The sequence below is a fragment of the Musa acuminata genome, chromosome BXJ1-11, assembly GCF_036884655.1.
Source record: "Musa acuminata AAA Group cultivar baxijiao chromosome BXJ1-11, Cavendish_Baxijiao_AAA, whole genome shotgun sequence".
Classification (NCBI taxonomy): domain Eukaryota; kingdom Viridiplantae; phylum Streptophyta; class Magnoliopsida; order Zingiberales; family Musaceae; genus Musa; species Musa acuminata.
Genome location: NC_088337.1, coordinates 31,490,118 through 31,625,369, shown reverse-complemented (window position 1 = coordinate 31,625,369; position 135,252 = coordinate 31,490,118). Strand labels below are relative to the sequence as shown.

Genomic DNA, 135,252 nt, shown 5'->3' with positions numbered 1-135,252 from the left:
ATCAGACAATGATGATGACGAGACTGCAACTGATCCTGTGACAGTAGTTCCCTGCAAAATATATAAGCTACCAGACCTACAAGCTTTCGTAACAACAATGACATTTCTAGAAACTTTCATAACTCCACATTCAGTTGTGTATTTACACCCAAGGGCCTCTAGGGTGCCTAAAGAGATGAGATTCTTTTTTAAATCATGAACATATATAACATTAGTGAGCGTCCTTACAATACTATCATGCATTTTAATTCGGATTGTTCCTCTACCAACAACATCACATGCTGCATTATTGTCCATCAAAATAATTCCACCATTACAAGATTCATATGTGGAAAACAAATCTTTATTAGGACACATGTGATAATAACAACCAGAATCTAAAATTCATTCATTTTTAGACATCGTCTTGTTATCAATAGCAGAGAAAATATTTCCAACATTCTCATCAGCCGCTACACTAGCTTCAGCAGATTCAATAGTTTTCTCAACAAAATTTTCCTTTTGCTTTAATTTATTTTTCAATTTAAAGCAATCAGATTTAATGTGCCTTATTTTATGACAATATCTGCACTCCAAATTTCTATGTCTGGATTTAGATCTAAATTTAGATCTACTACTATCAAATTTCCTTTTATCTGTTCTCCCCCTAACAATCAGACCTTCAGCCTGATTCTCTCTACTTTCCCAGTGATATCTCTATCTATCTGCTCCTTAGATTTTAGTGCAGATTTAATTTCCTGATACGAAATTGTTTCTTTTCCATAAATCATAGTATCACGGAAATGCTTAAAAGATTGGGGAAGAGAACACAAAAGTAACAGGGCCTTATCCTCATCATCAATTTTTGTATCTATATTCTCCAAATCCATAACCAAAGAATCAAACTTATCAAGATGTAAGAGTATAGATGTACATTCAGTCATTCGAAGCATATACAAACTCTACTTTAAGTAGAGACGATTCTCTAGTGTCCTCTTCATATACAAGGCTTTTAAGCTTGTCCCACATGCTCTTAGCCGTAGTCTCCGTAGCTACCTCCCGTAAAACCTCATCAGAGAGATTTAAAATAATGCTAGATCGGGTCTTCTTATCCATACCCGCAAGATCTTCCTTTGACGTACCATCTGGAATGTTTTCAGCCCCTTGTAGTGTCAAATCAACTCCGTCTTGAATCAGAATGGCCTCTATCTTAAGTTGCCACATGCCGAAGTTGACATTTCTGTCGAATTTCTCGATAACGATGTTTGATATTGTCATTGTTGCCAAAAGATCCCAAAACCAGGCTCTGATACTAGTTTGTTAGAGCTAGCCCTAGGAAATTTACCAAAGGGTAATTTTGGCAACCCGACAAAGACAATAAAGTGGAAAAAATAAAAGCGACAAGAACACCAGATTTACGTGGTTCGGTCAATTAACTTTGACCTATATCCACGGACGAAAGAGGAGCAAATCACTACTATAAAAGAGATTATTACAAATGCCTTAGGAAGATTTTTCTAGGCCATAAAACATCCGAAAATACTAAACAAGAAAAACTTCAACTATAAGCCCAAATTATTGTGGATAACAAGCCCAAAGTATGTACTTAAACCCAAAATAAACACTTAGATTTTTCTTGTGGATAACAAGCCTGATTTTTCGACGTGGGATTATGGGACTTACCAAACTAATAGAAATGAATGAATGATGAGTGACCTTCACATGGAAATCCTTTGGGGTCGTACCTCACGAGGACCACCGGATGTGGACTAGCAAAGTCAGCATGCAACACCGATCGATCACCAAATAATGAAGCAAAAAATTAATAGGAATTTTCTGCTTCCATTTTCTCCACTTCGATGTCGCTGGATCATATACTGTCTTTGGCATCAGGCATTTTGTTTGGGATCGAAGGCTGCATTGGTCCCGTCAAAGAAGACAATAAGTTCCTTCCTGCTCCGAAGGACACCCATTGATGAAGACAAACAAGATATCATTGGCCACCGTAGACGTAGACAGATCGTCCATCCACATCCATGTCTTTGCGGATGTACGATCGATGAACGACAAGTTCTCTATGTATTTGTTGGCATCCTCATCTGAAGTTTCTCTTGTGATAATTTTGCATGAAATTAACCTAAAAAACTACAGCCATTGTGAATTCTCAATCTCTCTTTTGTCTCTTCCATCAGCTGGACACTTTGAATCACAATAAATTTTGTTAGTAGATTTCATAGTGTCAATAAGAAATCATGCATTTCCTGTCAATATCTTTTTCCGACTAAACTAGCTAATATCTTCATGTAGTTTGTTATCTTGTATTTTATATTGAGTGGCATATCTTTGTCATTTGTATGACCTTAATCTAATATGAAATGCAAAGAATTGCTATGTGAAGAAACGGTTCGTTCATCCGTATTTACCCACCCCGTAGATAATTCTTAGATAGTACACAAGGAGAGCAACATGCAAATTAAGGCGCGTGTCAATGGAGTCGAGAAACATGCGTTGGAGACGACGACGGCCCTGTGGTTGAACCGTCACCGTCTTCTGCCACCCTATGCATTTGGCAGCTAACTCTCTACAACCACTCGATCGCCGCCGTCAATTTCCTCCATCTAAACCCCTGGCAAGCCTATACATCCAACGCGGACAAAGGAGTAGGGGGAGCATTAGGTGGCACGTCAATCGTGTCTCTTTCCTTGCCAACCGTGTCAACGATAAGTGTAACTACGTTCCATGAATTCTTGCTGGGGTATACGATTCTAATGTCCATTACAGGGATGCCATTAAGCTCTATCCCTCGTCTCGTCGAAGAACGCCGGAGTTCTTCGACCTCGACTTAATTATTCTTCTTTGGTAGGTTCCGTGGTTCATTGCGAGTGCGTAATTCATATGTAAAGCTGGGTTCCCATGACGCCAGAATCTTACGTATACATGAAGCATACATGTACAGAAAAGACTTCCAATCATCGAGGTCTGCACGAAGATCCTCGTGGGCTCTACGACAGCATCAAAGCTCGCATGCGTAGCTTCATGATGATCCTATATTCTTATCTCTCCTTCCGGGAAAATAAGGCCGGGAGGCACACTCATCGAGGATGATGATGAGGATGAGGTTGATTCGAGGCACAAGAGACACAGGTAGGGCGGGGCCTGCTGCTACCAAGGTCATGTAGCTTTAGCTGCAGGAAACTAGATGTCGTCGGAGCTGGGGTTCCATCCTTGTGATTTGTTTACTGTTCCCTCAAGTTTCGCAGGTCACGCTTTTAATGATTTGCTGTGCAGCGTAGCCATGCAAGCGTTCCACACCCGCTGGCGCCTGGAAAGCTACAAGTCCAAGGCGGCCGGCCCGTTGCGCGGAGGAAGAAACCAGCCAACGGTTCACTGTGTTGCTGCTGCTCTCTTGTCCCTGTCACTCAAAAACCACTACTGTTTGGTCTCTCGTTGATCTCCGGGGATCCAACGGATGCAGGGAAACATGGTCGCTGCGCATTCAATTCCGCTGGCCCGCCATATGTTGACATGTCGATCACAATCATATCAGCTTTCACCGTTTCCACCCCCCGGCCTTTTTAGCAGTTCCTCTCTTGCGCTCGTAAAGATCGAGCTACTGGCACAAGCTTTCATGAGAAGACGAGTGTTGAGATGAATTGAGGGCCCGAAAGTGTTGAGATAGTCGGCCTCAATCTGCCAAAATAGGCCAATCATTCTGTAGGAGACAAACTGCACCTAATATACATTACATTATCTTCCCACTGTCATTTCTTTTTCGTGGCATTAATTTCGTCCTTTGCGTGTCCCGACTCAGACGATTAACAAAAGGAATCGGATCTCGTATGATTTGCTTGCCCCACTTGGGTGGAATCAGCTGTGGGGTGATGAGATCGATAGAAAATCTCAATGGTCACTTCGTTAGCTTAGTTAGATCGGCTGATTCATCAAGTAAAGCGTTTTTTTTACTACTTTGCAGCATTTCCGATATTTCTTTATCCTTTTCTTAGAATTCAAGATCGACAATTTGGCGTCGAGATTTTATAGAGTTGTGTGAATGCTTGAGCCCCAACCCAATGCAGGGCCCGAGTTCAGGCCCAATTAGGCTCCCAGTCCAATCGAATTTGATTGAGGCTGAGGTTTGGGTCGACCCAAAACAATGTTTTTGGGGCATAAAGGAATGGTTTAACTAGTCAGATTTTAATGATGAGGAAAAGGGAAGACATAATATCTGTGATGAAGTATTAAGAAAGTAGATTTGGAGGATGATTCAAATTCGAGATTATTTTAATGATGAGGAATGGGGAAGACATTGACTGTTAATTTAGATTATTATTTTTAGTTAGACTAGGAAGATTGCCACCAGCAAATGTTGGTTTAGTAGTGTTTTTGAGATATATAACTGTGGATATATAATTGTAGGCTTCGGAAGTAGCATGTCAGGTCACGTCAGCTGACAAGAGGCACCATCGGCCCATGCGCGACTACCCACATCTAACCGCGTGGCCTGTCACGATTAAAGAATCGAGATGTGGGTGAGATCAATTGATGGGCTTATCAGTTGAATTTGAAATGGGATTAAGATTTAGATTAGAAATCTAAATAAAAAATTAAAATTTATGAGTATAAATATACTATAAGTTTGGCATGTAGAAAAAGATACTTGAGGTGCTCTCTTATTCTTTAGTGGATTCAAAGAGGATCGAGAGAAGCTTCCACGGGTCATCTCTAGTGGATTCAAAGAGAAATTGAGTCTAATTAACTCAAGAGAAATTAATTCTTTATAATTGTATTTTTTACATAATAACAAAATATTTTTTTCGTAGATATAAGAAGTGTCAAATCAATTTAATCTTGTATCGATTTTCTGCTATGTTCTTTCATTGTTGATGATTGAGATTTCCTTCGATTTTTAAGTTCTTTCTCTTCCTATCCAGTAAATACAGAAATATCATAAGCACTTGGAGAGACTGATCGGTATGCAATGGATTACTCGTTCAGTATATTTAAATTATTAGAGGAGATGATTAGACTACACAATTTTGGAAGATTTTGAAAGCTTGGAGTGGGGATCTCTTTGTGATCCTCCTTGGCAGTATTTTGCCCGCATGTAATTAATTGTTGGCACGAGCTTGATTCAGCTTTTCCTCAAGGTTCTTGATAAGCTCATGCTTTTAGAAGCTGCTTGTTTGTTTTCAAGATGCATTAGAAATTGCAATGCTTGGTCACGGTAATTACTGACTTGTAAAGCGTAAATGAAATTTCCTTGTTTACATTGAGATAGAGTTTGCATGTGGATGCAGTGTCATTTCTAATATCCAAGTACATTAGACATTGCTGCATAATCTAGTATTATGATTAGCTTGTTTACCATTGGCATTGCCAGGTTTTGTTGTTCTTCTCTGTATGCAAAATCTCTGGTTCTACTCTTTTTGGTTTTGTCCCCGACTTGATGACAAGATGAAGAAATATGATAATTTCTTGGATGGGTTATAAAGAGGAATAACTTTTGTATATGAATAAATACTAGAAGACCATAATACGCAGCGGAATAAAATGGAGGCAAACTAGAGATAATCCACTATGAGAATAATGAATATATAAATCTCAATCTTTTGCCCAAAATCCTAGCAACAAACACAAGAGAATAACTGAGATATAAGGATTACGTCACTGCCCATAATATCTAAAACCTCCCCAAGTAATCACAGCAAGAGTCTACTGTAGATGAGAACACTGCTAGATGATTGAAAACAGTCTCTCTGCGTTGTCCTTGTCTTCTTCCCTTTCTTTCTCTTGTTTTTCTGCCTTGTTCTTCTCTCTTTGTTGCTACGAGGATGTCAACGTTGCTGCCTTTTCTGCTTCTTTTCTACTTCTAAAACGCAGCCCCCACACCCCCCTTATATTGATCTAGGGTTAGGTCAAAGGGGTGTGGGTTGTGGGCTGATAAAGCCCATCATGGGTTGAACCCACTTTGGGCTGCCAACCCAACAACCTCCCCCTTCAGTCCATAAGGGAGGCTGTCCCATGACTCCTCAATGTGAAGCCATGCCGACCAACTGTCGGCATATCTCCTGTCTTTCTTTTGGTAAGGTCTTCGTCAACATGTCTACTCCATTGTCATCTGTATGAATTTTCTGAAGCTGCAACTGCTTCTCTTCAAATACATTTCGAATCCAGTGGTATCTGACATCTATATGCTTTGACTTGGAATGAAACATTGAGTTCATACACAAATGGATGATACTCTGGCTGTCACAATGCACCACATAATTTTCCTGTTTCAACCCCAATTCTTGTAAGAATTCTTTCATCCATAATATTTCTTTGCATACCTCTGTAGCAGCAATATATTCGGCTTTTGTGGTGGAGAGAGCAATACACCTTTGTAACTTGAATTGCCATGACACAGCTTCCCCTGCAAAAGTAAGTACATAACCTGAAGTGGACTTCCTTGTATCTATATCTCTTGCCATATCTGCATTTGTGTAACCTGTCAACATAGGTGGTCCACCTCCAAAGCTTAAACAAACCTTAGAGCTCCCTCTGAGATATCTAAAAATCCACTTCACTGTTGCCCAATGTGTTGGGAAATCAGCGGGGGCGACATCATATGCGCAGCGGAAGAACAAGAAAACAAAAATCCCCGATTCCCAAAAAGATGTTCGTCGTCGTGCGAAGATTGGTACGCAAAAATCCGCAAAACACAAAACTGCGTATAGAGATTGTGTTACCTAGGGAGATCGTATATCCCTGTTTCCTTGCAGATCCTTAGGAGAGGGTGAAGGAGGTCAAGCGTCCTCCTCTCTAGCGGTGATCCACACAGCAGGGTTGCGACGACCCTCCTCAAAACTCTAGGCCTCTGAGGTGGAGAGGGAGAGGAGAATAGGAAGGGCAAGCAAAGACTCTAGCCTATGAGGCTGTGAATCCCTCCTATTTATAGAGATCCCGTGTCAAACCCTAATGGGTCCTTCCCTAGTGGGTATTGGATCTGCATCCAATAAGACAAGGGCTCCGTCGGATATCTTATATCCGAACCTCTACTCATCGCAATGCCTACCATATGTGTGTGACCCTCTAGGCCCAATATCGAGCTGGCCGTGAGTCATACCTGTCAGAACTCCTTCTAACTCAGTGAATTATTTTCTCTGTAATAATTCACTCGACTCATCGACTACGGACGTACTAGGCCACTACGCCGTAGTCCCCAGACGATACAGGGGAATCCAATCCATTGGACCTGTCTGTCCTCAGTTACCATGTACCTATAGTCCCTCATCCATCTAATATCCCAGAGACCGTATATTGAGCATGGTGTTGTCAGACCCATACGGTTTCTACTCGAGTCTCGCTCTAATCGGATTCTCCCGGAGAACTCATTCTCTCTCAACCCGAATGACCCTGGCTAGGGATTTGTCTGAGCAAGAACACATGAGATATTCCTCTCATGACGCCGAGAGTGGATGATCCTCTATCGACACTCAATAGCCCTCGTAAGGTCGACTACCACTCCCAATGACCAGCTGTACTAGATCTGGGACAGCCAAACCTATAAGTCTGGTATCAAAGAGTGGAGCACTCATACAGGACATCCTTGGTGTCTCAAGTCTAAGGACCAGATACACCACTAGGACTACGAAATCGCTGTCTGACAATAAGGCATCATCAACCATCCAGCATTCCGTAAGCGGATCAATCAGTGAACTCATTCTCCAATGAGCACCTGTACTGTATCCCTAGTGTCCCTACACGAGCAGCTATGAGACCAGCTGCATCCATCATATGGACGGGTATACAACACACCAGTCTATCCGGTTATCACGATGTCCCTCTCGAGTAACCTATGACCGGGATTATTTAGGATATGTGTTTAAAGGTGAATCGATCTCATTATCGTGATCTCATCACGATCCGATTCCCATTGCACAAATCCAAGGATATCACAATATATATATGCATTTATGCAATAGTTATAAAGTGATATACGCCAAAATATAATAAGCAAAAAGATTCTGTATCAAGTCACACGTGCCATCACTCACGTGATTGGCTTGCTGGGCACCTATGACTAGCACAATGCTCTGGCCTCGTACATACCATTGCATACATTAAACTTTCAACTGCTGAAGCATAAGGAACCTTTTACAGTTTCTCCTTCTCCTCATCACTTGACGGACTCTGTTCTGAGCACAACTTGAAGTGACCTGCAAGAGGAGAACTAACTGGTTTTGCATTGCTCATACTGAATCTTTCCAATACCTTCTCGATGTATTTCTTCTGTGACAACCAAATCTTCTTGTTTTTCCTGTCACGAGAAATCTACATGCCTAGTATTTGCTTTGCTGGCCCCATGTCTTTCATTGTAAAAGACTCACTCAGTTCCTTCTTCAACCTGTCAATTTTAGACATATCTTTCCCAAGAATAAGCATGTCATCAACATAAAGCAAGAGAATAATAAAATCCTCACCAAACTATTTGATGTACACACAATGATCTGAAGCCGTTCTTTTATATTCATTTTCTGTCATAAATGAATCAAACTTTCTGTACCACTGTCTTGGAGCTTGTTTTAGCCCATACAAGCTCTTCTTCAACTTGCAGACAAAATTATCTTTACCTTTGACTTTGAAGCCTTCTGGTTGCTTCATATAAATTTCCTCCTCCAAATCACCATGAAGGAAAGTTGTCTTCACATCTAACTGCTCAACCTCCAAGTCCTGGCTAGCAGCAATACCAAGAGCAACACGAATAGAAGACATTTTAACAACAGGAGAAAATATCTCTTCAAAGTCAATACCTTTCTTTTGACCTAAGCCTTTCACAATCAATCTAGCTTTGTACTTTGGTTGAGAACAATATTCTTGAGTCTTCAACCTAAAAACCCACTTGTTCTTCAAGGCCTTTATTCCATTTGGTAGCAGCACCAAATCATAAGTGTGGTTCTTCTGAAGAGCATCCATCTTTTCCTGCATAGCAACTAACCACTTCTCTTTCTGCTCACTCTCAACTGCTTCCTGGTAACTCTCTGGTTCACCTGCATCAGTAAGCATCACATACTCATCTGTAGAGTATCTTCTGGAAGGTTGACGTTGTCTAGAAGATCTTCTCAACTGAGGTTCTGCTGGAACTTGCTCTCCTACTTCTTCTTACTCAATATGTCCTGCAGGTAAATCAACATCAGGCTCTACACTATTTTCCTGCATATCTCCCCCATCACCCTAATATACTGGAGGAATAACTGGGTCACAATCTGCTAATCCTTCTGCAAAAGTCTTGGCTGGTGCCTTCTTCTTCAAATCCTCAAAGAAGATCACATCTCTACTCCTGAACACCTTCTGCTTTTCTAGATCCCAAAGCCTGTAACCAAACTGATCATGTGAGTAACCAAGAAAAATACATTCTTTAGACTTACCATCCAGCTTGGACCTCTCATTATCTGGAACATATGCAAATGCACGACAACCAAACACTCTCAAATGCCTATAGGAAATATCTTTCCCTGACCATACATGCTCTGCAACATCACCATCTAGGGTTGTACATGGTGATAAGTTGATCACATCAACTGCAGTCCTCAAAGCCTCATCCCAAAACCTTTTGGGTAGCTTGGCCTGTGAAAGCATACATCTGATCTTTTCCATGATAGTACGGTTCATCCTCTCTGCAATTGCATTATGCTGAGGTGTACCAAGAACTGTCATCTCATGTTGGATCCCATGTGACCTGCAATAGTCATTAAACAATCCCGTATACTCACCACCATTATCTGATCTTATGCATTTCAATTTCCTTTCTATCTCCCTTTCAACCTTGGCATGAAACTCTTTGAAGACATTAATAACATGATCTTTGGTCTTCAAAGCATAAGCCCAAACTTTCCTGGAAAAATCATCTATAAAAGTGACAAAATAAAGTGCACCACTTATACCAAGATCATCAACAGATCCACCAGGAGTTTTTGTCCTCAAAGGACCACATACATCTGTATAAATACGGTCTAAGACATGCATTTTTCTAGACAAAGTAGCACTAGCAAACGAAACTCTATGTTGTTTATCAGCCAAACAATCAATACAAGGGTTCAGATGTATACCTCTGAGATCTGGCAATACCTCTCTCTTGGAAAGAGCTTGCAGCCCCTTCTCGCTCATGTGTCTCAATCGCCTATGCCACAACTCCATACTTAAGTCTTTCTCTGTAGCATTTAACTGCTCATCATAAGCTTTAGCTTGCAACCTGTACAAAGTATGACATTTCTTTCCACTAGCTATAACAAGAGAACCCTTACTAAGCTTCCATTGCCCTTTGTGAAATCTGCTTTCATACTCTTCATCATCTAGTCTTCCAACTGAAATTAAATTCAGCCTCAAGTCAACCACATGCCTCACATCCTTAAGTACCAACTTGCAGCCAAGGTTGGTCTTTAAATGAATATCACCCATGCCAATGATGTCTGCTGTGCCATAGTTGTCATCTTGACAATACCAAAGTTTCCAGACCTGTATGTAGCAAAAAACTCCCTTTGTGGTGTAGCATGATAAGAAGCACCTGTGTCAATCACCCACTCAAGATCCTGACACACACAAGAAAAAATATCATCAGAAGGAGACAAAATCAAATAATCACCACCCTGCACTATAGCTGTAGTATTATCCTTTGACTCTGTAGACTCCACTTCTTTTCTCTTTTTCTTGTTCTTCTTAGGTTGCTTACATTGGTTCTTGTAATGTCCTTTCTCACCACAATTATAGCAAATAATACCTTTTCTTGATATTGACTTGCTCCTACCCATACGTGAACTGCTTCTAGACTTTGACCTTCCTTTGTTCTCTGAGATAAGTGCCTGTGAATCATTCTGAGATGTTGTCGAACTCTTTCTTCTCAACTCCTCATTCAACATACTTGACTCATAGTGACAATACCATCTGGCGCAGAATTACTAAGGGAAACCATCAGTGTCTCCCAACTTTCTGGTAATGAACTGAGAAGTAACAATGCCTGCAACTCATCATCAAGAGACATTTTCATAGAGGATAACTGGTTAGTAATACTCTGCATTTCATTCAAATGCTCAGCAATAGAAGCACCCTCTCTATATTTTAGGTTCACAAGTTTTCTGATCAAAAAAGCTTTGTTGTCAATTGTTTTTCTTTCATAGAGACTTTCCAATTTTTTCCAAAGAGAATATGCAGAAATTTCAATAGAAACATGGTGAAAGACACTATCATCAAGCCACTGTCTAATAAACCCAATTGTTTTTCGATCTAACCTCTTCCACTCATCATCTGTCATAGTTGTAGGTTTTGCACTATCCCCCTGCAAAGGTCCATATAAATCTTTGCAATACAAGAGATCTTCCATTCTTGGTTTCCATATCATCCAATTGTTCCCATTCAAACTAATCATGCGAAAAACATTACTGGCCTCCATGTTCAAATACAAAAATTAAATCACCAAAACCCTGCTCTGATACTAGTTGATGGGGATATAAAGAGAAGTAACCTTTGTATATGAACAAATACTAGAAGACTATAATACGCAACGGAATAAAATGGAAACACAATCAAACAAAACATCAAGATATACGTGGAAAACCCCTTCAATGTGAAGGGTAAAAACCACGGGGCAAACTAGAGATAATCCACTATGAGAATAATGAATATACAAATCTCAGTCTCTTGCCCAAAATCCTAACAACAACCACAAGAGAATAACTGGAATATAAGGATTACGTCACTGCCCACAATATCTAAAATCTCCCCAAGTAATCACAGCAAGAGTCTACTGTAGATTTGATCTAACCTGAGATGAGAACACTGCTAGATGATTGAGAACAGTCTCTCTGCGTTGTCCTTGTTTTTTTTCCTTTCTTTATCTTATTTTTCTGTCTTGTTCTTCTCTCTTTGTTGCTACGAGGATATCAACGTTACTGCCCACGTTGCTGTCTTTTTCTGCTATTAAAACGTAGCCCCCACACCCCCCCTTATATTGATCTAGGGTTAGGTCAAAGAGGTGTGGATTGTGGACTGATAAAGTCCACCATGGGCTGAACCCACTTTGGGCTGCCGCCCAACATTGCCAACAGCCAGACTGTCCAGCAAAACCTACTCTTTCACATTCATTAATGTTAACTTTCTTCTTTGGAGCTCCATTGGATCGACTCTGTTCAGCATAGTAGACAACCGTAGAATTCGACATCAATATCATCTAAGATAGAAGATCAAAAGAAACTTTGGCTTCACAGACAGCGGAGGAGATGGTAAATCTCCCGATCGAAGGAAAATATGTGAGAGGGCCAAGATGTTACCACAGTGACAAGAGATTTACTAGGTGAAAAGCTCCATCATGAGCTTTTCGGTGATCGGCAATGCAAAAGGACAGAGATGCATATGGTTCCACATGGGTTGGCATGGTGCACTTGGAACTGAACTAAGACCACGGGCGGCGGGCGGCGGGCGGCAGGCAGCAAGTCAATGGAGGCAGGGAAGAACACATGGTGGAATCCCATGCCATACTGTGTGCTACCAGGCCGCATGTGCCTTGGCATTGTCTGAAATGCTTCCCGATTCCCCTTAACTTGTGTTCTTCCCAACGTAGAACACAAAAGAGAAGCATAGCAAGAAAAATGGGGCCCTGTATTGATTGCCTAATCTGTGGTGGAATTATGTTTAGTGGGGGAGAGAATGGAAAGATAAATGGATAGACAAATTATTTTTTGATATATCATTTATTTATAGATCTTTTTTAAGTTTTTCTCTTGGTGTGTTTTTGAGTTTTCTGCTCTTCCTTCTGACATACACAATTAAGGTAAGGTGATGATGGGCAGATAGAAAACATTCATGCACATAGAATGCAAACGAAGTTACAAATTAATACATGTGGCTTGATAAGGCCTTCCCACAAGCCAATATCCATAAGGCAAATTATGTTTAGGAGGAGTAGCACCAAAGAGGGCTATCTATTCGTCTGCGGTAGAGCCTTAGCGGGTGCTATCGAAGCAACCTCGGCAATGGCGGTATAGGAGACAATGGAGAAGAGAGAGAGAGAGAGAGAGAGAGAGAGAGAGAGAGAGAGAGAGTGGATGGAAGAGCTAAAATTGTCCTCCTTCGAAGGTCTGGCCGAACTGCCAATCGGTGGGCACGACATCGTAGCTGGTGATGGTCCGGCCGTCGCTGGTGGTGACTTGGAAGGAGAGGCTTTGGCCATCGAGATACGCGTTGCTCTGCCAGTTCTGGCCCCAGTTCCGGGACATGACCTGCCACCCGGTCTGGGAGCCCTTGATGGAGACCGCACACACGTCGCCGGCGCCAGCCACGTTGGTGATCAAGACCAGGTTGAAGTAGGAGTGGCCATTGATGGTGAACCTGACGCCTCCTTTCTTCGCGCATGGCACCCTGCCAAGGAGGCAACCATAGACATCATCAGTTACCGCTGTTCGTACATGTGAGTCTGGCGAATGATTTCACTTGCCTTCTGAAGGCTACCGGCACGATCCCAGCCCGGTACTGAGCGATTTGCAGAAACGCCGGCTCGGCCATGTCGAAGTGCGGGCGAGGAGGATTGCACCACCCTCCATCATCGCTGGGAAGAGCGTAGTTTGGAGGGCAAAAGTTGGTGGCAGTGATCACGATCGAGCCCGGCAGGCACCACCGCGGGTCATCGTCGCACTTCAGCTCGTAACACGACCCGCAGCTCAGCCCGTCATTGAAAAGGGCCGTGCTCAGGGCGGCGGTGTTCGTGCCGTAACCTTGACTGTAGAGATCGCCATACCCACAAGCACCTCCTACATGACAAAAAGCAATCCATGTCTCATCAGATAAAAAGGATCCATGCGTCCGCGAGCAGCAGCAAGAAGCACTCACCCATTGTCCCAGAGGCGTCGCCGCCACCATAGAACGTCGCATGCGCGCTCTGCCAATCGTAAGAGTCACCCAGCGTTCCTCGGGCGAGGAAGCACGAGGAAGAGAAGAGAAGAAAGAGCGCGTCGGAGAGAGAGAACCTGGGTATGGCCATCGAATGCGGAGATGGCGCGTTGGATTCCTTGTGGAAGGGAAAGGGAGGGGGGGAGGGTATTTATAGAGGAGATAAAGGCGAGCGGCTTCGTAACTTTCCTTGCATGGGAGACTCAATTTGGCGGGAACCCTGAAACATGTGGCAGCAGCAGCAGCAGATATCCAAATCAAGAGCACATGCAGATGTTCCAAAGAGAGTACCGAACTATGGATGACGGGGACCGCCTTACCACCTGCACTGTTTGCTGTGAATACAAGGAGTAAGCCATCTCTCGATGCTCTCATCGATGGTGTGATTCCTAAGGGCGAGGATCGATCACAAGATACGTGATAAACAAGGCCAGGAATCTTGACGTGGCAGATTGTCCGTCATGTGATCTGTTTGATACGACAGCCATCAATGCATGCATGCATGCATGAATACTAACTAATATACTAACTGGGACGAGCAATGCAGATTGGGCTTCCAAATCAGAGGAAGAACACAGCAGCAGCCCTACCATGTTAGAAGCACATGGGTTTGCGGACATCGCGGTCAATCGGCTTGGCGTGGAGTGGTCTAATGTCTTTTTGGAGCCATTCTAATTGCAGACTGTGGCACATGACGATTAATCTCTCTCTCTCTCTCTCTCTCTCTCTCTCTCTCTCTCTCTCTCTCTGTTTTCGATCCAGAATAATTATAGAGATAAATAATGGAAAATATTAAATGAAGCATATCTTGTGTGGGCGAGTCCCTGTTGATTGATATGACATAAATGGACCGGATAACGGGACGAGGTACTTCATTCGTTCCTTCTCATCGTGTACACAAAGATGCCCTATGAGAAACTACGCTGTGGATTACCGCGTCTGTCCTTATCTTTTCCGCATCTGAAGGTTAAGGATGATGCTTTTGGTGGCCAAAGCACGGACAGAGCAAGTGAGGTGGGCGACAACTTGTCGTCGCCATGCTCAGGTCAGTCTGCGTCTCTATTGCCGCTTATGCCTAATCAGTGGATAGTGTTCTCGAATGGCACTTGTCTTTCTTACTACAAACACAAGAAGAATCTCTACATGAATGAACTGTTGAGTTTGCTTCAGACAAAAGCAACTCGTTCGAAACAGCTTGGCGGATGCGAACGCTTCGTATTCCTCCAGAAACAAGACGATAGATTTATCCTTTGACATTTACTTGCGTGGATTTTGATACCTTTTCAGATGTGTATAAGATTTCATGACTTGATGGATGATGAAGAGCATCTGCGGCGACGACACGTGGACTCTATAAGCCATCCGAACTGTCGGCAGAGACGACTCAACGAGATGGGAAGCTGAAAAGACCCTTCCACTGCCACTGTATGCATGATTATAGTCGATTATAATAGAAGGGATCGGGCAGGAGAGGTTTTCACTTTAAACCTCGGTTCTTTGGTCGTTCTTACCAGTGAGCGCCAAACCCTGAGGCCTTACGGGCTCATCTTCAAAATGTTGATCCAAATATGCACCTGATAATGGCTTTGATCGATGACATGCCACTAACGTTCTTGGAAATGCATGGCTATCATCATCAGCATCATGCAGTGGTTGTTTCAATATACAATCATAGATTGTATAGCCGATCGGATAAATCGCTTGACATTACGTCTTACCACGATTTGGATGCTTTCAATATCCTTCTCCTGTTGCCTTCTTTCTTTCTTTCTTTCTTTCGTTGCTCTGTGCACCTACCTATCTGCACAGTGACAACGACCTTGGATTCTCCGGTGGTTCAGACATGGCACTAGCAAATGCCAAGGATTTTAAGATGGAAATATAGTAAGTTGGGACAGCAAGAGAATCTTACGCTTGCTCGGAGTTGATGATTCTGTGATTTACCTGATTATGATTCACATAAGTAGGTTGGTTCTATACACCCGTCAGCTATTCTTGCGAGGCTGGAATTGGGTAAATTCCATCTTCTTTCATAGTTGGATTCTCTTTAATATGTACACTTGCTTTATTAAGCTCTTTGGTCTAATATTAGGTTGAGCCGATCACGATTTTATGATTCTAAATTGAATCGGAATCGATGAGATGGTTCGATTCAGGATATGTGATCACTGAATCAAATCTTAAGATGAGTATGATGAATCTTTAATCATAGTGTTTAATTAAGAATTTAGACCTCACCATGAAACCTTATGAGATCAACACCGTCGAAGCCTACCAAACAAGTCCATGGGATTTTGGCCCCCTACATCCATGGGCGGCGTCCATGAGTGTGACCTCCAGTCGATTTGGACGGTGGGAATCAAGAGGGGGATGCCGACTCCACAAGAGGGGTCTACGTCGAAGTAGCACCGACGCTCTCAAACATTGCTTCGCCGTCATCCGACCGGAGAGGATGACGAGCCTCACCCACTGCAGCATATGCGCTGCCGCGTTCGTTGCCTTCGACTCTCGCGGGAGGCGTTAAAGTCACCTGGACAGGACAGGGCACGTTTGGTGTCTGCAGTTGGTAAGCAGATGAGGTGAGGCCGTCACAGGGACGCGTTAGCTACCGGTCTCCACTTTAAAACGCCGACTGTTTCGAGCCTCTGTTCGCTCGTTCGATGTATGCCGCATGAATGGCCTAATGATTTTGATTCCTCTGCTCATCAATCGATGTGAAACCGAATACATTTACCATGAAACGCATACCAAATGTACTACCCATAAAAGTTTTCCACCGCGCGGATGGACGAGAAAAGTGTTCACCGTCTTTCTAGCTTCGTCGTTCAAGTTCTTCGAATCATCGCCATGGGAGGTTTGGACAGTGAGCATCAACATCATGGCTTTAGAAATTCTCGTAATAGTTGGATGAAGCATCCATAAAGGACTTCGACTACGAGGAAGAACTCATCTTCTTTTGACTTTCGATGTAAGTTTGAACTAGAATCGACTTTGGGACTTGTTGCTACTACTTAACTACTTTAGGATGCTTTGAATTTGTTGTATCTTTTGATTTTATAAGTATAAAAGTGTGGAAGAGTCATATTATTTTTAGGATCGAAAGAGTCATAATAATGTCTTTAAGACTAAAAAAATCATAATACTTTTAGGATTATGAGAATCTTGATTGCCTTGGCATCTTTGAATTTGAGCTTTAACTTGATTCGAGTCGAATTTAAGTGAAGCTTAAACCGACTTTAATCCGGTATTTGAGCTCAAACTCCAACTTGATCTCGAATTGGAATCCCAAGTTTCATTAAGCTAAAATTTTAATTTAGCTCCAACTATACTAGATGGCCCCTAATCGACCTCATTAGGTCATGACACTAAGGAGCCATTAAACCATACCACACCGGCCCACCCATTTCTTCCTTTTGGTTGGTTGACCTTAAAAGAAGATTAACCATGGTTTACTGTAACACTAAACTCACAACAATCCCAATTAATCTTCCAGCTCAAAAGAAAGCATATCGCTTCAAAATTTTAATTTGTTAGGAAAAAAACACAGCATGTTTGTCATCAAAATTAAAAGTTTCAAGAACATCAACATAAAACAGAGTAAAGTACAGCTTTGTCAGATAGTCATCAACCCCAAAACAAATAATGAGAAGATGGCAATATCTACAAACAAGGAAGACACGGCATTCAGAAATTTGAATCACATATCTTAAATGAAAAATAATAATATCTCACAAAAAGAAGATGGAATCAAACACCATCGTCCTTGAGAGAAGCTTGATGAAGTCGGGCTTTGGACAGATGAATCAAACTAAACATGTTGCTCGCAGTCTTGCTAGGAATTGCAGCTGCCCTCACTTGCGGTGATAGAGTTATCTGGATTGAGAATCTCTGAGCCCTTTCTGATGTCGACTCCTGGCAGTACCATAAGGTGACCCTGCTGCATCATATTCGATGGCACACTGTTGTTATCAAGTTGAGACTGCTGAATCTGAGCTTGAAATTCAAAGCCTCGTTGATGATTTCGTGGTTGCTCCTGTGAAGGCATCACAAACGGTAAGAAAGGAAGGTTCATGAGTCCTAGATTATATGCCTCGCTTCTCTCCACTTTTTCCCCGGTTGCAATCTTAAGCCTTTCAACTTCCTGCTTCAACCCATCACTAACGCCTGAAGACAAATCATTAAAGAATGTTTCAGTTATAAAGAAGTTCCGATTTTATACAATTGTTCTACAAGTATATCCTGCAAAGGAAGAGCACCATGACAACAAATTTTAACACAAAATATTTGATTCTAGGGAGCAAAAGCAAACAAAATTTACTGGATTCTTCTACCAATAATTTTGTTCACTGGATTCACCTTCAAAAAAATAAAGATGGTATAGAAGAGAGGCTCCACCAGGAGAATTAACAAATGATGATATTTCTACAGAACAAAATCTAAGCTCCACCAGGGTTAAAAGGGTCTGCATGGAAATTTAAATACTTGTAAATTTAACAAAAGTCGTCCCAAGAATTGAGAAACCCCTTTTAAGCAACCTACTATGCTGCAGTTCATAAATTCTTAAAGCTCCAACAGGATTCAAAGGGTCTGCATGGAAATTTAAATACTTGTAAATTTGACAAAAGTCAACCCAAGAATTGAAAAACCCCTTTTAAGCAAGCTAATATGCTGCTGTTCATAAATTCTTAAGCAGACCAGAAATGACTTAGCAAAAGGATATACCAGGAAACCTACATATTGCTGAACTGTTCTAGTAAAAATAATTCAATGTTCTGTGATGGTGATCTGACACCTTGCCATGCTTCAACATATAAAAAAGAAATCTAGAGTCAATCAATAATATCACTAAACAGTCATAAGATCAATGTATTATAACCAGGCTTGACTAAAAACCAAAAATGGTGCTTGATGTCAGGTTCCTTGTTACGGCTGTACATTTGGCCCAGAGAGGTGTTGTGCTGAGGGACAAAACTCCGAAAGGGAGGCTAAATTGGACATGGAAGTGGTAAGCATCAGTCAGTCACATGGGAGATCAGATTCATGAAAAACACATGACGGTGATGGCTAGGCAGATGGGTCCTGGGAAAGTATTCAAAGCCGCTTGCTGACCTAGTCTATTTGGACTTCAGTGGGACGGCAATGATGCACCAAAATTATGTTGTACCTGCATCCCATGCCATCTTCCCCTTGATAGTGAACAAGTATGGATGGCTATCGATTACAGCACTTATAAATGATCTCAGGAACTTATAGGCATCCTTATATGTAAACGAGATATTGGAACATAAGAAAGAAGAAATAAAAGGGAGAGATGGAGAGGTAGGAAGAAGAATGAATAGAGAGAACGAGCATTTAGAATGTAATTTATCGATTGGTCAAAGTAAAAGAAATAATAGCTTGATAAATCTAAATATTCAAGTTCTCCTTTCTCACTAATCTTTTCCAATCTCCATGATGCTCCTCAATGTTACACTCCCACCGCTGACACTTTATTTCACAACTCATCCATATATGGCCCTAAAATATGTTCAATTTAACACCCACAATCACAAAAGACCCTGCACTAGAATTACCTACTCATCTGTGTGTGCCACCGTTGCATGTCACCCAGTATGGAGTTGATTTTCCAACACGAAGCACATCCTAAAAAGGACTCTAAAAGAAAGATAAGAAGATCTTGTAAAGTCAACTAGGCTCATATTTACAACATATAAAATGTGAAAAGGACATCGGTTAAGGAGAGTATATTGAGGCCATGAACCAGTTCTTGAATCAGGACTCTAGCAATAGAAGGGATCTCTCCTGTGTCTGCGCTTGTGATTGTTTCCATAATTGTCTGTCTACATGCTTGCATGTTTGTGTGAATATACTGAATTTTGTAATGGCACACAACACATGCAAGACACCAACAGCAGAAAGCAGAAACTAACAGGTCAAGGAAAGGCTGGACACAGATAAAACATTCATGTATATGTTCTCTTCTTCTTAAAATTTTGTAATTTGAGAAAGATAAAAAACCTGACCATCATTCAACTGAGCTTGTTGCTCCATAGATTGTAGCCATAACTTCAGTCCTGCATTTTCAGTGGCCAACTCGGATATATCTTTCTGGAAAGAGGCAACAAAATTATAGAGATATTAGTCATATTTCTGAAGTTATCTGACAATAGAGAAGCATGAAGAAAAAGGCCTCAAACTTGTTAAATGCAGACCATAAAGCAGACAAATTCTTCCAAACGTGCAGTGTGAATATTTTAGTTTAAGGCAAGTGAACATGTTAATGGAACACATACTGACAGTATTAATTCAAATCATCCTGATTTTTTATGCACAATCCAATACCCATTTGTTGCTAAAAAGAAAAAAATTGCTATCCATAAAAATTCAGTGGCTCAAACTAAACAAAACATAGGCTGCACAAATAATATCATATCGTAGACAGAAGAGAAGACATGCATAGAGGAGAAATGGATTATTCTAAATGCAGAACATATACAAATTAAGAAAAGAGCATGCAACCAGACATTAGAATATATTTTATATGATTAATACCATATACAAGTTATTACAACAGCTGCTAGTCCCTCACTTCCATAATTAAACTAACTATTCCTTTCCCTGTCAGAGTAACTAATGATGATAGAAAAGGAAATAAAACACTTGATCCCTAGCCAACTATAGATTCCTTCAAGTAATTCCAGCAGTACCATTTGCCTTATGAGACACAATTCTCTTTAGGACTTGACATAAGATCTAACATTAGCCACAAATAGTTCCAACTTGTTGACTCTTTCTAATTCCTAGATAAACAGACTCTAACCAACTCCAGAAACGTGGACATTTACTAATCAAATCCAGTTGTTTTTTCATTCTCATTTGGATTCTTTTGTAAGACAAAATCAGTGATCTGTGGATAATCAGAAATACAGAGCCAACATATGTAAAACAAATTTATCCATAATCTGACTCAAACAAAGACCCATTACCTGAGACTAAAACCAAATCATCAACTGAGACGCAGCATAAACTTGACTAATCCTACGCGTAAGCTGACAATGGTTGCAACTTAAGAACAAATCAAAACAGGCCAGCATGATGGAATTCACAAATCTAGTCCAACTAGAACCAAATTGCTTCATGGTTTTGATGGATGAACCGCCACTCCCGGATGCATCAGCAACAAGACTGTAGTGAGTCCGTAATGTAGCACATTAAACATACTAACATACTAATTGCCTTAACAAGCAAGAAGAAATAAATCACAAAAGAAAGTGAAAAAAAAAAAACTTATAACAACCTGGAACAGTGTAAGCTGTGCTGAAAGAGTGGTAGCTTCGGTTTGAAGAGTCTGTACTTTTCGCTCAAGTTCTACAATATAATTTGCTTTCCGTTGTTTCGAGCGAGCTGCAGACTGACGATTTGCTAGAATTCTGCATATAGTCATGGCAAATAACTCAAAATATGCTTTTATACTAGCATACAAGCTTGGAGAAACATATGATAATAAATTCACAAATAAATGAATTTATTTGTGAGTCCATTTCACTCATCGCAAGAAATAACTCCGTGAAGAAAATGAGACTACAAGAAACTAAGTGGAATTGTGGAGGCAAGAAGATACAATTAGTAGCTAATTGGCAATCTCGAGTCCATAATTTAACCAAATTTTAAATATTTTGTAATTAAGGATATGGCTTCACATCATATAATGTTTGTTTATATTGACTAACATGTTTCACTAAGGGAAATGTTTGACATGATTGGAGGTAGCCTCTCGAATAAAACCATCAACATAAAAGCTATCACTGTCAGCTATGCTCTCATGTTTCGAGATAAGGCAGCTCTGAATTATAAAATTTCTCAATTTGACAACTTGCCAAGTTTTAGCTTATTTTCATTTAATTCATCTTGCTTGATGATCTAGTCATTGGAAACAGGAAATTGACAATACATTGAAGATATAGAAATAGAATCTGGGAAAGAGATGAAGCAACATCCTGATGGGGCAAGAGATGCACTTACAACTATCAAAGGATTACTCGAAAATAAGAGAAAGAGTAAGGAAACAACACAAGGATAACTTAAATCGTGGACTACTTCGTTGTACTCGATCAATTTCTAGTCGATTGTCTCACTGGCAATCACAAAACCGTTATGCGGTCCACAAAAGCAAGTGGATGCGAGAAGCAATATAGGGAAGCATCCAACCCCCTCCGAAGAGAAAAATGAAACCCAATTCAAGCAATGCTGTCACGAACCCAACAAGAAGAAGAGTTCAGGCATCGGCGGAACCCTAATGAGACTGAAATGTTGGTGGAATGTGCAAACCTCTTGGCTCTCTTTGGGTCGATCACCGCCAATTCCGCAAGCTTCTCGGGCGGCATGGCTTTCTTGGCCTCCATCACGTCCCCGAACACTCCCTCGCCTCTAGAGCTGGACGCATCGACCGAGTTGCTGTGCCGATGCTTCGGCCGGGCGGCGGCATTGCCCTCGTTCCCCGACAAACAATCCACCGCCGACCGATCCCGAGGGCCCGAGTGCTCGGCTGCTTCCGAAGCGGGCGCTTCACCGTCCTCCATCCCCGATCCGATCTTCTCCACGTCCATGTAAGTCCGGAAGACGTCGTCCTCGGAGGCGGGGCCCAGATGGAGGTCCTCGGAGATCCGGAAGGCCAGCTCGGAGTGGGCCCGCCGGTGGTGGGGTCCTCCGAAATGCGGCGCGGGATCAAGGTCGCCGCCGCCGCCGCACATAGACGGCGGCACGACGGGGGCGTTGGGGCGGGGGAGGTTGGGATTGGGAGTCGTCGGGGGAGGGATCAAGGATTTCGACGGCATTCGGCTGCCGCTTCGTCCGACGTTGATGCTTCTCCCTCTTCCTTAATTCGGACACAAGGCGAGGAAGCAAAAATTGGGAAGGAGGGAGAGAGATCTCCGGCAGCACACGAACTGTGGATGTCAGGAGAGACAGGGAGAGGGGGATAAACTCGGCTAACCCCCTCGGTAATAATAAGTATGTTCCTACTTTTTCATAATTAGGATCCTTTTTTTTTTCTTTTTTTTTTCCCATATTGCCTTGTGTTGGTAATCTGTCTCCTTTATTTTCTTTGGTCCAGAATTCCACATGGACTTTTGTGAGCTTTAGGCACAGATGGTTTGCTTTGTTGGGATCTTCATGCTCTCTTTTTTCAGCACCAAAAAATATATATAAATATATATATATGATAATTTTTAAAAAAAAATATTTATTTTTATTTTTAAAAATATTTTGTATTTATTCTCATGATAATATTTTTTATTTTGTAAAAGAAGAAATTACTCTTGATCTCTATCATATCATCCTATCACCGTTTGTGTTTCTTTTTTAACTACTTCGAGATGATGACGGTGAGGGACTTAGTTTTCAAAAAAAAAATTTATATGATTGGATGTTATATATAATCGTGTCTTATGTCATTAATCATGATTTCGATCAACATAAGTTATTGAGAGATGGTGAATGAATGATCATGATTTATATCATCAAAATAAGAATCGTTAACCTTCAAATCGACCTTTCAGCATTATGCGCTATAGAATATTCATCATTTATTTGAATATTAAAATAATCTTATTTTATTTTAGTATTAAAAATAATAGTGAAATATATTATGTTTGGTTCATAAATAATAGTGAAATGAAGATTAAAATATAACTAAAAAATAATCTTATTTTATTTGAGTATTAAAAATAATAGTGAAATATATTATGTTTGGTTCATAAATTCATCATTTAGATTTTTCACACATAATTTCATATATATTAGTCAAACTAGTTCAGCTCAAATCTATATAATTTTAAATCTTATTGTAGTCACGGTTGACTTCGTTAGCCATTTATCGATAATCTTAATGTTCTTTTCATTTACATTGAATTAAGTCGATTGAACTTATGCAAGAGCAAAAATTGAGAGATAAAATCTACTATTTGAGTAGGATATTCGATATATCCGATCATTTGAAATCTTTGATACCCTAATTTATTTTAGTGGGTGATTCAAGAAATTATAATTCTTTTAGTAAAATGAGTCCAAAAGGATATTTTTATATATGGTTAATAAATCAATCATGTATTAATTTACTAAATGATTCAGATTAACTTTATATATGATTCGAGGTTCACGATGACCATCGTCCTGAAGATAGATTAAGCTTTAATACGGATGCTATCCTCAATAGATATCGACTCATGTCAATATAGATGTCGAGATACGAATAAAATTATGTAATCTCGAATCAATAATAATAATAATAATAATAATAATAATAATAATAATAATAATAATAATAATAATAATAATAATAATAATAATAATAATAATAATAATAATGTTGAGTACTATGATCCATTATTTGATCGCTAGGGGACAAGCGTCACCTCAAAAAATCTCAATCCGACGAAGATATTTGCAAATGGCGTACACAAAAAAAATCAAAAGACACTCAGCTGTAAAGTCTAGCCATCATCCAATCATACAGTCTCGGAAAGGGACTGCCCATTGTGACACACAACAGATGGCATCATCCCATCAGGTGGGTGTAGATATTTGATATGAACACCAGAAACAAAGCTCCTCCGAAACCTCATCAGACATACATACCACGAAGCTATCCAACAATTGATTCCTCTTCTGATGCAGCGACGATCGACGCCCGACTCTGGTCAGATATGATTGGGTGGGACAGTGATGCCTATACCAACTTCTCAACCCCCTCAACTATGTTGTTTATGTTCAACTAATTCCCTTGTCATATGCTTCTATGATCGCTTCATCAGGAAGACTAACATCAATATCTGGTCATGTCCGTGCAGGCTTTGTTGCACCTGCTCCTCCTTCACCAAATCCTCAATCCAAGCTTCCTAGACATATATATGATCTAACAGGCTGCTCTGTTACTGTCAGGGAAGAAGCAACCTTCTTAGGTATTTCGCAAGAAAGAGGGGGGAAGAAGAAAGAAGAGATGCTTCGCATCGTCCTTTGCTCCTCCCTATCACTGCACTAACGGACCATACGCCGATGCGGATGCCAGCCATGCGCCGGCTCCTCGACACAGTCCCCGACACACCACCACTTTTGTCCGATGGAGCCAAGCCAGGGGACGCTGGAGGCCCCGCCGACGCTTATTTCACTACCAGCGTGCCTGTCGTTCTAGCAGCACTGCTTTGTACTCTGGTATGTGCGCTGGGGCTGGGTTCCATCTTGCGGTGCGCGATCCGGTGCGCCCGCCCCCGTCTTGCTCTCGAGATCCCCGAGGCGACGGCGGCTACCGGACTCGAGAAGAAGGCACTCCGCCAGATCCCGACGAAGGTGTACGGGCCGGGGGCCGGCGTCACGGCGACGGAGTGCCCGATATGTCTCGGAGAGTTCGGCGATGGGGAGAAGGTCCGGGTGCTGCCCAAGTGTCATCACGGGTTCCACGTCAAGTGCATCGACGCGTGGCTTGCGTTGCAGCCCTCGTGCCCGACTTGCCGACGCTCGCTGCTCGACCAATGTGGGGCGGAGGCCGGAGATGGGACAATGGCGTCGCGGTAGTGTGAAGGGACCGACCATGGCGACCCTCTGTTTCCTCCAGACTGCATTGAGGAGCTCAATGCTAACTATTTGTCATTTCGGAAGACATAATGTTAATCTCTTTAGCACACAAACTCTTCGTACTTTAGTACTTACTGCAGTTTATTTCAGACAAGTGATCCAAATCAAACCCTACAAATATCCGCTAAAAGTGTTCATCCTTTTGGTACGGGAAACATGATGTCGCATGCAACATGGATGAAACCTCACGCGGTACATCGCCTGGTACGAAATTTCACGATTATTGTTCTTGCCCATACGCGAAACTAGTCACCCCAAGAGCTACTGAGCGAGCATCGTCCCAAGGTTGTCAGCCAAGCTCTTCACAGTGGTTGGAGACACCGACCTAGTCCCACCCAAGTACCATTTCTGGATCATCTCAGCCACGTTTGGATTCTCCACCTTCGCCTTGGCTTCCTCCTTTCCCTCCGTCGCAAAGGATATCTGCAGAGGTAAAACCCAAACATATCAGTTTCGGCTTGATTCCTCTTTCTTCTTCTTTCCTCAGTCTTGAGAAGGGTTATTATATATGTGTATCCCGATCTGATATTTACCTCAGCAGTGCGAGAAGCTGCAGGGAAATGAAACGTTATCAGAGAATCCTTCTTGAAGTACTTCTTCTGGAAAAACTCGGTGACCTTTTCGAGTGCTTCCTCTTCTTCCTCTTCGTACTTGTCGATGGCTGCCAATCTGTCTCTCACAGCACTCTCGAGTTGCACACCGTACTGGGAACCTTTGATCTCCTTAATCACCACGATTCTGAAGTATTTTTCGACTGGAGCTGCACATGACGACGTAGAGTCATCAAGATAAATAGTCTGCCGCAAGCATACAAGGAACTGCAAACCTTCAACAAAGACCCGACTGTGGGAGCCATATCTTGCTCTGACCTAATGGTCATATGTAATTGTCACCTGAAACGACAGCATCAAAGAAGACATCATCTTCGGCTAGCTCGGATCCCTTTTTGCCCTTCCAATCCGCTAAATGCTGAATGATCTCCTTCTCCATGTAGATCCCAATCGCGTTATACTTGATCTGTAGAAAATGAATCTCGATGTCGGTGACGCCTGCGTCACAAGAACAACAAGAGTACAGGAGGCTTAATGGGTCGAAAGTTAGGGATGGTGTCCATTCATCGAAGTTAGGGATGATGGGTCGAAATGAGTGCCGACTTACCATAGCCCAGGAGGCTTAATGGTTTGGTGACCGTGATCTCAGGAGCGAATGGGACTTGGTCCACCATCACCGTCTCCGATCCCACTGCCATATACAGAGTGCCAATGTCAAAGCGATCAAGTACTAATAATCGTTCTGGAAACCAAAAACACAGGAAGAATAATTACTCACTGATGAACACAATAAGACGAGAACCCGAAGGAGGGGAGTAGGAGAAACCACGAGAGGTGGAGACCAGGATCTGAGGAGGAGAGAAGGGTGAAGAACGGGTCTTAAGAAGAGAGGTGGTCGTTGGGTGAAAGGCTTGTGCTAACTACTCTGCTCGCAGCGGACGATAAATGCGACTGCTACAGACATGAATGCTGCTGCTGCTGCCCTGCGTGGTGGTAGGTACCAGAGCGTCAACTTGTGACCACCCGATAGGTTAGTTGGGTTTCGAGATGTACATGCACATAATGAACTTTTATTTCTTGGCTTTTTAGCGATGCATGTGTTTCTTTCAGCATCTAAATCCTCTCACAAATAGCGAAGAAATAAACCGATATCATATATGAATTAATATCTCGAAAGGATTTCGGTTGGGTTGCGATTGACGAATTCTTTAGTTGTATGTATGAAAAAAAAATTAGTGGATATATATTAGATTGATAACTATTAAGGGAAAATATCATTTACGTCTTCGTCAGTCTAATGTGGTCCTGATCCGTATGCGAGAAGTCATTCGGAATATAATGTGATTTTTCTAGGCTTATTATCTAAGAATATTATTATAAATATTTTATAAAAAAATAGTTTATAATCGATTTGAGCTGCCATTGAACTTTCAAAAATATTTATGTAAATATTATATAGAGGAGGCACTTCATAATCGACCCTACAAATAGAAATGTTCCTACAAATATTCCATAAGAGAGATGGCTCGAGCTATCTTTTGAACTTCTATTCATATCGGTAAGAGGGTGTTAGATTACCTATGTTTTTATCTTTTTATGAGCCTTATATGACATTTACATGATGAGTGGTAGTTAGTTGATTATATATTCGTTATCAATAAATATTTTAAAAATTCTAGAATTAGTATTATAAAAGAATAAGAAATCATAATATAAAAAATCTTAGAAATTAACATTTGATTATTTTATAAACATCCTATGTATCTCTAGATCTTGAAAATAAAAATAAAAATAAGATATGATGAATACTTTCGGTAGTCATTGATATATCTCTAGGGAATCTAAAAATGATGAGAGAATATATAAGGATATTGTGCTTAAACTGAGATAATTCAATGATCATATAAGTAATCTTTGAAGAATTTAATTTTTAGAAACTTCTCCCTCACCAATAAAATGATATTAGAGCTACTGACTAGAGATTTATTAAAGATTGAGTCGCAAAAATTGGAAGTTATATAAATGAAAATATCTTTTTTCAGGAGACATAAAAAGAATCAAAATCTTATATTGACTTTCTAAGATATTTTTATTTATTTATCTCTGATTGCCTTCTAATTTTTAAGTTCTTTCTCTTCTACCTTTTCCATACCATGATTAAAATATTAAGGAAGAATTGTGTTACTTACTCCTTTTGAATATTGATGAAGATATTCTATTTTTCCTTCAAAAATTTTGTAAAAATCAAATCTTCACATATTTTATAATCATCGATAATTTCTCCCTTAATATAAATTAATTACTATAAATAATATATTAATTTATTATTAACTTTCATATTTGTGTACTATAATTAAGGAAATGATTAAATTTGATTACCATGTAGACAAGTTAGGAATTCTACCAATCAATTAAATTATTAATTAATTTATTTCCTAATAAGTGATTTGAGTTTTAGAAAGTAAATAGTTTACTTATGTAAACTATAAGAAATAAATATTATATTTATCTCTTTATGTATGAAAATAAAATAAAATAAATCAAAAATAAAAATTAAATTATTACTTATCTTAGGTTTAATTTATTTAATTAGATATATCTATGTTTGTGAATTTGTATGATGTAATTAATTTTAAATTTAAGATCATGAATTTAATTTTTTTAATTCATGAATTTGAGTTATTCTTTAATAATTTAAAATATTAAAATATAATTTGATAAGAGAAGTTTAATTGGTGTCTGACTTGAGTCAGATTGATCTGTCAGATCGGATCAACTCATCCCATGTGGGCATGTACAACCCAGCCCATGTGATAAGGATAACTCAACCCATATGGCTAGGTATGACCCAACCCATGTAGCCAAGTACGATCAAATCCACGTGGTCATGTATGACTTAACCCATATGGCAAGGTGTGATTCAATCATATGGTCAAGCCTGGTCCAACTCATACGGTTATGTATGATCCAATATATATGGTCAAACACAATCCCAACTTATATATCTATGCACAACCCAACCCGCAAGCTAAGCATGGCCCAGTTCAGTGGTAAGGCTCAGCCCAACTTGTGAGTGAGGCTTAGCTTAGTCCGTGAAATTAAGTCTGTTCAAATATGCAATTGACACTAGACACACCATCGCTCCTCTATCTAGCCTGTTGTATCTCAACCCAACCTATTACTTATGATATACATGTACGACACACGTGACCCTGTCCAATACTCAGGTGGGTCAGTTCAGTTTAGACTACCACTATACGATATAGACTACCACTCAGGTGGGTCCACTACACGACACACTAGACACACCTTAATTGAATTAGTTTAGGATGATTTCAGATCAACTTAATTAGTTCAAACCTAATTGACTTGAGATCAATTAAATTTAAATTAGACTAGTCTAGGGTGATTCTAAACTATTTTCATAAAAAATTAAGGTTGATTCTATTAAGTAATTGAGTTTGGTTTAAGTTAATTGAGCTATTTCAATTAGGGTTTTGATTGATCGAGGACTATTGAGATATTGATGTTTTTTGTCTTTATGATTTGATAAACTTAAAAGTTTTATCTGAAGATGTGATGATTATTAGTTTTTTATTTTTTTTAGTTTATAATATTGATATGATTGTTATCATGTGGTAGATGTAACTAGGCTAGTGGTTCACATTGGAAGTATAACTTGTGAAAGGAGCTATAAACTCATCGTAGTGTGAAGCCACCAATGAACATAGTCTAGTAGATCATACATCAAGCATGATCTTTTATAATACACAAAAACATCTAAAATATTTAGTCCTAAATTAATTAGAGAAAGAACTAAATATGATTGTTTATCTCCACGCATGTGCCCACAAGCACATGGGCACATACACGATGTTTATCTTAAAGAAAAAAAGAATCTATGTAAGATGTATCCCCTAATACATTAAAACATCTAGAATATTTTATCTTAAATTAATTAGAGAATGAACTAAATATGATTGTCTATCTTCATGCATGTGCCCACAAGCACGTACACATATACACGATGTTTGTCTTAAAGAAAAAAAGCATCTATATATGATGTGTCCTTTAATACATAAAAAAATATCTAGAATAATTTATCCTAAATTAATTAAAGAAAGAACTAAATATGATTGTCTATCTGCACGCATGTGCCCATAAGCACATGCGCACATATACGATGTTTATCTTAAAGAAATTAAGCAGCACATGCGCCCATATACGACGTTTATTTTAAAGAAAATAAGCATCTATGTATGATGTGTCTCCCACTACACATAAAATATCTAAAATATTTTATCCTAAATTAATTAGAGAAAGAACTAAATATGATTATTTATCTCCATGTGCCCACAAGTACATGCACACATACACGATGTTTATCTTAAAGAAAAAAAAGCATCATATCACATACACCACGTTTATCTTAAAGAAAAAAAAAAAGCATCAATGATGTATCCTCCAATACAAAAAGCATTTAGAGTATTTAATGCAAGATATATATATATATATATATATATATATATATATATATAATATTTGAAAAAATATTTATATTAAATCATTTTTTATATATTACTCTAGAAAAAAAAAAAATTCATGATGCATTCTCAACGCATAAAAGCATCCAGAATATTTAATGCACATTAAAATATATTTTTTGCATTCACACGAAATAAATAAAAAATTTGAGACAATTGAGGAGGCCCAGTGCGCCCATGAAAGATATAAAACTATTTTAAATATTCGATATATCTCAAAGCATCTTATTTACACGTAATTTAATTATCCAATGTATCCGACTGGATTGACCAAACCAAAAGCATCTGCCTTGACGAAAATGCAACCGAAGAATCAACTAATTATTTTTTCACACACAAAACAATGGTTGAAATGTCAGATATTATGCCTTGAGATAGAAAAGCTCATATCCCGAAGCACATAGAGAGAGACAGAGAGAGAGAGAGCAAATAATAATCGATAAGGATTCGACACGGTGAATCCAATCATTGCATACGAACGCTGCTGCTGCCTAACCCAAGAATTCGACACTGCCCAGCGTGGTAGGTAGCAGAACTTCTACTCGTTACCACCCAATATGTTATTTGGGTTTCCTTATGTACATGCACATAAATAAGCGTTTGTTTCAGCTTCTAAACTCTCTTCTAATGCCACCCTCTCACAGGTAGCCAAGTAATAAACCGATATCACATATGAATTAATATCGTGAAAAGAATGAGAAATCTAGAAAATTAAGATTCCATTGTTTTATAAGTATCATATGTATATCTCTATTTTAAAGAGAACGTAATATATGGGGAATACTTTGGGTGTACGTAAAATCATAATATATTATATGATACATGAAAAAAAGATTGAAATCAAATAACAACGAATCAAATTTTTGATGTCATATGAAAAAAAAACTTTATTTGATATGTAAGGTAATCGTTTTTTGATCACTAGACTCTACTTCTTCCCTCTTTCTATTCTTTCATAAGATTACTTAAATCGAAGAATTAGAGAGAAGAGAGGATGAGAGAGGAATCGTAATGTCTCGATGACTATCACGTATCCACGTCTCATGTATATATCACATCACACGTCGTGTCGTAATCCCTAAGAGGACATGTCTATATATATGTGAGAGCAGAGGATATAAGATATGTAATCATGGGGGTTCTCGCAAACAATGTGATCTCTTAAGCAATTATACTATAATTAATTTTTTTTCTTAATATATTTTATCAAAATCTAATCAAATCTATAATATATCTTATCAATTAGATAAGACTAGATGATCTAACATTGGGTGCTTCTTAATGTCTCCGTAGGGTTTCTAAAAATGATGAGAGAAATATATAAAATCTTTATAATTTATATGATAGAATAAACAAAAAGATTATACTATAATTTAATGATCTTGTAAGTACTCTTTGAATAATTTAGTTTTCAAGGAGGTCTCTCACTTACCGATAAAATGGTATAAGAGCTAATGATTGAAGATTCACGAGTCCAAAAAACTTGGAAGTTATATAAACAAAAAATATATTCTCTTCAGAGGCATACAAAAAAAAAAGGTCGACTTTTTGATATATTTTAATTTATTTATCTCTGAATTCTCTTTTCATTTTCAAGTTCTTCTCTTCTCCCTTTTAGAATATCATGGTTAAAATATTAATGAACAACCGTGTTACTCGACATCTTTTGAATATTGATGAAGATACTCTGTTCTCGCGATAGGAAGACAGTGGAAGACAACCCCACGAAAGATGGGAGACCAAATCTTCTTCTTTCCCGAAGGAACGAGGACATATACTAAACAACGTCAGTGGGATGCCGGAGAGCCATCGAATGGGAGGCCGCAAGAATGTTATTCACCATCCATTCCATAATATAACATCTTTGATGTATTGTTCCCCACACAACAGAGCTCCATGTTAACAGGATGTGCTCCACAGGGGAGAAACAAATACAAAGAGCGGTTTTATTCTTCAGATTCAAGGGTAGAACGATTACGAGTAGTAAGACATCGTACGCTACAGATTACGAGTAGCCCTGTCGTCTTCATGCCACTAAACCTTACGATCAGAAGCTATATCTGATGCAGTGGCTCACCCTGTCCAAAGCAGAACACACCACCAAACTCTAATGCCTCAGGATTGAACTCCAAGTTTAAGCTATCAGCAGAAGCGTGGCAACCGGACGTGGCCGCCGTGGAAACAGAATCGAAGTAAATCGGGAAGTCTGGAAATATTAGTTCCGTGGGAGAAGTCCATGGAGTCGAGTCATTTGGCACCTCCTCGTCGCGTGAAGGGATGGGGGAGGGGAAGGACTTCTCTTGTACAGCATTCGATCCAAAGCTGATGACGCAGGGTGAGGGCGGACTGGGTGATGTGCTTCCGCCCACACACGCGTGCTGTCCCATGTAAGTGATCACGAACATAGACGGGTCCTCCTCCGATCTCTGTACTTGTCTTGTGGCCTGGCAACCTCGGTCATATTTGTGGCCACATCTGTAGTAGCTCCTGAGAAGACCAGCTTCAACATAATCCAATGCGACAGATGCAAGCCATTTCAAGGAATATATTCAATATATTCCAAGCATTACGAATATAAATTATGAGATAATCAACCAAAAGAAAAAGACAGAGACCTTGGAAATTTTGAAGTGCAGATGTTCTTTTGCCCGTATTTTCGCCAAACATGACCATCATCCATCGTCTCTGATACAACTCTCGTGTTCGTACATGGATGAGCTCTGCATGGCAGAAGGAAACATCATCAGAGTCAACAGAAAAGACAGACACCGTATGATCAAAACTCCACTCTTATTTTTTTCTCTCGAAGAAAAAAAAGCAGTTTGATGAATTAGCTTCTACAAAACTACAAGCAGGGAGAGAATTAGATTACCCGCGTCTGTAGCCATTTCTTCAGCATGATGCTAGGATTATTATGATGGAAAAACTACAAGCAGGGAGAGAATTTGATTACCTGCGTCTGTAACCACCTTTTCCGGGCTGGTGGAGCTTTCTCTTATCGCTGGATGCATCCAGTCTCCGTTCATCAGAAACACGAGTATTTGGCAGACCTTCTAGCATCCCGTGAACTTCTAGTAAAGAAATTGGTCGAGAAAATGAGCTCAAAATCCTAGTCATAAGAGTTGCAGCAGTGGAAGCAGAGCCGCTCTTCAGCAGCGGCAGTATGTCCTGCAAAATGGTGTGGAGTTGGGTGGCCGACTCTTGACCCTCGATGAGATCTTTGAGCGACAGAGTCTTGAGATCCATCTCTTGCTCCTTATCCTCCTTTCGACAAGCGAGCCTTGTATCTTCGTCTTGCTTGCGTTCCAACAAAGGGTGCACGTACTGGGTTACGAGGAAGGGACTTAAAGGCGGTGGCGATGCATGAGATGAGCAGAGTTAAGGAACGTGGACAATAAAGCCCGACAGAGCGACCGTCACCGAGCTCACTCACGTACGCCGATGCCGTCAAGAGGAGTCCTCCAGGAGGTGGGAATTCTGCATTCATTTCTAGCACAAGTGGATGAGATTCTCTCACTAAAGAAACTTTGATTCCCCTTCCTCTGTTTCGTAGATGCCATCGAGGATGCCGATGGGCAACGGATTCAGAGTTAAGCCTTCCAAGGAAGCTAAAACATGCCCGCCATTAGGGTTGGTCGAGGTATATATATATATATATATATATATATATATATTATTGTTGGATGCCCTCATGTGCATACATATTCTGTGCTCTATTATGAAATCATGGTAATTAATTCTAGATGGATTAAGGACTATCAATTCAATAAAAAATTATGTTACAACTTATCCAAAGCTTTGATATTTTATCTTTTTGATATATTTTAATTTTTATTTTTTTTCTAGAGATTAAGTCTTTTTTAAGAAGAAAATAAACATGCTTATATGACTAGCTACTGTTGACACTTACAAGTCTAGTTTTATATAACCAAGGCAGGATATTAAAAATAAATAAATTTATCTTAATCCCATTGTTAGAATATTAAATTAAAATTTTTAATTAGATATGATTTTTTTGGTTTAGGAGTCTTAGCGAAGATAGAAGTCACTATCGAAATTAAAGTCAATGTTTTGAGTTTATCCCCCTATAAATAAAGGGCTCGTGGAGGATCGAGAGAGAGTGCGTAAGAGCAAAGAGGTTGTCGAAAGAAAAATAGATGCCGTAAATACTTATCTCATTCGAGAGTCTTAGTTATTATTTAACGTGAAAAATAACACTACATAACGAGAAAAATAACACTATAAATACTTATCTTAGGTATTATTTAATGAGAGAAATAACACTATATATAGAGAATTAGAGCTATTTAGAAAGATAACTAGTGATGTTAGAGAGAGAAATTATAGAGAAAGAAAATATGAGGAGGAAGAAGATACTATATATATATATATAGAGAGAGAGAGAGAGAGAAGAATTAATTACAAAATTGATGAGGAGCAAGAGGAGTAGGAGACAAATGATGAACATAAGAAGTTATCACAACATCGATTAGTAAATAAAGAAAGCTTGCAAAGTAAAAGTTTGATCATCTTTAAAAGAAAAGATTGAAGACATAAATGATGATTTTTATATTTTATTTTAGATCTCGTTATTACCCATATTTGATGGAAAAGATTATTGGAGATGAAAAATAATGATGAAAACTTTTCTCATATCAAAGGTCTTAAAAATATTTATTTTGGATGATTTTAAAGATAAATAGAGATTTAATATAAAAAAATATTTTTTAAGAAAGAGGAAGATAAAAAAAAAGCAGTGAAGCTTATCTTTCAATAAACTAGATAAAAATATTATTTTATGAATCTTTGAAGCTTAGACAGAAGAAGAGAAGCATTGTTGATTTTATAAAATATTTAAGAAAGATGTATATATATATATATATCCTTCTGCAAAATAAATTAAAAAATATATATGATACAAAAACCTTATGTGGATACTATTTTATTGGGTCAAATGATTATATTTTCGTTGGAGGTATGAAAGTGATTTTATCTTCGCATATAAAAGAAACATTTATAAAAACCAACAATTAAAGATTCAAAAGAAAAGATGTCACTAATGTTAGAATAATCATCGTTATTTGAAGTTATAAAGTTTGAGAATATTCTATACTAATTAAATTGATTTTGTCTTTAGAGATTGATTCAAGAAATCTAACAAATTGATTCCAAACAAATCAATATTTTATAATTGAATCGGACCAATAAGATCGATCGAAAATAAGAATAACTATTCTCAGAATTATGATATTTTAGAAAATAATTTACATAACAATAACATCGAGGAAGATTACATTAAACTTAGAAGTTTTTTATAATAGATTTTTAAAGTTTAATTTATAAAAAATTAAAAAATTTAATTTAATTTTATAATTAATTTTTTTTAATTTAAGAGTAAGTCAAAAGAGACCTATAGATAGAGATTGTGAGAGATGGTAAATAAGAATTTTAAAGTTTTGAAGCATCTTCTCTACTATCTCTCTCATATATATATATCATAATATTTTCTAAAAACATTTATGATAGATGTACATGTTGTAAATTATTCAAATTAAAAAAAATAATTTCAAAATATTTATTTGAAAAGTTGGTTTCTTTTGAAGTTATTTTAATAGTTATTTTTTAAAGGTTGTCTTTTGAGAAAAAATATCTATAAATAGATATTTGGGAGTAAACGATGAAGATATCTTTTTCATATTCTGTGATTGAATTAGACATTCTCTAATTCCTCTTTGAAGATTCTTTATTGTTTGTTCAAAATAGATATTCTAAAGACTTATCACATCTACTAAAACTATTTATATCAAACTCAGAGCAATCTTATTGAGAAGAGGATGTAAATATCGTTTTTAGGAAAGTGTTTATACACGTTTCAAATCTAAATATATTTCCTATAGTATTTTTGATCTTGTGTTTGTTATTTGTTTCCATAGTATTTTCATCTTTTTCTTTATCGTATTTTTTCAACCGTACATATCACTTAACTTTAATCGACTGCATTTAGCACATGTCGATCATAGGTTTATTCCTTATTTCTTGATATCCAAAATTCTTCAAACAAAATAAAATATATATATTTTGTTCATAGTGCTTCTCGAATTTTATCTAGAAAATAATATTTCAGCATTTATGTGAGAATCCTGAGACTGAATTTGGATTAAATTAGTGAAAGGAGTGAGTGGTTCCCATGCAAACATGATAGCATTTTATATTGACTGTTCATGTTTTGATATAAACTTGGTAGTATACAAAGTTAGGTGCTGTCATGCCTCCCATGTCATGCCTCCCAAGACGATGATGGTCAATAAAAGTCAAGCCTACATGCGTAAAGGCTTAGCAAGCTTTAGCCTCGTCGGCCGCATGGACCGAGGAACAGCTTTGACGAAGACGAAGACGACGATAAATCTATATATCTCGTAGTGAGTTTATCCAACAAGGGAACGAAGTTACACCGACGGTGACTTGGACGGAAAGGCACCCAAAAGAAACGAAAAAGAGACCTCCAAAACGTAATCTTCTGCTTCACAAGCGGTCTGCAACTCTCTTTTTCCCCAAGACTTCTTCGTATTCACATTTGCTCTATTCTCTTACACATGAAGAACAAAATAGGAGAGAGAAAACAAATCAATATAAAACCCACTATTTAGAATTTTGGGTCTCTCTTCCCCTTTCCAATATCACGTCATATTTTACTTATCATTTGGGTATTCCGATATAGTTTTGACCATATATCGATTTAAACTATAATCTAATTAAAACTGAACCAATTTGATGGTTCATTGGTTCCAAATTGAATCGAAACTAAACTTGGATGGTTGAATTATACTTCTTAATTTTTAAGAACTGAAATCGATAATTTAGGTTTTGTAAAAATATAAATTTTTATTTTAAATTATTTTTAATTAAAAAAACTATCCATTCGAATCAAAATCATGATTTTGGTTTTATCGAAATCGTCGAATTGAAACTATCGATTCTAGAACTAAGGTTTAAGTCATAGAAAAGATCTTATAGCAATACTATGTAGGTAATAATAATAAATTCTTTAATTAGCTAGACATAGGACTTGCTCCAAGCATGTTGAAGAAGGAAGAAGACTCTAATCCCACGCGGATTCTGATAATAAATGATTAACAAAGAATGAGACCGTCCAACCGACGTCATCACATACCACCTTTTCTTCTTTGGGTTCAAACCCTGCGTTCTGACTACATGATTTCCGACTTCTCACACACACCCACACTATATATATATATATATATATATATACACACACATAAAGCAGCTCTTCTTTTGGTTCCTATAAAAGCATTTCAGAATATCTATTATACTGTTCTCTAAAGCATCGTAGAGTAGAAACATTAATCGTTCAACTACTAATCATTCGTATCATCAAAGAAAAACCCCAGCATGATTCGATTGTTCGCTGGTTACAATGAGCAGACTTGAAGATATTACTCGTTCGGTGGAGGACTTTCACTCACTTTTATCAGCTGCTGTCTATCTATCTATTCAATCAATACATGCTATCCATCATTGTCTTCAAATATGCATCCAGTTCGAGGGATTCCCATGACCATGGTAAGCTCAGTATCTCACCCTTCATGTCGAGTCCTGTGCCGGGAACTTCCTCGGGGGAAAAGAGATGCATCAGCTCTTGATCGCCATTGGACAGGCAGCTACTCTGGCTAGGGTTGGGAGTGGCAGCTGATGGAGGGCAAAAATGCTGGTGTTGGATGACGACCGAGGTTGTGTCATTGGAAGATGATTCCATCGCGTAAGGGAAGTTGGCGTCCATGTTATTCTTGCAGGTGTGTGCCATGCGGTAAACCACGCGATACTTGGGTGGATCAGCATCGCTCTCATCCCGTTGCACCGTCTTTGTGGCTGGGCATCCTTGATCTTTCCTGTAAGTGCACCGGAAGTAGCTTCTGCAGAGGAGAATATTTAGGACGATGGCATCGGTGATGCATCTCAAAACGCATTCCTCCTTTTCGTGAACCGACGTGAGATTTCAATTCTCATTCCCCAAATTTCAGGTTTATATATGTATATGATTCAGATTCCACTTGATCTGGTGAACAATACGCATGGATTTAGGGGAGGGATTACGTACTTTGGATGTGTGGCGCCATGGATACCCTTCTGCCCGTACTTCCTCCACTGGTACCCGTCGTACAGGACCGATGTGACTATCGGACGACAGTTCTCATTCCTCCTGCAAGCAAAAGCGGAAGCTAAGACTCGATCTATGCCAAGTTAAACACATCAGATCATAATACTGGAGTCTTCACAGAAGATCTCAGCTGCGGCATGAACAGATTTACCTTTTCTTGGGAACAACAGGCCAGTCGCTACCCTCAAAGCTCTTCCTTTTCTGATCATCTGCGCAGTGACCGGAGGCATCCAACGGCGTTGACCGGCATCCACCAGCAGCCCGGAGCTTGGAAAGAGCCGAGTTATAGCACTTGATCATCTCCGTCAAGTGATCTATGGCCAGCTCCGACCAGCTACTGCTCGGAAGCAACGGCAGCAGAAAAGCTTGCAGTTGGCTCGTCAGCTCGTGTGCACGATTGATCTCCTCTATCACCGTCGCATGGTTGCATCCCGGCGACGTGTAGCGTGGAGCAACCATCTCCATCTGCATCTCCATCTCCATCAGTGATTTGATGAGCTTCTCCTCCCCCTTTCAGTAGTAGCTCAGCATATATAAGCTCCTTCCAGTGATGTCCACTAACCACCCAGACATCAACTAACGTATGTGAACGTATACGGTCTGTACGTACGTTCAAGCACCGTTACGTGTCCGGCAGCGACGTTCTATCATTTCGACGTGGGTGCCAATGTCTATTTCTAGCCGCCGCGGGACCCACGCCACATAATATATGTAGATTATACGATGCCAGGTTAGCACATACGTTATACGCATGGCATATGTGCCCATTACACATATTATGTGGATTGGTCGTACGAGTTATTACGCGGCTAACGAAGACGCGGTCAGACTCACGCGTGTCACGCCGGAATGAATTACACGAAAGCAAAGGTCGGGTGAGGTCTTTGTCAATGCGCAGCGTTTGGTCAACGCAAAGACAAATCGAGAACTGAAGTCGGCCACATCCACCGGCCTCTATTTATCTCCTTTACTAAAAGGAACTTCGCGACGTCTTTGTGGACAAAGGAAAATAACCATACTATTAATCTCACAAAAAAAAGGGGAAACAGACAGATATATATTTAGTGTTGTGAATATACTACGTATGGTCCTCATCGATTGGGTGGACCAAAATACCCTATTCTCGTAGTCGATGATACCGAGTAAATTTGATGTTTTGACTATCTCTACCTATAAAAGATTTATTTAATAGATTATTGCAATAATTTAAGAATTAAAAATTAGTAATATTATTTTTTTCATCGAGATGTGATAATTGTTATTAATATTTGAAATCCTTTAATACTCAAATTAGTTTTAATTCGATATAAAATAATATTATAAGTAGAGAAAACATGCTTATATTTATGTTGTATTTGAAGAGACTCTTTTTATAATGTTATAAAGAGAGCGTTGGATGCCTCAATCCATTAGTTACTGTGCACTTCTTCCGAAGTAGATACTTCTAGACAGAGGAAAAAAGAGAGTCAAATATTAATAAAATAATCAAAATATTTCTAAACATAAAAACATCATTAAAATAAAATAAAATCACATACTTTTTATAGTATAGATTCCTAACTCTTAGTACTCATCAAAATCCTATCTAAAATTTAAAATCCGACTATTAACCTATTCATCTAACTTAGGTAAACGACCTCGTATAGTTAATTGCTCTTAGTATTATAGTCTTTACACTTTAAAAAATTATATTGATATTCTTATAATGATAAAAGTAAAACATCTAGGTCCGTTTATCCTATCAACTTCAATTTTACTAACAAAAATATGAAAACAAAGGGTAAAAAGATAATTTTAACGTTTCAATTAGTGGTGACAAAGATAGTGACGGACGACTATACCACTAGGGGCCACAGGATAGTTATTGTAGATAACGAGAACAGTGGTGAGAGATAAGAGTCGCTTACATTTGTATCAATCTTGACACAATTATTGACTGACCCTTTCATCACTTTATATCTATATCATCATTAACCAATTGTCAATCGACGAAAGGGTTACGAGATAACTACATTAGAGTCCACGCAGATGTAGAGATTCCCTTACCTCTTATCATTGTTCTCTTCATCCATAATAACCACATATACTCTTTAGCGGTTTCACCATCTCCTACTATCAATTGTAATTTTAAAATTATTATTATTTATTTATTATTTTTATATTTTTGTTTATAAAATCGATGACGTTAAGATAAATGGATATAGATATTTTACTTTTGTAATTATAAGAATGTTAATATAATTTTTCGAAATATAATGATGGAAATATTAATGATAGCTAACTACGTGATTTAGAGAACGACAAAAGTTTAAGCTTTGATACCCCCACATCGTGTTCGTGATTGCATGCAAGCAGTATTCTTCCGAGATCATGAATTCCTCCGCAAATGAGTTCTGTCAAACTCGTAAGCTATAGTTAATGTTCAAAGATGACGAGCGACCGAAGAAAACAGTATTGCCAAGCCAAATAATACTAATCAAAGTTATCACTAATTGTCTTCATCAACGAGTACAGTGCTCCTTCCTATGTCACACGATTCAGAATCGGCATGCTAAAAAGGAGTTCAACGTCAGAGAAAGAGAAATGCGAAAGATCTGTCGTTTTGGATGGTTGCGCACAAGAACACCAACCGAAGGACAAGGATATATAACAACATGACGAGATGCAGCATTGATTATTACTTGGCGGGTAAGTTTCTCCTGTGGTTCTCTCTCGCTCGGAAAGGGAGAGGAAGGGGGCTTGTGGACATGTCCTCTCTTCGTTCAGACACGGTTGACTATACATTTGCAGTGACGACTGCTGACCGTCCCTTTCGGTCCTCGTCAACGGATATGCACAAAAGGCTCAAGTGTATAAAGTCATCTTCGTAGAATGTTCGATTACATCGTGTATAGGTAGGTAATAATGGAAGTCCAATCTGACGGATGTGTTAGTGTTGCCAAGTATCGTGGAGTCTTTATTAATGTATATGCCATATTACTTGGCGAACAAAGGTTGTTTGTAGTTTTAGGAATTCAAATACGAAAATAATCATGAAGGCAAGATTGGGAATTTTGATTCTACAAGTATCCTTCCTATATTCTATAATTTTTAGGAAGAACATTTTAATGCTTCTAGTTTTTTCTTAGATAGATTATGAGAAATTTTCTTTTAGAATATATCGAAGGTTGTATAAGAGATTTGAAGCCTAGATTTAGATTAATCCCAAAACATAAGTAATGGGTGCATAAATATATATATATATATATACATATACTCTATGACAGTCAATCCTGACACGTTCCATGGGTCAAACCATAGAATCCATGTGTTGAATGGTCAGACTAAAACGACCATCCAACAAATGAATGGATCCAAATGAGCAATTGATTTTATATTCCTAAGAGATTTGGACATTGCATCTCAAATTAACTATGACAAATCATGATTAACTATATTAAACTTAATATAATGATTATCATAAGTCTAACCTGACAACAGATATCACATAGTTTGTCTGGTTCGATAAAACTTTCATCGTAAAATCGTTACGAGTCGAACGACTTACAAAACCTAAGTCGCGATGTACTCGATACGACTCTTCTATTGCTCAAGTTTATCTAAAGTATAGAGTTTTGGTCTCGATATAATGAAAGATCAAGTTTTTAAATATTTCTGAAAAGAAATATTTACTTGTTCTGTGTGCCTACGGTTGCTGCTCTGAGAGCTAATGAATGAATGAATGACGTGGAAGGAGATGACGTCATTCATTTCGGTGTCTAAAGAATGGATGACACAGTCAATGGAGATGACGTTGACGTCAGCCGGCATGGTATGCATACAGTGTTGCAACCATCGTCCGTGATGACACAGTGGCCATCATTGACCGTCCTAGTCACACAAAATGTTTTCTCAAAAGCTTTATCGGTGAGATGCCGACGTAAAGTAAGGTCAGACGAAACGAAATTATCATGAAAGAGGGTGTCTAGCTAGCCGTGATGTTATGGTTATCGATAGAATTTCGTGGTAATCCGATCGACAATCGAGCCATATAAATGTCATGTCAAAATAATACTTCAAAAAATATTTTCTTTATATCCTCAAGTGATAATTGGAGGAGCATTATACAAATATTTTCCTTGATTAACTTGTTTTAAAAATCAAGATCAATTATCTATCCTTATCGATATTAATTTTTAAGCCGTAGGGACTACTCTTGTCTATGAAAATTTTTATTTTTATATAAATCGATCGATCGTTCGTGAAACGAGTGACTAAGCATAAAATCGATCATTCGTTCGTGAAATGAGCGACTAAGCATAAAATCGATCATTCATTCGTGAAACGAGCGACTAAGTTCACATAAACTCTCAAGTGAGCATTCGATCCTTCGTTCGAACATTTTTCTTTCGATTACACAAATTTTTTCGAGGTATATTGATTTATAATATCAATTTTAGAATCATATGGAACTAAAACTAAATCAATTACAAGTGATTCTATTTCTGAATGCGAATCGAAATAGTCTATTTTAATGTTCCAAGATATCACTAAATTATCGGAAGGAACATATTCATTATTTATAAGATTTTTTTTTATCGACTCGAAACTAAATTAGAACAATCAATTCTGATTTTGATTTTCAAAAAAAAAAAAATCAAACCATCAAAACCCGACTCTAACTTGATTTAAAACCATTAAACCGAACAATCGATTCTGATTTTGATTTTCAAAATAAAATAAAAAAAATCAAACCATCAAAACCCAACTCTAACTTGATTTAAAACGATTGGAACCGTGATCGGACTAGCAGCTCATGCAACCAAGACATGATATGCCACACCGATCCAAGTAACCACGAATTCATCGATGGCCTTCGTTCACCTTATCTCCCGTTGTGCTCGTATGATGCACTGCATATATATCATTACAAAAAACAATGAGAGAAATTTGATCCATAAGGCAAAAGATGAAGTAAAGATCCCCGTATATGTTACCTTTGGTAGGTCCAATTTGAAAGGTAATCCCATCACGGACACACAAGTGTGACGAGTGATTTCAGTATCCAACACAAGTGTAAGAGACAACACAGGACTCCTGATTCAGTCCAATTCGGGCAGAATAAGCAGTCCATCACCATCTTTCAAAGACAAGCAGTGTTACGGACATCAAAATACATCAAAGAAATTGTCCCTTCAACTGATCGATAGTGTGCTAGTAAGCAGGACAAGAATCTGAATCGCTATCGGAATACAGCTCAATAGGCCTATTTCTGTTCAGATTTGCTTCGAGTGGTGGGAGGCCATCCTCACTATCAGAACCCGTTTCTTCTTTGCATTGTGATTTCGACTCTTGGTGGCTATCGTCAGGTGTTGCGGTTCTGAATATAGCAGGCCTGCATCGATGAAAGAAACACACCAGTAGTAATATGGCTAGATGATGCACAGATCAGACAATGCAACATGGCAACCAAACAATGCATATAAACCAGAAATTTGTATTGGTCGATGGATTTTATACTGCATATAAACAAGCATAGAGTTGCTTGTTTTAGTTCTTTAAAAATCAAGTACAAAGGTTAAAGATACTAGATAAACACCCTACGGTTTTCTGTCTTTATTATATAAATGTTTACAGAACCAATGCATGAAAGCAAATTATGCAAACTCATGAATCATCAAGCAACTCACCAGTCCAAAGATTTTTCAAGTGCTCGAACTTGGTCATGGAAGAGAACTTGTGAAACCATACATGCTATCTTGCTACCTGACTCGAGGGCTTTCTCCCTTCCACTTTCATCTACCACAACGAAACTTCCTGGATGGTGGAAGCAATCCAATGTCACATATGGAGGCAATTCCACGTCCTTGACTAATGTTGACTAATATATGATATATAAGATAACAATAACACACTGCACATACAGCAGATTTTCCTTGTACTTTTGTATGTCCATGTCAGAAATTAAAAAAAAGACCCTTGATACATTCTCTTAAGCTACATACCTGTTTTAATCCAAAAGCTCTTCTGAAATTTGGCTGGAAATAAAGCGAGAGATTTAACACCTTTGGCATCCATGACCTAACAAAAGAGAAGACAGCGAAACGATTATAAGTTACTGGAGGTGAAGAAGCATCAGGTTAGTTAATATAAAAGAAACTCAAACTTGAATTTCCAACTTCAAAGAACAACCTACGTCTCAAACTGTAATCTACTTCAGCATATGGTTGTTGACAGGCTTGATACACACAGAGACTTTGCGAAGTATCACATTCAATTTTCATGTATTTTTTCAGGCATTTACAGAATACCAAGCAGGGCAAGAAGTGGATGTTAGTCTAAATTTTCAAATGTTAGAACTTAATGGACTATACTATAATCAAAGTTCTCTTTAATCCATCCTACATCATTTACTAACCAAAATACAACATCAATCAAGATTCTATGGGCTGGACTGATTGTTGCCTATATAAAGATGAGATAGATAAAATAACAATGACGCAAGAGTTACGCTACAATACAGCCAATGTCACAACCATATGCATCATAGCTTGAAGCAAATATATCATGCGATGGCAACAAGAATCGACAAACAACACAAAAACAATGCAAAGAGGTGGTTTCAAACCGGTAATCTTCAAACATCAGAAAAACTGGCCGCACTTGAAGAAGCCATTTATCAAGTAAACCCCTTTGGTGACACTAAAGAATCAGAACAACGACTGAAGAGTAAGGCACATGTAAAAGTCACCAATAATAATCTTGTGCTTCCTGGCAATCAAAGGATGCATTCAAAGATACTGCATTTATTGTAGTAATCCATCCATGTCAAGCATACCGCAAAATTCAATAAGAGATGCAACAAAAAGGAATCATTATCACATCAAGCAAAGGGGATTTTCTAATTTACTGTAACCTGTAGAAAACATGGGTGAAACTGTTAAGTATCAAGATTCATGCATCGATGTGCGCCATCACCCGACCTCGATAACGTTGGAGCCGCGAAGAGACACAACTTTCATGATGCCCTGGCCTTCTCGGAGCGAAATTCCGTCCTCCTTCGACGCCCTCCTAATATTCTTTCTACCTGCCGCTTTCATGGTGCCGGCCCTTCCCCTCCGATACACGCAGCTCCGCCTTCCCTCCCTATAAAATCAGCAGCGGACTCTGGGAAACCGCACAGCTTCTCGTGCGAGATGAAGATGGCAATCGATGGATGTCGCAAACACAGAGATTACTGCAGTAACGAAAGCAAAATCTGACAAAGATCACGAATAAATAGGTAACCAAAAAAACATTCTCATCAATCGCGAGCACAAGAAGCAGGAGAGCAACCGCTTCCCGATCTGACAGCAGTTGAGCGGAGCGGTGGTCGGGCCGTCGCCGGACCTGCGTAACCCTAGAATGAGTAGAATTCCCGGGCCCGAGTACGATGGACGCCGCTATTTAACGTCCCCAAGTTTCTGGTTGGTCAAACAGTTGGGTCCCACGACACCTGTATTTTCTGGGGATCTACTTGGGTATGATTCAATTATTCCCATAATAATTTTCTTATATATTGTGAATTATATCCGTCGAACGAAAAAATTATGCATATAAAATTATAGTTGATTTTGAGCTGTCATATATTTATATTAGATGATAAAATAAGCAATAAGTACCCAAAATTAGTAATAAATTAATAATATTTTGCATTGTTAAAAATAAGCAATAAGTACATGTTTAATATATATTTACATTTCAAATAATATTATACTTGATTCAATTGAATTCAAATAAATCTAAATATTCTATTGATTAATACAATTTAAAAATTAAATCAACTCCAATTTGGTTGAAGAACGATGAAATCAATCACTTTGTGGAGAAATATTAATATTTTGTAATATAAAATTTTATTAATAAATTAAAAAATAAATAAATATATTATATAATAAAATCATAAATTGATTGGAGAATTGGAGAGTTAAAAGATATGCTAGGTTCCTTCATAAGAAAATAAATATTTCAGATATCTTATTTACGTGTGATATATCTATCCAAAATAAAACATCGAAAGCATATTTTTTTTATATGCGATATGTTAACTCACACAAAAACATTCAAAAATATCTGACTCATGTCAAAATATCCTATTTATATATGATTTGTATATCCAATATTTTGGACACAAACTAACGAATTCCCCATCACTTATGATCATATTGTGTCAAGAAGAATTCTTTTACACAAACAACAAGCAGATACACACACACAAAATATATATATATATATATATATATATATATATAAAGGAAGTATCACAATGGATATCTCTGGTCTTTAAGATATCGAGAACCTCCTCCTCCTGGGCTTGGTCACATCCACCACAACACCGTCGTCCATGTTGGAAGTATCCTTTGATCCCTGCTTGAAAGGATTAAGCTTCCCCAGCGTCCGGGAAACCGAGGAGAAGAACATGGCCTTCTTGCTTCTGGCCTTGACTCCGCTCCCCTCTCCTCCCCCTCCTCCTCGATGCAACTCCGACACATACATCTTCATCCGCTTCAGCTCCGATCGCAGGGCCTCGTTCTCCCTGATCAACGAGACGTCGTTATTCAGCCCGTGGTCTGGTCCCAGCGTTGCACCCGGTGCCCCAGCCGCTGCCTCATCCTCCATTCCGCTCCTTTGCTTTAGTTGGTCGTAGTACAGAGCATGGAGGACAATTTGCAAGGGAAGCCGCTTGTTCTGCGAAGCATGGAGCCGGGCCTCGTACGACAGCTTCAACGGGTCTATCACACTGGACGCCTTCTCCCTCTCGAGCTCGTCCAGCCCCGGGTGCGCCTGCGGTATATACCCAATTCAAGACCGATGGTAGTTAGCTTGTGTTCCATGACTGAAAAGACTTCCTTGAGAGGAAGAAACATTCCTACACATGTAGGGTAATTTGGACCTTGAGATAGATGTCGACGGCGCGGTAGAGGTCGTCATCGAAGCGGCGAGCTGACTTGGGGAGAGCTCCCGCGATCCCCGTGAACTTGGACACTGAGAGTTCCTCATCTGACGCGATCTTCCCAACAAAGCTGTCGACGGTACGCGCCACCTTCTGAACCGCCGCGGAGCAGCCGGCGGCGCCACTATCTCCTTTGTAGACCGCTCCGCCCCCGCCGCCAGCCTCCCTCTCCGCGAAGCCGGCCACAATACGCCGCGCGGTTTCTAGATCCACGACACGCTCGCCGGAATAGTCTAGAGTGATGGTGAGGAGGTCGGCGACTGTCGCCTGGTCGAGGCAGGCGGAGGCCCGCCGCTCTAGCTCCCGCCGGCATCCCTCGGAGGCTTCGAGGAAGATGGCGGCCCGGAGAAGGTAGAAGATGAAGCCGACAGGAAGTGGGGCGTCGCAGTCGGGAAGGAGGATGGAAACAACGGACTCCAGAAGGCTGCGCTCCCGAGTCCTGTCGTTTCCGCCGGCTGGGGCGCTGGCGCCGGAGGAAGGGTGGAGGAGGTGGGGTAGGAAATTCTCAGCGTAGACGACAACGGCAGCAGCGAGGGATTTGGGGTCGGCGCCGCGGGATTTCATGGCGATGAGGATCATCTGGAGGGAGGTCGGGGAAAGAACGGCGAGCTCGCCGGCCCACCAGTTCAGTGGGGAACGCGTTGGGCGGTTCGACTCGTTGCACGCCTACAATTAAATTAATGCAAAAGGGTGGAGGTAAAAGTAATTATATTGCTAGATTTCGAGGGTGATATAACACCATGCTAAATCAACGAGCATAAGTTAGACGACGAACTCGTTATTAATATTATTGTGGGATTTGCTTGTATTTTATTGAATTATTAGTTGTAATCTCTTGAGAAAAACAGCATATATATATATATATATATATATATATATATATATATATATATATATATATATATATATATATATATATATATATATATATATTGCTGCCGGTAATTAATTAAACAGCATGAATAATTATCGTTAGGAACCTTCAAGCTGATGGCATCAACGGAGCGCTGCACGACGCGGAGCGACTCGGCCATCGGGAGGAGGGGGCCCTCGCACGACCGGAGCAACGCCACCGCCCCTGGGAGTGTCTTCACCGCCGCTTGGTTGATGAACTCCTCCGTCCTCGCCGCCAGGTTGCCACGGCAGTACTCTTCGGTCATCTGCAAGTACTCCGCCGCGCACCGCAGCGCCGCCACGTTGCGCACGGAGATCTCGAAGTTGACACCGTAGCAGAACTTGGCCACCCTCTCGAACACCTCTGCTCCGATCGACAGATCCGAGAGATCTATGCAGCTAAGGTTGGCGCTCTCCGACTCCATCACTTTCCTCGTGATGTACCCGCTCTTGGACGCCAGCACGAACTGCATAACAAGGTCTACGAATTATTAGATAGAAGAAGATCATTCATATGTGTGGGGGAAGACTCGCGTACCTTATGGAGCTGAAAAGTAGCGTCTCCGACCTGGACGACGATGTCGCTTGGGATATCTTGTGAAAAATCCCTGGAATATAGGAGAAATTAGGAATAGTTTACAGACAGAGAGCCATGGAGTGCTGCGCGTGAGTCAGAGAGAAGAGAGAGTACCATTGGCTGGTTGTTTCCATGGCAGCAGAGAGACGAGAACTGAGAGCGGAAGAGGCCATGCCAAGCATAGAGCTCATCTACTCCCCGGCGAATAAGTACGAGCAGTACTGTTTTGCTTGGATATATAGCTGACTTGGAGACTTCTTAGCCACGTCTTGGTGTGATGACGGATAGATGCCTACGATCCAAACCTTTGCCTTTTGCTTAGCCAGTAGAACTGCGTATTTCACTCTAATCTCTTGCTTATAGTTATGTAATTAACTATTCTCAATACAAATTGGGGGAAGATTAGGTGCGGTATCAAATCATGATATAATAAAATATTGTTTGAAATCAAGGAAAAATCCCTCGGAATATGGACAACCATAGCTTCACGTATAAATGGGACAGCCAATGTTCCACGTGATGCCGACGGGTCGAGCAGCGTGTAACCATGGCCACCAACAAAACACATGCATATCCTGGTCAGCATCGTGCCACGTTGCCTATCCTGGTCGATCCAATTCGCTCCGGATTCAACGCCGTCCCATGGTATCCGGAGGCATATAATTATTTTCCATTCGAAATCGTGACGTTACGTTTTATGTTGAGATAGACATAATTTAATAGGATTCAACGTTGCTCATAAAGAATCGATTTTGATAGATTTGATTATATTTTTAGTATATCATGGTCCTCGATTAATCATGATTTAAAATTTAATTAATATATGTATTGATAGGGGTAAAAACAGACCTGACGTAACACGACGGATTTGACATAACGTACCACGACATCTGTCAACCATGGGTGACACGACGCCCCAGGAAACGAGCATTAACACCTGCGCCCTGTGCACCCTCGCTCGCCGTGCCTGGATAACCCCGCGACCGGTCCAACCAGAAGAAGGCACCAACCGAGGAAGCAAGCAATAATGCCGACTTGATGTGCGCCAACGTCACCGACCCTCGGCCAACGAACCTCAGCATTTGACTCCATGTGCCCGACCGAGGCAAAGGGGCGCATCGACCAAGGCGTGCCCATACCTTGCGGTAGCCGTGTTCACCACGCAACCCCAGTGCCCTGTAAACTGCCACATCATGTAACATCTGACTCATCTACAAATACCCCGGAGTCCTAGACGAAGAGGTAAGAAAAACTACTCAACCAAAGGCCCTCTCTGTTTCACGGACTGGGTCCAAAAAAACCCCTCTCCGAGGAAATAACTTGATCGTCGGAGGGGTCGGGCCGAACCACTGCCCTGGCCTGTGTGCAGGTATTCGATCGAAGCAGACCCGGCGTCGAGGACCTCGCCGGCCCAATTCCCCGCGATCGGCCACCACCAGATCTCGAGGGGAAGCGCGCCTAATCCCAGCCATTCGGACCCCAGAACCAGCCGAGCAGACCCTCAGGTCTCGGCTAAAAAAGTTACTTACCGTAACAAATTGGCGCTAGAAGGAGGGTCGTCCGAATGTCAAGCGGTCAGCAAACCCACCTCGGCGAACCCTCAACCGTCGAGCTTCCCACTCTGCGGGAATACCCCCCGCATAATGAACCCCATGACGAACGCCCCTCGACGGTGGCTGAACGTTACTGGCAATTATTCAATGACCCAGGCTTGTCACCTCCCGACGGCGCCCCCGTCGCCCCGTCACCAGTGCCGCCCGAGGCCTTTCACGACCTCGCCCAACAAGTCCGAGCTCTCACCAGCATGGTGCAGACCATCATCCCAAGTGTCTCCCAGCGGGCCCCATCGCACGCGGCCCGTCCTTCGCAGCAACAGGGAACCCACAACCGGATTCACTCACCGCTTCCCGAGCCCCTCACATCGCCTCAAAACCCGGTGCCCCATCCTAGAAGTCGAGAGACGGAAAGCACCGCGGGCCTTCCCGAGCCCGAAGCCCCATCCGCCGACTCGACCAATGCCTTGCGAGCCCAGTTGCGCCTCGTCAGTCAGCGACTCGACGAAGTACAACAAGAGGTGCGTATGTCAAAGGGAGAATTCAGGGCGGACACACGGCAAGGATCCCCGTTCATCCCCGAGATCTAAGATCAGACCATTACCCCGCACTTCCGCCTTCCCTCGCTAGATACGTATGACGGCGCCGCTGACCCGGCTGACCATGTGGCCGCCTTCCGTGCCCAGATGGCGCTATATGGGACTTCAGACGCCTTGATGTGCAGGGCGTTCCCGACAACACTGCGAGGGCCGGCTCGCGCGTGGTACGGCAGCCTGAAAGCCGGGACTATCGCCTCCTTCGACCAACTCGCCCGAGACTTCGAGCTCAGCTTCCTGGCCTACGCTCGGCCAAAGCCGTCCGTGGCATTGCTCTTAGGGCTCCGCCAAAAGGAGGACGAGCCTCTATCCCATTTTGTAAACCGTTATACGACCCAAATTCGGGGACCAGCAGACGCTCACCCTTCTCTGTTGATGCAGGCATTCATGACAGGCCTGCGTCCTTCCAGGTTCTTATGGTCTCTCCTAGAGCGACCCCCCGCCGCGGTCCCCGAGATGCTCCAGCGCGCCAGCCAGTTCATCGCCGCGGAGGCATGGATGTCCGGGAAGCAAGAGGAGCGCAAAAAATTCAAGTCGGAGCCGCCCCGGCAGCAGCAGCCCGCCGCATTCCGACGTAAGCTGGACAGGTCCGACCTGGGGCCTCCCCTCCCCGCCTTAAGTTCATCCCGGACGGAAATATTTCTCCATGAGAAGAGTAAGGGGCTACTTAAGAATCCTCACCCGATGAAGAACCCGAGAGAGCTCGCGGACCGCTCAAAATATTATCGTTTCCACCGGCAGCACGGACACGACACCGAACAGTGCCGTGAACTAAAGAGACAAATTGAAGAGCTCATTCAAAGAGGGCATCTCGGCCAGTACCTCCGGCTAGACGAACAGCTCTCACCACGCCCCGAAGGCCCCGTCGAGCGTCACATCGATGTGATAGCCGGCGGTCAGGGGGGAGCTCCGCGTCGGGAAGAAAGGCGTACGCCCGGGCCGCCTCGGACGAAGCCCTCGGACACAGGACCGAGCCCAAGATCACCTTCCCGACCGGAATATCCGAGCAAACTAAGCACGACGACGCTCTCGTAATATCGGCCAGGATAGCCAACGCACAGGTACGAAGGATCATGGTCGACATTGGGAGCTCAGCCGACATACTTTATTTCGACGCCTTCCAGAAGCTCGGCCTGGCTAGAGAGAGCATGAAGCCGATGTGCTCAACGCTCACCGGGTTCACTGGAGATTCGATATCACCACGGGGAGCTATCACCCTGCCCCTAACCTTAGGGGTCCCGCCAAAGTGGAAGATGATAATGACCACGTTTCTGGTGGTCGACCTTCCCACCGCCTACAACGCCATACTCGGTCAGCCGACCCTTAACAAGGTTAGGGTCGTTGTCTCGACCTACTACCAAACCATCAAGTTCCCGACTCACGCTGGAGTCGGGGAAGTTATGGGAAGCCCCCGAGAGTCCAGACGGTGCTACCTGACCTCCGTTTCATTGCACAAGAAGGCCAGGATCGAGCCACCACTGGAAGACCTCCGGGAGACGAAAAAGCCAACCCCTCACCCCGAGCCAAGGGGGTCCACGATCGACGTACCGCTGCAAGGAGCTCGCCCGGACCAGATGGTCAGGATCGGTTCGGAACTACCCGAGCGAGAGCAGAAGCAACTCATCGCTCTCCTACGGGAGAACGCTGACATCTTCGTCTGGTCTCCATCTGACATGGCGGGTGTCGATCCAAGGATCGCACAGCACCACCTCAGCATCCCACCTGACGCCCGCCCGGTGAAATAGAAGCCCAGGCGGCAGGCCCCCGAACGGCAATGCGCCATACGAGAAGAGGTGGGTCGACTTTTAGCGGCAGGCTTCATAGAAGAAGCCAAATACCCTCAATGGCTATCCAATGTAGTGCTCGTGAAAAAACATAATGGAAGCTGGAGGATGTGCGTCGACTACACCAGTCTCAACAATGCATGCCCGAAAGATTGCTACCCCCTCCCCAGGATTGACCAGCTGGTTGACGCAACAGCCGAACACGCACACCTCTCTTTTATGGACGCCTATTCGGGATACAACCAGATCAGGATGGCACCCGAAGACGAAAAGCACACGACCTTCCTCATCGACCAAGGCATGTACTTCTATAAGGTCATGTCGTTCGGGCTGAAGAACGCCGGGGCCACATATCAGAGAACTGTGAACAAGATGTTCGCCCATCAGATCGGGAGGAACATGGAAGTTTACGTGGACGACATGATTGTGAAAAGCTGAGAGGCGGGAGCCCACCTTGCCGACTTGACTGAGGCGTTTGCCACAATGCGCAAGTTCGGTATGCGACTTAACCCCACAAAATGCGTCTTCAGCGTGACCTCCAGGAAATTCCTCGGGTTCATCATTCACGAAAGAGGAATTGACGCCAACCCGGAGAAGGTTCAGACCATCGTCGATATGCAATCACCCCGGACGATCAAAGACCTGCAACGACTTAATGGAAGGCTTGTCGCCCTCTCTCGCTTCCTAGCCCGGTTGGGCGATCGCTGCCTCCCCCTCTTCAGAGCGCTCAAGGACCCAAAAAGCTTCCAATGGACGACGGAGTGCAAGGAGGCCTTCAAACAAATAAAGCAGTGCCTAGCCAGCCTCCCTCGACTCGCCTTTGTTTCTCCCGGGGAGAAGCTGGGTCTCTACCTGGCGGCTTCCCCACACGCAGTCAGTTCTGTCCTGATCAAAGAAAGCTCCGGCGAACAACTTCTGATCTACTACGTCAATCATGTCCTGAGCGGACCCGAGGGGCGTTACCCGGCAATAGAAAAGCTTGTGCTCGCCCTGGTGCTGTCGGCTAGGAAGTTGCGCCCCTACTTCCAGGCCCACCCCGTGGAGGTCATCACCGACCAGCCTCTTCGACAGGTTTTGTCTAAATTTGATGTTGCAGGGCAGCTCCTCAAGTGGGCGGTGGAGCTCGACGAACATGATATAAGATACGTACCCAGGACCGCCATCAAGGCCCAGGCGATGGCCGATTTCATCGCAGAGTTAACCCAGACGGAAGACAGGGACCTCGAGCAACCTCCCAAGGCCTGACTCCTACACATGGACGGCTCGGCCGGCTCGAAGGGTGCTGGCATGGGACTGGTGCTGCTCGCCCCCGACGGACGCTCATTCGAACGCTCCCTCCGCTTCATGTTCAAAGCCACTAACAACGAGGCGGAGTACGAGGCGCTCCTGGCAGGGCTCAGATTGGCCCTCGAAATGCAAGTAGCCACGATACACGTCCTCACTGACTCGCAGCTTGTGGCCGAGCAGCTCAGCAGTGGATACAAAGCTCGGGATCCGACCATGGCGAAATACCTAGCACAGGTAAGGGACTTGACTGCCAAGTTTCCATATTTCAAGCTATCTAATGTCCCGAGGGGGGAGAACGCGCGAGCCGACGCGCTAGCTAAGTTGGTGTCACAGCCGACCCCCGGAGTATGGCCGGAGGTTGAGGAGCTTCCTGCCCGTGCCATCGAAATAGCCGTTACGGCCTCTAGCAGCACGCCGATCACATGGGTACAAGAGCTATTGCGCTTCAAGCGAGATGGGACTCTCCCCAACGACGAAATTGCGGCCCGGCGCATGCATCGTACACACGCATGGTACACCGAGGAGAGTGGGCGGCTTTATAGGCGGTTCACCTGTCCCCTCCTACGATGCTTGGAGCCCGACGAAGCCCAGACGGTCTTGGCCGAGATCCATGAAGGGATCTGCGGAGAGCACATCGGCGGGCGAACCTTGGCACACAAAATACTACGCCGGGGTTACTACTGACCGACAATGTGCCGGGATGCAAAGGCTTACGCACGGCGATGCGGGTCATGCCAAGAACATGCCCGCACACCCCGATAGCCTGCAGTCCCGCTCAACCCCATCGACGCCGCATGGCCCTTCGCCCAGTGGGGTTTGGACCTACTCGGACCTTTCACACCGGCTTCGGGGCAACGGAAGTACATCATCGTGGGAGTGGACTATTTCACAAAGTGGGTCGAGGCCGAGCCGCTGGCGACGATCACAGAACATCAAATGGAGAAATTCGTGTGGAAAAACATAATAACTCGGTTCGGGTTGCCCAAAGTCATCATTACGGATAACGGGCCTCAGTTCGCTGGTAGAAGGTTTCGGGAGTTCTGTGCCGCCCATGGCATCCAGCTGAGGTTCAGCGCGGTAGCCCACCCTCAGACGAACGGGCTGGCGGAGGTCACCAATCGGTCAATCTTGGACGGGCTCAGGAGGAGAGTCTCTGCAGCCCGATCGGCCTGGACGGACGAACTCCCCAGCGTCCTATGGTCCCTACGCACCACTCCCAAGGCTGCGACGGGAGAGTCCCCGTACAGCCTGACGTTTGGAACCGAAGCTGTCTTGCCCCCCGAGGTGGTAATTGCCACCCTCCGGACAAGGAGCTACAATGAGGAAATCTCCAACGAGGGACTTCGCGCCAGCCTCGACGTACTCGAGGAGCGACGCGCCAACGGACACCTAAAAGCCCTCTCGTACCAAAGGGTCGTCGCAAGGACCTACAACAGAAAGGTAGGACCCCGACCGATTGAATTAGGAGACCTGGTCCTGAGGAGGACTGAGGTCAGCAACCCGACCAGGGCGAGGGGGAAGCTGGCCCCCAAATGGGAGGGGCCTTATCGGGTTGTCGGGATAGTCCAACCAGGTACGTACCAGCTCGCAACGGTAAACGACTCAACTTTGCCGAGAGCATGGAATGCACAGAACCTTAAGAAATTTTTCGTTTGAAAGAAGAGTCCCTTCGTCTAGTAGGAGGGGTTCCCTCAGGATTCGGAGGAAGCGCTCGGGCGGGGAAAGCTCTCCCTTGTTCGTCGTCGGAATAGGATGAAAAAGACAAGCAAACAAGAGAAATGACAGTTTTCCTTTATTTAAAAACATACTTACAGGACTCAGCCCCGACTTACAAAAACTTACTAACACCCTAGAAAAAAGAAAATACAAGACCCGACCATCACGATGAAGCGTCCAGACTGTCGTCAAAAGGGACGTCCTCGAGCATGTCAACCTCCAGGTCCTCTGGGTAGGAAGTAAAGGGATTTTCTTCCACCTCGAGGCCGGGATGCCGAACACGGAAGCGGGACGTGGCGACCCGGTATCCGTATTCGAAGGACACCCGCCCCGTCCGCGTAAGGCCGAGCTCGAACCCCTCGGACTTTTTGTACGCCTCGAGGAGCTCCTTCTCCTTGTCGGGTCGGAGACAGACCTCCTCTGCCAGCGCTTCCGAGGCTGCTTTCACCTCGGCCTTAGCTTCCTCCAGCTTCTTGTTGAGGGTACCCGCCTCCGTCCTCAGTAAGCGGAGCTCAGTCCGCTCCACCGTTATTGTCTTCTGGAGCTCCTCGTTGGACTTCTGCGAAGCCTCGAGCTCCGATCTCAAGCGGGCCGCCTCCTCCTCGGACCCCGCCGCATGCCTCTCGGCAGCCGCCACAGCCTCTGGACCAGCCCCGGATCGGACCTCCTCGACGACCCGGCGGAGCTCGGCGTTACGACTGATGAGCTCCCCGACGACCCGGCCCGCGTCGCGCACCCTGTCCATCAAGGCTGTTGCGTAGTGAAAGCCCTGTAGAAATAGAACGAATCAGCATAGGACAAACGACCCCAAACGAAAAGAGAGGTGGAGCACTTACCCAGGTCAAGGATTTGGCCGACCTGCTGAGCAAGGCCCCCGAAGGCAAGGTATACAAATCCCGAGCCATGTCGCGATGTAGTGCGCCTCGTAGGAATGCCGCGGAAGCGTCCCCTCCGGCCCACACCTTGTCGCCTCGGGACAGATCCCCCCAGCGGGCTACCAAAGGGTCACTGGGCTCCCCGGGTGAGATCTCGCCCACCAAATGCGTCAGGAATGGCTCCTCGTTCCCGGTCGGTAGGCGGCACAGGTCACGAACGGAGGGAGGGCGCGGGACTTTCCCAGCTGCCCGTCGACTAGGGCCGGCGTCCCCCCGACGAGGGCCCGCCTCAGCCCCCTTCGGAGGCCCCCGCTTTGCCTTCTTCTGAGGGCGTTCGGGCTCGATCTCTAGTGGAGCTTCCTTCGTCCCCAGCCGTAAATCGGCGGGCGACATAGGAAGGGAAGCTGGCGACGCGAGAAGGGAAGCTTGCGACGCATTCCCCCCAAGGAGTGACCTGAGCTTCACCATTTCTGCAAAAGACAAGAGAAATGTTAATATCAAAGTATAAACCGTGCGGACACCCGAGCCAAGCGTTACTAACGTACCCAGTGGCAGCGGGCTGAGACCCGCTTCTACCAACCACTGCTCGGTCATACTCCGAAGAGCCTGGGAGCCGGGAAGAATCTCCCGCAGCCTCCCCAGATCATAGCGCTCTGATTCGCTCAAACTCGGGACGGTGTTGTCGATCATCCTCGCGGACCAACGGACCCCGAAACCCCAGTCCTTCGCGCAACTAACGAAGAAGAACCTCCCCTTCCACCCTTTATTACTGGAAGGAGCCCCTTCGACTCGAAAGCCCGTTCGGGCAGATAGAAAGTAGCCCCCCGAGCCCTTAGAAAGGCGATAGCAAGAGAGGAATAGGTTGAGGGTGGGGGCGATGTTGGCATGGAAGCATTCCCCCAGGAATACCACTAGGTAGCGCCAGGAATTTGGCGCCACCTGAGACGGCGAAATTCGCCAGAAAGAGATATAGGCTACAATAAGGCGGTGAAGGGGAAAGCGCAAACCCGCCTCCAGGGCATCTAGGGTCAGCGCAAAACCCTTCGGGACCGGGTCGTAAGCCCGCTGTCCCGGTTCCGGAGCACTAAGGATATAGTCCTCCGGGATACCGTAACGCTCTCGGAGCCCCGCCAGTAACGACCCACTCATGGTGGAGTCATTGTCATGCGGCCACATCTGGGCCTCCAAAGCCCGCGCTGCTTCCCCGTCGGAGGATTCCGTGGGAGGCGATGGAGGACGCTCCTTTCCAGCTGCGCAGGAAGGGGGAGGAGAGGGAGAAGAAGGGGGCGATATCTTGACTGACCTTGGCGGAAGACGCTACGAGGAAGAAGATGACGCAAGAGGCGAAGGAATAGAATGAGGGGGGGGGGGGGGGGGGGGGGGGGGGGGGGGGGAGATAGCAAGGCCCGGAACAGGAAACTCAATGACAAAGAATGGGAGTGAAGCGGGGTATTCGCTATTTAAAGAAGACATCCCGCCCGAACCAGCACCTCTTCACCTTCCAAAGATGAGCGCTAGCCCACCAGCACACGCGCGTAGCCATCACGCTGCATCGGAAATGAAAAAAGGCGTCCAGCCTTCATAAAAACCTGACGCAAGGATTCCTCCGAAGCGGCAGCGGGCTGACGCCTCGATCTCCATGTCCGGAAACGTGCGACATAAGCAACCAACTCCACCACAGAAAAGAAGCGTCCGGTCCCTGCGATCGTCGAACGGACAACGGGGAAAAATGGCACAAGGAGCTCTTCGGCTTTACGCCACTCGAGGCACGCCTGCGCGGCCAAACCGCCTGCGTCGTGCTCCTCGGCTCTTCGGCTTTACGCCACCCGAGGCACGCCTGCGCGGCCAGTCCGCCTGCGTCGTGCTCCTCGGCTCTTCGGCTTTACGCCACCCGAGGCACGCCTGCACGACCAGACCGCCTGCGTCGTGCTCCTCAGCTCTTCAGCTTTACGCCACCCGAGGCACGCCTGCGCGGCCAGTTCGCCTGCATCGTGCTCCTCGGCTCTTCGGCTTTACGCCACCCGAGGCACGCCTGCGCGGCCAGTTCGCTTGCGTCGTGCACCTCGGCCTTTCGGCTTTACGCCACCCGAGGCACGCCTACGCGGCCAGCCCGCCTGCGTCGTGCTACTCGGCTCTTTGGCTTTACGCCACCCGAGGCATGCCTGCGCGGCCAGTCCGCCTGCGTCGTGCTCCTCGGCTCTTCGGCTTTACGCCACCTGAGGCACGCCTGCGCGGCCAGTCCGCCTGCGTCGTGCACTTCGGCCCTTCGGCTTTACACCACTCGAGGCACGCCTGCGCGGCCAGCCCGCCTGCGTCGTGCTCCTCGGCTCTTCGGCTTTACGCCACCCGAGGCACGCCTACGCGGCCAGACCGCCTGTGTCGTGCTCCTCGGCTCTTCGGCTTTACGCCACCCGAGGCACGCCTGCGCGGCCAGTCCGTCGGCGTCGTGCTTCTCGACTCTTCGGCTTTACGCCACCCGAGGCACGCCTGCGCGGCCAGACTGTCTGTGTCGTGCTCCTCGGCTCTTCGGCTTTACGCCACCCGAGGCACGCCTGCGCGACCAGTCCGCTTGCGTCGTGCTCCTCGGCTCTTCGGCTTTACGCCACCCGAGGCACGCCTGCGCGGCCAGTCCGCCTGCGTCGTGCACCTCAGCCCTTTGGCTTTACGCCACCCGAGGCACGCCTGTGCGGCCAGCCCGCCTGCGTCATGCTCCTCGGCTCTTCGGCTTTACGCCACCCGAGGCACGCCTGCGTGGCCAGTCCGCCTGTGTCGTGCTCCTCGGCTCTTCGGCTTTACGCCACCCTAGGCATGCCTGCGCGGTCGGTCCGCATGCGTCGTGCACCTCGGCCCTTCGGCTTTACGCCACCCGAGGCACGCCTGCGCGGCCAGCCCGCCTGCGTCGTGCTCCTCAGTTCTCGGCTTTACGCCACCCGAGGCACGCCTGCGCGGCCAGTCCGCCTGCGTCGTGCTCCTTGGCTCTTTGGCTTTACGCCACCCGAGGCACGCCTGCGCGGCCAGACCACCTGCGTCGTGCTCCTCGGCTCTTCGGCTTTACGCCACCCGAGGCACGCCTGCGCGGCCAGACCGCCTGCGTCGTGCTCCTCGGCTCTTCGGCTTTACGCCACCCAAGGTACACCTGCGCGGCCAGTCCGCCTGCGTCGTGCTTCTCGGCTCTTCGGCTTTACGCCACCCGAGGCATGCCTGCGCGGCCAGACCGCCTGCGTCGTGCTCCTCGACTCTTCGGCTTTACGCCACCCGAGGCATTCCTGCGCGGCCAGACCGCCTGCGTCGTGCTCCTCGACTCTTCGGCTTTACGCCACCCGAGGCACGCCTGCGTCGTGCTCCTCGGCTCTTCGGCTTTACGCCACACGAGGCACGCCTGCGCGGCCAGTCCGCCTGCGTCGTGCTCCTCGGCTCTTCGGCTTTACGCCACCCGAGGCACGCCTGCGCGGCCAGCCCACCTGCGTCGTGCTCCTCGGCCTTCGGCTTTACGCCACCCGAGGCACGCCTGCGCGGCCAGGCCGCCTGCGTCGTGCTCCTTGGCTCTTCGGCTTTACGCCACCCGAGGCATGCCTGCGTGGCCAGTCTGCCTGCGTCGTGCTCCTCGTCTCTTCGGATATACGCCACCCGAGGCACGCCTACGCGGCCAGCCCGCTTGCGTCGTGCCCCTCGGCTCTTCGGCTGTACGCCACCCGAGGCACGCCTGCGCGGCTAGCCCGCCTGCATCGTGCTCCTCGGCCCTTCGGCTTTACGCCACCCGAGGCACGCCTGCGCGGCCAGTTCGCCTGCGTCGTGCTCCTCGTCTCTTCGGCTTTACGCCACCCGAGGCACGCCTGCGTGGCCAGTCCGCCTGCATCGTGCTCCTCGTCTCTTCGGATATACGCCACCCGAGGCACGCCTGCGCGGCCAGCCCACCTGCGTCGTGTCCCTCGGCTCTTCGGCTATACGTCACCCGAGGCATGCCTGCGTGGCCAGCCCGCCTGCGTCATGCCCCTCGGCCTCTTGCTCCCGAGGCATGCCTGCACAGTTCATCCGCCTGCGCCGTGCTGCTCGGCCCCCGGCTCCCGAGACACGCCCGCGCGGTTCACCCACCTGCGTTGTGCTCCTCGGCCCTCGCCGGCCCCCTAACCCCCAAGTCCAACTCTGCGCGGCCGACCTGCCTGCGTCGCATCCCTCGGGTCTGCATGACCAGCCCACCGGAAGTCAGAAGTCATGCATCGGACCCCCTACACTCAAAAAGCCAACGCATAGCTCTTTTCGGGGGGTGAATATGATAGGGGTAAAAACAGACCTGACGTAACACGACGGATTTGACATAACGTACCACGACATCTGCCAACCATGAGCGACACGACGCCCCAGGGAACGAGCATTAACACCCGCGCCCTGTGCACCCTCGCTCACTGTGCCTGGATGACCCCCGCGACCGGTCCAGCCAAAAGAAGGCATTGACCGAGGAAGCAAGCAATAATGCCGACTTGATGTGCGCCAACGTCACCGATCCTCGGCCAACGAACCTCAGCATTTGACTCCATGCGCCCGACCGAGGCAAAGGGGCGCATCGACCAAGGCGTGCCCATACCTTGCGGTAGCCGTGTTCACCACACAACCCCAGTGCCCTGCAAACTGCCACATCAGGTAACATCTGACTCATCTACAAATACCCCGGAGTCCTAGACGAAGAGGTAAGAAAAACTACTCAACCAAAGGCCCTCTCTGTTTCACGGACTGGGTCCAAAAAAACCCCTCTCCGAGGAACTAACTTGATCGTCGGAGGGGTCGGGCTAAACCACCGTCCCGGCCTGTGTGCAGGTATTCGATCGAAGCAGACCTGGCGTCGAGGACCTCGCCGGCCCAATTCCCCGCGATCGGCCACCACCAGATCTCGAGGGGAAGCGCGCCTGATCCCAGCCATTCGGACCCCAGAACCAACCGAGCAGACCCCCATGTCTCGGCTAAAAAAAATACTTACCGTAACAATGGGAGGATAATCGATTCTTTATGAGATGAACATAAGCTAAAACAAACAGTTTCCTGCCAACGAGTCTCACTATTGCTCAAAAGAACATTTCGATTTCCATCAATTCGAGTTTAGGGTCGAGTCGATTTCGAACCGAACTTGAACCGGGTTTGAACTCAATAGAAACTACAACCAACCGAGCCCGAGCAGCTCGAAGCTCGGCTTCGGCTGGGCTCGGCTACAACCCTAGGCTTTGTTCCGCCGAAAACAATCGCTGTGGTGGAGTTCGTCGGCAGGCAACAAAGATCGTATACAACTGCCGGAAACCCCGAGGCGGAGGCAGAGGCACGACGTCTTCGGAGAGGTCGATCTGCCAGAGACGGCGGGAAGGGAGTAATGAACTGGCTTCGTCGTGTATGTCGGCCGCTGCCGCGGACTCTATTCTCCAGATCGAGCCATCGTCATCCGTGTTCCGGAGGCCGCCGTGGTAACTGCGCTCTGATTGTAGGAGCCTTCTTGATCGGAAGTCGTGGGAGAAGGAGCGGTTTTGCGCCTCACCTCTGTGGATTCCCGTCGGTCTCGTATTCTACAGGATTGGCAAGTCACCCTTCTCTTCGTCTTCTTACCCTTTCCGCGTGGTTCCCTCTAGGTTCTTTTGTGGTTGATTTTGAGTCTTGGCATATTGATCGGTCCCGGTTAAAGGGGCGAGGCATGCGATGATTGGCACATTCTTTGGTGACATACTATTGGATTCAACTTCTGATTCGAAGTTGCCATCTTGATGATGAATGTTGTCTCTGAAACATAATCACGTTATTGAGTATTTTATTGAAGATTAATTTTTGTTATTACTTCGGAATGAGGGAATGAAATCATGTCGAGTTGGTTTATATATACTGAGATTGGAGCCGATGCTTAGCTTAGAATTCTTGGAATACATGGTTGCACACTCGCATAAAAAATATGAAGTTGGTTTTGACATAAGCAGAGCTTCAAAATAACAGCAGTAATGCTGCATTTAGCTGTTATGAGAAAATTCATATAGCAGAGTAAAATTAAAATGAACCAAGGCCTGAAAAATGAAGTGCACATAGTGAATAATGTGAAAGAAAAAAAAAATACACGTTTATAGAGACATAATATCTAGTCATGAAATGTCTAGCATGTACTAGACTAGATACTGGCGTATTCTTCATAGATGTTAAAGTGGCTTACTAAGTTACTAGAATGCTGAAAGTATGTTCTATGATGTGATCATTGCATTAGAGTTCATGGATTCTTGAATCTGCTCCAAAAATCACATCATATATGCATGCCCACATCTCATGAATCAGATGAAGCTTTCTAGTGTTTAATTAAAATATCATCAGAAATGGACCCTCTTGTTTTCACTCCATACTTATATCATATTGTAACACATCATCATAATGTATTTGTTGTATATAACGTTGTAAAATTATTTTCCAATGCTCCGGATATGTACTTCTTGTATCTTTGTTTTGTCATGCGATCAGTTCCATTGTATCCATTCACATGCTAATATCCATGCTTATTCAAGGATACAATACTCCCGTGTTGTGTGTTCTATATATGGAGCAACAAATACAGGAGTAGGAAAGGCTTGCCATTACAAAATTGACTTGACCCTAGTTGCGTTAGACCTGGATTCACAGAACAACTTGTCAGAAATGTTACGGTAAGTAACTTTTTAAGCCGTGGCCTTGGGGCCGACGCGGCTGGTTCTGGGGTCCAGATGTCGTGGATCTCAGGCGACGTCCCTCGGGGTCTCTCTGCGGTCGGCGCCGTGGTTCGGGATCGGTCGTTCGGGTCGGTAGGTCGGCGGCTCGGGTCGGGGAGAAGCTCCGGGAAGAGGCGACGCCGTCTTCCCACCTGCACACAGATCGGGTCGGGGTGTTCGACCCGATCCCTCCGACGATCAAGTTAGAAAGATGTGGAGGGGATTTTGGAGGAATAGAAGAGGAAGTCCTTTCTAGTGTCTGTCCCCCTTTTGTTTGGGACTTGGGGGTATTTATAGACGAGTTCGGGTGTTACCTGATGTGCCCGTTTGCAGGGCAGGACTGTACCTTCTGTGGCGTCTGACATTGCCACTGGGGCTGCATGGGAGGCCGAGCGGCTGCAGGGTATGGCGAGCCTCGGTCGGTGTGCTCCTGTGCCTCGACCGAGCGCACGAGGTCAAAGCTGAAGTGGTTGGCTGAGGGCTGGTGACGTCGGCAAATGTCGAGTCTGCATCAGTGCTTGCCTCCTCGGGCAGTGTGTCTACCTGGCGTGCTGACGTGGCGCGTTTGCCATTTTTACCCCTATCATATGCCCCCCCCCCCCCGAAAGGAGCTATGCGTCGGTTTTTGCATGCGGGGAGACGATGCATGGCTTCTTACTTCAGGTGGGCTGATCGCGCGAACGTGTCTCGAGCAGTGCGAAGCCGAGGTGCGCAACTTAGTCAGGAGGCCGAGCAGGGTTGGACTCGGAGGCAATGGGACCGATGAGGGCAGAGGAGCGCAGCGCAGGCGGGCTGGCCGTGCGGGTGCGTCTCAAGTGAAGTCAAGGGTCGAGGAACACGACGGGCGGGGTGACCGCGCAGGTGTCTCGGGAGGGCGTAGAGCCGAGGGCCGAGGAACACAACTGGCGGGGTGACCGCGCAGGTGTCTCGGGAGGGCGTAGAGCCGAGGGCCGAGGAACACAACTGGCGGGGTGACCGCGCAGGTGTCTCGGGAGGGCGTAGAGCCGAGGGCCGAGGAACACGACTGGCGGGGTGACCGCGCAGGTGTCTCGGGAGGGCGTAGAGCCGAGGGCCGAGGAACACAACTGGCGGGGTGACCGCGCAGGTGTCTCGGGAGGGCGTAGAGCCGAGGGCCGAGGAACACAACTGGCGGGGTGACCGCGCAGGTGTCTCGGGAGGGCGTAGAGCCGAGGGCCGAGGAACACAACTGACGGGGTGACCGCGCAGGCGTCTCGGGAGGGCGTAGAGCCGGGGGCCGAGGAACACAACCGACGGGGTGACCGCGCAGGCGTCTCGGGATGGCGTAGTGCTTGGTGATTGGTTGCGGTCGGGGATCGGCTGTTCGTACGTGGGCGTGGGAGGCCGGGTCGCCTTTCTTCTGGGGGAAGTAAAGGGTTTCCCCCTTTTGGTGCTGCCGGTTTTCGAGGCTGACATGATTGGGCGCCTTCGCACCGCGCTGCTGCCGGTTTTCGAGGCTGACATGATTGGGCGCCTTCGCACCGCGCTGCTGCCGGCAGCCACGTTATACTTCATTTAAGGCGAGGTGATGCTTTTCTGTTTTCGAAGCGTGTTTCGGGAGACGAGGGGTTGCGTTTCGGCGGGATGCGGCCTTGCTTATAAGCAGCCTGAGGTTTAGCCGTTGGGGGCTCTTTCATCTGTCTTCATCACGCTGCTTCGTGCACCTACTCTCGTCTTGCATCGGTCGTTCCCTCTTTCCCTACCAAAGGTCAGTGAGAAATGGCGTCTTCCTCCTCCCTTTCGTCCCCTTCGAAAACCGTGGAGACGGCGATTTCACCGAATCCCGCCTCGTCGTCCGATGAGAGGGCGGCCCGGGCTCTTGAGGCCCTGATGTGGTCGCACGACCATGACTCCACCGTGGGTGAGTCGTCGCTGAGCTTCCTCCGGGATCGTTATGGTATCCCGGCGGAGTTCGTCCTTCGTGCTCCTGAGCCCGGTCAACGGGCATATGACCCAATCCCTAGGGGCTTCGCCCTTACTATAGACGCTTTTGAGGCCGGGCTGCGCCTTCCCTTCCACCCCGTCATAACCTCGTGTGTTTCCTGGTGGCGTATCTCTCCGTCTCAGATGGCGCCGAACTCGTGGCGCTACCTGGCGGCGTTTCTGGGAGAGTGTCACTATGCCCGCATAACCCCGACCCGTGACCTCTTCCTTTCTTGCTTTCGTCTTACTAAGGGGTCGGGGGGTTACTACCTGTCCGCCCGAGCGGGCTTTCGGGTGAGCGGGGCCCCTTCCAGCAACAAGGGGTGGAAGGAGCGTTTCTTCTTCGTCAGTCACCCGGGAGATTGGGGTTTTGGGGTTCGCTGGGGGGCGCGTGTAATAGATAACACCGTCCCAGTTTTGGACGACGAGGGGCGCCGAGGACTCCAGAGGCTTAGAGAGATCCTCCCGGCCTCCCGAGCCATTCGAAACATGTCCGAGCGATGGTTGGCGGAGGCAGGTCTCAGCCCGGTGTCTCTAGGTATACCCCTTGGGGCGATTTTAGGAGTTCTTTTTCGCTCATGGGTCGCCCGCTTAGCTGATTGTCGTTTTTGGCTTTTCTTGCAGAGATGGTGCGTCTTGAGGCCCTTCGAGGGGTAGAGGCTCCTGCGGTTGCTTCGAACCGCTCGCCTTCTGTCACCCGGGCGGGAGCAAGCGAGGCCCCCGTGGACGTCGAGGCCGGTCGGCCTAGGAAGAGGGCGCGGGTGCTTTCGAGCGGCGGTCCTGAGGCGGTGACGGCCTCAGCAGGAGGTGTCATGGTGCCGGCGGGGGCTGAGGGCGTGGTGGCGTCGACGGATCATGCCGCGAGGAGTCAGACAGAGGGCGAGGCTGCTCCGAGCGGACATGCTGTGACGGGGGCGCCTCGCCAGCCCTCCATTCGCGAGCTCCTTTGTCTTCCGCTCGGGGAGGCGGGCGAGCCTTACTTGGCGCGGGAGGTGGGCGCTCTTCCGCGCGGCGCTGCTACTGACCCGCTAGTCGGGCGGTGGGACGGTCTCACCCGGGGTAGCCGGGTGTGGGCCGATGGTGATCATGCGGCCAAGTTCGTCCGCGGAGGGCTGCATCCCGACATAGCTCGGGATTTATATACTCTATCCTCCGAGACTCTGCTTAGCAAGTCCGCCAAGTCGCTGTTGTGGGTAAGTGTTGTCTTGCCCTTCTGCTTGTGCGTTTTAGGGCGCCTGATTTTGACCCTTTTGCTTCTCCAGGGTAACCATTACGTCGCTGCACTGATGGATCGCGTCCGTGATGCGGGACGGGTCATCGCTGCCCTGAGCAGTCGCAATGCCGAGCTTCGGAAGCAGGCGGACGAGGCTCGGGCTGGAGCGGGCCCCGAGGCTGTTGCGGCGGCCGAGCGACGCGCTTCGGATTTGGAGGCGGAGGCGGTGCGCCTTCGGTCGGAGCTCCAAGCATCTACGGAGCGGTCCGCGGAGCTCCAGATGCGGCTAGAGACGTCCGAGGGGCGAAATACGGAGCTCCAGATGAACCTGAGAGCGTCGGTGGCCGAGGCTCGCTCGGCAAGGGCGGACTCCCTCGAGGTGCTCAGGCGCCTTGAGGAGTCGCGTGCCGAGGCACGGAGAGTTTCGGAGGCTCTCGATGCTGAGACCCGCCAGAGGCCGGGGAGGGACAAGAAGCTGATCGAGGATTATAAAGGCTCCCCGGGATTCCAGCTCGGCCTTGTTCGGACCGGGCGGGTTTCCTACGAGTATGGGTATCGGGTCGCCCTTGCTCGTTTCAGGGTGCGTAATCCCGGCTCGGAGGTTGTGGAGGATCCCTTCGATTCCTTCCCTGAGGACCTGGATGTCGGCATGCCATCCGATGTTCCTTTTGATGACAGCCCGGATGCCCCTGAGGGGTGATGATCTTTTGTACTCTTTGTAACCCGCCTTTTGAATGAACATGTTTTTCCCTTCGAGTAGGTTGTCTGTGTTTTGGCCTGGCTTCATCTTTAGCCGGATTTTTCTTCACGGGAAGTATTTTTTGAGATTTTGGGCGTTCCAAGTCCTTGGCAGGGGATGACCTGCCATTGTGGTGAGTCGGAATGTTCCGATTCTAATGACTTCTGTCACCCGGTATGGGCCTTCCCAGTTTGGGGCTAACTTGCCTCGTGCCTTGTTCGGGTTGCTGACCTCGGTCCTTCGCAGGACCAGGTCGCCTAGTTTGATGGGTCGGGGTCGCACCCTTCGGTTGTAAATCTTTGCGACCGCCCTTTTGTACGAAAGGGCTCTCACATGTGCGTTGGCGCGCCGTTCTTCCAGCAGATCGAGGGCTACCCGAAGTCCTTCGTCCGAAGCCTTCTCGTCATAGCTTTGTGTTCGGAGGGTGGTGATGGCTACTTCGGGCGGCAGGACAGCCTCTGTTCCGAACGCGAGGTTGTAAGGGGATTCTCCGGTTGCGGTTTTGGGGGTGGTGCGCAGCGACCACAACACGCTGGGGAGTTCGTCTGTCCAGGTCGATCGGGCCGCAGTCACTCTTCTTTTGAGTCCGTCCAGGATGGTCCGGTTGGTCACCTCCGCTAGTCCGTTGGTCTGAGGGTGGGCCACCGAACTGAATCTCAGCTGGATGCCATGATCGACACAGAATTCTTGGAATCTTCTGCTGGAGAACTGAGGTCCATTGTCTGTGATGATGGCCCTGGGCAACCCGAACCGAGTCACAAGGTTCTTCCACACGAATTTCTCTATTTGATACTCCGTGGTTGTAGCTAGCGGTTCGGCCTCGATCCACTTCGTGAAATAGTCCACCCCCACAATTATGTACTTCCGCTGTCCGGAGGCTGGTGGGAAGGGTCCGAGCAAGTCCAACCCCCACTGTGCGAATGGCCATGCGCAGTCGATGGGGCTGAGCGGGGCCGCGGGCTGTCGGGGTGTGCGGGCGTGCTGCTGGCACGAACTGCACCGCCGGACGTAGGCTTTGGCGTCTTGGGACATGGTCGGCCAGTAGTAGCCTTGACGGAGTACCTTGTGTGCCAGGGTTCGCCCGCCGATATGCTCTCCGCATATCCCCTCGTGGGTTTCTGTTAGGACCATCTGGGCTTCGTCTGGCTCTAAGCATCGCAGGAGGGGGTAGGTGAAGGATCGTTTATAGAGGCGCCCACACTCCACGGTGTACCACGCGTGCGTGCGACGCAGGCGCCGAGCCGCGGCTTCGTCGAGGGGGAGGGTTCCATCTTGCTTGAAGCGCAGCAACTCTTGTACCCATGTGGCCGGAGCGCCGCCTGGGGCTGTAGTTGTCATTTCGACGGCGCGGGTTGGGAGCTCCTCGATCTCTGGTCGTGTTTCGGCGACTGGTTTCGACGCCAGCTTAGCTAGTGCGTCGGCCCGCTCGTTCTCTTCCCTCGGAACGCTGGACAATGTGAAATAGCGAAACTTGGCAGTTAGGTCCCTTACCCGTGCCAGGTATTTCGCCATGGTCGTGTCCCGAGCTTCGTATCCGCCGTTGAGCTGCTCAGCCACGAGTTGTGAGTCGGTGAGGACGCGTATCGCGGCCACCTGCATCTCGAGGGCCAGTTCCAGCCCTGCCAGGAGCGCCTCGTACTCCGCCTCGTTGTTGGTGGCTTTGAATCCGAACCGAAGGGATCGCTCGAACGAGCGTCCATCGGGGGCGAGGAGGACCAGCCCTGCGCCGGCGCCCTTTGGGTTGGCCGAGCCGTCAACGTGCAGGGTCCAAGCTTCGGGAGCTTGCTCGGGGCCTGCGTTCTCTAGCTGTGTCAGCTCCGCAATGAAGTCGGCTGCCACCTGGGCCTTGATGGCGGTCCTGGGCAGGTAGCTTATGTCATGTTCGCCGAGCTCCACCGCCCATTTGAGGAGCCGTCCTGCGACATCAAATTTTGTTAAGACCTGCCGAAGGGGTTGGTCGGTGATGACTTCCACTGGGTGTGCCTGGAAGTAGGGGCGCAGCTTCCGAGCTGAGAGCACCAGGGTGAGCGCGAGTTTCTCTATTGGAGGGTAGCGCTCTTCAGGCCCGCTTAGGATGTGGCTGACGTAGTAAATCGGGAGTTGTTGGCCGGAGCTTTCCTTGACCAAGACGGAGCTGACCGCATGCTGGGAGGCTGCCAGGTAGAGGCGCAGCTTCTCACCCGGGGAGACGGAGGTGAGCCGGGGGAGGCTGGCCATGTGCTGTTTTATTTGTTCGAAAGCCTCCTCGCATTCTGGTGTCCACTGGAAGCTTCGCGGGCTCTTGAGCGCCTTGAAGAATGGGAGGCAGCGATCGCCTGATCGGGCGAGGAAGCGAGACAGAGCGACGAGTCTTCCGTTAAGCCGCTGCAGATCTTTGACCGTCCGAGGAGACTGCATATTGATTATAGCTTGAACCTTCTCCGGGTTAGCGTCGATTCCTCTCTCGTGCACGATGAACCCGAGGAACTTCCCGGAGGTGACGCCGAAGGCGCACTTTGAGGGGTTGAGTCGCATGCCGTACCTGCGTAGCGTGGCGAAGGCCTCGGCTAGGTCGGCAAGGTGTGTTATGGCCTCCCGGCTTTTCACGATCATGTCGTCGACGTAGACCTCCATGTTTCTCCCTATTTGATGGGAGAACATCTTGTTTACTGTCCTCTGATATGTGGCCCCGGCATTTTTCAGCCCGAACGGCATGACTTTGTAGAAGTATACGCCTTGATCGGTAAGGAAAGCCGTGTGCTCTCTGTCCCCGGGCGCCATCCTAATCTGGTTGTACCCTGAGTAGGCGTCCATAAAAGAGAGTCGTGCGTGACCGGTTGTCGCGTCGATCAGCTGGTCGATCCTCGGGAGGGGATAGCAGTCTTTAGGGCATGCGTCGTTGAGACTGGTGTAGTCAACACACATCCTCCAGCTTCCATTGTGTTTCTTCACGAGGACTACATTGGACAGCCACTGGGGATACTTGGTTTCTTCTATGAAGCCCGCGCCCAGGAGCCGGTCCACCTCCTCTTGTATTGCGCGCTGTCGGTCGGGAGCCTGGGATCGAGCCTTTTGCTTTACCGGGCGGGCGTCAGGCGGGATGTTGAGGTGGTGCTCCGCGACCTCTGGGTCGACGCCTGTCATGTCCGACGGGGACCAGGCGAAGACGTCGGCATTTTCCCGTAGGAGACCGACGAGTTGTTCCCGTTCTTGCTCAGGTAGTTCGGATCCGACCTTCACGGTCCGGTCTGGTCGGGCTTCTACCAAGGGAATGTCGACGGTGGATCCCGTCGGCTGAGGATGAGGAGTCAGTCTTTTTGTTTCCCGCGGATCCGCCAGGGGTGACTTGGTCCTGGTTTTCTTGCCCAATGATACGGCGGTAAGGTAGCACCGTCGGGATTCTTGGGGGCTTCCTGTGGCTTCTCCGACTCCATTGTGAGTTGGGAATTTGATGGTCTGGTAGTAGGTCGAGACGACCGCTCTGACTTTGTTGAGGGTTGGCCGGCCGAGTATGGCATTGTAAGCGGTAGGGAGGTCGACTACCAGGAAAGTGGTCATCACCGTCTTCGACCTCGGCGGGGTCCCCAGGGTCAAGGGCAAGGAAATGGACCCTAAGGGCGATATTGAATCTCCCGTAAAACCGGTGAGCGCTGAGCACATCGGGCTTAGGTTTCTCCTGGCCAAGCCTAGCTTCTGAAAGGCGTCGAGGTAGAGTATGTCGGCCGAGCTCCCTGTGTCGACCATGATCCTCCTCATATGTGCGTTGGCTACCCTGGCGGATATTACCAGGGCGTCATCGTGGTCGGGTTGCTCGGTAGCTCCAGTTGGAAAGGTAATCTCGGGCTCCAGCTCGTGCCCTGAGGCTTCGGGGGCGGCTCGAGCATACGCCTTCCTGCCTGACATAGAGCCTCCTCCTGATGCAGGACCCCCGGCTATCACGTCGATGTGCCGCTCGACGGGGCCCTCCGGGCGGGGAGACCGTTCTTTATTCGGCCGCAGGTACTGGCCGAGGTGTCCCCTGAGGATGAGCTCCTCGATTTGTCTCTTCAATTCGTAGCACTGCTCGGTGTCGTGCCCGTGCTGCCGATGGAATCGGCAATATCTTGATCGGTCCGCGAGCTCCCGCGGGTTCCTCATCGGGCGAGGGTCTTTGAGCAGTCCTTTCTCCTTCTCGTGTAGGAATATTTCAGTCCGAGAGGAATTCAAGGCGGGAAGAGGGGGCCTTGGGTCAGGTCTGTCCAACTTTCGTCGAGAGGCGGCGGGCGGTTGCTGTTGGGGTGGCTCCGACTTAACCTTTTTGTGTTCCTCTCGCCTTCCGGCCATCCAAGTCTCCGCTGCGATGAACTGACTAGCACGCTGGAGCATCTCGGGAACTGCGGTGGGGGGTCGCTCCACGAGCGACCAGAAGAATCTGGAGGGTCGGAGGCCTGTCATAAATGCCTGCATCAAGAAAGAGGGGTGAGCGTCCGACAGTCCATGGATTTGAGTCGTAAATCGGTTCACGAAATGGGAGAGGGGCTCGTCCTCCTTCTGATTGAGCCCGAGGAGCAACGCCATGGATGGCTTGGGTCGGGCATATGCCAGGAAGTTAAGCTGAAAATCTTTGGCGAGCTGGTCGAAGGAGGCGACGGTCCCTGGCTTCAAGCCGCTGTACCATGTGCGGGCCGGCCCCCGGAGAGTCGTGGGGAATGTCCTACACATCAGGGCATCGGAGGTTCCGAATAATGCCATCTGGGCGCGAAAGGCGGCCACGTGGTCTGTCGGGTCGGTGGCGCCGTCGTACGCGTCTAGGGAGGGAAGGCGGAAGTGCGACGGGATCGCCTGCTCTTGTATCTCGGGGGTGAACGGGGATGCTTGACGTCCGTCCACCCCGGGCTCTCCTTTTGACTTGCGGAATTCCTGTTGTACCTCGTCGAGCCTTTGACTGACGAGACGCAGCTGAGCCCGCAGGGCATTAGTCGAGTCAGCGGTCGGAGCGTCGGGCTCGGGTCGACTCGGCATGTTTTCCGCTTCTCGGCTCCTCGGCCGAGTTGCGGGGTTCAGAGGTGAGACGGGGAGCTCAGGGAGTGGTACGTGAGTCTGGACAGGGGTCTCCTGTTGTGGCGAGGGCCGAGTCGTGTGCGAGGGGGTCCATTGGGAGACGATCGGGATGATGGTCTGGATCATGCCGGTTAGGGTCCGGACCTGACGGGCGAGGTCATGGAAAGCCTCGGGTGATACTGATGGCAGGCCAGCAGGGGCGCCGTCGGGAGGCGTCAAGCCTGGGTCGTTGAACAGTTGCCAGTAGCGCTCTGCTACCGCTGCGGGGCGTTCGTCGCGGGCTCCGTCGTGCGGGGGGTGTTCCCCCGAGGCGGGGAACCTAGCGGGTGAGGACTCGCCGGGGTGGATTTGCTGGTCACCTGACATCTGGCCCTCCTTCTAGCGCCAATCTGTTACGGTAAGTAACTTTTTAAGCCGTGGCCTTGGGGCCGACGCGGCTGGTTCTGGGGTCCAGATGTCGTGGATCTCAGGCGACGTCCCTCGGGGTCTCTCTGCGGTCGGCGCCGTGGTTCGGGATCGGTCGTTCGGGTCGGTAGGTCGGCGGCTCGGGTCGGGGAGAAGCTCCGGGAAGAGGCGACGCCGTCTTCCCACCTGCACACAGATCGGGTCGGGGTGTTCGACCCGATCCCTCCGACGATCAAGTTAGAAAGATGTGGAGGGGATTTTGGAGGAATAGAAGAGGAAGTCCTTTCTAGTGTCTGTCCCCCTTTTGTTTGGGACTTGGGGGTATTTATAGACGAGTTCGGGTGTTACCTGATGTGCCCGTTTGCAGGGCAGGACTGTACCTTCTGTGGCGTCTGACATTGCCACTGGGGCTGCATGGGAGGCCGAGCGACTGCAGGGTATGGCGAGCCTCGGTCGGTGTGCTCCTGTGCCTCGACCGAGCGCACGAGGTCAAAGCTGAAGTGGTTGGCTGAGGGCTGGTGACGTCGGCAAATGTCGAGTCTGCATCAGTGCTTGCCTCCTCGGGCAGTGTGTCTACCTGGCGTGCTGACGTGGCGCGTTTGCCATTTTTACCCCTATCAAGAAATATAACTGGGATATACAGTACACTGATGAAAATTGGCTTCGGCTAATACATATGATTCATGAGCAAACTGAGTGTGGAGGATGTAGAATGATTTCAAGATAACTATCCATTTCCAATTCTTTCTTCCCATGTCTTATCTGTATTTTCTAATTCTGCTATAAAATCTCTAAAGCCCCACAAAACCAATCCAACAACTGGCTGTTCAAACCTTCTCCATCTCTTAATCTTCCTTCTCATTTACTTCTATCAACCTACAAGTGGTATACCCAACAACCCACAAAAAATCCTTGTCATCTAACAACTTATCATTGCCTTGAACTGCTGGATATTTGGTCTCATCATTGCAATGACATTTTCTACATTAAACGAAGCAACCTAAATAACCAATTAAAATTACTTAGAAGAAGTCGCCTTCAACGCCCTATCTCATTCCACAAGTTCAGGATCTATTTGAATCTTATGTTTTGTGTTTTCATTGCTGGTATTCTTTCCACTTAGATGAAGTGTGCTTTCAGCGGAATCTTCATTATTCCTCTATTCCCTTCCTATGCCCTATTTTTTTGTACTCTATCCCCGTACAGGTTGTCCTACTTTTAGATGGAAATTATTTAAGTAGATTGCCATGTACTAATAATTGTTACAAGGTAGAATTAAGCAACCATATACAATACTTCCATAACTGCTTAAAATTATGTAAAACAGTTCATTCCATCATGGTTCTGCTGATTTTTAGATTTTGTTCCCTGCATGAGGTCTGTTTACAGTCGTGTACTTTTTGTGTAACTAAAAAATTTTACCTGCAGAGATACATCTTGGGTGTCCCACTTGTTCACAATGTTTTATGCAATAACATGGCCATTGGCTCTATATTTTCAACTCTGTTTACACATTCCATTACAACACAGGTTTCTGTTGAACAAGAAAATGCGATTAAGGCTTTGGAACTCTTTATTTCTACCGAGAAGGATGAGTCAATTTCAGTTAAGGAAATCTGTACTATTTATATTGAGAAACTCTGTAGATCAGGCAATCTGTCAGATGGTGCTTATTTGTTAAGACATTTGCACAGTAGAGACATCAATGTGTGTCTGAATACCTATAACATTCTTCTTACGGCAATAATTGAATCAAATAATTTCAGTCTTTTCTCCGAGGTCTTCAAGAGTTTGCTAATATCTAATCTGCCTCCTGATATTACCTCGTATAACAAAGTTGCAGAGGCTTTTCAGAAAGTGGCTGATTCAGATCTGGTAGTCAACTTCGTCAAAGATGTGTGTGACATTACATTTGGTAAAGATCCTACTGTCATAAACAGGATCATTTTCGTGATCGCCAAATTTGGGCAGATTGACAAATGCTTGATGATATTTCAAATGTTGAAGAATCTGGATTCAAAAGTGGACACGGTTACATTTAATACAGTTTTAGCGATATTGGGCAAAGCAGGTCGAATAAATGAGATGATGGCTGAATTTATGGTTATGAAAGATCTTGGGCATATTCCTGATATGATTACTTATAGCACCTTAATCAACTGTCTGCGGAGGCTTGGTAGGCTTGATCTTTGCAAGACCATTGCAAATGAAATGCTTGAGCAAGGATTTGAGATGGACTTGCTTACTTACACTGCCCTAGTTGATGTATATGGACGGGCAGGGCATGTTGAAGATGCAGTTGGGACATTTGAAGAGATGAAGAAATCTCAACATCCTTCTGTTTATGCCTATCGTTCAGTTATCAGTGACTTGAAAAGGGCAGGAAAATTTGAATTAGCACTACGTTTATCTGCAGAAATGAACTCGAGCACTACAAAGCTTGTTGGTCCTGAAGATTTTAAACAGAAAAGAAAGAGCAGATGGAAGATTAAGCAAGTTGGTTAAGGTCTCGCTTATGGTTTTCTCTTTGAAGTTCTATTTTTGCTGTTGCAAAAGTTGGACACCTAACAGTTCAAGCTTGATTCAGAACAAAAGCTGCTGGGGAAGATTTTCACTTAGATCTGCGGAGATTTTAAGACGAGATCAAAGTTGTTGATGATTGAAAAAGTCATTAGTCCTTGGGTGGTATCTTTTAGCAACTGAGTTTTCTTCTTCAATGCAAAATACACAAAATAAAGCAATTCTCTTATTGGAAAATTTACTGAGAGGAAAGACGCAGATACCATACCGGAAAACTGATCTCACTAGCAAGCACAAACTTCTGCTACTCTTTCAAGAATCTTCTTGTGGGATCTGAACACTCATGAAGAAAATGTTTTGGCCTATGGATGCCCTCTAGAAAATATTATGGGTTGACTTATGGACAAATATGAGCTCACCAGGTGCATTGTGGACTGTATTAGTGAATTGGAGTTTGTTTGGCATGTAACACGATGGTGTATCTTAGCCAATCTCTTGTTGATAAAATTGAAAGCAAGATTTCATCCTAATCTTCTACACTTTTGCGTCTGAGGTGTGTTATTGTTTTTGGCTGTATCTAAATGGAACATCAAACTGTACCATGAAAGTAGCATCTAGAAAACTGTCGACAGGTTCATCTTATGACACATCGAAAACCAAATATTAACCTTTCAATTTGCTAGTGAAGATGTTATATTGAATCAAGTGGTATTAACTTTGTTTAATAATCATCATTCCGATCTTTAGAAATCACACGACTAAGAAATGCAAAAAATCTTGCGCAGAAACCTATATACAGTGCAAAAGCCAAATAATTTCAGAAAAATAACATATCAACCATAAACACAACTTTCGATCGAGTAATCCTTCGTTAAGTCACCATAAATACCACATCCAACCAGCGCATTGACAGTGAATGCACATTATGTGTTGGGCATGACAGGCTTCTATACATTCATTACGATACATTGAAAGGATAATGACTCTTCTAAATGCGACATAAGTTGATAATAATCTTTAGTACGATTTTGTCCTTTTTCAAATAATAATCTTTAGTACGATTTTGTTCTTTCAAATAAGGGTAAGTACGGACTTATAAATCTTTGTTTTTCATACTCCTCAATCAACGTGAGACTAAATGACCTTATTGATGCGACCCTTCATAATATCTCATTTATCAAATTATGAAATCATATAGAGATTGTGAGTAATATTACTTTTTTTATATCATTTTATAATAGAAATCAATCATTTTATATCTTCTAGTGAAATCGAACTCTATATCTACTAAACAAATTTGATGTAATCCCTATAATTATGATATTGCTTTTTTTTTTTCTTCTCCTCCTCCTTTTTTTTTTCTCAAAGAACAATATCAAGAGGGTGACAAGCCGGATCGAGGGACGTCCGTAAGGATGAAATAAGGGATTATGAGAAAATAAAATAAAATTGATAATATGAGAACCATAAATAGTAAAATAATAATTTTTTTATTCTTTAATATTAATAATAAAAAGATTATCAATAGTAAACAAATTATAAATAGTAAGCTTCTTATAACTATCTCTCAACATTAAATAAAAAATATATTTCCCCGTGCGGGCGGGCCGGTCGGTGTGCTTAATGCTTCAAACAATAATGCACATTATGTGTCTTTCTCAACTTATTTCACTTTCACATGATGATTTTGATTTTTTTTTTTTATCAGACAAACCTCTCACTATAATTTTTTTTATGAAACAGCAGAAAAGAAAATTGAAGAAAACGAGAGGACCAATTTAGTTTATAATATATTAAAAAAATGATTATTTTAGGGATTACTTTACATGTGTAATTTATTACGTGGCAACATCTAGAATATTTTAATTTAATTTTCTAGATTAAGAAACGAATGTAAAAAATTAAAAGAAATCAAATTATGATTATGATTAAATAATATAAATTCTGATTGAAGATGTTGTAGAGCTTTTAGGTCCATCAATAAAATAAAATGAACAAAAGAGAAGAAGATTATTTTTCAAATGAAATCAAGAATATTATTTCTTCAAATTTTATTAATATAATATTTGTATTTCTATGTTTCTTTTTTCTTATCGTACTTATCTTTAGTATCTTAATAATTAGTTATCTTTAGTATTTAACGTAATTAGTTATCCTTAATATTTCTGTCCCAGATTCATATATTTATGAAAGTAAAATATTTAATTATATTTTTTCTCATAATTCTATTGACAGAAATACTGCATGGATAAACTGAAGTGAGGTAGAATCAGTATCTGTTTATTTGAGATGATATGTAATTAGCCGAAATAATCCTTACAGTATACATAATTATGGTGATATCCTCTGTATCAGTTGTTGTGATTCTTCTCGCGCTTCGTCCTCCTCCTCAGCTCCTCCAGAACCGAGTGCGCGGTGCAGTAGGCGATCGCCTGCACTGTGACCATGGGGTTCACCCCGAGCGCCGTGGGGAGCACGCTGGCGTCGGCCACGAACAGCCCCTCCACCTCCCACGTCTCCCCTCGGGAGTTCACGGCCGACGTCCTCGGATGTATACCCATCCGGCAGCTCCCCATCTGGTGAGCCGAGTAGACCGGCGTCGACAGATCCATCAGATCTTTCCCGCTTGTCGCTTTCACGAACCTCTCGAACTGGTGCGAGCTCGCCGACCTGACGTTTAGCCGGTCGCCATGGCAGTGCTGCGTCCCGATCTCCTCTGCCCCTGCGGCTGCCATGATACGCAGGATCTTCTCCAGTCCCCTCTGCAGGTTCTTCTCGTCCGCCGCCCCCATGCGATAGCGGATGCATCCCGATGCGTCCACCGTGCCGGACCCTCTGTCCCTGGCAAGGGCAAATATGTGGGCGGTGCGCGAGAACCGCGCCATCCTGTCCTTGTAGTCAGCACCGGACAACCACGGGGTGGCCACTGAGAACAACCCCGGGTGCAGTGCCGGCGTCTGGATCACCGCGCCGTACCCGGACGTCGCGAAGTTGGAAACGACCGTCGACATCGTCGTGAGGATCGCGCCTTCGTAACTGGTGATCTTCTCCTGGTTCTCTTTGCTCGGCTGCCACCTCGAATCGGACTCGGGGAAGTAGCCCCACGACATCACCACCGGATGGAGGTGGAGGTGCCTCCCGATGTTTGCATTCCGAAGGCCACTCTTCTTCAGTAGCACCGGCGTGTTGAGTGCCCCGCATGCGACGACGGTCACCTTGGACCTGATGATGCACCTTTCCTTCTTCCCCCTCCAGCCATCCCTGAACTCGAAGACGACCCCGGCGGCGACGTTCTTGTTCCTTCCCGCGTCCGCGTGCAGAACCCTGAGGGCTCTGCTACCCGGAATGATCACGCCGTTTCCTGACTCAGCCATGTCAACGAGCCACGTCTCAGACGTCCCTTTCTTGCTCCCGTCCCTGCACCCGAAGCAGCACCAGCCGCAGTCGTGGTCGGGCGGCGCGTTCTGCCCAACCGTTTGCACCGGGTATCCGAGCTCGGCGCACCCCCTCCGAAGGACGCCGTTGGCGAGGCTCTCGTGGCGGACTTCGCACTGGACGCCCATGCGACCGCTTACGGCGTCCAAGGCCTCAGCGTAGACGTCGCTGTCGAAGAGCTCCAGCCCGTGCTCATGCCGCCACTCGGATATCACGTGGTCCGGGGTGCGAATGGACGCCGACCAATTGACCGCCGAACCGCCACCGACGGTGGAGCCAGAGAGGACGAACACTCCCAAGTCCTCTGTGGTGAGGACGCCGCAGCCCTCGTACATGTGATCCAGAGTGTGGCGCTCGAGTAGGGTGAGATTGGTCCGGGCGTGGTAGCCACCTTTCTCCAGGACGACGACCTTAAAGCCAGCCTTGGCCAGCACTCCTGCGACCACCCCGCCGCCGGACCCTGATCCAACGACCACAGCGTCGCAGTAGATGGTAGGAAGGGGTTTGCTCTTCAAGCCGTCAGGTTGGCTTTGGGAGGTGACGAGGGAGAGGCCAGCTCTGGACAGGGACGTGCAGAGGACATCCATTGGTCCCGCCATGTGTACCAGTGCCTTGTAGAGCGGCCCGTATCGTGCTCCCTCCTCCTCCTCCTCCTCCGAGCTGCTCTTAATTGCCCGCTTAGGATCGGGCCCGACGTAGCCAATCGCCTCCCAAGCGGGGTTCTCATTCTTCTCGTTCAGCTGCCCATGATCATCTGGAGTTAGATCTTGTAATGGTAAATAACAGTGGAACTTATGTCATTATGAGATTTGTTTCATATACGGTATAAATCATAGAGAGATATTTTAAGCCAAATGTCAACTCAAGGAACTTATGTCCGACTCGATGCAGAATAATGAGCAGTACTGTTCCGATGTCGAACACAAAAAAAAAAAAAGGGTTTTTATTTTTTATATTAAAGAAAGAAGAAAGGATATATTATTTTGGAATTTTCTGAGCAAATTAAGAAGAAAATGATGTTGGAGAAATAATAAATGAGAATGGGATGATCGGAATGCTTACGTTACGTTCCATACATAATTCGATTCAATACATTTTTGACGAAATAACCTTTTATCCACACGTATATTTGATCGACTACTAAAAGAAGCAAGTTAGTGCAAGAGGCATTTAGTGCACTGTTGGAAGGTCAACGTCGAGCTGAATCTGAAAGGATGACCATTTTACTTTGGATCCTTAAAAGTCAACTTTGTTTTTGGTCCTTATAGAAAGATCTCTTAAAACCTAATAATGTTTGTAAATCAATATCAACCTGATGTGCGTCCTGCAGCCAAGCACTGTGCTTAGTTACCGTGCCCAACCATCTCAATGTGTTTTGTGGAGCTAATTCCGACCGCCAGAGCGGCAATGTGACAGAGTGATGATAAGAAGCGCTCACCTGGGTGAAGTAGAAGAGGCCGACGAGCGCCTTGAAGCCCTTGTACAACACCCGAAGCAAGAAGATGCAGCTCATGGACCACGACCGGATGATCTCCTCCCGCCGCGCCGCCTCCACTTCCGGGAAGCTCCGGAAGAAAGGGAAACGGCAGGAGAGGCTGTTCGTGCCGCAGAGGATGAACGTGCCGAACCACGTCGATAGCAGCCACAGCGCGAGCCTCAGCTGCCACAGCCGAGGATGTTGGAGCCTCTCGGATAAGTACCCTCCCACCTGCACACGGTGAACGTTCGTTATTGGTCGGTGGCTAACCAGCAACTTCCAAAAGCTGAATCGTTGAACCAGTGGTGGCCGTACAACTTCCGGTGTTCCGATCATGGACGCGGAGTTAGCGTAGTAGGTTCGGAGGGACTGGTGGGGAGCGTGGGGGACATGGATGGAGGGGAGGAAGGCGTCGCATAGGGCCGCGAGGGAGTCCTTTTCTCGGCTGCTGAGGCGGTTTACTGGCGCCGCATCCGGTCCGCCCCGCGACGGCCAGGACTCGCCGGCCTCCAAGTCCTTCACGGCTCCCGTAAGGGAGGCTTCGTCGGCGACCGTGGTTCGATTCACTCGAACTTCGTGCTCTCGACCCATTGCTTCTTCGCCTCTTCTTCTTTTTGGTTCCCAAGGTTGCACACACAGGCCCTATGAAGAAGAAGAAGAAGAAGAAGAAGTTGACGATAGATGCATGAGAAGTGCAGCAAGATGGATGTATAAAAGCCTCGTCGATCGCCTCACCGGTGAACATTAATTTGGATCGCCCACTCCCTCTACCAAAGTCAGACTCTTCAGAAACGACACAATGGAAATGCTTTAGTGGTGCAGATGGTGAGGTGGGCATGAGCTCGCTGGTCCTGCCGAGAAGTTGTATACACATGTGAGAGATTAAACATACACAAAAAAGCTTCGAGCATTAAAATTCATTTAATATTTAATCGACTATTTATTTTGCCAAGTGCTAATGGACAACATTGACTTTTTCAACTCTCTAACCAATGTAGATTTTTCTTATTTATTTATTATATTAATTGCTCTAGGTAGATTTGAATATGATGAGATCTATCAAAAACTATGCAATATGCTCTTATATACAGTTGAATATGAGATCCATCAACTTTGCAATAGTATCCTAATTACCAGAATATTTCAATATAAGATTCACTTGAATAAAATCTTTTTTTTTTCTTTGGTGGAGGGAAAAAAAGTGGACAAAAAAGCCAGAATTGGAGACTTGATCGAATAATTTGAATCTTAAAAATGATCTAAATACCTTCTACCATATATTATCAAATATATTTATTCTTAAAAAAATAAAATTTTATTATAAATATGTTATTCTTTGTTCGTATTGGTTTTATAATTAAATTATCGGATTTATTATTATACTCTAAAAAAAACCTACTAATTGACTCCTCGATTCAATTAGGCAATCTAAATAACATTAAAGGGGGAGCGTTAACCGTTTACATCGAGGCTCGGAGGTCGAGATGGGATGTGATCGTCGAAGGGCCTACCACCGACGAAGCTTTGCGAACGTTGCTCTCGAGAGTGAATTGCTTGTTTCTCCGAGCCAATCAGTCATCTAAACCCTTTCTTGTCAATCCTTTTGCCCCTTCTTTCCCTCCAGAAAACTCGCACCACCGTCCTTCACGAACTCGAAGAGGCCGGGAAGAGAGCAGCAGCTGCCGAGCGCAGATTAATGGAGAGACAGAGACAGCGAGAAAAAGTAGGATTTGCGAACCAATTACAGACGATGATTGACCAAACTTGTGTTGGATCTGCAAACGTAGATTAACAAGTGTTTCATCGATGAAACTAAAAACACCACCTTATTCTTTTTGAGATTGGAAGTTGAGCCACGTAAAACATCACCTTCCATAAATTGGTTGCTTCAAACGACGGCAGCCCGCCCGGTCCGGACGATGGCGGAGGTCCCATAGTCAACGGTGGAGACAAAAACTGATGCGGGGGGCATCTGTTCAAGCCGTGGCCCCGGGGCCGACGTGACTCGCTCGGCCCGACCCCTCCGACGATCTAGTTAGAAGATATGGAGGGGGTTTTGGGAGGAAGAAAATATACTCCAGTGTATTCAAAGTGTCTCTCCCGTTCGTTTAGAACTCTGGGGTATTTATAGATGAGTTTTGATGTTACCTGATGTGCCCGCTTACAGGGGCAAGACAATACCTCACGTGGCGTCTGACATTGCCATTGGAGTTGCGTGGAGAACCGGGCTGCCGCAGGGTATGGGCGAGCCTCGGTCGATGTGCTCCTGTGCCTCGACCGAGTGCACGGGGTCAAAGCTGAGGTGGTTGGCTGAGGGCTGGTGACGTCGGCGCACGTCGAGTCGGCATCAATGCTTGCTTCCTCAGGCAGTGTGTCCACCTGGCGTGCTAACGTGGCGCGTTGCCATTTTTGCCCTTATCATATTCCCCCCCGAAAGGAGCTATGCGTCGGTTGTCACGCAGGGGGAGTCCGATGCATGGCTTCTGTCTCCAGGTAGGCTGGTCGTGCGGACGCAGTTTCGGGGAGATCGGAGCCGCGGGGGCGAGGAGCACGACGCAGGCGGGCGAACCGCGCAGGCGTGCCTCGGGAGCAAGGGGCCGAGGAGCACGACGCAGGCAGGCGAACTGCGCAGGCGTGCCTCGGGAGCAGGGGGCCGAGGAGCACGATGCAGACGGGTGAACCGCGCAGGTGTGTCCCGGGAGCCGGAGGGTCGAGCAGCACGATGCAGGCGGGTGAACTGCGTAGGCGTGCCTCGGGAGCAGGGGGTCGAGGAGCATGACGCAGGCGGGTGAACCGCGCAGGTGTGTCCCGGGAGCCGGAGAGCCGAGCAACACGACGCAGGCGGGTGAACCGCGGAGGCGTGCCTCGGGAGTAGGGGGCCGAGGAGCACGACGCAGGCGGGTAAACCGCGCAGGTGTGTCTCGGGAGCCGGAGGGCCGAGCAGCACGACGCAGGCAGGTGAACCGCGCAGGCGTGCCTCGGGAGCAGGGGGCCGAGGAGTACGACGCAGGCGGGTGAACCGCGCAAGTGTGTCCCGAGAGCCGGAGGGCCGAGCAGCACGACGCAGGCGAGTGAACCGCGCAGGTGTGCCTCGGGAGTAAAGTGCCGAGAAGCACGACGCAAGCGGGTGAACCGCGCAGGTGTGTCCTGGGAGCCGGGGGGCCGAGCAGCACGACGTAGGCGGGTGAACCGCGCATGTGTGCCTCGGGAGTAAAGGGCCAAGGAGCACGACGCAGGAGGGTGAACCGCGCAGGTGTGTCCTGGGAGCCGGGGGCCGAGCAGCACGACGCAGGCGGGTGAACCGCGCAGGTGTGCCTCGGGAGCATGGGGCCAAGGAACACGACGCAAACGGGTGAACCGCGCAGGTGTGTCCCAGGAGCCGGAGAGCCGAGGAGCACGACGCAGGCGAGTGAACCACGCAGGCATGCCTCGGGAGCAGGGGGCCGAGGAGCACGACACAGGCGGGTGAACCGCGCAGGTGTGTCCCGGGAGCCGGAGGGCCGAGCAGCACGAGCAGGCGGGTGAACCGCGCAGGCGTGCCTCGGGAGCAGGGGGCCGAGGAGCACGACGCAGGCGGGTGAACCGCGCAGGTGTATCTTGGGAGCCGGAGGGCCGAGGAGCATGACGCAGGCGGGCAGGCCACGCAAGTCTATCTCGGGAACATAGGGCCAAGGAACACGGCGTAGGCGGGTTGGGGCCGCACAGGTGTGGTCTCGGGTGGCGTAAAGCCGAAGAGCCGAGGAGCACAACGCAGGCGAGCAGACCGCGCAGGCGTGTTCGCGAGGGCCATGGGCTGACCGCTAGAAGGAGGGCCCGAATGTCGAAGGATCCTCATGGTGCAGGAATTACCACGCAGGGCCATGGTGCAGGCTTTACCACGCAAATCCGGAGCTTACCAGACACTCACCCCTCTTTGTTGGTGCAGGCGTTCATGGTAGGCTTGCGACCTTCCAGAATCGGGCCACGTCGGCCCCGAGGCCACGGCTTAAACAGATGCCCTCCGCATCATTTTGGCGCTAGAAAGAGGGCCGAATGTCGAGGGATCCTCAGGCTGATCCCGACGAACTCCCTGCCGAGGGATCATTCTTAGTAGGGGTGCAGGCCGTGCGTCCCTTGCGTGACCGGCCGTGGGCTGACGACCTCCCCGCGACCTCTGAACGCGACTGGCGTTCATTCGACAATCCGAATCTGTTTCCGCCCGAGGGCGCTCCGAGCGTCCCCTCGCCGGTGTCATCCGAGGCCTTTCACGACCTCGCTCGTCAAGTCCAAGCTCTGACGGATATGGTGCAAACCATCATCCCGCTCGTCTCCCAACCGACACCCCCACCTATGACTCAACCGCTACGGCAACAAAAGCCGCCCGCTCGGGCCCACATGACGCTTCTGGAGCCTTCCACTTCTCCTCGGGTCAGACCGACCCCACTCGGGGATCCAGTAAGGACAAACCCAAGCGGCCGCCCGAAGCCCGAGATATTATCACCGGAATCAACGGACTCCCTGCGAGCCTAGCTATGCCTTCTTAGTCAGCGGCTCGACGAACTAGATAAGGAGTTTCGCAACTCAGAGGGAGAGCTCGGGGTGGACAAACACCGAGGATCTCCGTTCGCACCAGAGATACGAGATCACGCCGTTCCCCCGAACTTCTAGCCCCCTTCTCTGGACGCATACGACGGCGTCACTGACCCAACGGACCATGTCGCCGCTTTCCGTGCCCAACTAGCGCTGCATGGAACGTCTGACGCTTTAATGTGCAGGGCGTTTCCCACGACCCTGAGGGGTCCAGCCCGCACATGGTACGACGGCCCGAAGACCGGAACGATCAGTTCCTTCGACCAACTCGCCAAGGACTTGGAGCTCCACTTCGCAGCCCATGCCCGGCTGAGGCCCTCCGCGGCACTACTCCTCGGACTCAAACAAAGAGAGGACGAGCCCCTCTCACGTTTTGTGGATCGCTTTACCACACAAATCCGGAGCTTACCGGACACTCACCCCTCTCTATTAGTGCAGGCGTTCATAGTAGGCTTGCGACCTTCCAGATTCTGCTGGTCCCTCATAGAGCGACCCCCCACCACAGTACCAGATATGCTCCAGCGAGCCAACCGGCACATCGCGACGGAAGCTTGGGTGACCGCAAGGAAGAGGAGTGACTCTGGGCGACGGACCCCGTAGCAGCGGTCAAGCACCCGCGGTTGCTATCCGGTGTAATCCTCGTGCAAGGAATCTAGCCCCTTTATCAGTCTTTTCCAAGCAGACGGCTCCATGTTTGCCTGACCGCCTCTTGGCTCACGGTTAGCTTTGGTCTAACCCCCCTCTTTTTTGCATTCGCACGACTCGGTCCGAGACGGCCGAGCTCACCTCAAAGCGGCCTGCCCATCTGACCGGTGTCACTCGGGCGCAGACTGCCTGCGCCAAGCTTCTCGGCCCTTCACTGTTGAGTTCATCTCAGCGCGGCCCCCCCGCCTGAGTTGTCTCTCGACCCGAGCCTACCTCCTCGGCTTGCGTCGTGCTACTCGGCCGCATAGCCCTCGTGACCACTCCTGCGCGGTCAGCCCGACGCACGTCGTGCTACTCGGCCGCATGGCCCTCGCGACCACGCCTGCGCGGTCTGCCCATCTGCGTTGTGCTCCTCGACTCTTCGATTTTACGCCACCCGAGACCACACCTGCACGGCCCCAGCCCGCTTGCGCCGTGTTCCTTGGCCCCATGTTCCCGAGACAGACCTGCGCAGCCTGCCTGCCTGCGTCGTGCTCCTTGGTCCAATGTTCCCGAGACACGCTTGCGCGGTCGGCCCTCCTGCACCGAGCTCCTTGGCCACACGCTGTCGGGATCCCCTCAGAGCGGCCTGCCCGCCTGAGCGATGTCCCTTGGCCGCAGCCTGCCTGCGTCGAGCTTCTCGGCCCTTCACTATCGAGTTCACCTCAGCGCGGCCTCCCCGCCTGAGTTGTCTCTCGGCCCGAGCCTACCTCCTCGGCCTGCGTCGTGCTACTCGGCCGCATAGCCCTCGTGACCACGCCTGCGCGGTTAGCCCGACGCACGTCGTGCTACTCGGCCGCATGACCCTCGCGACCACGCCTATGCGGTCTGCCCGTCTGCGTCGTGCTCCTCGGCTCTTCGGCTTTACGCCACCTGAGACCACACCTGCACGGCCCCAGCCCGCCTGCGCCGTGTTCCTTGGCCCCATGTTCCTGAGACAGACCTGCGCGGCCTGCCCGCTTGCGTCGTGCTCCTTGGCCCCATGTTCCCGAGACACGCTTGCGCGGTCGGCCCTCCTGCGCCGAGCCCCTCGGCCACACGCTGCCGGGATCCCCTCAGAGCGGCCTGCCCGCCTAAGCGATGTCCCTCGGCCGTAGCCTGCATGCGCCGAGCTTCTCGACCCTTCACTGTCAGCGCGGCATCCCCACCTGAGTTCACCTTAGCGCGGCCTCCCCGCCTGAGTTGTCTCTCGGCCCGAGCCTACCTCCTCGGCCTGCGTCGTGCTACTCGGTCGCATGACCCTCGCGACCATGCCTGCCCGCCTGAGCGATGTCCCTCGCCCGCAGCCTGCCTGCGCCGAGCTTCTCGGCCCTTCACTGTCGAGTTCACCTCAGCGCGGCCTCCCCGCCTGAGTTGTCTCTCGGCCTGAGCCTACATCCTTGACCTGCGTCGTGCTACTCGGTCGCATGGCCCTCGCGACCACGCCTGCGCGGGCAGCCCGACGCACGTCGTGCTACTCGACCGCATGGCCCTCGCAAACACGCCTGCGCGGTCTGCCCGCCTGCATTGTGCTCCTCAGCTCTTCAATTTTACGCCACTCGAGACCACACCTGTGCGGCCCCAGCCTGCCTGCGCCGTGTTCTTTGGCCCCATGTTCCCGAGACAGACTTGCGCGGCCTGCCCCCCTGCGTTGTGCTCCTTGGCACCATGTTCCCGAGACTACCGGCGCGGTCGGCCCTCCTATGCCGAACCCCTCGGCCACACACTGCCGAGCTCCCCTCAGAGCGTCCTGCCCGCCTGAGCGGTGTCACTCGGTCGCAGCCTGCCTGCACCGAGCTTCTCGGCCATACACTGTCGAGTTCACCTCAGCGCGGCCTGCCCGCCTGAGTTGTCCCCCGGCCCGAGCCTACCTACTCGGCCGCATGACCCTCCTTCTAGCGCCAAAATGATGTGGGGGGCATCTGTTCAAGCCGTGGCCCCGGGGCTGACGCGGCTCGGTTCTGGGGCCCGGATGTCGGGAATCTCGGGAAGGCGTCCCTCGGGGTCTCCCTACGGTCGGGATCGGTCGTTCGGGTCGGGAGGAAGCTCCGCGGGAAGAGGTGACACCGTCTCGCACCTGCAGACAAGTCGGGCCGGGAGCTCGGCCCGACCCCTCCGACGATCTAGTTAGAAGATATGGAGGGGTTTTGGGAGGAAGAAAATGTACTACAGTGTATTCAAAGTGTCTCTCCCGTTCGTTTAGAACTCTGGGGTATTTATAGATGAGTTTTGATGTTACCTGATGTGCCCGCTTACATGGGCAGGACAATACCTCACGTGGCGTCTGACATTGCCACTGGGGTTGCGTGGAGAACCGGGCTGCCGCAGGGTATGGGCGAGCCTCGATCGATGTGCTCCTATGTCTCGGCCGAGCGCACGGGGTCAAAGCTGAGGTAGTTGGCTGAGGGCTGATGATGTCGGCGCACATCGAGTCGACATCAATGTTTGTCTCCTCGGACAGTGCATCCACCTGACGTGCTGACATTGTACGTTATCATTTTTGCCCTTATCAAAAACCTGACCTAGAGGTCCAGGTGAGGGAGACAGCATTTAGCCCGCAGTCTCCGGCGGACGTCTCGTCAACACGCAATAAAAGAACATCGACTTTTGTGCCAAGGTGTGAGAGATTGCCACCCACGGCTGCCGCACCATAAGAGAAAGCTGACAGCGAACAGTTTGACTCATAAAGTTGCTAGCTCGGGTGGCCAGGACAGATGGACCCACCTCGAGAGTGATTGGTTCATCGGTCGATGGTGGCGAGCTTCGGAGATTCAACGGAACAGTTAGTCGGTAGGCCGTGATAACATTCTGTGGAGATGTAGCAATTCCACGGCGTTGCAGATAGTCTTCGATTCCATTCGATCGTACGAAGACTTAAAGTCAGTCATTTCTGATTTCAAGATAACAAGTCTACCGAAACATCTCATGATTTGATTGGATTGTATTGTAGTCTTATATTAGTCTTATAGTTAACTTGGATCAATAATTTATAAAATTATATTAAAAAATTAATCCTAAATAATATTAAAAAAATATTCATAATGATACATTTGATTAACAGATTTAGATAATTTTAAAGAAAAAATTATTTTCAATAATTATGTGATGGGATAGGATGATATTGATTTGCATATCCTTGTAGTTCAGAATCGTGTATCCAAAAGTAGTAAATTATTTTACGATGATAGTATCAATCTTACATGAATATTTTTTGTGTGAACATGGATATGCCAATATTTCACCTAAAAATAAAATAAAAATTAATATTAATAATTTAATATTATTTGAAAAACTCAAAGTATTAATATTATATTATTGCAATAGTACTTCCTTCATTATATTTTGGAAAATATCCTTATATTTTTTAGATTAAATTATTATAAATGACTTGAAAATAAATAATTTACATTGGGTGAATTAGATCTTGATTAAATTAGTTGAAAGGATCACCAACTTAAAGACTAATTACATTCTACCTTTCTCTGATTAATTACCTTTAATATCTCGATCCCTACACTTAAAAAAGTTTTACTAGCATCTATCTATATAATTATAAAAGTAAAACATATATATCTATTTAACCTAACGTTGTTGCTTTTATCAACAAAAATATTAAAAAAAAAAGTAAGAAGATAATTTTAATATTTTAGCTAGTGGTGGCGGACGATGGCACCACTAAGAGTTGTGGATGACTATTGTGGATTAGAAGAGCAATAATAAGAAGTGAGAGTTGCTTTGCAACTACGTTAACACTGACACAATTATCAAGTGATCCTTTTGCCACACTACATCTGTATTAGTATCAATGTGGTTGTCGAGCAATGAAAGGATTATCAATGCGACCGTCAAGTAGCACCACTTTGTAATTGCATTGATAGTTGTCTAGTTGTACCACTTAGTATTTACATCGATGACTCTTTCGATATCTGTTATAGAAAAATATGTATAGCGGAAGAACAGAAAAAATAAAAACTCAAATATCTCAAAAAGATGTTCATTGTCGTGAAGATTGATGTCCAAAATCCGTAAAAATCGAAAACTACATATAAAAAAAATAATTATATTTTACCTAGGGATGGCCGGTTGGGGATGAGAATTCTTTTGTACATTTATTTTGGATCGTCGAACCATTTGAAATCTGAGTGCTGTTCATAGGGTTTGATCGATCATTCTACATTGTAATCTTGTTTTCTCATTTTATTAGTCTATTTTATTTCTCATACTCTATGAACAATCTATCATGCTACCTAAGTTGATATCTTAGATTTATGTCGTCTTTCTTATGACCTTTAAAGTGCTTTGTCTGGATAGGGGCATCACATAGCCAATTTGATTTGTCTCATTCCTTAAGACCTTGTTGATATCTTAGATTTATTTTATCGTTTTGTTTTCAAACTCTTTTGCAACTTAGAAACCTTTAAACATTCCTACTAACTAAAGTATGATAGAGAAGTTGTCGGAGATACCTTACTGTCTTATTCTATCTTACAAGAAACCTCTCGGTCGACGAAACCAATCCCGTGATTTTGCCTCCAAAGAGAACGATTGAAAATATTCATGTATGAAATTATAAAAAAAAAAAAAAGAAGATTTAGAGAATAATTTCATATCGCTAAGAATTGAAAGAATCCGATTATGTATACTTGGTTAAATTGGTATTTGACCTGCTAACGTTGACCAATTTGACTGAAACTAATCATCTTAAATTTCTAACACAAACTAAAACTTCCTTCAACCAAATGGCAAATAGAACCACAACCAGAGCCGCCAATATCATATGGATACATGTATGCTTTCTTCAATTACATAGTCTGTGCACTTCTGAGACTAGCTCATTAATATACTTGCTAAACCAGCTAGAAGTTCAATCCCAACAAAAAATGGTACGTGCAACACCACACTCAAGGTAAATTTCCTACAGTTTCACATCACATTATCTGCAAAATTATGTTTTCATTCAGCCTCCGAATCATCGGTATCACTATCCAGGTACATCTCCACCGCTTCACTGTGGGTAACCGCTGCATCGTCTTCTTGTCTTCTTGTTTCATCTTCTCGGGCTCTCTCAGCTGCTCGCTCTATTGCAACATCAAGCCTATCGCTGACCACCTCCCATGAAACGAGTTTTTCCAAAAAGATGGAAACATAATCAGCTCTTCGATTCTGCAGAACAAATGCTCTCAAATGTGATGCTGTTACTCGTTTATTCCAAGTGCGCATGCATAAACCAGAGTTTATGGGAACTGACCTCGTAATCAAGATAGTAAGCGTGCTGTGTGGCCAAACAAAATTTGCAACAGGGTCAAGTTACAAAGTAATCTGGAAAGGTGAAAGTAAAATAATTCATAGAAGAATTTACCTCCCAGACATCGATGGCAAGGAGTGGCTGCAACAAGACAACAATTTCTGGTTAGATCTGAACTAATCAGTAGAGATTACATAATATGAATTACAATAAGGTAAACAGAGAACCAAAGTTGTCACAAATATAATTTGAATATGGATAGAAATATCATCTTACTGACACAGTGACTTGATGATGCAGATCTAGCCAAATGCCTAAAAATTTAAAAACGATCAAGATGTGGTGTCAATAATCACAAGGGCTGTGATACCAATCATAAAGATGTATGGTTAACCTACCGGTTCAATAGTTTGTATTCAATTAGAGTGATCTAATTAACCTACCAGATCAACAATTTGTAAAACATGAATCTTGTCTGTAATGCTTAAAGACCAAGTTATTAATCGAAGGCAAGTTCACCCATACCGAAGAACCCATTCTTTCTTCTTAATGCTAGATTCGATGAACAAGTTTGGTTTGCAACTAAAGGAATCATTTCTGCAGCACAAGAAAGTTGGATCAGGATATCAAGAGTCTAAATTCCTCCTAGTTATTATTATTGTATCCACTAACAGTCCAATATTTCAAGCAAATCTTGTACTTCCTAAAAAGATTCAAAAAGATTATATTTAATTCTAACACAGAGTTCTTTAAAGAGATACATACAATTAATAGGGCATAGCAATATAGATATGAATATACATGCAATCATTTATAGTTTTCCTTTCAAATTTGTTTTTTTTTTTGTCAATTTGATTTTGTACGAGATATATCATGCTATCTTTGCCTTGTTGATGAGTCCAAATATCAAAATCCTAGTTGCCAATCTATAAGAAAAGAGAAAAAAGAAAACAGATTTGGTGTACTTTTATTTATACTTCCGTACAGCAAGCCAAACTCTAGAAAAACACAAACTTAAGTTAACAGAGGAGAAATGACAATGTGCGTTGGATATCCAATGTGTATTATCATTCTCGAAATAACAATGTGCGTTGGATATCCAATGTGTATTATCATTCTCGAAATAAACACAGTCAAACAAGAAACTGGTGGCAGATCTAAATGGGGAAAAAATGATGTTTTGTTAAACCCTAGATTCATGGTTCCAGTGATCCCAACCCTGCTACATATGTAAACTTATATCATGATCAAGGATTCAAATTTTGAATCGTGCCACCCGTACCGAGCGGTACATACTGGTCTGCCCACTACCAGGCAATACGCTTGATAAAGCCCCGTATCAGACGATACGAGGTTGTATCGGACGGTAACGGTCGAAATTTCGATCATTACCACCCGGTACAAATTTCGACCGTTACCGCGCGGTACACGTCGACAAGGTATAAGTCAAATTTATGCATGGAAGGGGAAGAGCAAGGCAGTGGATAAATTCGAGTAGATGCGATAGAGCCTACACAATGTAGATCAATTTTAGGATTGAGTCTAACAAACATATCGTATTGATATGCAGATACATAGGATCGAGGACCCTGATCCACCATCCGTGGAGGCCTATCGTTCATTTTGGTGGTAGAATTAGCAATCAGATATATCTACATATATGATTATTTAATTCATTTGAATTTTCAAGTGTATATTATAACAAAATAATCTAATAATTCAAATAATTTTCTATAGATAATTGAATATTAATAGAAGGACAATTCGTAATTGATCGAAATTGTAAACCTTGCACAAGGCTATTCCTTAAAGCCCGAAAAAGATATGTGACACTATTCTTACCTAATTTATATTGATTTTGCTAAATATATACTAAATGTATATTTATTTCTAACTCAAAAACCCTATCCTAACTTCTTTTTTTTTTTTTTTTTTTTTTCTATTTTTAGGTACTTTCAGAAGATTTTACGTCTAAATTAGACGTACCGCTCGATACGCCGTACCATAATTTCAAAATGGTACGAAATTCTAAACCTTGATCATGATTATCTCAACAAATAACATTTTATAGAAATAATATTGTATACAGTGGGTAATTCACAAGAACAATTGTAAAATTGTTAGTCACATAAAACCAAAATGAAAATTTTAATTGGAGATAACACTTACAGAGTAATCCCAAACGATAGGATTCACTGCATTTGGAGATTTTAGCACAACAAGCTTGTTGTCCTTTTCTGAAGGACATGGATTAACAGCATTCCCAACATCTAATCTGTTTGCCTTGTCTGATAGAGAAAAAAGCAGGAAGATAAAATCCAATTAAAACCACATTTTTCTTAAATTAATTTTTAGCAGCAGTGCCCTCAGAGATAGAGCAGGTCATGACTTACAGACTAGCCAAGCCCACCCAGAACCAAATTGTGTCAGTGCAGCTCTTTTAAATTCTTCCAACATTCTATCAAATGAACCAAAGTCCCTCTCGATGAGTTCCATAAGCCTTCCAGATGGTCGTCCTCCACCGCCTGGCTTGATGGATTGCCAGAAAAAATCATGATTCCAAACCTAGCAGTAGCACATCCAGAAAGCAAATGAATCACAAACAGCAAGAATGTAAAAGAAAGATAGTGCCAAACATCACTCAATTTAAGTCCTTACAGTTATTTGACACAAGACCTGGTCGTACTACCTAAGCCATTCTAAATTATTCAACAGTGCAAGCTAGAAGAGGCAAACTCACAAGCACATTGCGCGCACCAAAGAATGTTCTACTAGAAATGCACAACAGCAGGGTACCACAGCCAGTAATTGAATCAGATTGACTAATTCACACGCAACACGGACACAAGTGTAAGCGTGATGCATTTAATTTTGTTTTCTTGGAATGGCAAGCAAAAAGACGCCGAGACGGCTGGAAAGAAGATAAAGACAAGAAGTAGGAGTCTCCAGGGTGTCAGGATGATTGATTACTGTTACCTGGGCGGCATGGACGAAGAGAGGGAGGGGGTTGCCCTTGTTGTAGGAGACGACGACGATCTCGTCCAGTCCCATTCCGTCCAGGTCCGTCCCCGCGATAAGATTGTTGAGGGAGGCAACATGGGCACGGTGATGCCTTCCCCAGTGGTATTCCAACGTCTCGCGGCTCATGTGTGGCTCCAAAGAGCTCTGTGCCCACCACCACCAGATGAGAAAAGAATGAGCCATCATGCCGGACAGACAGAGGAGGAGGTAGAATTCAAAGGCGCTACGGCAAAATCATATTTTGCTATTGCGTGGTAAGGAGTCAGATTTACCAAGGAGTAGGGAGGAGGCTTCAGTTCCAACTGGGCGGCGATTCGTGCACACCGCGGAAGGCGTCGGCCGCCTTCCCTCTGCCACGAGAACTGGTAAGGTCAGAACAAGAAGAAGAAGACGGGGGGGTCTTTGAGGCATAGTGTCGTGGGTGAGAAGGAAGGAGTTGCAAACCTTAATCTTCGACCACCGGAATGACAGTGGCGGCGGCGGCAAGCTGGCCCTCACTCCTACACAACAGGAAAGAGTATGATGCTGCATGCTTCTTTCAGCTTTCCCCCTCCGCCGGAGGTGCTTTGGGTTATCTCCTCTGGCTTATTTCTTCCTTTCGGTGGGGGGGGACGGCCGCTGCAGCGGAGATGGACGATCCAACGGTGCCCACCAAATGTGTGATGACGGACACTTGATTTATTATATCAAATAATATAAATGACGAATTCGAATATGAGATCAATAATACCAATCAATTCAAAATTAATATGTCTTAAACTAATATTTTTTTTTTATTTACCTTTTATAAATTACATTTCATATTATATTTATCTTGTAGAATTTTAAAAGTTAGAAATTTGTGCAACGAAAGTATATGACCATAAAAACAATTAAATTAAATTTCAGCATAAAAAATAAAACTTCAATCGAAATTAATTATTTATATAATTAATTAATTAAAGTTTACGTCTCTCTCTCTCTCTCTCTCTCTCTGTCTCTCGTTTTGTTCCCTTATTCAAGGCTGTGCTATCGAACACTCCTTTATGCCTGAACGAAAGATTAGATCTTTGAAGGAAACAAAATAAAGGGGGGGTTCAAAACCTGCAAAAACATCATCAACCTGAAAGAGACGGAGATCAAATGCGCATCGGAGAAAGGAGAAGGAGCGACGAAAGTGAGGAATCCATGTTGGAGAAGAGGATCACGTGCAGAGGTAATGAGGGTCGAAGCCGGTCCTCTGCACGTGACCTGCTTCTCCAACAAGGGTCTCCTCACCTAAACAAGACCGTCCATGGACGCCTTCGAAGCATCAGTCGCAAGGGCGGCACCTCCTCTTATACAGCAGCACTACACAGGGGGAGAGGAGGAGGGAATGGAGTATAGGAATGGATCTGGCAATGGGAGAAACGTATGGAGCATGGAATGGGGAGGCCCCTCCGCCAGTCTCAATGTTGGGCCTGCAATGCCAAAGCACAGAATCCTCCTCCTCCTCCTCCTCCTCCTCTCGCTCCTTCCCTGACGTTGTTCGTTTCTCTACAAACGTACAACCATGGCAAGGCAACCCACCTAATTATTGGAAGATTAATGATGGTGTTGCATCAATGATAGATATTGAGTGCAAGGAGCCACCTGATAGGGGTAAAAATGGCGATGTGATACGCCATGACAGTATCCCCTGAACGACACGATCCCCGAGGCTCGTCATACCCTGCAGCAGCTCGGCCTCCCACGTAGCCCCAGTGGCAATGTCAGACGCCACCAAAGATACAGTCTTACCCTGCAAACGGGCACGTCAGGTAACACCCAAGCTCATCTATAAATACCCCCAAGTCCCAAACAAAAAGGGACAAGGCGGAACACACTAGAAAGCACTTCTGCTTCTCTTCCTCCGAAACCCCCTTCACATCTTTCTCTAACTTGATCCTTGGAGGGGTCGGGCCGAGCTCCCAGCCCGACCTGTGTGCAGGCGCGAAGATGGTGTCGCCCCTTCCCGGTGTTGCGGCGGAGCTTCCTCCCGACCCGAACCGCCGACCTGCCGACCCGAACGACCGATCCCGAATCACGGTGCCCGACCGCAGGGAGATCCCGAGGGACGTCGCCCGAGATCCCCGACATCCGGACCCCAGAACCAAGCCGTATCGGCCCCGAGGCCACGGCTTAAAAAATTACTTACCGTAACGCCACCCATTTAATGTTTTCTTGTTTCTCTTCACGCCTGGTTGACGCGAGGTGAGGAGTGGGGCTCCATTTGTTAGAGATTCGAGGATAATGTGATCGAAATGTGGACAATTCTAAGCCTTCATATTTGCTTTGCTCCTATTTATCCATGTATCATCATGCTATCCATATCAATACAATCCATCGTAGGATAACGAGGACAAAGATTACTTGGTAAACATCACCGGCAACAAGCACACGCAATATGGTAGCAGCTTCCAACCACATGAGATTGTGCAAACAACAACGAATGGGACACGATGAGAAGGAAAAGTCCAAAGTAAGAGCAACCTTAGTCAGCTAAGCAACATCCTATGTTGTTGTCCGTTTAAACGTACGTCAAAGCATGTCATCGCTTTCGTAAATTCTATTTTAACCACTTTTAATTGGCCGTGTTATTTGGTTGCAACATCAACTTCATCGACAAGTTCGTAATCCCCGTTTCCCTTCACACCTATTTCTTTTGATCCATGGATAACCCTTCGAGTCATTACGTACATCAACATGATTATGGTAGATCACCAGCTATTCCATGGATCCAGATTGATGGAATCTTCATTGACTTGATGGGCCGGGCTGGCCCAATGTTGGGTTGGGCATCCTTTTGACTCAAACCTAATGATTTGTTCGTAGAGCGCCGCATAATTTATATGATGTTGATCTAATGCGCAGTAAATAACGTCACATCCCCCAGCTTTAATTCATTTTTTGTTCTTCATGCCCTTGGGCCCCACTCTGCGGACTTCTCGTATCCTAAGAAAATAACGCAAACTACGACACTCGTACAAGTAATGTCGCGTGGGGTCAACAGAGCGGCCAAATTTGACACGCCACCAATGGAAAGTTCGCTCCGTGTCCTCCCAGACATGGAGCCCACACGTCACGTCAGTAGTGCCCTATGTGGCCCACTTCGCATGAGGCAGAACTCTGGGCAGAGAAGAAGCGTTGACGTGTCCACCGGAGTGTCGCCGGAAGCGTGTGGGGCAGGCGGTTCTGTTAAGCTTTTCTTGCAGTACGTAGAATGCATTAGCGCGTTGCAGCTTTTCCTACGCACGCCATCCCCTCCACAAACATGCCCGATCGAGCTCCATATCCTCGCCAGTCGCTGTTGCTGCCAAGTCGGTGGAGGTAGAGACCACAAAACTTGAACATGAAGGAGTTGACTTCGAAGTCGTCTTCGCGAGGGAAGAAGAATGGCATCTGAGAATGGAATCTCGGTGGTCCAAATGCCCGAAGCATCACCGCCGGCTTGTAAGACGAAACGCTTCTGCGAGCGCAATCCAATTCAGCTCCTTCCTCCTCCTGTAAAGATCGTAGCAGCACTTCGCTTGCCATTCGATCTCTCTCTATATATACGTATCTCAAATCCTCTGCTTCAGATTCAATCGTCGACCCTGACCAGCTACATATAGCTAAAGTAAGACGGTCATCCATGGACGAGATCTTGGTGGTGCCGTTCCCGCACGCGGGGCACATCTTCCCGGCCACCCAACTCAGCGCTCACCTGGCCCGCCGCAATTACAAGGTCGCCCTCCTCCTCCCCTCCTCCTCCTCCGCCTCCTCTCCTCCCCACCCTCTCATCCGAATCGTTGACTTCTCCCTTCCCCCCACTAACCGCATCCAGCCCCAGCTCCTGGAGGACACCCTCCACGACCTCCTCGCCGGAATCTTCCAGCATTTCGGCTTAGAACACCACCACGACGCCTCCTTTCCTTCCTCTCTTCCTCGTAAACCTCCCCTCTGCGTCATCGTCGACGACATGATCAGCGGCCTCATCGACACCTGCGTCCAGCACCGGGTCCCGGTCGTCAGCTTCTTCACTTCCGGCGCCTGCGCGGCCGCTCTCGACCACGCAACCTGGGAACTCTCACCGGAGGACTTCGCCTCCGCTCCCCTCTCCACCGCCGTCACCATCCCGGATCTGCCCGCCGAGATGGCCCTTACTACCTCCGACATCAGCAGCCGGCACCAGCCCTTCGGCGGGCCCGGCAGCGTCGGTGGGCCCCGACGACGGAGGGGGATAGCTGGGGCGGACGGTGCGGTCGCGCTGCTTGTCAACACGTGCGACGAGCTGGAGCGTCCGTTCCTGGATTACGTCGCCAAGAAGGCGGGGAAGCCAACGTGGGGCGTGGGCCCGCTGCTGCCGGACCAGTTCTGGGCGGCGGCCGGACCGGTGCGAGATGGCGAGGTCCGATCGGGACACGAGTTCGGCGTCGACGAGAAGGAGCTGGTGGAGTGGTTGGACGCGAAGCCGCCGAGGTCGGTGATCTACGTCTCGTTCGGGTCACTGGTGAGCCCCGCGGACGACGAGCTTTCCCAGCTCGCGGCCGCTCTGGACGAGTCGAACCGACCCTTCCTCTGGGTCATGCAGACCAAGTCGAGGAAGTTTGACCCGGCGGGGCAACCGATAGAGGCCACCGGCGACGGTGGTAACGGCTTCTTTTCCGCAGAGGCGGTGGCGAGGCGAACCGAGGGGAGGGGGCGGGGGATGGTGATCCGGGGGTGGGCGCCGCAGCTGCTGATCCTGGGCCACCCGTCGGTAGGGGGTTTCGTGAGCCATTGCGGGTGGAACTCTACGGTGGAGGCGCTGGTGTGTGGGGTGCCGATGTTAACGTGGCCGGTGCGAGGGGATCAGCACCACAACGCTAAGCTGGTGGTGCGCCGCCTGGGGACCGGATGCGCGATCCGCGACTCCGAGAACTGCAGCTCAGCGGCGGCTTTGACGAAGGAAGACGTGGTGGCGGGGATCGAGAGGGTGATGGTCGACGATGGCATCAGAAAGTGCGCGGCTTCGGTGCGGGCCGTCTTCGCCGGCGGGTTTCCTGAGAGCTCCACCTCTTCCTTGGATGACTTTTTGGCGTCACTCTCGTTAGAGTAGCTGTACTAATTCAGCTTCCTTAGAGCAAATCCCTCACTATCCTTTCCCCATCTCATCATACCTTCAGAGGGCGAGAGGAGGGGAAGTGTGTCGCGTAGAGATGTCAAAATATCGTTGTGCCTATCGATTGAATGCAAGTCACTTTCTTCTCACAGTTCAGTGCAAAACGGATGGTTCATCTGGATTTTGTAGTGTAGAAATTGGTGAGGCCGAACAACATTAGGCTATATTTTGGTACATGTATTGACGTTGTCAGGGAGGGACGCAACCAATACATAAGAGTGCCATCCATATTACGGAGAAAACAACAGACGATAATGATAGGGGCGAAAATGGTAACGTGACGCGTCACGATGTCAGTCACGCCAGGTGGACGCACCGCCCGAGGAAGCAAGCACTAATGCCGACTTGATGTGCGCCAACATCACCAGCTCTCAGCCAACAACTTCAGCATTTGACTCCGTGTGCTCGATCGAGGCAAAGGAGCACGTCGATCGAGGCGTGCCCATACCCTGCGGTAGTACGGTTCTCCACGCAACCCCAGTGGCAATGTCAGACGCCACGAGAGGTACTGTCCTGCCCCTGCAAACAGCCACATCAGGTAACATCAAATTCATCTACAAATACCCCAGAGTTCTAAACGAAAGGAGAGAGCAACTTCTACTTCTCCACTCAAAACCCCCTCCACCTCCACTGACTGGATCGTCGGAGGGGTCGGGCCGAGCTTCCGACCCGACTTTTGTGCAGGTACGAAGACGACGACGAGCTCCCGCTAGGCCACCGAACGAGGGAACACCTCCCGGAGGAGCCGACGACCCCGCACGCTCCCGACCTAGACGTTCGTCGAAGCCCGACTCAGAAAGATCCCCTCGTCGACCGGGTCCGAACCAAGCCGCGTTGGCCCCGAGACCATGGCTTAAAGTTGTTTCCCGCAACAGATAATATGGCGGATGGGTTAATCGATTCAGAGCAATTACAATAGCAACACACTGAAGTAATCGGACGAGGACGAAGAGCCAGATCAGGAGGTCCATGACCAACCAGGTATTGGCTTGCGACGAGATGAAGGCGAGCACAAGGCTGGAGTAGGCCACGGCGAAGGGCCAGCGAACGAGGCGGGAGGAGACGGCCACCCCGGTGAGCAGGGCGAGCGTCATGAGCATGGAGTTGCCGAACCCCATCCAGCTTGCCGTCATGAAAACCCAGTACCTGTTGCGGTGCTTGTCGCGCAGGATGGAGTCGCCGGCCACGTGCCCGTTGCTGTCATCTTGGTAGTACCCGCCTGGGAGATTGGTTCCCAACTGATAGGTGAGCTCGGTTATGAGCGTCGCCACCACCAACAGTGTTGCTGTCGTTGTGATCCCAGCCATGGTCCTGCTGCGGCTGCGGCTGCGGCTGCGGCCGCGGCTGTGGCGCTCTCTTCTTGGTTCTTTTGCTGGTGTGGCGCGGCGTTGCCCATCTGACCTATCTCAACGTTGATGGGAATCTGCGTCTGCCCAGACATCGGAGATGAAGATGAAGATGATGATGATGATTCTGATTCTTCCATGATTAATATAGTTGGATGCTCATCTAATATGGATTGGTAGGCGACGGCCGTAGCGCAACATCGACCTGATGACTTGACTTGGAACCTTCGAAGTACCGTCGACCTGATGTCAAAGAAGATGTAAAAGAAAACGATGACAAGTTACGGGGAAACCCCTCATAGAAAGCGCATACGGATGCTTTGAACTCGTCAAGCTTAGTGGTCCCGATGCTCTCTCTAGGCAACATCATTAGTAAATAGGAGGGACTATGAATATACTTGGAGTTGATAGTACACGAACCTGATCGCTGGGGTGATATGAACTCTTAATAGGTAGTCAATCTACACTTCCATATGCAAACCATCAATGGTTTATTATCCGTAGCCCTCCAACGCAGTAAGTCGGTGACAAAATAACGGAGTCCCTTTCGTCATCCGATAATACAAAAGGGCAAAGACTTGCAAGATCGGAGAGTTGGAAGTAAAACCAGAATGATTCACTTGTATAAGGTGGTGAAGAAACACCGCTACGCGTGGGAACAATGAATCCAATACTGTCAGCCAACAGCTTATACATTGGGATCACTCGCTTCGAGAACTGGTACTAGAGCAGATGACAGCTCCACATGGGATACACGGACAGCACCGATAAGCCGTTCCGGAAGCTCCTCATAAGTGTTTGCCTGTGAACAAAGCATCACTAATCAAAGAAGACATATGTAGAAAATCATAAAAATTTTACAGCATCAATTTGTTTTCTTTCAAGAGGAAAGGAATTAGTTCACGCTTCATTTTGTTCTGATATCAGACCTATGAATTCGGTGCTGAATTCCTTGCCAAGGTTGTCATTGCTAAAACAAGTTCAAGATGTGGTCTCAAGCTCAGAAGGACCAGCTCCAACTAGTTGGTGGATACTGACAATTAGTCATTTATGATAAGGCAACCAAGCGAGCAATCTTGCTAGGCCAGGATAATTATAAGCTTATAACTGCCTTATTGTGCTTATTTAATCAACAAGCAGGAATTTGCATTATTTCTAAGCCTAAATTTTCATAGTGAATGACAACTCAATGCAAGATGGAGAAATGAAATCATTTGTTTCATGTCCTTCCGTCAAAAAAAGGTTTTCAACAGAAAAACTTGCGATGTGAATGTGACAAATAGAAAAATAAAATTTTCACTAGAGGACAATATTAAATTTTGATTTAGATATAAGAAAAGTACACTGCAGTATACCGCTCGGTACGAGGGTATATACCGGTCCAATAAGAGATCGGTACGAGCGATACATTAATACACTCCCATGTACCAATGTGTTAATATGCTTGATACGGTTTGGTACAACTTAGTACATAACATACAAATAGTTGATCGATATATTGGTACAAATCAGCACTTTTTTTGCATGATTGTGCAACCATCGACTTTGATGGCATGCAAACAGATACATGAAAATTGAATGGAGATTACACCAAATAACCCCCGTAAGAGAGACCAAATACTTTGGCTCTGCTCACCGATGTCTGTTAATAGGACCAAATCATCCGAATATATTTGTGCAATAACATCTCTCAACTCAAGCAAACTAATAGGCAGTGATTTCAGTAAGTGCTCGAGTGCTCGCCCGAGCCCAGGCGTCGAGTGCTTCGGGCGAGTGCTCGGGTTAAACCAAGCAACCGAACCAACGTTTTAGGTCTGGTTCGATCTCCAGAGCTTTAATTGGTTCAATCGAACCAACTAAAGCACCGATATCAGCCTTCCTCTCGCAACTTCCCAATCCGCTCGCCGCTTCCGCTGCCACTGTCGCTGCTCGTCGTTCCTGCTTCTGCTGTCATTGCTTGCTGCTACCGTTACCACTGTAGCTGCTCACTACTCCCGCTGCTGCAACCACTGTCGTCGCCCGCCACTCCCGCTCCCACTGTCGTTGTCGCTACTCTTAGTCAGCAACCTCAATCTTCCTCTTACTCACTCTTCTCACTTCAATAATATACTGTTAATAGTATATTAATAGTATACTGTTAACTATATACTAGTAATAGTATTTTTATTTATTAGATTAATATAGTATTTTAATTTTAATATTATTAATTTTATTTATTTGAAATTATTGTTATTGTTTTGAATTTTGAGACTTTTGTTAATGTGATATTGTGATTTAACAAGATTTTCTTAATTTAATATCATATTTTTTATTTAAATAATTATATTTATTAATTATATTATATATTTTTATATTTTAGCGCTTCACTTTACTCGGGCGAGTGCCTAGCGCCTCGAACATTTTTGGACCTTGGCGTCTTTTGACGCATAACACTTTTTAAATCACTGTTAATAGGAGAATTCAACTTCATCTTTTCTAATAATGTCAATAACATAAAAGTATGTATGCCATTATATGATGTGGTGTATCTATTTAGGATATAGGAGTACCTGCACAAGAAAAGCCATGTCAACTACTAATGTTGTAATCACACCAAAAACAAGCCCCAAAACGCCATTAGCCACCGTAGAAGAACCAATATCGACATCAATCTGCACCAGATAATGACTGTTAGTCATCATGTACGTATTAGCTCTGATTTAGAATTCAATTTTTTCCAACACTGCAATGGACATTAGAGACAATAGTTTCCTGTGGTAACTTACTTCCAGGTAATCTGGTCCACGAATGTACGTACAGTCAACTGCTTTACCTAATAAACAGGGAGTGCTTCCAACACTCTGGCGCACAATCCAGGAGCCCTGCACAGAAATGTACTAGAACTAAAATGCATCGCCTACATGTTGCAGGGAAGCCTTACAGGCTATCTCATGTCATTTGATGAAATCCCACTTAGCGTGAGGAAACATATCCTAAAAAAACTAATAATAGAGACATTGTTGTGTACTTGTGTAATTTGACTTCATGATTCAGATTTGATCGGCTTAAGTAGGACAGAGATTAAAAGCTTCTTGAAGAAGATGACAACCTTGGGAACGGCTGGAATAAGCTTGAACCTACTATTTCGGTACTCATCATCACCATCAACAAAAAGCTGCAGTAGTGATCCAGGAACCAGTGGTTTTGACACAAAGTAGAAGACCATACTATAATGAGTCGAAGCTGGAACCTGCAAATAACATGAAATTCATTTCTCACACTACTTCAGAGTCTTCAGACACCCAGAAAAAAGAATTTGCATTAACAAAATAACCATCTGTTGCCTAAAATCTTGAATTTGCTTGGAGATGCTACACAATCTCTGATAAACTATAACCTTAGCATATATATAAATATATATATATATATATATATATATATTTATATATATATATAATGTTCAAGGATGCAGATAACAAGCAGACAAGTCTAGGACTGTCCTATTCTCCTGTCAAGCTGATTTACAACTAAAGGAACAATTTTTAGAAATGCATACGTCACATATTTAAGAATTAACTCAGGAATATATGTGTAACTGTGTATCGACTTTCATACCACATTATAGAGACCCAGAAACCAAACAATTCTAAGATGCAGATCTTTCACAGCACGTAGATCTTTTAAAAGTTCTTAAGATCATACTTTATCCTACACGAGAATGACCAATGCATTCACATCTGAATTATTGAACTATAATTTTGTAATTGATATATTTGAGATCTTAACAATTACACAAATACCATACAAGATTATATCTGAGATCACATTTGCTTTATACCACTACTCAAGTAGCAAACAAGAGTCAATTAGTATCAACAGAGGAAATATGTTAAACAATAATATATTTTGAAATGAATGGAAGCTTACTTGCACATTTATCACCAATGAGAATAGTCCCTTCTCGGAGGCAACCTACATTTCCAAAGTAAAACTAAGAACCTAACAGTGAAACCTCAATTTTATTTTTTGTGGTGCCTGATATGAGAACATATGTAAATTGTATTTCAAAGCAAATATATACAAAATGTTTAAACTATTAAACTGCATTTCAATAATAACCAGTCAGTTATTAAAGATATTCTAACAAAAAAACCTTAATTTTACAAGTATAATATTTCATGTAAAAATCATGAAGAAAGAACTTAATGCATGCGTTCAAGTTTAATATATATTGGGTCATTTCCTAATAACTTAAGCTTTTGGGAGTATCGATAACACATTCAAAATATTTATCAGGTATAAAAACAGATTGAGTTTGACTCTTGTATTTGCACCTTTATATTTCACGATGTTTAACTATAATTTGTACAATACACTTCTCTTTAATTGGCTTGTACCATGCTCTTGGGTTCAGTTTTATGTCACGCCTAATCCCATTTGTAGATAAGATGAGATGTTAGAGTTTAATATAAATCGGGTCCCTTCCTAAACTTAAAGCTTTTGGGATTACCGGTAACCCAGCTATTAAACTGCATTTCCCTAAATGCCAAACCACAGTTAGAGATAGTTAACTGATGATCCAGCAAATAAAGCCAACTGGCATTTTGCTATTGCTTTCAGCTAACTCAGGCATAACAGATTAGATGTATTGACCATTTGTAAAAATTGGCCCTCATATACATTGACACAATACGAATCATGACAAGTTTATCCTCATTACTGTGGGCAACATTAGCCTCTACATCAGGCAGTAACCTTGGCCTCAACTATATAGTGCAGTGTCAGTCATTATACGATACCAAGCAAGAAAAATGGAAGGATTTGTAGTTGGGATCAGAACTTACTGAAATATTAAAAGTGAATCAGTGAATGCTGAATTGCAGTTCATATGTACAAAAACTTTTTTCAAACTGAGTTGGACAAGTAAAATCTAAAAGAATGAAAAAGATAAAAACAGTTAGATGAGGATTGATCTTGTTTTTAGCTTATAGAAGCAGCCAACAGACAAATTCCTAGAAATTCGTATAGAATAAACTAGTTAATATTCAGACTTCCCTTACAGCATATTAGAAATATGCTTAAAAGGGTTTCAATGCGAAATTGTTAGTTTTCAGAGAAATAATAGCTTGGAAGACTGGTAAGTCTTGCTTCCCCGCTAAATAAGAAACAATAAATTTTGATCACAAAATGTTTACCACAAATCACTCCTTTGGGCTCTGATCTTACACCATGAAAAAAGAAGAATAAATTCATATTTTATGCTTTTAGGATCAAATAAGAAATGTTACACCCATCATGAAATAAGAAAATTGGAGATTCAACCTTATATATTATCCACATTGATGTGTCATATAAAAAAAAACTAAATGTCACAATCCAGGGGATTCAATCTCATTGGAACCAGTCTGTACTGACCAGTATTTACCAGTCCTATTGGGCACCGAGACACTGACCATCCCATTTCAGATAGTCTGGTCCCTTTTTCTTCAAACAGCATGTTTTTTATCCGAATATTTTTTTTAGGCCCTCATGACTATAATGGCTCATAACTTGCAGGTCTGTCTCCCTCTCTATGTTGTCACCCATCTGCCATCACCTGTTGCTTGCCACACACCTCATATTTGGTTCTTCTCATCCTCTCCTCCTCTTCTCCCTTTTTCCTTTCCTCCCTCTCCCCCTCCCCACCTCCGCGCACCACCACCGCCCCCTGGCGCCCACTCTCCTACCCTAGCAGAAGGATGCCATAGTATGCCAGCATACCATGCTGGTAGACTGGATCCATATCAAAATATTTATTGCTATAATCAATGTAACTAGAAACAGTAAGCACTGCATAAAATTATAAGAAGTTAAGAAGTAGACAACAACAATCAACTGCTATCACATGGCTCAGCATCAGGCCTGCTCCCATCTGCCTGAGCATGGCCAAGGCTTATTTGGCCCTAGATTAAACTTTTTTGTCACTAAAAAAACCCAAATATGGATCAATTATGACAGTAGCTCGGGACAACTTGGAACAACCATTAAACAAATGGATTGAATAGAATTCAATAAAAAAGAGAAGCATACAGTATGTCAAGAGTTCTGTCTCCTAAGCTGGTTCAGGGAAGTCAAGAAGGTCTCTTTGATTTTGGGAGTGAACAGCTTAATCCTATTGTGGTTGGATCTCCAAAAATCCCTTCTTAGCAAACTTCTAAACAAAATTGGGAAAGTAGAGAGCTAAATAAGCCTCTACAACCTCTAGTAGTAATATAATAGACTTTTCATTTTTCTATTAATATTTGCCATTTATTTGTGGTAGCTAGATTAGTCAGTCAAAAGAGTTCTAATAGCATATTTATTATTCTAGTCCCAATGCAAGAATAGATAGGTTAGAGGAGCAATTTTACTATTAAAATTGAAGGAGTTCCAGTGTTTCTTTTAGCGGGTTTTAGTGAGGTGACAAGATAAAATTTGTTCCCACAGCCCCTTGATAAGAGGCTGTGAGCCCAAGGGGCTCATGTATGAATGATTTCCCTATTTTCCTTAGTGTAAAATTATTTAATTATTAGTTTAATTACTAAAATTAATAGCTGGGAGGCCTTTTCTCAAATTGAAGGCATGTTTGTAAAAGCCACATCTGACACCAACCTTCTTTCCCCTCACATGCTTTACTTTGGTATTCCATGTGCAAAGACATCTCTAAGGATTTAAACAACAAAACTCTGATCTTAATTAGCCTCAGAAGAGTGTTCCATCTACTAGAATTTCATATAAATTTGGATATGAAAAGTATTCTAACACCAAATGTACATTCCTGGAAAATCTACAAGTTGTTTTTCTAAATACAATTCAATATGGCTCAAAAATAGATAGTGTGTACTGGAGTTCTAGCTACTGAATTCTTAGAACTAGAAAATTCTTCTATCTACCTGATAGAAGATGACATTCCACAAGTCCATAATTAGATACATTAAACATTAAGGACTTCCATATTAGCTTCATTATATGCTGCTCTCTTTTAGCTGCAAGAACTGATATTGAGCTAACGCAAAATCCAGAAACTCTAAAGAAGTTTTGATATCATTACTGTCCAAGTACGTGTAATATCAACCAGCTAGTCGGATCCACTGCAGAGAGATCATGGATAAAAATTATACAGAACATGGGTAGCTTTCTAAAAAAAAAATCAGGTAGTTGCTTTGGAGCAGTCGCCTTTGAGGATAAGTAATCATCGTTAGTTAAAATTTGAATCTATGAGATTGTTCTTAAATAGAATACTTCCTCTTTTGTCATAATATGAAAAATGCAATTGTTCCAAACAAATTGCAGGCCCTTATCAGCCATTAGAGTTATAATATTTCCTCAAGAACACTCTAACTGCTCATTTCAAGATTTCAGAATGACTGGATGATCACCGTTGTATTGGTTAACTTCAGAAATTTCAATAAGAAATTTTTATAATTGAACAAATAATATTTAAAGAGAAACTTAGACAAATAGTCAGTATCGAGCTACTGAACCTCAATGCCATTCATAAAACTTTTATAACAAACAAAACTAAAATGCAGATTAAATAAATAGCAATTTAGTAATCTTCAGTCTCCCAACAGGAGCAAAAAAATAATGAAATATTAAGCTTATAATGCTGCAGAAGAGATGCTTACTTGGACTGCACAACCTTTTCGCCTAGCAACATGGTCGATTCGCTTGACATCCTTGAACCAATCAACAGCTACAAGCTCCATTAGATGCTTTCCTGCAGGAATCTGCAATCCACAGAGTAGAAATTTTAATAGCAAGATCTAAAGTATCATTTAATGAGATCCAAAACCAACTATACACAATATAGAAAAGCATAATGAGACCTTGGTCTTGTCATATATGAATTGTTTACTTCGAACTCTGAAATTGTTCCCATCAGATATTCTCCAACAATTACGGCTTTTGTCAAGGTCATCACGCCGTAAGTTGCCAGAAAATCCTGATAAATCAATTGAAGCTGAAGGTTCCTCACCCAAAACTAAAGGAATTCAGAATACAACTATTAGGAACCAGCACAACTTTAATCTCAATTACGAAATTATGAAATGGGTAAACATAATATACAAACCAGCCTTATTAATCTCATTTTCAAGTTTGATTGGATAAACCTGCAGACATTGTAACACTGTCATCAATACAAATAAGGAAAAAATATTAACACAAAGTCACTAATAGTAGCAGCCTTCCAACCTCTTGTTCAGGTTCTGGAATTTTATAATCTTCATCATCATCAGAGTCTTCATCCAACATTACATGATGTCTGCTAGCACCATGCATTTGATACTGTGAAGAATTCGGCTGAACAGAATTTTCCTGTGTTTTCCTTTTCCTATCCTTCTTAATAGGAGCTGTTTCTGCAGTCATATTGACCATCAATGGCATCTTTGAGACATCATAATTTTCATCTGTTTGGGAGAACCATTCACGGAGCCCTGCCATAAGAAAAGGTGTAAGCACTCATCAGAACATTAGAAGACACCGATAGCTATAATAGTTAGTAAGCAGTAACTTTGATCAACTAACTCAAGTGGTTATCTATTAAAAATTAAAACATTAGAAGATAAAGAGAACAATGCACATATGCAGCAAATATATCTTTTTCTAGCCGGCAAAAGTATATCACAAAAAGGTCTTCTTTGTTCGCTAATTATCAAGGCAGCATATGTTGCAGAAGAAATATATGATACCATGGGCAATGTGATCATATGTTGAAGCAAGAAATTTACTTGAGTTATGACATCCTATGCACTGCTGAAGCAACTGAAACAAACTAGAATTCGCTGCTACCCTGGGAGTTACAATGTCTAGCGGACAATTAAGACCTGATGTCTAATCATTGTTACAATATTTCAGGAGAGAAAGTAACATCCATATCAGCATCATTTATTTGGTAACATTTCTATTAATTGAAGTTCAAGTCTTATGGGCTCTTTTAGACGGTGACTATGAAGAAAATACAATGTAAACTTCAGATATAAAGTTAAAAAATTCAAGGATACTACACAAGGACAATACTCTTAAATGCATTACTTGGAAAAGAATTAGGAAAATACTAGAATATTAATGTCATCACCCGATCTGATAGGATAAGGGTTGTTGAGTGTGAACCAATGATCCAAAATGCTTAAGTCCAAATTAATAGTGGTACAGCCCATCAAACGTCTACACGTCAATCTAACTTTTAACCAACTTTCAATGCGGACTAAACCAAGGTGTAACAATTCAACTAGCCAAAAGTGATAGACAATGGTAGTGTTCAACTAGGAAATCGTTCTGCAGTAACAAGAATATTAGTACAATTACAAGGACATTCTATTGGCATAAGTACATGCCTTGCATAAATCTTTTTTGCATTAGGATTTTGACTTGTTCTTAGTGAGATATCTGTTCTTCTGAGTCATCCTCTCATTGTACCTAAGTGACTCTTCGGATTTGAAATCTTTTGTTAGTAAGGATAACCATCTAAATAGTTTCGTTCACATTTAAACTTTGAATATAAACTTCATGGATTGAATACCATGTTATATTAAGTATATGAAATAAGATTTTGAAATCAGCAAAAAAATTGTGAGATCCTAATTATGCTAAATGAAAATACCCAGTGACACATATATGATTATCTCTTAAATCACAGTTTTAGTTGAAATCAGACCATGAGCTAATTAAATGTTCTCATTCACCATTTAAAGTATTTATATTTTACGCCATATGAATATAACTATTTCAAGGGGAGGGTGGAACAAGAGTACAACTTTTAGTTCAAAAGTTATGAAACCTAAATTTACTCATTTTCCAAATTTATCATTCTACTTTTCTGTTTCTTATAGTAGACTTACACTTCCCTCTTGCCACCGATCCACCTGTCTCAGTTTTTTCAGTTGGCGAACACCCACTAAAAAATGATAATATCATATTCTCTCCCTTTCCTATCAAATTGATTTTTATGAACAACATACATCAAATAAAACCATAACTCTACCTTCACGTACCTACATTCATCACATAATGCATGCTTAGATTGCTTTTACTTATTTAAGATTTCAGTTGGCCATTTCAGGGAAATACCTTTTCATGTAACCAGCAGCATATTTTATGATCAGAACTTAATTAGTAAATATATGCTCATTGTTTCTGACTTTCTATAGTCTATTTTATACTGAACAACACAATAACAAGCCATACTGTCATGACAATGCAATTATCTGTTATAAACATATTGACTATTCTTGTTTTACCATCCCTAGATGAGATAATTTAGAAAAAAAAAATCAGGTACCTGACTATTTCAGGCTTAGGACAACTTTTTATTCCAATATATATAAACACAGAGTTTGCAGAAATAATCCAACTATACCAAAACTAGGAATCAGTTGTATCAAACCAGAATGAGCATAACTTGTTGAACAATACATTCTATTAGAATAAAAAAATTTCTTCTACTTATCCCCTAACTGAACAGGAAAAAATTCTCGGGCAAAGTAATTATGAACCACAATGCATGCTAAGCAACTAAACAGCATTAATAATCAAAAGTAAAGTTGTTTTAAAAGAAAAGCGAAAAGAAAAATATAAATCAAGTCAAAACATGTATCAATAAAGACCTGCTATGAAATAGAGAACCAATTAAATTATTATAGTTAGAGAGGATCAGTACCAGCAACACTGTTCAACATCTGAATCAAACAATGTTGCTGAAATGATGGGAAATAACCAACGCCCCATCCTTTCAGATCAATTTGCATAAGATATTGTACTTGTGTCCGCAGTCTTCCATTGCGAGTTTTTAGGGGGGAAATTTTGAAACCCCCACCTTGAGAAAGAAAATAATTAATTACATTTTCAAATAACTGAAAATATTTACAATACAATAGACAAGTGCATATACAAATAAATAACAAATGTTTTTAAAGGAACAAAGCACGTGGAAATATACTCTCAACATGGGCTCTAACGAATCCTGGCTGTGGACTACAATTTACATGCTCCCTTGATCGGAATAAAACAACTGCAAGAACCTACAATCAATTTTTGGGATTCCTAACAATGGCAAACATCAAGGCATGTTACGAACGAAAAACAAATGAGACTAACATTCTCACCATAACTTCCATCATCATTACGTCTCCAATAACGCACATAACATAGATCACGAGGCCACACAAACCTGCCAAATAAATTCATGGCAGAATCATAGGCATAAATTCTTCTAACAAGTATATTTGCAAACAGTTCAAGATTCATTGCAAAGCTAAATACACAATATCTTATGAAAGTGGTGTGTTGAATGATTATGAGCTTCACAAGTTAGCAAAAATATATAAGGTTGCAACACAAGACTAATAGATATATAATTATGTAGTGCAAAAATTTAAATCTCGATCTGGTACCAATTTTAGTAATTTACTAGACAGATATGATATTGGTACCCCGGGTGGTATACTGATCCATATTGCACACTATCACTCAAAAAATTTAATAAAATATTATAAAATACTGACTGGTATGGGATCTTATAATCCGATATCAGTCCTTTGTCGGACCAGTTAGTACCAATCATCATACAACATAACCTAGATTACAGCAGTACCAGCAACTAATTACTTATGTACCAAGTACCAACCATTATTTGAAACTATGATATAGTGTACAGATTACATTTGTTGATAAATCCTAGATTATAGCAGTACTAGCAACTAATTTCTTTTTTTTTTTTTGTCTACGTGCCATACCAAATCTTTTGATAGCACTAGCTCAAAATAGTGACTTGTTAGAGATCGAAAACTTACCAACAAACGTATCCAATATCCTGCACTGATGGTAGCGTCAGATTCAGCCCTATCAAATAGGACATCTTACTTTTTGACATACTATAGCAACAGGTGATGGAATTTGGGGCCGAAAATGGTGATCAAGAAGCCTAATGGTTGCTTCCCTTCACTCACGTGGAGATTGGCGATAGCCTTCTAGAGATTGTTAGCATGTCTCATGAATCCACTTGAACTGAAAAATTATGTTTGTTTCAACTTGAGGTATCTAAATTAGGCCTCATGAGCTGCTTCTTGCAATCCACTCATAACTCAAAAAAATATTCCCCTTCACAATAACTTCCATGTAAACTATGTTAGGATATGCCTCTCCTAATAAGGCTTCATTCCTTGGAGCAAAAGTACCTCCAATGGACTTAAATGACAAACAGTTTAATTTTTGTTCTGGGAATTTCAAGCGTTGTTCTATACTAAATCATTAGAAATAAGGTTTCCTATTTTATAATTTCATCGCCTCGCAATTCATCCAATTCCTAATGGTTGCTTCCCTTCACTCACATGGAGATTGACGATAGCCTTCTAGAGATTGTTAGCATGTCTCATGAATCCACTTGAACTGAAAAATTATGTTTGTTTCAACTTGAGGTATCTAAATTAGGCCTCATGAGCTGCTTCTTGCAATCCACTCATAACTCAAAAAAATATTCCCCTTCACAATAACTTCCATGTAAACTATGTTAGGATATGCCTCTCCTAATAAAGGCTTCATTCCTTGGAGAAAAAGTACCTCCAATGGACTTAAATGACAAACAGTTTAATTTTTGTTCTGGGAATTTCAAGCGTTGTTCTATACTAAATCATTAGAAATAAGGTTTCCTATTTTATAATTTCATCGCCTCGCAATTCATCCAATTCCTAATGGTCGCTTCCCTTCACTCACATGGAGATTGACGATAGCCTTCTAGAGATTGTTAGCATGTCTCATGAATCCACTTGAACTGAAAAATTATGTTTGTTTCAACTTGAGGTATCTAAATTAGGCCTCATGAGCTGCTTCTTGCAATCCACTCATAACTCAAAAAAATATTCCCCTTCACAATGACTTCCATGTAAACTATGTTAGGATATGCCTCTCCTAATAAGGCTTCATTCCTTGGAGCAAAAGAACCTCCAATGGACTTAAATGACAAACAGTTTAATTTTTGTTCTGGGAATTTCAAGCGTTGTTATATACTAAATCATTAGAAATAAGGTTTCCTATTTTATAATTTTATCACCTCGCAATTCATCCAATTCCAGAAAGAAAAAAAATGGAATTATTTAAATTCAGATTCTGATGTCAGACAACTTACCTTAACTATACCATATTCGTGATAGGAGTCATGGACAACAAATAGAGTATAAGATAATTTTGCTTCCTAATACATCAGCTGAGATGGATGAAAACCAGCCCAAAAATTACTGAAAACAAGAAGTCTAATCCTACTAGTGCATGAAGAGACTGGGTCAATCCTGTCCTACCAACTTTATTATGAGCAGGTTGGAAGCTTCTTTCTCCTATATTATTCCAACTAGAATTGAACTAAAAATATCTTTTCTGAATTGGACAGCTTGTCTTTCCTTTTCCTACTCCAGCTAGGAGTTCTGTTAGAGATGCTTTATCCATTTCCAAGCTGGGTTGAGAATTTTTCAAGCTATTTTGGGTCAATCTGAAGAATATCTTTATCTGAATTTTCCTATAATTCTCACTTAATGAAATCATCTATTCTTATATAAGGAGCATAATAACATTAAGTATATCATTACTTGGGTCTTCTCATAATATAAATTTTAACAAAAAAATTCTGTCATCAGATCTTTGAATGTATTTTTTCCTCTCTTACGCTAAGAAGTGTCCTTCGGTTAACTAGTCTAATAGAACAGAAGATAAGTACCTATAACTATAATCTAATCTAGAAACATAAACTTATGCGGGCTACACATTAATATATGGGCATATTTAATCTAGTAAAGAAAAAAATACATGTTTACAAAAGCTATGCTATCAAAATTCACAAATGACGTAGCTAGGCACTACATCTGCATATTGTCTCTCTGAAAGAAGAAGTTAAGGTATTAGTAATTTCACTTCAAGATTAAACAAGAAGACAATTTAATTGCAGAACCCCAGTGATCACGCATGTTTCTGGAGCTGGCAAAAGAACAAGGTATGCAGCAGCTATAGCAATTTAAGTCCTCTTCGATGCGCTTAAAAAAAAAATTACACTGGAAACCAGTCCAGCTGCAGCCTATGGTAGAGTATTGCAGTATGTCCATCCACCTCCTCAACTAAACTACCATACTGAAAGCTGCAATCCCACCTGCAAAAGCAACAGAGGGAAACAGAATAAATCAGATATGTTTAACATACAAATGACTATCTTTAAGTATAAGCTCACTCAAATCGCATTCCATCCATTCTCATCACAAGCTGGAATATAGATTCACATGTTGCTTCCATGATGCCAACAGCCTTCATTGCTTTACTACAACTCCTTGGCTGTGTTGGAAAATGATTTACATTAATGAAAAGGCTAATGAATTAATTATATCATGAACATTTAGTGTAAACATGTATTACTCACGTACAAGATAATCTACTTCTACAAGCTCCTCAAAGATTCGAAGCCCTGAAATCAACACAAATCATTAAAACAAAAGCAGACAGTAGTTCTTATAATTCTTCAGGCTACAATTTGCTGTAAAATGCAGAAAACAAATAAGATATTAGGAACATGGAAAGATAGAAAAAGAATCAGAGAAATATTTCACCATTTTGGCATCTTACAAGACGCCAATGTTTCCTAGAAAAGACTTTATCAGAGTTGTTCTCACTTAACAAGCCTGAATCAACATCACAGGTCCAATCAGGTACAGAATCAGGAAAACCTACAAAACAGAAAGTGATGGTCACACTGTACTCTATATGCCACCAAAAAACACAACATATGTTGAAAATTCATAAATCTAATCAATGTTAACCCTTACCATTTCCTATGGTTATTCTCCGTGATAAAGTAGGACGGCTCTCTTCTTCTTCTTCTTCAGGACTACACCTACAAGAAATATTAGGAAACTAAAAGATTTTGACATGGCATATATAAATTTCATTACATCTTTTTCATAAAATCAATGCAAGGTAATCAACACTGAGATGAGATTGTGACTAGCAAGAAAGAAGACATTCTACCATACTATATATAAAATAACAACAATCTGTATGAGTACCAAGACATGTAGAAAAAGGTTAAGATATACACTCACAATATCCAAAAGTTAAGAACAGGAATAGGTTCCTTATAATTATCAAGCATCCTTATAGTTCAGTTCTCATTGAAACTTCATTCCATATCTGCTTATGAACAAACAGTAGAGTTTTCAGCAACAATTCAGCATCATTAAATTACTACATTTTTTAACATCCATTTATGTCTTAAAATTCTTTTTGTGGCCAACAATTAAGAGGCATGAATGCATAACAAATGGATAATATGTATCTTTGCACAGAAATCTTGGCAAATTGGTATCTAGCACATACTAATAATAACATCTGATAGATTTTCATGTCTGCAAATATTAATAGATATGTCATATCTCACACCTATCAATGTTCATCTCAAAGCAAGTATCCTTTCAACTTCCGTATGAGATCAGATTAAGGATACATATACAAGCACACATGCAGAATGTTATCCTAACAGTCCAATTTATGTAAGAGACTATAAGTAAAATTTGCATTTTTTGTTGTCAAATATCAATACTCTAATAAACTTAGTATAGAAGGTATATATTATATTGTCTGCAGAATGGTAGGCTTAAATTCTAAATCACACCAGATTCAGTATCTAAGATAAATAGACAAAAGCATGTTTTCCACTAAACTCTCATCAAATATCACAGAAAAAACATGAGAATATATGATAAAAGAAAGAAACATCAAGGCAAATCTGCATCAAGGCATATGACATCTAAAGTATCATTTTACCAAAGACAAAAGAAAAAACATAAATTAATGGTAGATCAAGTGATAATGCTTCCACTATGTCATGTATTCTTAAAACAACATCAATAAATAATTGTAAAAACATATTACATCATTACTTACTGACTTTCCCGATCAGAGGAGGAAGCATTTCTTCCATCATCCGCCATAGGTCCATATGGAATTGAAGCATATACCTTGTTTCCATTAGCTGTTATGAAATCTTGCTGCTTGTAGGAAGAGATGAACAATTGAGTAATCCAAAATAATTATATATGTGTAAATGAATCAATATAAAGTGTCATTTACCTTAAAGACCAGTTCAACAACCTCTTTATATAACTCTATACAAAAAATTATTCATCAACCAAATGATCCAAATGAGATTCCAATTTGAATGGCATTCCAATGGTCTAAACCAAAACAAAGGTCCCATATCTAGTTAATTTTGCATGCCAGGTGGGGAATAAACACATTAGTCTAATTTATCAATACCCAGACCCCTTATTCCATTGCAATAAACAAAGTTGTCTAGGACTCTAGAATACACATGCTTCCAATCCATGTTGATTAAACATGATTTAATAGGGTGCATAATGCAGTCACTAATTCAATTTACTTATAATACTTTGAAAGTTTGCATAGCTAATTGCTCGTGTTTTCAATAACTTTTTATGCTGATTTTTTTCATGTAAAAAAGTTCCTGTTACACCTTAATCTAACATTTAAAGAAAGCAAAAGCATTCCTTGTGTTCTATTTCTACATGTTTCTTTATCAGCAGTGTTCATCCACATTGATAATGAGGTAAAACTAATGTTTAAAAACTAGCCAATAATTCTAGGGTAGTTTTGTACATAAGATCCTCTAAATGCCAAAAAAGGAACCACATGTTTGTTATATTATAATCAAAAGATATACCCTAGAGTTTTGTTTGTAGAAAATAAATGCTTTAAAGAGGCTTCAAGATCTCAAAATCTTCTAAGTGTTTCCTTTTATTGGAACAAAATGAGTCTAACTTATAACTATGCTATTATTAATAATTTTTAATTTTTATTGTAACAACCTGCACTAGTGAAGTAGTCTTAAATATAGAAAACATTATATGTTCACTAGATAGCAAGAAGATGATATATAACTAATGAAATTGTTACTTAATACCTGATCAATAACAAGTTCAATTTTCTCCTTCCAGATCAGAGCCTCCTGAATGTTAAATGCTGCCATCTGGTTCAAAAAGAAAACCAGTATTAAGAATAATAATATGCAGCACAAGCACACACAAAAAGATGTAAAATATGGGTCACATGCCTATAATGAAGAAAATTATATAATATAGGTGACAGATTTAACACCTATTAATGGGAAATTTTACAAAGGATCTGTTTAGAACACCCCAGTTGACAACAGAATAAATGAATACACAACTCTTCCAGCAACCAGCAGGGGTGAAGCAAAAATACATCAAGGAGGGCCAAGAACATTTATAGTGGCTTGCAAACGAAAATAAAAAGATCTTTAAGTTGCAATTGGTGACAATTTTACAAAGCAACTGTCTACAACACTTCGGTTTGAAGGAATATATATATATATATATATATATATGTATGTATATATATAATATATGTATATATACATATATACATACATATATATATATGTATGTATATATACATACATATATATATGTATATATACATACATATATATATATATATATACATACATATATATATATACACATGAGACTTCCAGTAACTGGCAGGGATGAAGTGTCGAAGCGAGATCTTTACATCAAGGAGGGCCAAGAATGTTTATTGTGGTTTGCAAAAGGAAATAAAAGGATCCAAGCTATCTATTAGATTGAGCTAATTTAAATAAATAAACTATTTAAAATGAAATATATAAAATTAATTTATATGTTCTATTTAATTTACTAATTAAGCATATGCATAAATTATCAGTATTTATCAGGAAAGTGTATTTCATTTTTGACATTCAGATAAATCAAAAGGAGGCCTATTTGAAGCATTGTTATACAATTTATCTTATGGATCAGCACTACGAACAAGTCTCTTTGCTTGGTATCAGAGTATGATTGCTCCTTGCAATCAAAGTGACCAAGTCTCGACTCTCGAGTCAGGGAAACTACTTCTTTATTGTACATTGATGCTCCCAGACCTTGTATTGGCAGAGCCTTATGCAGTTGACTGCCCTTTTAATCAGAACAATACCCTCCCTAGACAAATCCAATGACTCTAATCACAACCTTTGAATTTATGAAAAATGTGGCACTGCTTACAGTCATGTTAGTTTTCTATAGCTAAATAACAATTTCTATTAAAGCAATACAATTCTTAAGCAAAATGGAAATATATTTCAGCCTTGTTGATAATCACACAAATAGAAGGTCCAAAGTGGATAAAAGTGGCTCTACTTTGTGAAGTTAAGCAACTTAAGTCAGCACAAACCATAATCTGATGATACTTCTCTTTCTTGTTGTAAACACATAAAACATACACCATCTGCACGTTAAAATAAGAAAATCAACACATGTCATTATAAAGGAGAAGAACAACAAATTCTATCAGATCTAAAAATCGAAGAGAAATTAAATAACAAATTAATCAACACATTTTATCGATACAAAACATAAATGACAAAAGTATAAGAATCAAAGGTATGTGCCGAAGCAAGACAAATTTGAATTTTCTACAATAAAGAATCATCTTTAGTAAGACTAAGACATATTTATTGGTTCCATACATGTCACTTACTTGCATCAAAAATATTAGAACATAAGAAGCAACTCTAACTGTTAATAAACGGTGGAAAATTATTGAAACCCAACAAAAAATAATGATATTATATATTGAATTATTATGGTTAAAAGTTTATACTGCTGGTACACCAAAACTGCCTTAAGTTAGCATGTATAAGGAAGTTATTCAGACAAGGTTTTGGAGATCTAAGACTTCAAGTACATGAGTATATGTTATATCTAAGATATTGAAAAAAAGAATGTCAAATTCATAAACATAATCTTTGGTATTATCAGGACAATGTTCTGTCCACAAAACGTGGTCATAGAACAGTGCATACACGAAGCTGTTAAAATCATAGCATTCATGAAATTAACTGGCATTAAGCCAGAACTCTAAATTGAATGAGAGGTATGTTAAGTGTTCCTTCAGAAATCAGGCTTTCTCCACTTAAAGAAGAAGAAGGCTTACATGTCCGTGGTGCATTTTAAGCCCCCTATCCTCCACTCTGCAGTTTCCATCTATGAGAAGTGTCTTGATCGGAAGCTGAATAATGGTAAACACGCTGAGACAGTTCAGTATTTCAATTAAGAAAATATTAAGGCACAACGGATAAACAAAAAGAACTCCTAATCCAACTGAGTCCAGACGAAATAAGAGAAAACATCAATACAAGAATTAGGAAAAAGAAACCAAAGGAGTGATGCGGTACCATGATATCCTGAGGTTTCCTCTTGTAGTACGCGAGCATTCTGGTCTCGAGAACGAAGTACCGCATATGGATGAACGAGCGCCCGATCTTCCTCCTCCCGAAACGGACCATCCATCCCTCATAAACCACCTTCGACATATTCCCACTCCTTCCCAGACGCCTAACCTCGATACTATTCCGACAAATCCCACACTCTACGGCGTCATAATCGGAACGATCAATCAAATATCAAAGGGAGCGAGTACGGCAAGCAGAGTTGGCCCTAGCCCACCGACAACCCAAGGTTCCTCAAGCTGAAGCCAAAAACCCCGCGATTAACACAGATCTTAACTCGTTCTCCAACCCCGAGTACAACAACACGACCGGATCTCCAGGAAAAGAGAATACCCACGCAACGGCTACGTGGATCGAAGGGATCGATCGGCTCGGCCGAGGCAAACTCCGACGATGAGATCGCGAGATCCTTTTCAGGAAGAAGGAAAGCGATGAGAGACTGAAAGGAACGGAGAGGAGGGACTTGGTTGGCTTTAGATGTAGACAAAGGAGGGCGCGGCGCAGAACAAAGCATTAGCGAACACAAAAACGGCCTTCTATTTCCGGTGTCTGGAAGAATGAAGAAATAGGAGGCACAAAATTCTTAAAAAGAACCGGGAACAGAAAATAGAATTTTAATTTCGAGAAAAGAGAAATAGGGACAATATCGACGACATGTGGGCATCAGCCAAGCTGTTTGATGGCAATATCAGCGACGGCAGACCTACCACTTACACGTCAGCCAGATTCGAATCATCGTTTACCTGATCCCGGATTCGCCGTCTCGTCTAGAGGCACACGAAACGGGTACGAGTCTTCTTCTTGGATCGTCAACCGGGCGGGCTCGGTCGGAGGGGAGTGTAATAGAAGCTTCGAGCGCGTCGGACCTCGAAACCGCTCCACGTCAGCACTCTTTTGCACTTCCCTTGGGATATTGTTTCCTTTTATTCCTTTTTCATGGTTTATATCGTTAGTACAGTAAGAATTATTCTTTTCGGAAAATATTTTTGGGACAAGGGAAGATGGACCCATTGCCATGTCGTCCTGTTTCTTGATAAGTCAACTTAATGCTAATATCTTGTCACCAACTTTTAACGAGCATAGTTCTTTAGTAGTAATTTTTAGCAATTAAAACTAAGTACTACAGTTTTTCAAACTTTTATAAAGTTCGTAAACACTTTATCATATTATAAGACGTCGGCTTTTAAAAAATTATTACCTACATAGGTGCATTTACTTTCTAATCAGATTCAATTCTGTTCTACTCTGATGAATATTTTTTTCGAACGGGACCGGCGTTGACAGCATCGGAATCAGTCGATCAGGGGCAACTGTTGGAAAAATATGATAAGGAAGATGATGAAAATACTATGCAAATAAATAATAATACTATAGAAAATATTTAGGCTTGAAACGTGTATAAATATTTTTCTAAAAATGATATTTGTCTCATCTTCTCAATAAGATTATTATGGGTTTGATGTAAATGATTTCAATGGATATGACAAGTATTATCTTATTAAGTAAACAATAAAGAATCTTCAAAGAAAAATTAAAGAATATCTAATTTAATTACTTGGAGAATAAAGAAGAAGAGTATGAAAGAGATGTATTCATAATTTATCCTCAAATACCTATTTATAGATATTTTCTCACAAGATATAACATTTGAAAAATAACTACCAAAATAACTATAAAAGAAACCATCTTTTCAAATAATTATTTTAAAAATATTTTTTTAATTTGAATAATTTATAACAATTCTCGTTCAAATTTAAAAAAAATTTCAAGTGATTAAATAGTATTTATGAATAAAATAATATATCTTTCGATTTGAATATTATCTTAGTGTAAGCATCACAAAGTAAAGCTGAAATCCCAAATAACATAAAAGCTTTGAATTTGTTATTCCTAATGACAACACCAGTGATACCACATACATAAATACAATATCCTTGTATTCCTCATAAAATCTCGCTTAGTCCTAATATGGCCTTGTGCTCATCCAAGTTCATAATTTTTTACGAGAGAAAACTCCAACTCTCAATCGAAGCGGTATCACTTCTAAGTTTATATAGGTGAAGTTCTTATAGTATCTTTGTCACTCTTTGAGATACTTGTCATAACTTAACTGAACTTCATTAATAGTATAATTAACTCAACCCTCATTCAGTGACAACCAGTACTTTAACATCTTTAAATGGGACTCGTAAAATTTTTCGAAGTACTCAACCACTCCACATATCAATGACTTGTTCTTACCCTTTGAACTCTTTATTACTCATTTCATAATTTTGAGTAGAATTGCTATCATCGGTGGATCTTTTATTCAAGAAGTTTTAGCTCCATCCATTTTGATGTTGATCTTACAACTTCTCTTATAAGAGGTTTAGTGAATGAATCAATCAAATTCTCACTTGTTTTCACAAATGTGAGTGAAATAATCTCACTCTTGATCAATTTCATCACATAATCATGTCTAAAACTTATATGTCTTGACTTTCCATTATATATTTCACTATACACACGAGCTAAAGTGGCTTGCCTATTACAAAGTATAGAAATTGAATTCACACTCTTAGAAGTCAATGGAATTTCTAATAGAAAGTCCTTAAACCATTCAGCCTTCTTTCCTGTATTTGCTAGAGCAACAAATTCTGATTCCATAGTTGAGTGAGTTATACACATTTATTTCTTGCTCATCACCTCTCAAGGTGAACACCCAACCATTAGTGGATTTGTTATCTCCAAAACTCGATATCCAACTTGCGGTAGTATATCCTTCTAAAATAGCAGAAAATTTTAAGTATTATAGGCCATAATATTTGGTTCGTTTAAGATACCTAAGAACTCTTTCAATAGCCTTCCAATGCTCTACATTTGGATTGCTAGTAAATCTACTCAATTTACTAACTACAAATGCTATATCAGGTCTTGTGCACTGCGTTGCATACATTAGATTTCCTATAGTACTTGAATATTCTAATTGAGTCACTGTTCTTCCAACATTCTTAACTAATTTGATACTTGGGTCAAACGGGGTATTTGCTTCTTTGATTTTTAAGTGACTAAATTTCTCTAGTACTTTCTCTATGTAAGAGTTTGACTCAAAATACAACTTGCCCACACTATTTCTTTTTACCTTGATACCTAGTATAACATCAACTTGCCCAAGATCTTTCATCTTAAATGTTGAAGATAGAAACCTCTTTGTTTCTACAATACCTTTCATGTCGTTGCTCACTATTAGCATATCATCAACATAAAGGCAAACTATCACCATATAGTCATCACAAGTTTTGAGATAAACATATTTATCTATAATATTATGAACAAATCTATTAGAAAGAATTATTGTATCAAATTTCTACCACTGTTTTAGAGCCTGCTTTAAACCATACAATGACTTAATAAGTTTACACACTTTATGTTCATTTTCCGATAAAACAAAACCTTCGGGTTCCATATATACCTCCTCATCGAGGTCTCCATTTAGAAATATCGTTTTGACATCTATTTGATGAACATAAAAAATAAAAAAAAATAATGCTAAAGTAAAAAAAATTCTAATAGATGTGATCCTAGCCACAAGAGCATATGTGTTAAAATAATCTATTCCTTCTTTTTATCGAAATCCTTTAGCAACTAACCTTGCTTTGAATATTTGGAGAGTACCATTTGTATGATACTTCCTACAAAATACCCATCAACATCTAATAGGTTTAGATGCAAAAGGTAAATTGACAAGTTCCCAAGTGTGGTTTGACATAATAGAATTCATCTCATCATTAATAGCATCTTTCCAAAAAACAACATCACGAGAGGCCATAGCTTCTTTAAACGTTTTAGGATCATCTTCCACTTGTAAAACAAGAGGAATTGTTTTTAAGACTCTCTCTAGTTCCTTCTACAAGGTAAAAAAAAATATTTTAGAATAAATCTCCTCCGATCTTAATGTTTTTGCTTTTCGTACACGAGTGCTTCTCCTTAATTTATGAGATTGCTCTCCAACCTCTTATGAAGTTGATTGATGTCCAATCAAAAGAATGTTAGGTTGCTCACGAACCTTTTGAGATGTCTCCACTCGTGACTCTTCACTAGTTGGAGGATGGACATTATTATTCGAAGTCATTAAATATTCAAAGAACTCCACATCTCGAGATTCTATTATGATATTATACTTCAAATTAAGAAGTCTATATACTTTACTATTTGAGGCATAGCCTATAAATGAACATTTGATTCCTCTAGGTCCTAACTTTGTCCTTTGAGGATCATTATTCTTACAATATGTAAGACACCCTCACATTTTAAAATAACCAATGTTAGGTTGTCTTCCTTTCCATAACTTATATGGAGAGATCTTATTTTTTTAAAGGGAATTCTATTTAAAATATGATATGCAGCCAATAAAGCTTCTCTCTACAAATTATAAAATAATTTAGCATGCAACAATATAGTATTAATCATCTCTAGATAAGTCCTATTCTTTTTTTAAGCTAATCCATTTTGCTAAGGTGTTCTAGGTGCTGAACATTCATGAATTATGTCATGTTGTTCATAAAATAAGTTAAATTCATTAGGAAAGTATTCTCCCTCTCTATCACTTCTTAAAACTTTAATTTTCTTCCCTAATTGATTTTTAACTTATGCTTTATATGTCTTAAAAGCATTAAAAATATTATTTTTATGTTTCAATAAGTATAAATATGTGAATCTAGATATATCAACTATAAAAGTAATGAAATATCTATTATCTTCTCTTGTTAATATGTCATTTAATTCATATATATCATAATGTATTAAATCTAACAAATTAGTATATCTTTCAAAAAGGTTTCTTCATGATTTAACATAAATATCATATTTATTAATTTCATCAAAATGATAATTTATTAAGCTACACTTAACCATTCTTCTAATGGTGGTGCTAGTTCCAATATGTGCTAATCTATTATGTCATAATGAATAAGAATCAACAATATAAATAGAAGCAACATCTTTATTAAATTTAGAATCATTGTCAACAATAGATAATTTGATCATTCCGTCAGCGAAATAATCTTTTCCAACAAAAGTTTCATTATGGGATAGAATTAACTTCTCGGATTCAAATACAGATTTAATTTCAGGTTTGCCAAGGAGATTCACACTCACTAAATTTCTACTCATATCTAGTACATGAAGAACATTAGTAAGAGTGACTTTCTTTCCCGAAGTGAATGTGAGTTCCACATTTTCTTTGCCAATCACCTTAAAACGAACTTCATTTCCCGAATCTCTTGCCCTTTTGTGACTTTTTTATAAGTCTTAAAGAATGTCTTATCATAGCAAACATAGACAGTAACACAAGTATCATACCACCAACCAAAAATCTTGCCAAATATGACATTCACTTCGCTCACCGTAGCGATTATATTATCATCTCCCTCAACGGAGTTGACTTTCGGTTTCTGGGCTTTTTTAAATCTACAATCCCTAGCAAAATGACAAAGTTTTTCACAAACAAAACAGCTTCCATTGGCTTCTTAAATTTTATTTGATCCATTTTGGGGCCAAAATGATTCTTCATGTTTTGCTTGTCTTTGTTGGAATTCTTAGGTTGATTCATAACATTTGCTTTTATATTGCCATAGAGTTCTCACTCTTATCTCTCATCCTCGATTCTTCCTTGATTTGAAGATGTTTTTGAATTTACTCCAAAGTGATATCCTTAGAGTCATACAAAATCTTCTTCCTATATCCTTTCCAAGATAAAAGCAACTTGGCTATTATAGCCCCTACTTGAAAAGGTTCAGGAAGTTCGATTTTTTTAGCTTTCAATTGATTAACAATGACCTATAACTCATGCACTTGTATCAAGATTTGCTTATCATCCACAAACTTATAATCAAAATATTTAAAAATTAAAAATTTCTTTGTACCTTCTTCCTCGGCATGATATTTGAATTTCAAAACATTCTAAATTGTTTTTGTAGATGGTTCTACCGTATAAAGATCATAAAGTCAGTCCGAAATAGCATTGAGAATGTGTCCTCTACTTCATCTTCATTTTTCTTCTTTTGTTCAGCCTTGACTTCATCGATGTTATCGTCAGTTGGATCAGAAATTAGTTGAAGATTTAGATCAAACACATAGAAGATCTTCAAAGCAGTCAACATGAACTTCATTATCTTGCCAACGAGTAAAATTTGTTCCATCAAAACGATCTAAACGAATAAAATCTTGATTCAATAATTTGATGGTATTTATGGCCTCAATAATCTTGTATAAACTCATAAATATTATTTTTAAATTATTAAAAAAAATACGACAAAGAAGAGGATGAAAACACTATCGAAACAAAAAACAAACACAAGATTGAGAATTATATAGGAAATATTTAGGTTTGAAACGTGTATAAATATTTTTCTAAAAACGATATTTATACTCTCTTCTCAATAAAATTAGTATGCGTATGATGCAAATAGTTTCAGTGGATATGATAAACCTTTAGAAGATCTGTATTGAGCAAATAATAAAGAATCTTCAAAGAGAAATTAGAGAATATCTAATTCAACCACTTAGAGAATAAAGAAGAAAAATATAAAAGAGATATATTCATAATTTACTCTCAAATATTTATTTATAAATTTTTTTAAAGACATTGTCTTTCAAAAATAACTATCAAAATAAGAAATCATCTTTTCAAATAAATATTTTGACAAGATTTTTTTTTTTAATTTGAACAATTTATAACGGCAACTTGAACGAGACGGCAGCGGCGGCGGCAGCAGCAGCCGTAAGGAAAAGTCGGAACACGATACGAGGAGCGAGAGGCTGGGGCTTGGCCGCGAGGGCCGGGACGGGGTTTGGAGAAGGCGGTAGGAAAGAAGGCAGAGCCCTGTGAGGTGGGTCACCCCGACGGAAGTACTCGGGCGACTTCTTCGACGCTTCCATGTATCTGTGTGGCGATAGCAGCTTGAGAATGGTATTTCGAAGACAACCAGCCGAGCAAACGTAGATTCCGATTTGATTACTGAGAACAAGAGCAAGGAATAAACGGAGAGGGCTCGATCAAGCGTTTTGTTTTGCAGAACGAACGCGAGAGTTCAATAGCATCCGATTCTCCCTTGTCCGGGCCAAGGAAAAGCTTTTGCCCAACGCAGAAGGAAAGACGATGCTGACCGCTTCTCTCTGACGCCCCGTCCAACTATTTATATGCGCCGCGTCTCTTCGCCCGACTCATGGAACAAAGGATCTGTGCAGGGTGAATTCAGGAACCGGTCCATGGCTCAAATACTCAAAGGACTATGGGAGAGGGTCCAAGGCAAGTGACGCTTCCCTTCTTTCCTTCTTGTTGTTTGATGAAATGTGCGTGTGGTTTCCAGCGTCGATTTCCTGGCGTTTTTGGTTGTTTTAGTTGGGACTTCTTTAGGGTGATATTATTAGAGCCGACGGAGATTGGCTGAAGGGAGAGATCTTAATTCGTTCAGACATTTCCATAACATCATTACGTCTACAATAATCGTATTATAACACGATGATATCATGAAAATGTTGCATCAACAACGACTAACTGGTAATAAATACCACCAATTTGTGAAATTTTTTTCTCATCAATTGTTGGTCTTTTCTGTGTGGGCTCAGTGATTCTGTAAACGATGATACACCTGTTGGCGTTCACATGAAATTGTTCTAAATAAGACATTGCAGTATGCTGAAATACTTATCAAAGTGAAAAAGCATGCATGTTCCAGTTCATCTTAGCCCCTAACAATCACCAAAATGCCTACGCTTATAATATAATCTGCTAGTTCTTTGTTATAATATGGAAGACCAACAAACTAGGACTTTGTGAGTTATTGGATTATTCCACTTAAGACCTTGCACCTTCTATGTTGCAATAGCATATTATCTCTGTGACTTATCAATCTTATTGCTGGTCATTTTGAACTCGTGTTCAAAGTCGGGCATATTGCAGCTACATCCCTTCCATTGCCTTAGAAACAGGACGAATGCATCCAGTTTCTAACCTATCATCCTTCAATTGAATATGAAAAATATACTGAATAGCTGCCAAGTTGTTCGAAACCTTCTCTCACACCTCCCTGTCAATGCAAATGATTATTATATTAGAAACCTCAAAATCATCTTATACTAATTTGAGATATCAGCTGACCTCAATATAAATCATAGCAAAGTCATATGTATGGCATTAATGCGTTTGGTGGAGACTGTGATAAGGCTATGGATATGTCAGAATATTGGCTGGGGAACTTTCGTATGGTGGTGTTCTTACTAAAGGAAGGTTGGATGATGATAGACTAGCTCCGTGAGGTGCCAACTGCCTTACAATGGGTGGTAGAATGATAAAGAATTCTGGTGAATAGTTCTACTCTCAGCCATTCTTTGCATAACATGTCAATCTATTATAAGTGACCAAAATGGGTTGTCCCAGCATGTGAAATGAGATATGGGCATTATCGCTTTTGGTTGTTTCATCGAAAAAAAGAAATCATAAATGTGTTCTTTTTCTTGATTAACCTAACATTAACTATCCCAATTTTCAACACCAGTTTAATTTTCTTTTTGCTAGGTCTTCTTTAACAAATTTGTTTGCATCAGACTTCAGTCAGGACCCCCCTGACATTGTATGAACTTCAAGCCAGTTTATTCCCTTTTTTTTCCTCCTCACTTTGCTCTACAAGCAAGGAATTGGGATGGAATGAATTGGTATGACCATGGCATGCATACTTATTTGCATGTTGCTAAATCATAACTCAAACTTGGTCGACTTTTCTTTCCCAGACCTTTTCAATTCTCGAAAGATCTTCAAACAATGAAGTCCTAACAAGATTTGCATTTTAACTGTATTTTTCTCTTTCTGCTGATGAACGCCTCTTGGCACTATAATTTCTCTGTTTATAGACCAGTTTGTGAAGGCACAATGTCAAGTTCAGAGTAAATACATGTGCAAAATAACAAGTTATAATACATAGATAGGTGAGCAGTTCTACTCTGCATTGAGGTAGCCTGTAATCATTATTCTTGTATTTGATTGTGTTGAAATTCATGTCTTTCTATTATATGATGCAGGTAAGTGGCATCTGAAGATAATATGTAGCCATGTTTTTAACCAATATGCTGGTAATAAGCCACTCATGGCGTTGGATAAGCTCCACATTGCAACATTACGGGTTTTTGAGTAAGCTTTTTGTATCCTTTCTGCCTAAATTTTTTTAAAGTATTTTCAGAATATGGTTTTAGTATGTTATTATGTTGATTTAAATTGCAGCTCTCTGAACAAGAATCTCCTCGGTCCTCATAAGCAACCTCCATCTGCATCGGCTATTGCTGACAAAGAAAAAGTACGGTGTAATTTCATATCTTCATGACCGATGAATCTTGTGAATAATGGAGCACTTGCAAAGTTTCTGTTGTTAGTATCTGAAAAGTCAAAATTTGTCGATTGGTACAAAAGGATCATATAGCATGTTGAGGTACATATGGAGTTAGAAACGTATAGACCTGGTGGTAGTGTTTTTCAATCATAATATCCATCTTCTGAATGTTTTATGTAGTTCTGCAAACTTGCAAGGACACTAGAGCCAGTAACGTGACATTTCTTTACAAATTCCTGAGAGTCAATTAATTACCGGGAAAGAACAAAATGAGTTCCTCAACATAGGGTAAAATGCTCATGCATCTACATTTGCAACCTTAAGTGTTTCTATAATTACTTATGAACTTACCGCTCACATGAACTGAAATGAAACATGTTAATATCATATCTCAGTGAGGGAAGGCCTCCTTTGTCATGGTCTCATGGTTGATGTCCTAGCAATAGTTGAGGTCTATAACAAAACAGATATATGACAGTAGCACATTGCTTATTGGGAATCAGATCATTTGAATAGTGTTACAACATTTCTTGCTTAAACTTACCTGTGGTTGTTTACAAATGCAGGAGTACAGGAAGACCAAAACTGAAATAAACGAGAATGAGTTCTATGAAACAATTTTGGAATGGACGAGTAAAGATTTGCGCATATATATGGTGAATAAAATCATTCTTGCTTGTCTGGCATCGCCCGCGCTGACCATCGTGACAAAGAACGCGGGCAAGCGAGTGCCAAGGATCGGACATGTCGTGGAGAAGATTCCAGCTCCTGTGTTCTTCTCAGCTTACTCTGCGTTGCTTGTGTTCCTCCCAGATATCCGTGTTGAGTAGGAGAAAGTATCCAAGTTTAAACAACTTCCCTGGTGTGTTCAAGCAGGATCAGTATCACTATGTTTTGTGATGTTTTATAAGGATTGTATTACAAGAACAATTAAATAAATATGCTACAAGCTGGATAGCTTCTGTGCAGAATGGTATTACATATTAATTTGGGTGATTTTACGATTGAAATATCAGCTTTTATATCGGGACGCTTTGATCATTACAGACATGATAGGGGTAAAAATGTGACACGAGCCAGCACGCCAGGTAGACACACTACCCGAGAAGGCAAGCACTGACACAGACTCGACATTTGCCGACGTCACCGGCCCTCAGCCAACCACCTCAGCTTTGACCTCGTGTGCTCGGTCGAGGCACAGGAGCACATCAACCGAGGCTCGCCATACCCTGCAGCCGCTCGGCCTCCCATGCAGCCCCAGTGGCAATGTCAGACGCCACCAACGGTACCGTCCTGCCCCTGCAAACGGGCACGTCAGGTAATATCCAGCCTCCTCTATAAATACCCCCAAGTCCCAAACAAAGGGGGGAGGACAGACACTAGAAAGCACTTCTGCTTCTCTTCCTCCAAAACCCCCTCCACATCTTTCTCTAACTTGATCGTCGGAGGGGTCGGGCCGAGCCCCCGACCCGACCTGTGTGCAGGTGCGAAGACGGTGTCGCCTCTTCCCGGTGCTGCGGCGGAGCTTCCTCCCGACCCGAACCGCCGACCTGCCGACCCGAACGACGGTGCCCTACCGCAGGGAGACCCCGAGGGACGTCGCCCGAGATCCCCGACATCCGGACCCCAGAACCGAGCCGCGTCGGCCCCGAGGCCACGGCTTAAAAAGTTACTTACCGTAACAGATTGGCGCTAGAAGGAGGGCCCGAATGTCGAGGGATCCTCAGGTTGATCCTGACGACCTCCCCGCGACCCCTGAACGTGGCTGGCGTTCAGTCGACAGTCTGGATCCGCTTCCGCCCGAGGGCGCTCCGAGCGTCCCCTTGCCGGTGTCGTCCGAGGCCTTTCACGACCTCGCCCGTCAAGTCCGAGCTCTGACGGATATGGTGCAAACCATCATCCCGCTCATCTCCCAACCGACACCCCCACTCATGACTCAGCCGCTACGGCAACAAGAGCCGCCCGCTCGGGCCCACATGATGCTTCTGGAGCCTTCCGCCTCTCCTCGGGTCAGACCGACCCCACTCGGGGATCCAGCAAGGACAAACCCGAGCGGCCGCTCGGAGCCCGAGGTGTTATCTTCGGAATCAACAGACTCCCTGCGAGCCCAGCTATGTCGTCTCAGTCAGCGGCTCGACGAACTGGAGAAGGAGTTTCACAACTCAGAGGGAGAGCTTGGGGTGGACTCACACCAAGGATCTCCATTCGCACCAGAGATACGAGATCTCGTCGTTCCCCCGAACTTCCAGCTCCCTTCTCTGGATGCATATGACGGCGCCACGGACCCAGCAGATCATGTCGCCGCTTTCCGTGCCCAATTGGCGCTGCATGGAACGTCTGACGCTTTAATGTGCAGGGCGTTTCCCACAACCCTCAGGGGTCCAGCCCACACGTGGTACGCCGGCCTGAAGACTGGAACAATCAGTTCCTTCGGCCAACTCGCCAAGGACTTCGAGCTCCACTTCGCAGCCCATGCCCGGCCGAGGCCCTCCGCGGCACTACTCCTCGGACTCAAACAAAGAGAGGACGAGCCCCTCTCATGCTTCGTGGATCGCTTTACCACGCAAATCCGGAGCTTACCGGATACTCACCCCTCTTTGTTGGTGCAGGCGTTCATGGTAAGCTTGCGACCTTCCAGACTCTGTTGGTCCCTCGTGGAGCGACCCCCCACCACAGTACCAGATATGCTCCAGCGAGCCCACCGGTACATCGAGGCAGAAGCTTGGGCGATTGCAAGGAAGAGGAGTGACTCTGGGCGACGGGCCCCGTAGCAGCGGTCAAGCGCCCGCGTTTGCTATTCGGCGTAACCCTCGTGCCAGACCCTCAGTCTCTTCCAAGCGAAAGCTCCATTTTTGCCTGATCGCCTCTCGGCTCACGGTTAGCTTCAGCCTAACCCCACTCCTTTTTGCATTCGCACGACTCGCCCACATGCTGCCGAGCTCCCCTCGGAACGGCTTGCCCACCTGAGTGGTGTCACTCGGTCGCAGCCTGCCTGCGCCGAGCTTCTTGGCCCTTCATCGTCGAGTTCACATCTGCACAGTCTGCCCGCCCGAGTTCTCTCGGCCCGAGCCTACCCCCTCGGCCTGCGTCGTGCTACTCGGCCGCATGGTCCTCGCGACCACGCCTGCGCGGTCAGCCCGACGCACGTCATGCTACTCGGCCGCATGGCCCTCGCGAACACGCCTGCGCGGTCTGCCCGCCTGCGTTGTGCTCCTCGGCCCTCGGCTCTACGCCATCCCGAGATCACACCTGCGCGGTCACCCCGCCTGCGTTGTGCTCCTCGGCCCTTGGCTCTACGCCATCCCGAGACCACACATGCGCGGTCACCCCGCCTGCGCCGTGTTCCTTGGCCCCATGTTCCCGAGACAGACTTGCGCGGCCTGCCCGCCTGCGTCGTGCTCCTTGGCACCATGTTTCCCGAGAAGCTCTTGCGCGGTCGGCCCCTCTGCGCCGAACCCCTCGGCCACACTCTGCCCTCAGAGCGGCCTGCCCCTCTGAGCGATGTCACTCGGTCGCAGCTTGCCCGCACCGAGCACCTCGGCCTATCACTGCCGAGATCTACCTCGGCGCGGCCTGTTCGCCTCTGTCGTGTACCTCGGCCGCATGGTGCCCAAGTCCACGTCCTCGCGTCCTGCCCGCCTGATCGTGCTACTCGGTCGCATGACCCTCGCGACCACGCCTGCGCGGTCACCCCGCCTGCGTCGTGCTCCTTGGCTCCATGCTCCCGAGACAGACCAGTGCCGCCAGTACGCCCGCGTCGTGCCCCCCGGCTCCATAAACCCCGAGACCACACCTGCGCGGTCACCCCGCGAGTTGTGTTCCTCGGCCCTCGGCTCTACGCCATCCCGAGACACCTGTGCGATCACCCCGCCTGTTGTGTTCCTCGGCCCTCGGCTCTACGCCATCCCGAGACACCCGCGCGGTCACCCCGCCAGTTGTGTTCCTCGGCCCTCGGCTCTACGCCATCCCGAGACACCTGCGCGGTCACCCCGCCCGTTGTGTTCCTCGACCCTTGACTTCACCTGAGACGCACCCGCACGGCCAGCCCGCCTGCGCTGCGCTCCTCTGCCCTCATCAGTCCCATTGCCCCCGAGTCCAACCCTGCTCGGCCTCCTGACTAAGTTGCGCACCTCGGCTTCGCACTGCTCGAGACACGTTCGCGCGATCAGCCCACCTGAAGTAAGAAGCCATGCATCGTCTCCCCGCATGCAAAAACCGACGCATAGCTCCTTTCGGGAGGGGGGCATATGATAGGGGTAAAAATGGCGATGTGACACGAGCCAGCACGCCAGGTAGACACACTACCCGAGGAGGCAAGCACTGACACAGACTCGACATTTGCCGACGTCACCAGCCCTCAGCCAACCACCTCAGCTTTGACCTCGTGTGCTCGGTCGAGGCACAGGAGCACATCAACCAAGGCTCGCCATACCCTGCAGCCGCTCGGCCTCCCATGCAGCCCCAGTGGCAATGTCAGACGCCACCAACGGTACCGTCCTGCCCTTGCAAACGGGCACGTCAGGTAATATCCAGCCTCCTCTATAAATACCCCCAAGTCCCAAACAAAGGGGGGAGGACAGACACTAGAAAGCACTTCTGCTTCTCTTCCTCCGAAACCCCCTCCACATCTTTCTCTAACTTGATCGTCGGAGGGGTCGGGCCGAGCCCCCGACCCGACCTGTGTGCAGGTGCGAAGACGGTGTCGCCTCTTCCCGATACTGCGGCGGAGCTTCCTCCCGACCCGAACTGCCGACCCGAACGACGGTACCCTACCGCAGGGAGACCCCGAGGGACGTCGCCCGAGATCCCCGACATCCGGACCCCAGAACCGAGCCGCGTCGGCCCCGAGGCCACGGCTTAAAAAGTTACTTACCGTAACAAGACAGAATACCAGGCAATTGCAGTGAATATTGCCAGATTCTTTTAATGCATATACTATTATTTATGTGCAACTTGTAACGACGATTGGTGGTGGCTTTGTGGTTGAGAGCTGTAATCTGGGCTCGAGGATATCTGGTGGGGAGAAAGCCTCGGCTGTCCGAACATGACCAATCGGCACGCCCACAGGAAGGCAGCATGGTTGAAGTCCACATCTAGTACTAAAAGCATGTGACGGGCGCGTCATTCACGGGACGCAGCCAGCCACGCAGGAACGGAACCTACCAATTCCAATTCAACCTGACGTCGCCGTTGCCCCTGTCTTCCTAATCCAAAGAATCCGTCTCCAATAAAATAAATAAGATGGTAATTAAATAAATATATATAAGATGTAGAAGGTAATACGAGCCATTCCTTTATCTTTTCCTTTTTCCTTTTCCTTCGTTCGTGCATCATCAGATCGTCCTCAACCTTTGGTCGTCGTCTCCAGATCCGTAGCTCCGAGCAACGCAGCAGCAAGCGCCGCACCGCCCCCTTCACTCCTTGTCTCTTCGTCCCCTTTGAACCACTTTCAATCCAGAGAGCGCGAGGAAGGATCGAGATTAAGAAAAGATAGTGACCACCTATGTTTCCTTTTCGTCGCCCCCCGTAATAATACGCCTTTTGCCTCTTCTGATATCGCAATCATTTCCTCGGGTTGAGGGCGGTGCCACCCTAACACCTCCACACGCACCCTTACTCACCAGGTACGTCCTTCCCATCCCAAACCCGAAAGAGAATGAAAAGCTGAGGAGGAGACCTAATCTTAGTCTAATTCTCCAACTCTAGTTCACTAATCGGATCTGTTTCTGCCGGTGTCGGAGAAAGTGAGAGAGCAAAAGTAGGGAAAGAAACACGTTGCCCTACTCATGTTTAGTTTGGATCTCCTTTTCCTCCCTTTTTCCTCTTCCAAAATCGTATGACTGTTTTGCTGGTTCGTTCATTTAATCTCTCTCCGGTATTCTGATGATTTTGGTTTACCTTTTCTTTTCCCGCTTTTATTTATGATAATTACGTTCTTTATTTCTAGAGCAGGACGAAGCTTGTGAAGGAAGAAGACGATCGCGATCTCATCCGTATGGAGTCAACGAGTCGGTGGGTTCCGTTGTAATTTCGTCGGAGATCCACGGGTGGATCGGAAGGGAAGGGAAGGGAAGGGAAGAGGAAGGGAGGGGAGGG

The 135,252-nt window shown here is 44.3% G+C and overlaps 17 protein-coding genes across 41 annotated transcripts in view; 7 read left to right on the top strand and 10 right to left on the bottom strand.

Moving 5' to 3' along the window:
• Positions 1-12,790: 12,790 nt before the first annotated feature.
• LOC103972230 (expansin-A2) lies at positions 12,791-14,014 on the bottom strand. Its single transcript, XM_009386496.3, has 3 exons — positions 13,837-14,014; positions 13,445-13,757; positions 12,791-13,368 (listed from the first exon to the last, which is right to left on the bottom strand). The coding sequence occupies exons 1-3, from the start codon at positions 13,985-13,987 to the stop codon at positions 13,065-13,067; spliced, it is 768 nt and encodes a 255-aa protein (XP_009384771.2). The 5' UTR covers positions 13,988-14,014; the 3' UTR covers positions 12,791-13,064.
• Positions 14,015-17,583: 3,569 nt separating this feature from the next.
• Positions 17,584-22,930, bottom strand: LOC135597693 (transcription factor RF2b-like). Its single transcript, XM_065091027.1, has 4 exons — positions 22,225-22,930; positions 21,194-21,326; positions 19,920-20,004; positions 17,584-18,060 (listed from the first exon to the last, which is right to left on the bottom strand). The coding sequence occupies exons 1-4, from the start codon at positions 22,728-22,730 to the stop codon at positions 17,729-17,731; spliced, it is 1,056 nt and encodes a 351-aa protein (XP_064947099.1). The 5' UTR covers positions 22,731-22,930; the 3' UTR covers positions 17,584-17,728.
• A 1,541-nt stretch (positions 22,931-24,471) lies between these two features.
• LOC103972226 (RING-H2 finger protein ATL72) lies at positions 24,472-25,598 on the top strand. Of its 3 annotated transcripts, none has more exons than XM_009386490.3 (2): positions 24,472-24,607; positions 24,835-25,598. In XM_009386490.3, the coding sequence occupies exon 2, from the start codon at positions 24,949-24,951 to the stop codon at positions 25,462-25,464; it is 516 nt and encodes a 171-aa protein (XP_009384765.2). In that variant the 5' UTR covers positions 24,472-24,607; positions 24,835-24,948; the 3' UTR covers positions 25,465-25,598. The 3 variants fall into 3 exon arrangements, with proteins under 3 accessions (XP_009384765.2, XP_009384764.2, XP_018675686.2); XM_009386489.3 differs by having other exon boundaries at positions 24,476-24,607; positions 24,744-25,598; XM_018820141.2 differs by having other exon boundaries at positions 24,511-24,592.
• On the bottom strand, positions 25,581-26,933 carry LOC135585003 (chalcone isomerase-like protein 2). Of its 2 annotated transcripts, XM_065091025.1 has the most exons (5): positions 26,854-26,933; positions 26,683-26,766; positions 26,418-26,573; positions 26,058-26,284; positions 25,581-25,947 (listed from the first exon to the last, which is right to left on the bottom strand). In XM_065091025.1, coding segments are annotated over exons 1-5 (630 nt in total). In that variant the 5' UTR covers positions 26,855-26,933; the 3' UTR covers positions 25,581-25,785. The 2 variants fall into 2 exon arrangements, with proteins under 2 accessions (XP_064947097.1, XP_064947096.1); XM_065091024.1 differs by lacking the exon at positions 26,854-26,933 and having other exon boundaries at positions 26,683-26,773.
• Positions 26,934-32,673: 5,740 nt separating this feature from the next.
• LOC103972651 (probable WRKY transcription factor 70) lies at positions 32,674-33,865 on the bottom strand. The gene is made up of 3 exons (XM_009386995.3): positions 33,573-33,865; positions 33,235-33,339; positions 32,674-33,106 (listed from the first exon to the last, which is right to left on the bottom strand). Exons 1-3 carry the CDS (start codon positions 33,863-33,865, stop codon positions 32,674-32,676), a joined length of 831 nt encoding a protein of 276 aa, XP_009385270.2.
• A 4,055-nt stretch (positions 33,866-37,920) lies between these two features.
• On the bottom strand, positions 37,921-39,294 carry LOC135596669 (transcription factor WRKY45-2-like). The gene is made up of 3 exons (XM_065088730.1): positions 38,947-39,294; positions 38,736-38,837; positions 37,921-38,550 (listed from the first exon to the last, which is right to left on the bottom strand). Exons 1-3 carry the CDS (start codon positions 39,276-39,278, stop codon positions 38,136-38,138), a joined length of 849 nt encoding a protein of 282 aa, XP_064944802.1. The 5' UTR covers positions 39,279-39,294; the 3' UTR covers positions 37,921-38,135.
• A 4,450-nt stretch (positions 39,295-43,744) lies between these two features.
• LOC103972224 (uncharacterized) lies at positions 43,745-46,200 on the bottom strand. 2 transcript variants are annotated; one of them, XM_009386486.3, is made up of 5 exons: positions 46,110-46,200; positions 45,758-46,011; positions 44,780-44,855; positions 44,465-44,591; positions 43,745-44,169 (listed from the first exon to the last, which is right to left on the bottom strand). In XM_009386486.3, exons 2-5 carry the CDS (start codon positions 45,872-45,874, stop codon positions 43,989-43,991), a joined length of 501 nt encoding a protein of 166 aa, XP_009384761.2. In that variant the 5' UTR covers positions 45,875-46,011; positions 46,110-46,200; the 3' UTR covers positions 43,745-43,988. The 2 variants fall into 2 exon arrangements, with proteins under 2 accessions (XP_009384761.2, XP_009384762.2); XM_009386487.3 differs by having other exon boundaries at positions 45,758-46,032; positions 46,110-46,193.
• A 694-nt stretch (positions 46,201-46,894) lies between these two features.
• Positions 46,895-49,508, bottom strand: LOC135597691 (root phototropism protein 2-like). 2 transcript variants are annotated; one of them, XM_065091023.1, is made up of 5 exons: positions 49,352-49,508; positions 49,199-49,268; positions 48,747-49,141; positions 47,707-48,432; positions 46,895-47,597 (listed from the first exon to the last, which is right to left on the bottom strand). In XM_065091023.1, the coding sequence occupies exons 3-5, from the start codon at positions 49,131-49,133 to the stop codon at positions 47,097-47,099; spliced, it is 1,614 nt and encodes a 537-aa protein (XP_064947095.1). In that variant the 5' UTR covers positions 49,134-49,141; positions 49,199-49,268; positions 49,352-49,508; the 3' UTR covers positions 46,895-47,096. The 2 variants fall into 2 exon arrangements, with proteins under 2 accessions (XP_064947095.1, XP_064947094.1); XM_065091022.1 differs by having other exon boundaries at positions 48,747-49,127.
• Positions 49,509-51,476: 1,968 nt separating this feature from the next.
• Positions 51,477-52,421, top strand: LOC103974470 (uncharacterized). The gene has a single exon (XM_065088542.1). It carries the CDS (start codon positions 51,477-51,479, stop codon positions 52,419-52,421), a length of 945 nt encoding a protein of 314 aa, XP_064944614.1.
• Positions 52,422-62,212: 9,791 nt separating this feature from the next.
• On the top strand, positions 62,213-76,113 carry LOC103972222 (pentatricopeptide repeat-containing protein At1g11900). The gene is made up of 2 exons (XM_065091021.1): positions 62,213-62,605; positions 74,594-76,113. The coding sequence occupies exons 1-2, from the start codon at positions 62,405-62,407 to the stop codon at positions 75,566-75,568; spliced, it is 1,176 nt and encodes a 391-aa protein (XP_064947093.1). The 5' UTR covers positions 62,213-62,404; the 3' UTR covers positions 75,569-76,113.
• Positions 62,628-67,617, top strand: LOC135597690 (uncharacterized). The gene is made up of 2 exons (XM_065091020.1): positions 62,628-66,880; positions 66,950-67,617. Exons 1-2 carry the CDS (start codon positions 66,314-66,316, stop codon positions 67,598-67,600), a joined length of 1,218 nt encoding a protein of 405 aa, XP_064947092.1. The 5' UTR covers positions 62,628-66,313; the 3' UTR covers positions 67,601-67,617.
• Positions 76,114-77,889: 1,776 nt separating the features above from the next.
• Positions 77,890-81,354, bottom strand: LOC103972221 (long-chain-alcohol oxidase FAO4A-like). Its single transcript, XM_009386481.3, has 4 exons — positions 81,231-81,354; positions 80,811-81,137; positions 80,457-80,726; positions 77,890-79,758 (listed from the first exon to the last, which is right to left on the bottom strand). The coding sequence occupies exons 2-4, from the start codon at positions 81,084-81,086 to the stop codon at positions 77,935-77,937; spliced, it is 2,370 nt and encodes a 789-aa protein (XP_009384756.2). The 5' UTR covers positions 81,087-81,137; positions 81,231-81,354; the 3' UTR covers positions 77,890-77,934.
• A 9,120-nt stretch (positions 81,355-90,474) lies between these two features.
• Positions 90,475-94,685, bottom strand: LOC135597688 (superoxide dismutase [Fe], chloroplastic-like). 2 transcript variants are annotated; one of them, XM_065091018.1, is made up of 8 exons: positions 94,438-94,685; positions 94,266-94,343; positions 93,949-94,137; positions 93,366-93,537; positions 93,142-93,260; positions 91,087-91,113; positions 90,976-90,999; positions 90,475-90,890 (listed from the first exon to the last, which is right to left on the bottom strand). In XM_065091018.1, the coding sequence occupies exons 1-8, from the start codon at positions 94,522-94,524 to the stop codon at positions 90,681-90,683; spliced, it is 906 nt and encodes a 301-aa protein (XP_064947090.1). In that variant the 5' UTR covers positions 94,525-94,685; the 3' UTR covers positions 90,475-90,680. The 2 variants fall into 2 exon arrangements, with proteins under 2 accessions (XP_064947090.1, XP_064947089.1); XM_065091017.1 differs by having other exon boundaries at positions 94,266-94,355; positions 94,438-94,658.
• A 2,468-nt stretch (positions 94,686-97,153) lies between these two features.
• On the top strand, positions 97,154-99,222 carry LOC135597687 (UDP-glycosyltransferase 73C4-like). The gene has a single exon (XM_065091016.1). It carries the CDS (start codon positions 97,625-97,627, stop codon positions 99,068-99,070), a length of 1,446 nt encoding a protein of 481 aa, XP_064947088.1. The 5' UTR covers positions 97,154-97,624; the 3' UTR covers positions 99,071-99,222.
• Positions 99,223-99,225: 3 nt separating this feature from the next.
• On the bottom strand, positions 99,226-120,369 carry LOC135597686 (protein ENHANCED DISEASE RESISTANCE 2-like). 17 transcript variants are annotated; one of them, XM_065090999.1, is made up of 24 exons: positions 119,741-120,361; positions 119,500-119,574; positions 118,738-118,791; positions 117,428-117,493; positions 116,392-116,495; positions 115,275-115,342; positions 115,059-115,175; positions 114,876-114,916; positions 114,686-114,786; positions 114,512-114,607; positions 111,574-111,646; positions 111,416-111,497; positions 111,137-111,292; positions 108,673-108,914; positions 108,551-108,590; positions 108,306-108,460; positions 108,105-108,206; positions 104,386-104,430; positions 103,568-103,708; positions 103,245-103,340; positions 103,029-103,130; positions 100,900-101,281; positions 99,735-100,722; positions 99,226-99,652 (listed from the first exon to the last, which is right to left on the bottom strand). In XM_065090999.1, exons 1-22 carry the CDS (start codon positions 119,876-119,878, stop codon positions 101,168-101,170), a joined length of 2,208 nt encoding a protein of 735 aa, XP_064947071.1. In that variant the 5' UTR covers positions 119,879-120,361; the 3' UTR covers positions 99,226-99,652; positions 99,735-100,722; positions 100,900-101,167. The 17 variants fall into 17 exon arrangements, with proteins under 17 accessions (XP_064947071.1, XP_064947072.1, XP_064947073.1 ...); XM_065091000.1 differs by having other exon boundaries at positions 99,759-100,722; XM_065091001.1 differs by having other exon boundaries at positions 100,112-100,722.
• Positions 120,370-126,834: 6,465 nt separating this feature from the next.
• On the top strand, positions 126,835-130,137 carry LOC135596668 (uncharacterized). Its single transcript, XM_065088729.1, has 4 exons — positions 126,835-127,082; positions 128,852-128,960; positions 129,051-129,123; positions 129,723-130,137. The coding sequence occupies exons 1-4, from the start codon at positions 126,974-126,976 to the stop codon at positions 129,984-129,986; spliced, it is 555 nt and encodes a 184-aa protein (XP_064944801.1). The 5' UTR covers positions 126,835-126,973; the 3' UTR covers positions 129,987-130,137.
• Positions 130,138-134,435: 4,298 nt separating this feature from the next.
• The window catches only part of LOC135597685 (uncharacterized), a 2,923-nt gene continuing 2,106 nt past the window's right edge, over positions 134,436-135,252 (top strand). Inside the window, exons 1-3 of one of the 3 annotated variants that reach the window (XM_065090995.1) lie at positions 134,436-134,780; positions 134,863-135,007; positions 135,109-135,252. The exon at positions 135,109-135,252 is cut by the window's right edge and continues 410 nt beyond it. The gene's annotated coding sequence lies outside the window, so the exon portion shown is untranslated. Of the gene's footprint in view, positions 134,781-134,862; positions 135,008-135,103 lie in introns of all 3 variants that reach the window. The other 2 variants (XM_065090994.1, XM_065090996.1) reach the window with 2 other exon arrangements.

What these genes read in the sequence shown, in the direction of transcription:
- LOC135596668 (XM_065088729.1), top strand. Translation starts at nt 126,974, where the DNA reads ATGCGCCGCGTCTCTTCGCCCGACTCATGGAACAAAGGATCTGTGCAG. An exon ending in ACTATGGGAGAGGGTCCAAG is followed by an intron (nt 127,083 to 128,851) that starts GCAAGTGACGCT and finishes TATATGATGCAG; the next exon opens with GTAAGTGGCATCTGAAGATA. An exon ending in CTATTGCTGACAAAGAAAAA is followed by an intron (nt 129,124 to 129,722) that starts GTACGGTGTAAT and finishes TTACAAATGCAG; the next exon opens with GAGTACAGGAAGACCAAAAC.
- LOC103972222 (XM_065091021.1), top strand. Translation starts at nt 62,405, where the DNA reads ATGAACTGGCTTCGTCGTGTATGTCGGCCGCTGCCGCGGACTCTATTC. An exon ending in TCTCGTATTCTACAGGATTG is followed by an intron (nt 62,606 to 74,593) that starts GCAAGTCACCCT and finishes ATTACAACACAG; the next exon opens with GTTTCTGTTGAACAAGAAAA.
- LOC103972230 (XM_009386496.3), bottom strand. Translation starts at nt 13,987, where the DNA reads ATGGCCATACCCAGGTTCTCTCTCTCCGACGCGCTCTTTCTTCTCTTC. An exon ending in CGACGCCTCTGGGACAATGG is followed by an intron (nt 13,758 to 13,836) that starts GTGAGTGCTTCT and finishes TTTGTCATGTAG; the next exon opens with GAGGTGCTTGTGGGTATGGC. An exon ending in GTGCCGGTAGCCTTCAGAAG is followed by an intron (nt 13,369 to 13,444) that starts GCAAGTGAAATC and finishes CCTCCTTGGCAG; the next exon opens with GGTGCCATGCGCGAAGAAAG.
- LOC135596669 (XM_065088730.1), bottom strand. Translation starts at nt 39,278, where the DNA reads ATGGAGATGGAGATGCAGATGGAGATGGTTGCTCCACGCTACACGTCG. An exon ending in CCTGTTGTTCCCAAGAAAAG is followed by an intron (nt 38,838 to 38,946) that starts GTAAATCTGTTC and finishes TTTTGCTTGCAG; the next exon opens with GAGGAATGAGAACTGTCGTC. An exon ending in CATGGCGCCACACATCCAAA is followed by an intron (nt 38,551 to 38,735) that starts GTACGTAATCCC and finishes TCTCCTCTGCAG; the next exon opens with AAGCTACTTCCGGTGCACTT.
- LOC135597690 (XM_065091020.1), top strand. Translation starts at nt 66,314, where the DNA reads ATGGTGCGTCTTGAGGCCCTTCGAGGGGTAGAGGCTCCTGCGGTTGCT. An exon ending in CCGCCAAGTCGCTGTTGTGG is followed by an intron (nt 66,881 to 66,949) that starts GTAAGTGTTGTC and finishes TTGCTTCTCCAG; the next exon opens with GGTAACCATTACGTCGCTGC.
- LOC103972651 (XM_009386995.3), bottom strand. Translation starts at nt 33,865, where the DNA reads ATGGATCTCAAGACTCTGTCGCTCAAAGATCTCATCGAGGGTCAAGAG. An exon ending in AAAGGTGGTTACAGACGCAG is followed by an intron (nt 33,340 to 33,572) that starts GTAATCAAATTC and finishes TCTGCCATGCAG; the next exon opens with AGCTCATCCATGTACGAACA. An exon ending in TGCACTTCAAAATTTCCAAG is followed by an intron (nt 33,107 to 33,234) that starts GTCTCTGTCTTT and finishes TGGTCTTCTCAG; the next exon opens with GAGCTACTACAGATGTGGCC.
- LOC135597687 (XM_065091016.1), top strand. Translation starts at nt 97,625, where the DNA reads ATGGACGAGATCTTGGTGGTGCCGTTCCCGCACGCGGGGCACATCTTC.
- LOC135597686 (XM_065090997.1), bottom strand. Translation starts at nt 119,878, where the DNA reads ATGTCGAAGGTGGTTTATGAGGGATGGATGGTCCGTTTCGGGAGGAGG. An exon ending in TTGAACTTGTTATTGATCAG is followed by an intron (nt 116,496 to 117,427) that starts GTATTAAGTAAC and finishes TCCTACAAGCAG; the next exon opens with CAAGATTTCATAACAGCTAA. An exon ending in GTGGACCAGATTACCTGGAA is followed by an intron (nt 103,131 to 103,244) that starts GTAAGTTACCAC and finishes TATCTGGTGCAG; the next exon opens with ATTGATGTCGATATTGGTTC.
- LOC135597691 (XM_065091022.1), bottom strand. Translation starts at nt 49,428, where the DNA reads ATGAGCTCTATGCTTGGCATGGCCTCTTCCGCTCTCAGTTCTCGTCTC. An exon ending in CTACTTTTCAGCTCCATAAG is followed by an intron (nt 49,128 to 49,198) that starts GTACGCGAGTCT and finishes CTTGTTATGCAG; the next exon opens with TTCGTGCTGGCGTCCAAGAG. An exon ending in TTGATGCCATCAGCTTGAAG is followed by an intron (nt 48,433 to 48,746) that starts GTTCCTAACGAT and finishes ATTTAATTGTAG; the next exon opens with GCGTGCAACGAGTCGAACCG.
- LOC103972221 (XM_009386481.3), bottom strand. Translation starts at nt 81,086, where the DNA reads ATGGGTCGAGAGCACGAAGTTCGAGTGAATCGAACCACGGTCGCCGAC. An exon ending in TGATCGGAACACCGGAAGTT is followed by an intron (nt 80,727 to 80,810) that starts GTACGGCCACCA and finishes CACCGTGTGCAG; the next exon opens with GTGGGAGGGTACTTATCCGA. An exon ending in GCCTCTTCTACTTCACCCAG is followed by an intron (nt 79,759 to 80,456) that starts GTGAGCGCTTCT and finishes GATCATGGGCAG; the next exon opens with CTGAACGAGAAGAATGAGAA.
- LOC135597693 (XM_065091027.1), bottom strand. Translation starts at nt 22,730, where the DNA reads ATGCCGTCGAAATCCTTGATCCCTCCCCCGACGACTCCCAATCCCAAC. An exon ending in GACCCAAAGAGAGCCAAGAG is followed by an intron (nt 21,327 to 22,224) that starts GTTTGCACATTC and finishes GACTATATGCAG; the next exon opens with AATTCTAGCAAATCGTCAGT. An exon ending in ACAAGCTCAGTTGAATGATG is followed by an intron (nt 18,061 to 19,919) that starts GTCAGGTTTTTT and finishes ATTTGTCTTCAG; the next exon opens with GCGTTAGTGATGGGTTGAAG.
- LOC103972224 (XM_009386486.3), bottom strand. Translation starts at nt 45,874, where the DNA reads ATGAAAGCGGCAGGTAGAAAGAATATTAGGAGGGCGTCGAAGGAGGAC. An exon ending in GCGGCTCCAACGTTATCGAG is followed by an intron (nt 44,856 to 45,757) that starts GTCGGGTGATGG and finishes CTCTTTTGTTAG; the next exon opens with GTCATGGATGCCAAAGGTGT. An exon ending in GAGCTTTTGGATTAAAACAG is followed by an intron (nt 44,592 to 44,779) that starts GTATGTAGCTTA and finishes TCCACCATCCAG; the next exon opens with GAAGTTTCGTTGTGGTAGAT.
- LOC135597688 (XM_065091017.1), bottom strand. Translation starts at nt 94,524, where the DNA reads ATGCAGCATCATACTCTTTCCTGTTGTGTAGGAGTGAGGGCCAGCTTG. An exon ending in TCCGGTGGTCGAAGATTAAG is followed by an intron (nt 94,356 to 94,437) that starts GTTTGCAACTCC and finishes TGACCTTACCAG; the next exon opens with TTCTCGTGGCAGAGGGAAGG. An exon ending in CTATCGTTTGGGATTACTCT is followed by an intron (nt 91,114 to 93,141) that starts GTAAGTGTTATC and finishes GTCTTGTTGCAG; the next exon opens with CCACTCCTTGCCATCGATGT.
- LOC103972226 (XM_009386490.3), top strand. Translation starts at nt 24,949, where the DNA reads ATGCGGATGCCAGCCATGCGCCGGCTCCTCGACACAGTCCCCGACACA.
- LOC135585003 (XM_065091024.1), bottom strand. Translation starts at nt 26,773, where the DNA reads ATGGCAGTGGGATCGGAGACGGTGATGGTGGACCAAGTCCCATTCGCT. An exon ending in CTTTGATGCTGTCGTTTCAG is followed by an intron (nt 26,285 to 26,417) that starts GTGACAATTACA and finishes CGTCATGTGCAG; the next exon opens with CTCCAGTCGAAAAATACTTC. An exon ending in CAGCTTCTCGCACTGCTGAG is followed by an intron (nt 25,948 to 26,057) that starts GTAAATATCAGA and finishes TTACCTCTGCAG; the next exon opens with ATATCCTTTGCGACGGAGGG.
- LOC103974470 (XM_065088542.1), top strand. Translation starts at nt 51,477, where the DNA reads ATGGCGCTATATGGGACTTCAGACGCCTTGATGTGCAGGGCGTTCCCG.